Source organism: Erigeron canadensis, chromosome 6, assembly GCF_010389155.1.
Source record: "Erigeron canadensis isolate Cc75 chromosome 6, C_canadensis_v1, whole genome shotgun sequence".
NCBI lineage: Eukaryota > Viridiplantae > Streptophyta > Magnoliopsida > Asterales > Asteraceae > Erigeron > Erigeron canadensis.
In genome coordinates, this window is record NC_057766.1 from 43,145,758 (window position 1) to 43,289,499 (window position 143,742).

Genomic DNA, 143,742 nt, shown 5'->3' on the forward strand with positions numbered 1-143,742 from the left:
TTCACCTTTTTCAAGCATTTGTGCTTTGTTTCCATTCATTGATCAAATTATTTACGGTATCTACTGTTAGTACACTTAGCTGTGTACTTGTGTTATCATTATATGCTAATTAAGTAACATACGAAGGTAATCAATCTTGCAAAACTATAATATTTGTATATGTTGGAAAATAAAAGAAGATAATTCTCCTCCGTCTTTATGCAAGCTTTAGGAATCAGTCTTTTTGCAAAAAAAATTTTCTCGTATTGATGTGACTCAATATATACATATTTTTCATATTATTTTAAGCTATTTATGCTATGTTTTATAATTGTACCTCTATTTTGATACTTTATGGTATGTACGAGTGATTTCAGGTCCATAACAAGTTCTATGGATGAAGCTAAATACGGGCATAAGATGAGCTTATAGATGAATCCTGATGAATTCCGAAGATGTTAAGATGAAGACAATTAAAGTCTCAAAGCCTAACTACCGTTACAAATTGGTAATGGCCGTTAAGAAGATTAAGGGGGGTTATAGTGCTCTGTAACGATTTATTACGTTACAAATTGTAAATTTAAGACTTGAAATTACAAATTGCGTACAATTCAAATCTTATAATTTTATCTCCAACCATACAAAGATCCTTACATATCTTTTTACCTCTACTAAAAACAAAAATATATTAGATTAGTACAAATAAGGGCAAAAAATCCTTAGTTTTAGACAAGATTCAACAGCAAAGGACAACTACTATTTAAGGACACCTAAGGGCACCTCATTGGAGATAACCTTAGTTTGTCGTCTTACCCAAGCTTTGTTTGTTTTTGTCGCTTTCTGATGGAAAAGTTCATTAATTGTATTAAAAATTCATCCAATATTAAAAAAGATTGGCTATTTAGTATGAAAGTTCACTCTATGAAGATATCGAGACCTTGCTTGATTCTTGATATTAGGACAAAAAAGATACGGTACGGCAATGATCATTCAGATTCATGGAATGTAAGACCCTTTTGGTTTGTTGCAGTCAATCTCACGATATGCCTAACTGGCTGTTACGGCGTCTACTCGTCTCCGCGATTTGTGTACTTTTTTTCCCCGTGAAATCTTGTGAACGCGATATTTCCTTTTCACAAGATCAATTCATCTTATCTTTATAGGATATAAAGTTTTAAAATGTGTGTCTTTCTATAGTATAGACATATAAAGTTTGGTTTTCGTTTGATCAATGAATACAACGTGTTTGGCAAAGGGCAAAGGCGATGTTAGCATACCATATCATATATCATTGCGTTTTTCAACTAATTAAAACCGACAACTTACGTATCAAAATGTATCATCGTTTTAATTCACACGTTTGTAAAGAAAACCCGAACACCTTTAATTTTCCAAAAGTGATCTCTTTGTTTCAAATTTATTTTCTTTCCATTTAAGTATGTACTAACATTATTGTTAACTTACAAATCTTACCTATTAAAAATATTTAGCTGGTAAATATCAAATGTTATCAAAAACACGATATAGTGATTGCACTTTTTTGAAGTGTGTAATTTTTGTGTGGAGATAATAATTTTAGAACGGGTGATTTTTAACTTTTTTTCACAAGATTTGTATACATATTCATTCCACAATTGCTTCCTTTTTTACATAACTAGGTATTTTCTTCCATTTACAAGTAACATAACACGATACAAATTTGAAATGTAACTTCCAAAGTTTCCCAAACCAACTTTTAATTTGTTAACAAAAATTCCAATTACTAGTACATTTTCTATCTTTTACTGACAGTCCAATAAGTTTGGACACGTATGTCTACGGTACGTTTTGTGTGGTCACATGTATAAAACACACTTAGTAAGAAAGGGATATATATATATATATATATATATATAATATTGAGAAATGTAAGAAGGTTGCCTTTCATTTGACCAACATGATGCCTAAGGATTGGGGGGCAATTTTGGGCAAGTGGTAAAAGATTAATGTAAAGATTAAAAACCTTATTATTAGAGGATGCCAAGGACTTAACAGCCCCTCAACTTTATAATATTCACAGACCGGCCTCAATTATTCTGTCCACAATAAGTAACCCCTTCTTTTTAATCCAAATTGGTAAATGATGATCTCCAAAGCACACTCCCACGAGTCCACCACATTATCTACAAAAATGTAAGTTACTGTTAGTACCTAGTACTTTGGCTTATTTGTATTTATACGTTTAAAACACAAAACAATATTTATAACTTTATAAGGTACCCATGATTTAATTTAAGTAGGCTTCTATTCTAGCTAGTAGTATGGGGAAGAACGATCAGTTTATAGGTTGTGAATTCAAATTCTATTAAAACAACCTCTATAAAAAAGTTAGATGGGTATAAATGATGTAAACTAAAGTAACTCATTATACCCTAAAAAGAGTATTGCGATTAACTGTACATGCGTATAACTTTTTGTTATATAGTAAATTGATTAAAATGATACCAATTTATAAGTTGTGAGTTCAAATTTTATTTAAACGATCTTTATAAAGATTAGATGGGTATATAACTGTATAAATTTTGGTTTTTCATTATATATCTATATGATTTAAGCTAATCAACTTTCTTTTACAAGTGTACAATTATGCATTATGTCTTTTGATCTCACACGGTCGCACCAATTTATTCTCATTGGTTGCACTATTTTATGTAAGTTGACTAGAACAAATTAATGATCACGGTTTTTTGATAGGATAACATTTACTAAACCATTAAAAAATTTAATGATTAGAGAAATAGCACTATAAGTAAAGTTTAACAAAAGGCGAGAATGTGTAGAGGATGAATTATTTTGTGTAGGTTTTTGAGGGCATGGATGATGATGACGACGATGATGAGGACCATGAATACTATTTTTGGAAGGTTGTTAGTCAAAAGTCAATCTTCAGTGCCAATTGGCTGCTAAAAAATGCAAGACTCTCCCCCATTTTGAGGCAGATCTAAGTTTTAGGTTCAACTATATTTAAGCTATTAGACTATTTGTAACACTATTTGTAAGGGTGGGTGATAGGGATCGGTGAAACATAAGATGGAGAAAGGTGAACGGTTATTGGGGGTCGGTGAAATAGTGAGGTGAAGGGGGTGGGTGATAAGGACTATATATGAAGGTACTTTGAAAGCTGAAGAACATGAATGAGATCATGGTTGTATATATATGTATAAGCAGTTGAAGAAGAAAGACCTTTTAGTAAGTTTTTACACTATCACTTTTTATATTTTGATTTGTGCACAGACTACAATACTCCCCACCTACTCTTTATAATAATGTCATTTAAAGTATATTTTTATAAGTATTTACGACTAAAGTCGGTTTTATAACTGAATTGTGTTTGGGTAATGTTTTTTTAATTACCCCCCCCCCCCCTAAAATTAATATAAATAAATTTTATTTTATATATTGAAGAAATATATTACTTTTAGTTTAAATATATTATGTTTTTAATTAAATAAAAGTGGGGTTCAAATAGTAGGTGAATGGTTAAGGGGAAAAAGAAAGAGTGAAAGAGATGAGAAAGTGATGCTGATGTGGCATGAAAAAGTGTCGGTGAACGGTTACGAATGGTCTAAAGGTTAGGTGAAAAGGATGAAAGTGAAATGATATGGCAAATGACTTGAAGGTGAAAGCTTTAAAGTTAATAGGTGAAACTTATAGGTGAAGATGGGGTTGGCTAAGCATTTCACCAAGCGAAAGTCTGCCACTTTTTTGTTTTTTTCATAACCATTGGTTGCAATGTGGGGTTAATAGGAAATATATATTAATATAAAATGTATTATGTTTTTAAATAAATAAAGATGGGGTCCAAATGAAAGGTGAATGGTTAAGGGAAAAAAAAAAGGTGAAAGATATGAGATGGTGAAACTGACGTGACATGAAAAAGTGTAGGTAAAGAAAGTGAATGGTTACGAATGGTCTTATAGTGATAACCGAGAGTTTTTTATTCTGTGGTTTTTTCTTAAAGGTTAAACAGTTCGAAGGGCTTTAACAATGCTATACTCATTTACACATAGGAAAACAAACCATTTAAGATGTTGTGAGGATTCAAATTCGACATGGACGTACAAAGTTAGGGGTGTTAGCCACATTTTATAGTTCGAACTTCCCTTCAAGGTATTCTGATGACTAATGGTTACCATCGACTGGCCCAACCCAATCGAAAGGAGTCAAGTCCTGTTAGTCTCACGATCCGGAGAAAACCTATCAATCCCGCCCGCCTGTAAACTTAATGACATATTAATGGTAAAATCCAATGTTTGATAAAATCTGAACATAAGTCTCCTCAAACATAAGCCCTCTTTGCAAAACTTCCCTTCTTAATTGCCCTCATTTCTTGAAGTGAAATGATATAGTTTGGTTTTTTAGAAAAATTGAACATGCCAAAAACATATTCATATGATGCATGATGATAGATCACCGGGTTCTTAAAATTTATAAGTTCCAATATTAAATATGTCCAAAAAATAAAACGCATAGTCTTCAACGACTTATGAACAACGGGTGACGGTGACTAACGGGACTTGAATTGTCAAACACACAAATACATCAAAGTTGCATTTTCTTTTTGTTAATGTATCGGAACATGAAAACTATCATTATCATTTACTCGTAAGCAGGGGCATTACTTCAACAGAGTAAGTCGATGTCAAGTTGTCAACCTTTGAATCCTTTTAAAAAGTAATTATAAAAAATAATAGACATTTGAACCGTTACACAAAAACGAAAAACAATTCTTGTTCTCCATTTCGATTTTCCCTCTCATAACATTTCTCTAATACCGTCTGCATTATAAAAAAACATTAAGCCATCTTCTTTGTATACAAACAGCTTTCAAAACTAATATTCATAAAATATGTCTAGTTTTGCTAATTACCAGAATCACCTAAATTATCAAATCAGAAAATCTCATGAATTGAAACAAAATCACCGTCGACTATTAATTTACGTTTTAATCATATTCCTTAAATATATTAATCCTACATTTAAGTCAAAAATGACAACCAAGAGACACGAGGGGAATGATAAAAAAAAAAAAAAACACTAAAATAGTAAAATAGAAATGATTCTTTGACTTAAAAAAGAAATAAATTGACACTCTCACATTGCATGTGGCTTTCATAGTTTGAAAGCATCAGGCAATATAATGCTATCTCTTCCTCCCACACTTCCCATGACCCCATAAATCCATCATCTCTCATTTCATTTCTCCCCATATAAATTCCAATTCCCTTTCTCTTTCACAATTTAATTCATTCACGCCCATCATCATTTCCATACATTCATTCTTATTTCCCCTTACACATTTATTTCCTTTTAACTAACTCGATACCACGAACAAAAAAAACTCATCCGATATTATCTACTTATATATACTGTACAATATTTTGGTCGAAGGATCTAAGCTATAGTTTTGTAACATATATATTCTAATAACATTACAAAATATGGGTATAGAAACATGGCTAACCAAAGTAAAGAAATCCATATCACATAGCTTTGATTCCATTCACGGTCATCATGTACCGCCAAACGGAAAACCGGTGATCAAGAAATCGAGGGTAGGAGTGTTAGCATTCGAGATCTCAGGAATCATACCAAAGCTCAATTCCATGTGGCAGAGTCTTTCCGATAATAACATGGCTCGTTTACGCAACGAGTCTTTATCTCTAGAAGGCGTCCGAAAAATAGTTTCAACAGACGATGTTTTTCTACTGTCCTTGGCGTGTGCCGAGATGGTTGAAAACTTGAAAGTGGTAGCCAAGATGGTGTCGAGGCTAAGCAAACGCTGTGAAGACTCGAGTTTGAGGTCGTTTGATACGTTTTTTGATGGGTTTGCGAATACTGGTCGCGACCCTCATGGTTGGGTTTTGAGTTGGAAAGAAATGGAGGTTAAAAACAAGAAAATGGAGCGATATGTTACCGCTACGGCTGCACTTCATCGAGAGATCGATGAGTTAACTGTTATAGAAAACGGTTTGAGGAAACTTACACAGTGTAGTACTGATCATCACAAAAAGGAGCATAATTATACAATGAAGCAACAAAAGATACTTGATTTGCAGCATAAACTCGAATGGCAAAAACAAGAAATCAAGTATCTAAAAGAGAAATCTTTATGGAATAGAAGTTTTGATACAATAACTTCATTGCTTGCAAGATCAATCTTTACAATCCTTTCAAGAATCAAACTTGTTTTCAATATTAACCATGGTTTTCCACCATCTCTCCCTCGAAGCCTTTCGGCCTCTGCCACAGTCTACCCATCCGATCACACTACAAATTCTTTCAACTTTGTATCCGGGCCGTTGATCAAAAGCTCAAAACATCAAGAAAACAACCATCTTTCCCATGGGTTTTTCGAGACGAATTCCAAGATTTTCAAACCATCATCAGATACTTTAGGAGCTGCTGCTCTGGCTCTACATTACGCCAATTTGATCATTGTTACAGAAAGGATGATAAGATCACCACAATTGGTAGGTGTAGATGCCAGAGACGATATATACTCGATGTTACCTAATAGCATACGTTCCTCATTAAGACGTCGATTAAAAGGAATCGGGTTTACAGCAACTGATCCAGCTCTTGCAAGTGAATGGAAAGAAGCATTAGGGAAAATACTAGGATGGTTGTCACCATTAGCACATAACATGATGAAATGGCAAAGTGAAAGAAGCTTTGAACATCAGAAGGCAATGCCGAAAACTGGTGTACTTCTTTTGCAAACACTTTTCTTTGCAGATCAACACAAAACTGAGGCTGCAATAACTGAGCTATTAGTTGGTTTAAATTACATTTGGAGGTTTGAAAGAGAGATGAATGCTAGAGCCTTGTTAAGTTGCAACAATTTCAAGAATATGCAAAATTAAAATGCTGCTAGCTAGCTTAATTAATTAATTTCTTTCCCAATTTTGTGTTTTTTTTCTTGTCAAAATTTCATTCTTTTTGGGTGGGTGGGGGTTAGTTGTAATCATGATATAGATTGGTTTTGTAAATTGATTGAGTTGAGCCAAATTCAGATCTTGAAAGATTTGTTTTATATATTGGCTCCCTAAACTGATCTGTATATTAGAATACTGAATTAATATTTGTAGATCTTTCTGTTGAGTTCTAATAATTTTAATAATATATTAATTGTTTAATACAGAGTTTGTTGTTAGCAATCACATGATGAGCCATATATTCTGTTTTTACACAGATCTACATATATACAAACATATTTTCATTAAAGCTACATTGTTTTGTAACTTGATCTACATATATACAAACATATTTTCATTAAAGCTACATTGTTTTGTAACTTTTGAGATATAAGTAATCTGCTTGTTCATTGTTATTGACGAGTGAAAGGTACCGCGCATTGTGTCGGTTATTTAATGGCGACGGCGGTGGTGGATGTGATGGGTGGTGGTGGCGAGTGGAGGTAGAGGCGGTGATGGCAACGACAGCGATGGCAGCGGCGGTAGTGGCGGTGATGGATGGTGGTGGCACACGTTGGCAATTGGTGGCGGTGGCAGCGATTGGTGGTTGGTGGTGGCGGCGAGTAGTGGAAGTAGATTACTATTGAAGTTTAGAATTAATATTGAAACTTAAAATTAAAATTAATATTGAAACTTAAAATTAATGTAATGTGGCTATGATGTATGGTACATCATGCATTAAAATGTGTACAATATTGATACTTAAAATTAATATTGAAATTTTAAGTTTAATGTTGAAAATCAAAAGCAGATTTGCTTTATAATATAAGCATAGATATAGATATAGATTACTAGTACGAGTAATACTTATGATGTTTAATTGGAGTTTATAAGACTTCCAGTTCTTAGGATCAAACTGATTTGGTATAAGTTATAAAGATTGTATGCATTAGAATTTTTTTCTGTTTTCTTTTTTTTTTGGTTTGATAGTATGCATTAAACCACTGGTTCGACTGTTTCTGGTAGGTGTGATTAGTCGACCCATTTGAACCATCGTTTCCAGTCGTAAATTCAATTCAACTAAAACCAGTTTGTAAAAATTAAAGACAGCAACATTAAAAACGAGAAAAGTTTGTAAAAGTTTATATTGTAATGGTTTTGTCAGTATTGGGAAATTTTTAATCACAAAATGAACTGTTGGTTTCTCAACCGTAACATAAGGAGGTAATAAGCTTAGGAAGCATCGACTAACCACTCAAAGTCAGGCACAAACAGGGCTTATATACATTAGTGTTTCCCTCAACTTAACTGGGTTACAGTGGTAATAGTGTTTTGAAGAAATTTGGCTAGATTGTCGTAAACTAATGGGAACAAGAAAGCATGATCCACCAATATACAAGTTTCCAATCACCTTGGCAAGAGTCGCACCTCATATGAGGGATCAATGTGCAAAAATCCAATGCAATATGCACATTGGACACGAGTTCTTCCAAATCCAAAACCTTTTGCCTCTTAAAATCGATAGTTTATGTTCAAGTTTTTAAAGGAGCTCATGCGGAAATTAAAAGTGTTTGGTCATAGCCGAACAAAATCACCAGGGAACTCCTTACAATTGTAACACAGTACAAAAGTAACCAATCATTTACATCTATTATGTTTTCCATTTTCTGATTTTGTTGATCACGGCGATGCAAGTAAAAGTGGATAGAAAAAAAGGTACATAAAACCAGATTACGCCAAAATCCTTACATGAGATCCAAATTTTGGCTCTTGACAATTTATCATTATATAAGTTTGAACTTGAGAAGAAAGGTGCACCTTGATACTGATGAAAGAAGTGATTGATTCTACAACAGCACTGCCAGTTTTAATAGTAAACTAATTACCTAAATTCATACTTGTGCTTCTTATGCTGCTGCATCTGCATTGTGCCATCCCTTTGTACATGGTGGTATGGCCATGAACTCATCAAATTCCTTCACGTGAATATCACAGCATTTCCACTGCATCATATAATAGTTGCATATAAGTTTGTTGAGAAGTAGAAAGGCTATAGTCTTACTCCTTTAGAAACTAGAAAACAAAATATCTTTAAAAACACACATAGGGAAGAAGATAATAGTGTGGCAATGCAAACGCAAAGGCTATAAAGCTCACCCCTCTCAATCGGTCATGGAAGACAGCAGGTCCGGGATGGTAATTACAAGCAGTCTCATGATTATCGATTTCTTTGAAAGTTTGACCACACCCCTTGTTCTTGCAGATCTGAGGCTGGTTTATATCAACAATTTTCTTTGCTGGAGTTTTCACACTTTCCTTCAAACCTGAAGGACCTTCCTCCAAAGTAGATTGAACTTGACATGAGGAATTTGGAATCGTATCTTTCACTTGTGAGCCTACAAAGTGTAACAACAGAATCAGGGACAGTATTATGAGCCATTAAAGTAGTTTTTATTCGACATATAAACAGCAAAAATTTAAAGATGTGGCTGCAGATTTATCAAGGTCTTAATGTAAATCGATACAACTCATAAAATGTCTTCTATATAAGTCAAAATTACAAAGGTGCCTCCAGCTTTGTCAAAATTTTTTATGCAACTCAATACAACTCATGCAAGGAGCGAAATAGTGGTTATTTGAATACCATGGTCAGAGCAAAAGAATCCTTGACGGCACCTTGGGCAAGCTTCTTTAGCTGACATATTAGTTGTCGGAATTGCTGTGTTGACTGATGGCTTTGGAGCAGGAGTAGCCTTAGCTATGACTGGCTTTTCAGTTGTGTGTTTTCCTGTCTTGCAACTTAAATGAAAAAAAAAGAACAGATTAATAAGCAGATATCCCTAACAATGTATTAGGCCACTACATGAACGATATATGTATATACATGTGGAAAAAAAATGTCAACAGTAATCGTATATACATGTATAAAACTAGTCACAAAGAGATCTCTAGCCCAATGGCAGACTCTAGGTTATGGTTTCAAGCCCCAATAGTAATCTGTCTATGCATTGTATGGTGGGTTCAGCAGTTAAAGATGAAAAGAAATAACTCAATAAGAAAGTTAATCTGTCCAGACAGCTTGTAGTAATACTAATTCCAGATGAGCCTTATGACATCATAACCAACAACTTGTAACACTGGCGGATAATGATAAAAATTAAATTCAAAAGTCAAAACACCTATTAAGAAAAGTACGTTGAATACATCTGAGACAACGAGAAAGGGCAACAATCTGATATTCCAAATGTAGCCAATGCAATGAGTTTCGAATAAAAGCCAATCCAAGAACATCTTTATTATTAATAGCCATGATGCACGAGTGTATAAATGAATGTGCTTATTTAAAAGGCCTCGAACTAGGATATAAGTTAGTTAGTCATCGCCTGCACCCTAAAGACTTTGTGAGACTATGAATACAATCGAAATTATCAAAGTTAACAGTAATTCAGGTCTCTACTAAACATTCATTTGACCAGTAAACAAAACCAAGAATCTGTAGTTCAGCGATGCTTAAAGATTAACACAAAAAGAGGGGTCTATGTATGATTAAAGAAAACTTCATGCTATCAATGAAGCTACAAGTGAAACGCACATGAAATCAAAAACAGAACAGCATTGCATTGCATTACGTTGCATAAAACATACCCTGGAATCTCCAAGAATAAGCTGAAATCGTGACTCTTTCTCTTGCAGCAGCTCCACTCTTTCATACCATCGTGAAACAAAGGCTGATAAAAACAAGTTGTTAGCATTTGTGCATATAATAAAGTTAATGTCGATTGATATGACAATAACAATCAATAAGGTAGAAACTTACTCCCTGTAGTGATGTAGATGCCCAATCAGCAAACAAAGCCCATGGCCGTAAAACAAAGAAATTAGAAAGTTATCAGCAAGAAATCGATTCAACTAGAAACATAGAAGATTAAAAAATTAAAATCTAAAAAAAAAAAAAAAACTGAGCACTGCACTAAAAAAAACTGTTTCATGAAGAATGCATGACCTGCTTCAAGATTTATACTACATCTATACATGCTTGTATCTCTAAAACTCTTCTTGTGCTTTTTTACTCTTGCTAAAATTATATTGTTCAAGATATGAGTTGTGTACATGCCAAAAGAAAATCATGTTATGATATTTCTATAAATTAAACAAAGTTTACACTATAAGAAAAGCGATGCAAATTTGAGAGATATACAACACTATTAGGCTGTCTAGGATGAATATTGATATCAACTATAGAATAAATTATAATTACAAATAGAGTATAATATAATCATACAGCGGAAACTTCAAACTATTATTTTATCATTATTACAGTAATGATAAATAAATATTAGAATCAACATAACATCAGATAGGTAAGTGATTCCCTAGCTAATTATAAATAATTAACCTCGAATCGATTAAAAAAAAAAAAAAAAAAGACGAAATCTAACTGACTGACCGATTCATGAAAAGTACAAGAGTCATCGGGATTATTATCTTGGGTGAAAGTAGCATTACACCCAATCCTCTGGCATCGTAACTCCGTCGCCATTCCACCCCACTACCAACCTTCCTTTTTTTTTACTCGATGGACGTTTCTAGGTGTATTAGCAGAAATTGCACAAGTCCGTCTTAGGAAAAGAGAATAAAAAAAGTCGTGTCGTGTTTTGACTTTTTAGTGTGTGGGGGGCTTTGTATCTTATTCCATTCGCTAAAATGACTTGGGCTTAACTTGTTATGATTCATTAGCCCAATCTCACTATATTTATCTGGTCCATGGTTCTGATTTTTGAAGACCAACATGTTTGTTCATGTTAAGTCATGGCCTAATTGTGTAGATAACTCTTTTTTTTTCCCGTAAAAGATGTGTTACCAAACTATATAACTAGAAAAATACCCCGCGCGTTGCCGCGGGATTTTTTTTCGGAAATTGAATTTTCCACTAAGTTTTGGTGACCGAAGTTGAAAATTTAAAATTATATGGTAAAAAGTTAAGAAAACGAAACTTTGTTGACAAAGAGAAAAAATCTAAAAGTTATGTGGTGAAAAGTAAGAAGAATGAAACTATCATGAGAAAAGTTAAAAAAATCGAGAGTTATGTGGTATAAAGTAAGCGAGTAAAAATGTTATGCCAAAAGTAAAAGAAATTAAAGTTATGTGACAAAAAGTAAAAGGTTAAAAGTTTTTGTAATAAAAAGTAAATAGAATGAAAATTCGTGACAAAAGTTAGATAAATAAAAGTTTAAAAAGTAAATAAAACTAAATTTTTGTGCCAAAAGTAAAAAGTTTATTTGATAAAATGTAAGAAAATGAAACTATTGTGGGAGAAGTTAGGAAAACGAAAGTTTAATAACCAAATAAAACAAAACTTTCGTGATAAAAAATAAAGAGAATGAAACTTTTGTGACAAAAGTTAGAAGAATGAAAGTTAGTAACTAAAACAAAAATCTCGTGCCAAAAGTAAAAGAAATTAAAGTTATATGACAAAAAGTAAAAGGTTAAAAGTTTTTGTGATAAAAAGTAAGGAGAATGAAAATTTCGTGGCAAAAGTCAGATAAGCAAAAGTTTAAAAGAACCTCGTTATTAAGTTACCAGCATATCAAAGTTGTTAAAAATAAAACTATCCTAGTAATAGATCCACGCATTGTCGTGAAATACATTTAGATAGTAGTATTAGAACACTACAAACATACTTATGTCAAATTCTTGAACTCAAGTCTAAAAATGGCAATAAAAAATGTAGAATTAAAAAAAATAACGTGTAAGAATAATAGTTATAATAAGACAGATAAAAAAACATGGAACAAACTAAAAACTATATTAATGTATATAATGACACCTCTGATGACAATGGTGATGTAACATATTGTAATACTTTAAATGTTACATGAGCGTAAAATGTAATGATGGTTAAAACTATTATTTACTAAAAAAAAGATTATATATAACAGAACAAAAGAAAATAGTCAAAATCGCATGTTTAAAGGTAAAACCGTCAATCTGTTAAACTTGCTTTATAAAAACATGAGAACCTAAAGATTGGTGTGAAAAAACTAAAAATAAAAACATTGGTGAGAGACAAAAGTTAAAAGATATAAACTATAGAGGTTAAAAATAAAATGATACAAAAGTCATGTTAAAAGTTAAAAAGTTAAAACTTTAGGATATAAACTGAAAAATGATAAAGGTAAAAAAAAGTGTTGTAATTTAAGCTTAAAAATTTGTATTACTAATATGCATAAAGGAGCTGTACTTCTATGCATAGAAGACATGTAAATTCCATGTTGGTTTTTAGGTGAAAAAACTAAAAATAAAAACATTGGTGAGACAAAAGTTAAAAGATATAAACTTTAGGGGTTAAAAATAAAAAGACACAAAAGTCATGTTAAAAGTTAAAACTTTAGGGTATAAACTGAAAATTGATAAAGGTAAAAAAAAAAGTGTTGTAATTTAAGCTTAAAAACTTGTATTACTAATATGTATAAAAGAATTGTACCTCTATGCATAAAAAAGTTGTAAATTTCATGTTGGTTTTTAGAATGTATATAATTAGTATCATTCTATGTTTCGAATAAATAATGACTTCATAGACAAAATAAAATTAATACACCACTAAGTTGATAAATCATATCCTGATACGTAAACAGAAATTATTGTTTATACCATAGCAAGATATTTTTTAAAAGGTATAATATTGATGTCTCAATTTTGCTCCAACTTTTTTAACTCTAATTTTAGATCATAGTTTTAGATTAACCTTTGAACTCTTTTTTCATTTATATCTTTATTTCTCAATTTTTATCTAAATTTAACATTTTATCCTCAATTTTTATCTAAAACATATGTCAGCACTATTCTATATCAAAATACATGCTACCAGTATTATGCTTCACATATAATTTTGAAAAATATAAATTTATGTAGCAACTCACACATAATTACCATTAAAATTTCAGTAGGTGGATCTTTATTTTTATTTTGTTATATGTAAGTATTCAAAAACAAAAATATGGTCACAAAATAGTAAATCGTGTGGTTGAGGGAGTGCAACGCCAATAAAAAGATACATAGATAGATATATGAGATACAAAAAAAGAAAAAAAGGGAGCGTGTTCTCCACAAGTTGACATCTTTACTTATCATCTCCTTCCAACTAACTTCCTTACTTTGCAACGAAGGGCGAAAATAAACCCGATCAATGGCTAGCATTCTTGGCGTGGGTCTTCCTTTCGGGCTATCAACCGCACCACCACCACTCAAAAGATCAGCCACTGGCAGCGGAATTGCGTCACGGCGGATGGTGGGGGTAGTGAAAGCAGAAGGCGGTGGTGGCATAAACCCTGAAATCAGAAAGTCGGAAGACAAAGTCGTTGACTCGGTCGTCGTTACCGAACTCGCTAAACCCCTCACCGCTTATTGCAGGTTTCATTTCTAAGATTTTATTATTTAATTTTACTATTCAACTATTAAAAAAATAACTATCAGTGCAGAAAACCAAAGGATAAAAGAAATGCCTAGAATTTTTTGTATTGGAAATTTGACACTTGAAAATTGCAATGAATTTAACTCAAAAATATGTATGTGATTTGTTGTGTAGGTGTTGGAGGTCAGGGACATTCCCACTTTGTGATGGGAGCCATGTAAAGCACAACAAAGCCACCGGAGATAATGTTGGCCCTCTCTTGTTAAAAAAACAATAGAGAAGCCTATTCTACATATATATATATATATATATATATATGTTAATTAATAATATCTCGTATGAATACTTCATGATCATGTGTGTTATGTGTGCACTTGAACATCAACTATTTGCATCTGAATCTTTCATATAGAGTATGCCTACCCATCGATGTATTTGGTTCCTGTTGCGATTTTGGTTATGTATTCATCCCACTTTAGAACATGTCTGCTATTTCTAGTTGGATAATTCCTTTGTTTTGTGTGATTATCTACATCCTTGATGCGATAAAAACTACACTTTGTATGCACTGAGTAAGCCACGCGGCACGCACGCCTCTATTCTTGTGAACCAACAAAACTACACGGCAATTAAATCGATAATCTGATTCATCGCTCATCCTGTTTGGATTAACCACATTTGACCAGTCAACAAAACCAAGAATATGGAGTTCGTTCAGCGATGCTTAAAGTTAAAACTTTAACAAAAAAAAAAAGTGGGTTTAGGTACGATTAAAGAAAATTTCATGCCATCAATGAAGCTACATGTGAAACGCACATGAAATCAAAAACAGAACAGCATTGCATTACGTTGCATAAAACATACCATGGAATCTCCAAGAATAAGCTGAAATGGTGACTCTTTTTCTTGCAGCACCTCCACTCTTTCATACCATCGTGAAACAAAGGCTGGAAAACAAGTCCTTAGCATTTTTGCATATGATAAAGCTAATGTCAATTGATGTGAAAATAAAAATCAATAAGGGTAGAAACTTACTCCCTGTAGTGATGTTGATGCCCAATCAGTAAACAAAGCCCATGAACATAAAACAAAGAAATTAGAAAGTTATCAGCAAGAAATCGATTCAACTACAACAGTGAAGATACGTAAAAATAAAAATAAAAACAACTGAGCACTGCCACTAAAAGAAACTGTTTCATGAGCAGTGCATGACCTGCTTCCAATTTTATACATCTATACATACTTGTATCTCTAACTCTTGTTGTGCTTTTTTACTTTTTTTTTTAAAAATTAAACTGTTTAATAAATCAACACCGTACTGGTGACCATACGGGTCTGGTCTCTACCTTTATCAACGTATGAGGTATGGTCTCTACCTTTATCAACGTATGAGGTATTCCAGTGCACCGTTTTGTATTCAGGGTATATTGAACTTAAAAAAATACTTACCTTTAAGATACCAAGAACATATTCCCCCATATAATCAACACACCTTCAAGTGATAAAACAGATGTCAGGAATTGCAACATACAAAATCAAAAGGGTTACTGCCGATGCTGCAAGACTTCAAAGAATCCGACAATGAAACGTAGATTCTTGCAACACCTTATTATAACTCCCCAAATCACGCGTAATGTGAGAAACTCCAGCAGCATCCTACACCTCCTTAGACAGGTAACACTTAACTATCCAGTTTTCTGCAGTAATTAACCAGAATGCTCTCAAACCAGTATCCCCCTTTGACAATGATATCCAACCTCCAACAACTGTTCCAGAACGTGCTTAAAACCAGAAAATCCACCACACAAAATCCAATACTGCATAAACACAAATAAAAGGAACCATTTCCAGTATCCACATTTGGTTCTAAATACATTCTCTCCGTTTTACCAGCAACCCAAACCAAACCCCAAATGATCCCATATAATACTAGACACAACAAACACAAATTAAAGACAAAGGCCATCAGTAGACTATGACCAAAGTTATAAAAACCAAGAGAAACCCCTGTGAAGCTTTGCTTTACACCTTACTAAAGCTCGAGATGAATACCAAAACCAACACATTGTACCTGCACAAACTGAAATGGTCAACCAAATAGAAGACACTCTATACCATAACTTGAAATAAGACACATAGTACACAATGAAAGTTGAGAAATAATCAAAAGATATACACATCATGAAAGTTGGGATATAGTCAAAAGATATACACATAGTCCATCCTTAAAACAACCGGTACGTGCGCAATTCAGACAAAGCATACTAACAGATGATTAAACAACAAAATAAACAATCTTGCTAATACATCATGCTAACGAATTGAAATAGAGTCTGAAGTAATAAATAGAAACTGATCGATACTTTTGTTAAATTGAGTCGTTCTAATAAAAGTATCAAATAGCTAATTATGGTGTTGCCTCTTCTAGTGTTATTACCAACCATCCAACAAGTGTTGCTTCTTTTCCATTTGTGATGAGACATCATCATAGGCCCATTTTGAGGGTGTTACCCAAACGAGACTGTCAACATATTGAACAACTTTGGTTGAGTTGGAAAATGGATACACACCCTCATAAAATGGACCCACGTCATTATCCTTATGACTTCTAAATTTGACACCCTTAAAATATCTAAATGTGGATGCTTCTGAATCGTACATTGATAGATGACTACCATGTCCAAACAGGAACTGATTGTTTAAAGTGAATCCAACTGGAACAATATTATCACCATCATACTTTGATATTACATGGCGTTTTGCCCAGGAAGTAGCCACCCCATAATTTTCCATCACCCACACCTCGCAATCACCACTGCCAGCACATGACATTACACAAAGCTTTTGGGATATGACTGCCAGCTCATTCACCTTATAAACACAGTCATCTGGGAATGCTATCTCACTGAAAGTTTCATCACCCAAATTGAAGGCCACTATTGTTGGTAGATCATTAACACAACTACAAAGGTAATGAAGACGGCCATTATGTCCATCTACAAATACTTCATTCCTGGTGAAATTCGGTTGAACCTTTTGAACATGAGATGGAAAGCTTTTGGTGATTGATTCCCAAGAACCCTTTCTAACACTGAAGACCTCCACTGGAAGCCAGTTGTATGTCATGTCATCATCGTCTAAATCGAAATAATATGTAAGCTTGACAACTTTATAGTCATCCATATTGGGATCAAACCCGAAGCGGAGATCAACATGATAATCATTTTCATTGTCCAAACGAATAGTAAATGGTGGGAGATCTATTAAGGCTGAGAGAGAAGGGTTCCAAATCTGAACTTCTTTACCACAAAGGCATATTAAACCATTATACATATGGACTTTGACTGAATTAGTGAGTTGGACATCTGTTTGAGAGATTGTGTATTCTGTGAATGGTTTATATTTTTGATCAAAAAAGTCTTCGAACACCATAAGAATTTTACCATTGGTATCCTTGGAACGATCGAGATGAGATTTAATAAAGGAGGGACGAGACAAGAGAGAATTCCAGGTTTTAGAAAGGGACCTCATCTGAGCAACTTGCCTGGCTGATAAGTGAATGAATATGTTGCTTAATAATACATCGTCAGGGATGATCATCATCATATTTGTTGTTCCTACTAGTAAACAAGGCTTTTGCTTTTTTCGTGATGAAGATATGCAGACATCATTATAGGTCCACTTTGAGGGAGTTACCCAAACGAGGCTTTCAACATATGGAACAACTTTGATTGAGTAGTCTAATGGATCCTCAGCGTCATAACATCTGAATGTGGCACCCTTAAAACATCTAACTGTGGATGCTCCTAAATCGTACAGTGATAGATGAATACCATGTCTAAACAGGAACCGATTGTTTAAAGTGAATCCCACCGGAACCATAACATCAGCATTAGCATATTTTGGAATTACATGTCGTTTCGCCCAGGAAGTAGCCACCCCATAATTTTCCATCACCCACACCTCGCAATCACCATTGGCAAGACATGACATTACACAAAGCTTTTTGGACAGAACTCCCAGCTCATTCACTCTATAAACACAATCATCTGGGAGTGCTATCTCGCTGAAAGTTTCGTCACCCAAATCAAAGGCCACTATTGTGGGTAGATCATTATTAGCACTTGTACAGAGGAAATGAAGACGACCGTCATGTCCATCTTCAAAAACTTCATTCCTATTGAGCATCGTTTGAACCGTTCTAATATGGGATGGAAAGCTTTCGGCAATTGATTCCCTATAACCCTTTCTAAGACTGAACACCTCAGTGGGAAGACATTTTATAGTCATGTCATCGTCTTGTAAATAATATCTAAGCATGAAAACTTTGTAGTCATTAGTTGTGGGATCAAAACCGAAGTGGAGAGAGAAATGACAATCATTGCCATTCTCCAAACGAAGAATAGTAGATGGTGGGAGAACTATTAAGGATGAGAGTGAAGGATTCCAAATCTTGACTCCTTCACCCGAAAGGCATATTAAACCATTAACAGAGCCAACAACAGAGCCATAAGGTGAGTTGGAGCTGCTACTCGTATGGACTACTTTGACTGAATTAGTGAGTTGGACATCATCCGTTTGAGAGGAGGTAATTGTGTGTTCAGTGAATGGTCTCTTCTCATAATAGACAGAGTCTTCGAACACCACAAGGATGTCATCCTTGCTATCCTTGGTCCGATCGAGATGGGATTTGATAAAAGAGGGGTCAGACAAGAGAGAATTCCAGGTTTTAGAAAGAGACCTCATCTTAGCAACTTGTCTGGCTGGTAATCGAATGAATATGTTGGTTAATAACACATCGTCAGGGATCATCACCATATTTGTTGTTCGCAGAAAACTTATAGTTAGCTAGCTTAAATTCGAACGAATGAATTCGAACGAATAAGGTGGATAAACTACTCATAGCTGTTGCTTTGGGATGAAATTCGAACGATCTGTTAGCAGAAAACTTATAGTTAGCTAGCTTAAATTCTTTTTCTTTTTTTTTTTCCCCTAATTAATTAGGAGCCAAACCCATAGAACAAACAATCTGGTAGGGCTGCATAAAATTAGTTTCAAGAAACATATCATCTATTGATCGTAAAGCTAATACAGTACCTCATTGATGTTTATTGATCATGAATATGGTAAAAATTAGTAAAAGCTAGTAAATAAAAATTCTCAATTTTCAAGAATTTTTGCGTTAACATATACGGTAAAAATCAGTAAAATTAGTTTCAAGAATGGCCATAGAGGCAAACCCATGATCACAAAAAAAAAAAACAAAAACTAGTAATTTTCAAGAAACTCGTATAAAGACAGAACCCATTACGCGTACCTAAATCCATCAGGCCTAATCGGCTGCATCCATTGTTTTTCCCAATGTTTTAAATACCGGTAAATACCGGCCGGTATTACCGATACCGGAGACCACGTTGGTATTTTAAGTCCGGTATTTTTCCGGTATTTTCAATATTCAATATCGGCCGGTATTTCCGGTATTCCCGGTATTACCATACCGGTATTTCTGTGATTTTCAGAATATAAATTTTGATTTTTAAAAAAAATTATTTTTATAATATTTTAATGTTATTTTTTGTTATTTGTGAACTTTAAAACCTATATTTTGTTATAAAATACATATTTGGTATTAATTTTGAGTAAATTATAATTGCATTTTGACTTTTTTTTGTTAAATTGTAACAAGTTTTGTAGGATTTTTATGCAAAAAAAATATAATAAATTAAAAATAGTCGTACCGGCCGGTAATTCCGGTATTACTGATAATACCGTAATACCGGAAAATTTTTCCACGCCGGTATAACTAAAATACCGGTTTTTAAAACATTGGTTTTTCCATCTGATTTCATCATCCATAGCGTTGGCACCGTTCATCGTGAATTTCGAAAGGGTTTCTTTCTGAGTTTTTTATTATTATTATTATTGTGTGTATGCTAAAAAAAATAACATAATTGTACGTGAATAAAATATTCTAACGGTAAACTTAGAAAGTTGATCTTTAAGTAATTTTATTGTGACTGAATTCGTTGCAGTTTTCTAAAAATAAAAATGTAGAGCAAAATTAGAGTAAATTACAATTATATTAAAGGGTTCCTCTCTAGAAGGTTGGATCAAGTGATTAACATCATTTCCTCAAGGTCATGGGTTTTATCCTCATCCCTTGCAAGGCCGGAGGTCATTTTCTATCTTTAGATAGAACTTGGAAGCAGCCTCTTTACACTGTCGTGGTAGAGGTAAAGTTGTCTACATCTTAACCTCCCCCATACACCGTCGAGGTATTGGGACTCAATAACCGTGAAAGACGGCATTGGGCGTTACTTCTTTACTTTTTTCTCTAGGTTTTGTAAGTTACTGTTTTGGTAAAAAAAAATTACCACGTTACAATTTTGGTCCAAACGACTAATGAACGTTCGTGACCCACGCATGATGGGTATTTAATCTTTTACTATACACTTGTAATTGAATCCAAACTTTTTTAATTCTCTCCAAAAAATTTTCTAACTTTTTTCATTTTCTCAACTTTCATCAAATCCATGATCACGAATGTTACATAGAATTTGTATATCAGCGGAGAGAAACAATTCACAATCCAAATCCGTCTACTTTCATTACATTCGCATATTTATACACATTAAGAGGTTGGAACCGTCTTCTAACAACATTTCTGGCCTAAACTCATAACCGACCTAAAATATTACATTTTTACCCTTTGAATTTTTAACAATTGTTAGCTAATAAACCACATATACATTTATTTGTAGGAACACCATTCAAGAAACAACATTTTATTAATAAACAAATTTGAATTCCAACAAGATATTACAAATAAGGTAACAATTAACTAAACAATACAAGAAAAGTAAATGAAACAAAAACATAAAAAGAAGGAAGAAGACATAAACGGGCTGAGGGTCCTGTTAAATAAAGGTCCTTTAAAACTGATTTCGGGCAACCCAAGTGAACCCGTCAGTTTCTTAGGGTACAACGGTCGAAGCCTGAGCCATAATCGAGTATAATCGAGTGCAAAGTGCACCACTAAAACGTCACATTACGCCTCATCGCCAACGACCTCGGTCCCGGTCTCAGGCACCGGCCCACTTGGGGTGTAGCCCCTTATAAGGAATTATTATTCCTCCAACACTCCTTCTTATAAACACACTTAATGTTTATACTTTTACCAATCTCGGACAAACCCATATTAGTTAAACACGCTTTCAACTTCATTTTTAACATATCTAGTGTCGGCTTAAACTTTTTGGTGGCCTTAAACGAGATTAATTTTGGAGGCCTCGTTGATAATATACAAATTAAAGTAAACAAATAAAGCAGAAAGAACATGGTAATTCATCTTATCTATCTAGGTTGTTATGTGAAAAGAAAGCAAAATATATATATATATATATATATGAGAAAGTCTTTCATATGATCATGATTTAATCACTAACTCGTTATTGTAAATCTTTTTTTGAGAGAAAAAATTGGCTATCAGACTTTCAAAATTGTTAACCGGTTGTTTTTTTACCTTTTTTTCATGAGGGTTGTAACTTCAGTCATGAGTCATGAAGTTTATTGTTTTCCTATTTGTTATTTTGACGGTCTTGTTACCCTTATATAGTAATAATATCTAACCCAAAAGTTTAAAGTATAAAATATTAAACTCAAAATATAAAAACTAGAGGCCTTTGTATTTTGGGGGCCTTAGGCCCATGCCTAACCCATACATATGATGAAATATATCTATTCACTTGAATATTTTATGTTATATCAAATAATAATTATACATAAAATTTCCAACATTATTCACTTTTATTGACACAATTAATTACTTTTCTTATGTAACAAATTGTTTGTCCTTAAACACTGAAATATGAAAATCTACACTTGAAATCATATCAAATCTCCCAAGAGGCTTCTGAAATACACCAAGACTTGCAGAGAAGAATTAGAACCTCTCTTCACCATTTGCTTGCTTATCATAGCCCATGATGAAGGGAGCCGAAGATGATCAATCAAAAAAACCGAACTTTGCAAAAAGATCGCAATGATAGAAGACGAACATGATCAATAAGAGAATCCCAACTTTACATAAGAGAGGGTCATATGTATTACGGTATCCAAAATCTCTTCTCCATTTGTTTGCTTTTGGACGTTTTTATTAAATTTTACACTTTGGAGCACAGTTACATGTTAGACCCAATTGACCCGTTCTGTTTCAAGTTACCATGACTCGGTGATTTAAGCCTTCAAAGTCTTAGCATATGAATTCAAATCAAAAGAATCCATCTTTCACAGTTCCACCAGGTAAATAAAACTTTCGACTAGAAAACTTATAAATATACTGTATCTTTGTATGTAACAATTGGGTTGGGTTCATGCAACAAGTCAGAATGAGCATGCAAAAATGCCTTCCTCTTGTATGTGTATTGCAAATCTTCATGCACCCAATTTGACATGTTGTTAAGTTTTGAATTGTATTGGTGATGACGTGATTTAGGATTTTTACACTCACAGTCTCATTAGCAATCAAACAACGATCCAATTTGATTTGGACTAATAATAGCGGATATCACCCTAGCTAGCTAAACACACAGTCAAAATCTTTTCTTATTATTATGTTTCACTTTATCATGTGGGTGTGTAGTACACTTTGACTGTATTCGATAAAAAAAAAAAAAAAAGGAGAAAGAACAAATGGGAAAAAGGGGATATCTTTTATTTTTCATTCCTATCGAAGGCGTTATTTTCATTTTATTGAGATTACAAAATGGATGTCAAACCTAAATATCTAAGCATATACACCCATTCCCATTTTCCCTCAAAAACCATACCCATCATTATTCCAAACTTAAAACCAAACACTCCCTAATATATTGAAGTTTATCGTAAAACTTTATGATATTAGTTCTGGCAAGAAATTGGGTCCCTATATATACCAAAGAAAGCAAATGTTGGCTTAGGTTTAAAGGCATTTAATTTCGTTGGTACCTCGTAACTACAAAATTGAATTATCATCTTCTTCTTTAACATTTTTATCTTCAATTATTATGGAATTTCTTCCTTGTTTCTTGTATACTAATATCTAGATAACATAAACTAAAAAAATTTATATCCAAACAGAACATGTTTACTAAGAAATATTCATGCTGTGGACATATAATTATTAGAAACCAAAAAATGTAACTGAAATCTTTATAAAACATGTAGATTGTTTGTATGTGAACAAAAAAACACAAACATGTGTGACAAAAGTTACTTTGCAAGTCAGATAATGATTAGACCAACCTAATTTATATGTCTAAATATCAATCTAACTATATGATGATGACATGTCGAAAAATTAAGAGATAAAATCAAGTTAAGAAACTTAATGGATTCCTCGTGCTTAATTTTTAAGATTTTAAGTTGTTTTTTATGCATATGAATTAAGGTGATTAGTTATTTTTTAAAATTTAAATAATAAAAAATAGTGATATCAAATAAATATTGTAGTAGAAACAAAGAGAAAAAAAATATGTAGGGGGGAGTAAGAACTATAAGAACTAGAAAGACAAACGCACATTCCCTCAAAAAAGTAATTTGTCCACAAGTATATTTGGGTGAGAACAAAATGGGCTGAATTGGGCCCACGTGGAACTGGTCGAGTTATACGCAAGATTACGACCCCGGTTCGTCCATCCCTATCATTACAGCGTTATTTAGACCCATTGCAAACTATAGCTACTACATGCTTCCCCACCTTATTTGTTACTACTTCTTTTCCGTTAATAAATTCCACATGCCAACTCTATCTATGAATATTTATTATGATCTATGATAGCACATTATTAAAGCACTCTAACTTTTTTCACTCTTGTGGTACAATAGTAGTTGATAATAGATAGCAAAAATATTGGTTTCAAGTATGGAAGTATGGAACCAAACACTACACATAGTATTACGATCGAGTACATTATTAATTGAGAATATAAAGGTACGAGTCATTAGAATATATCGTGTTTAAGGTGGGAGAGGCTCTCAGGCCTCAGCTCCTTCTCTGCTGCGAATCTAAATAGTGAGATAAAAATGCACGTTGTATAGAGAAGCCGATATATAAAAATTAAAATGCAAAGCAAACATTAAAATCGTGGTCTCTCCTAAAACCGTCACCGATGAAATGTGTTTCATACCCACTGAATCACTTCAATTCATTACACATTATAAAATTAGGGATGGGTCTTTGACTTATACCGACCAGGTCCAAATTAAGATTATAAACTTGTTTTTGGAGCCTCTTATAAGTTGCCGCCTCTCTTTAATATATTGGCGAAGAACACCACGTTCATTACTTCCTATATATAGGCAAAATCACCAACAATTTTGCTTGACGCCCGCCACATATTGCTCCACCAAAGCAGAATCCAGTTATAGTTGCATCACCTTAGCCACGTGCCTATCACATGCTCATTTACTTTCATTAACTGTGTGTAAAACTAACGAGTATAAAAAAGAAAGAAAAAAAAAAGAGCCTTCATCTCATAAATAGGATTGTCTGCTCCCACCATACTTGTTTATCTACGTGTGCACCCACTGCCAAATACTAATTACAATGCCTTCTAAAAACTTTTGATAAACTGACTTGTGTCAGTTGTAAAGCAGATTCTCACTCTGTCGGTTGCTCTTGGCAACCGGTTTACCCCAGTCAACACGCCATTCTATATCCCCTCAGGTGCACTACACCACGTGTCATATATGACACTTTTATCGCCTTTCAAAACCAAAAAAAATTGTAACACTTTTATCACGCTACATATATAAATATTAGTTATGTTTATGTCACATATTTAGTTACACGCTTTTGTCGAATGTTTATTTTGATAGCACTTCCTTTATCTTTAGACTTTAAGTGAAAGCTAGTTACTAGTATATATATAATTATATATGACTGTTTGTGTTATTTTGACAAACTTGAATATCTTATTGTGGTTATTGTTGTTTATGTGAGTATGTCACATACCTGCACATAAATAGGTCAACTAATAAGTAACAACGCACAATTTATAATTACTCGATCAATATAATGCATGGATCATTAAAACTAGCAAAAATAGAAGAAATAACAAAAGTTTGTCCTAGCTCACTGTTCTAACAAGTCATAAGAATTATGCAGAACGTATTCTTTTATAATTACTATAGAAATAGTAGTTAGCTCGACAATAAATATTTTATATTGAAACAATTTGAGAAAAGTTTTTAAAAGTTGGATACTTCTTAACTGTTGATATTTTTATAATTAACAGCTCGATTATCATGAAGTATTCATCGTATGTTGTCGAAAACCAGATCCAGTGAAGTCACCTAACAATAATGAAAACTAAATACGCGGGAGATCTACAAAGTTACAAAGTGTTTTGTTTTGTTATACTTTTCTATGTCTACATATAAAAAACAGTTTAATCTTGGTTATAATTTATGAAAATAAAACAAATGGACAGAATATCAATAACAATTAGTCATATTAAATTATAGCAAGTATATTATCAATATGGATTGGTATATAGTGGAGTCTGGTTCCTGATGTGAGCAAAATACTTTCAGAAATGGAGACAAGGTTTTTTCATAATGAGTTTCCTCTGGAATTAGAGTTGGATATATGAAGAGGCCTGCCGCCACTACAACAAATTTGTTGTTTGTAAGCACCTTTTCTACACACTCTTTAAAAATGCGTAAAATTTTGTTAAGTTGTTCGCACTTAAATATGTGTACAAATAGTCTACATTAAAAAGTACGAAAAAAGTTAAAAGTTTCACATTTAAAAATGTGAAGAAAAATGTTTACACACTAATATGTGTGTACAATATTAGATATGTACACGTTTTTAAATGTAATAATCATTTCTTTCGCGAGTGATTTTTTCGCACTTCAAAATCTGTAACATCCCCAACTTTTCAAGATTGACTTATTGACTTGACCGTTAGTCAACGTTAAGTTTCGTCAAGTTTATATGCCTTAATTGGTTTATGTGTGATGAAGGTTCTATAGGTGTAAGGCTTTAATGCCTTAATGGTTGATGTGAATAAGTGTTTAAAGGTATAGTTTAATGCCTTTAGAGGTGCTAAAAGTGTTGGATGCGTTGTAAGTATTCCCAACATGTGATTTTAGCCTAAAATGAACCATACGGAAGTCTAGGGACTAATTTTGACATATGTGAAAAGTTAAAAACGTGATTAGGGATTTCTAATCAGTTCATTAGCCCTAAAATCTGATTCATCATTCTTCTTGGAGCCCTAGAACCGCCCCTTTGTCTCTTGAGCAATTCTAGAGAGTTTCTTGCGATTTCGGGTTGAATCGGAGTGATTAACCGCTTGTAGATCGAATCTATAATCATCTTTAAGGTAAAGATGGTAATTCCTACTGGTTTTTGGTAATGTTCATCTATTCCATTCGTTCATATATGGTCTTCATTGATTGAATACGTTTTATTGATAGAATCGGTGATTTCGGGTGAATCGGCGATTATTATAGCAATCATTTGGTATAGTGAGATTTACTACAGGTATGAAATCATTGTTAATGTAATTTTGATGTTTCAATAGAAGCAAAGTAGGGTTCATATCTGGTCTTAAGGTGTGATTCGGATTCAATTGCGTTTGTGAGCCGAATTAGGTCAAAACGGGTGTCAAATCAATCGTCGGATGTGCTTATTGAATCCATGAATCAATATATGATTTCATAGTGTCAAATGATTTATATTTTGGTATATATGAACTGTAGAGGTCGTGGGGATCAACCATGTATGTTTGATGATCGAAATTGCTTTCAAAACGATAAGGATTTCAAGGCCTGATTCTGTTGTCATATTGCAAAAATCATATCTTTTTTATATGAATGAGATAAGAGATGAATCTTATATTTTTTAAAAGGTCTATGTGTCCCCTAAATTCGATATGAACAAAGTTTCCTGTGATTTTGCCCAGAGATATGCGAAAAATGTCGATTTCCAGAAGTGGTCAGGTTTCGGACGAATTCTGCAGACCTGTCTTGCAAACGTCATAAATCATTCATTTGGAAAACTTCAAGAGTCAAACTTTATATCCATGGATAGGTCTTTGAATTTCCTGCATTTCATAAGAACTAAGTTTTCTACCATTTGGTCGTCTTGTATGCCAAAAGTAGTCTACAAAACTGAATACAGTCAAAAGACGAAAGTAGTCTACAGAATACGAAAGTAGTCTACAGAATATGAAAGTAGTCTACAAAAAGAGTCAAGTAGTCTACAAGTGTGTCAGGTAGTCTACAGATGGCAAAAGTAGTCTACAAAAGAGTATAGTAGTCTACAAAGGATTTAACAAGTCAGAAATAGACTAGTAGTCTACAAATAGAGGAAGTAGTCAACAAAGACAATTATTTGACATATATATATATATAGATGTAGGTCGTATAGCCTCGTTTACACTCGTTGATTTGTCCTATGTTTGTTATAGGTAGTCGGGAATACTTGATTGCCCGGTAACTTTAGTTATCGTTTGCGTACGCTTCTACGAGGTAAGATACACTACTTTGACACGCTGAGGGTTCAACATAAATATGGTTTTCATACAATAACTTCCCTAATAATAACTTGTTTGCTTATGAGTATTCGGGTTATACGGGAGGTGATATGGGCTATCTACATGACTATTGAGGCCTGAAATGTAGTCCCTATGATATGAAATGTAACGATATGTTATGCAATGATATGATATGTAATGATATGCTATGAAATGTTATGCAATGATACGATATATAATGATATGCTATGAAATGTTATGCATTGATATGAGATGTGATGATATGAAATGAAATGCTATGAAATGTGATGTATGATGATGATATGTGAAATGTGCATGATTACATGGCTTGTTCATCTAGTTCACTAGACTTATTAAGTTGCCATGACACGTGCACGTTTAAGGGCCCAAACGTAAAAGCTGTATATGTGATGATTGTTTAGGTTGAGTAAACACCTAAACTACATGTGATGTGAAATCGAGCTTGTAAATTTGATGTAAAAGTGTTAAGCTTAACCCGTACTTGCCCTAGCCCGGTTAAGTGCGTTGATGTGGTTGCTCGGGTGGCTCCTTGCAACGAGGTATAACGTGAAGAGTAATACGGGAGGTCTTACCAGCCCCATTGTCATTGAACATACGGATTACTCCTGGAATTGGCTTGTCATTCCTTAACGACATTGACGTACAACCGTAAGGTTGTTCATCTAGTCGGGTGTGACTTATGTCTCACTTATAACGATGTATATGTTATACGAGATGCGTGACTTATGTCACAATTATAAAGATGTTCAGATGTGATATGTGATGATGCAAAAGATGACTAGGCACATTAGGATGACCCATCCTAACATGACTGATGTTGATGCTATGATATGTATATGAGATGATATGTTCGATGATATGTGCCTTAACGACTTAATATGACTTTTATATAATGTTTTAAATGGACAAACGTTTTATAAATTATGTGTTATCTTACTTAGCTAATTCGTTAGCTAACACTTGCTCTTTTAAAATGTATTGTGCCCTCAGGTCCAACAATAGTGAACAGGTAGATGTGAGGCATGGGTAGATGATCTTCAAGCTAGCTATAGTTTACCGATAGTGGCTGCTCGCTTTAGACATTTGCTTTATGTTTAAATATTAATGACTTGTATTGATAATGTACTCGGTTGTTTAATGTTGGGCAACCGATGGATTTCCATTTAGACTTATTTTGATGATATGGCTAGTAACACCATTTAATGAATAAACCAAACAGATTTTACTGGTTTGGACTTTTAAAGTTAATTCCGCTTCTTTTAACGCCGTTAGGCAAAAGTTTTTGGAAATCCTTATTTTTAAACGACGGGCGGATGAGTTCTACGCAAGTGTGTAGAAATCACTTGCGAATAAATGATCTACACACTTAAAAGTGCATGAAGTTTAAAATTTGTACACACTTATTAGTGTGTACATTTTTTCTTCACATTTTTAAATGCGTAACTTTTAAATTTCTTCGCACTTTTTTATGTAAATTATTTGTACACATTTTTAAGTGCGAACAAATCAACAAATTATATAACTTTTCAAAATTGTATAGAATAAAATGTGTAGAATTGACTAATTTGTTGTAGTGCGCTAAGCCCAAATTTACCATTAAAAAAATAATAAAAAAAATAAAAATCATAGTAAGTGTTGAGTTTTATTATTTATCTCTTTATTACAACAAATAGTTCTCTTTCTTTTTTGTTTTCAACTTTCAAGATATCAATACAACAAATTTGTTGTTTGTATGCACCACTTTTTAAAAATGCGAAAAAAATTTCTAAGTTATTCGCACTTAAAAATGTGTACAAATAGTCTACACTAAAAAGTGTGAAAAAAGTTACAAGTTTCACATTTAAAAGTGTGAATAAAATTTTTATACACTAATAAGTGTGTAAAATATTAGATTTGTACGCACTTTTAAATGTAAAGATAATTTCTTCGCGGGTGATTTCTACGCACTATAAAAGTCATTTATTCGCAGGTGATTTTTACACAAGTGCGAAAAAATCGCCCGCGAAGAAATTATCTCCACACTTATAAGTGTGTAAAGTATAAAATTTGTACACACTTATTACTTTATTAGTATGAACATTTTTCTTCACACTTTTAAATGTGAAACTTGTAGCTTTTTTCACACTTTTTAATGTAGACTATTTTGTACACATTTTTATGTGCGAAGTATTCAACACAATTTTACACACTTTTCAAAAGTGTGTAGAAATGATTAATTTGTTGTAGTGTATCAATTATGTTTTTATTAATATAACTAATACTATCCGTAGAACTATTGAAATTCATTAATTAATATAGAAAATACACTATCATTACTATTAGAGGGTTGGAATTGGATGGATTATGGTGGGCGTGGCACCACGTTGGAACACCACCGCCAACCCCTCACCGCGAGTGGTGGCATCAAAATGAGTGGTCAGACCACGCACTCCATAATCCATTTTCTTCAATCATCATCATATGATTTGACTTTATTTTCTTCAAGTTTACTTTTTATTAAATAGTAGTGAGTGAACGGATGCCAACAAAATTTGGATGAGTGATGAGTGAGTGGTGGAGTTGAGGTGACATAATATGATTGGCTAGAAGTGAGTGGTGAAAAAGAAAGTGAGAGGTGAGATGCCAACACCTTAACTGCTATTACCATCACACCATTGCATCGTATCGTACGGAGATATGTGTAATATAGGTATTAAACTTTAAGATGCCCATCCAACCATCATAAACATTGAAAGCTTGTAAGACTATTCTTAAAGATAGGTGAAAATCATAGGTGAAAGAAGATGATTGTATTGGTGAACTATTACGGAGGTGAAGGTGAAAGATAAGTGAAAGAGGGAGTCAGTAAAGAGAATCACCAAGGTGAAGAATTGCATGTCATCATTTCCTCTGTCTTTTTCATGTTCATTGCAATATTTAAATGTGAAATATATGAAGAAAGAGGACAAGAAGACAAAATGAGTGACGCACATGAGCTGTTGTGGAATACGTAGTATTTCTAGATTAAATATATTATACTTTTAGTGAAATAAAAATGGGGACCAAATGATAGGTGAATGGTTAAGAGGAAAATGAAAAGGTAAAAGAGGTGAGAAGGTGATGCTGATATGGCATGAAAAAGTGTAGGTGAAAAAGTGAACGGTTACGAATATTCTAATTGAACTTTAAGTTTGATATCTACCATTCTACCACATAAATAATAAGCTAGGTCACCGAGGATGATAAGTTACTTCGAATGACGACCCATAACAAACTTTGATATGTAATTATTTAGATCCGCTAATCAAATTCGTAGACCTTTTTCCTTAACAAACTCACCTAAGTTTCACTCGAACGAGTATTACAACATTACTCTCATCAAAATGATGTCACACTAGATATAAACTAGCAAAATATAAAATTAAGTATTGTATATATACATAGGGAAAAATAAGTGTGAGGTTGTCATACATCTAAGTTGGGTAAAAAACCTCTCATATATTAACATTTTAATATTAATGAATAAATGATGGGTCCCTGATTTTTAAGGAATAAAAAAATTAAAATGTGAAGAGTTTTTCATCCAAATTGGGTGATTTTGTCTCACACATTCACTTCCCCATATACATGTACTTTAATTAAGACCCATAACAAAATTTTGTAGTGTATAACTTAAAATAAACTTATATAATAAATAAAATAAAATATTTTTTATTGACAATGTTTAATAATTTATAACAATACTACAATAGTTACGATATAATCTCGTACGAGAGTTTAATAGTATAAAGAATAACGTGATATTTTAATATTTTTAACAATGTAGGAGTCTTCCGGATGTATAAAAATTGTTTTAACCAATGAATTCATTAGGGAAAACAATAACAATATATTGATTTAACATGTATTTTATTAGATGAAAAAAATTATTAATAATTTGGGTTATTGAAATTTCAAGTAATTATAATTCATACGTGGTTGTAAACTCTTTTATAGTTTTATAACTTATGAGAATAGATTATAGATATAGATAATTAACAGATGAATTCATAAGTAGATCAAATTAAGTGAAAAGTAAAAGTAGAGTTATTGATGAGAATGATATATCTATATAATTATTAAAACAGTAGTTAACCGGACGATTGTAAGCCTTCTTTAACTCAAAACTATCTTCAAACAATGCCACGTAGGATAAAATCTAGGTGGCAACTCCATATTTTTTTACAATATTTAATTTATTTAGATATCAAAAATTTGAAATAAAAGATAAAAAAAAGTTAGAAAACAAATCTTCATCATACTAAAACAATTCTCGATCATATGATTTTTAAAGTATATTTATTTCTTAATTTAAGTTATATAAAACACTAATCTAATATATAGGTTCCGTAAGTTTCTAATTATTATTCTCAATAAATTATATCATTTTAATTTATAGATTTCCAATAAAGTTTTTGCTTTTATTTACTCATAATATCTATCTATATCTACAATTTGTAATCATATACGAAGATATATATTAAAAAAAAAAGAAAAAACTCTATCAAACTCTCACCAATTCCAGATTTATTACCTTTATTATTTGTTTTTTTTTTTTTAAGTTTCTAATTATTATTCTCAATAAATTATATCATTTTAATTTATAGATTTCCAATAAAGATTTGCTTTTATTTACTCATAATATCTATCTATATCTACAATTTGTAATCATATACAAAGATATATATTAAAAAAAAAACTCTATCAAACTCTCACCAATTCCAGATTTATTACATTTATTCTTTTTTTTTTATGTTCTTTATTAAATTATGTCATCTTTTGTATTACAGTATTCGTGGAAAAATCGTTAATCCAACTTTTGATTATAAACTTTTATAAATTTAATTACTTTGTATTAACAACAAAAGATATGTTTTTTGTCAAATAAGTGATCTATATCACGCGTAAGGATTTAGATAGTTCATTTGCTTTTGAATTTTAAAGGCGGATTTTTTGAATATGAGGTATAAAGAGTAGAATAGTGTGCGTATTATAAATTTAGATTACTTTTGATTATAAACTTTTATAAATTTAATTACTTTGTATTAACAACAAAAGATATGTTTTTTGTCAAATAAGTGATCTATATCACGTGTAAGGATTTAGATAGTTCATTTGGTTTTAAATTTTAAAGGCGGATTTTTTGAATATGAGGTATAAAGAGTAGAATAGTGTGCGTATTATAAATTTAGATTAGTCTTCTTTGTAAGATAATAAGTATTCTTTGAGTGAAGAATCAATTAATACAAAAAATGAATTTGTGTGATAAGATCATTTGCATTTTATTTAATTTATGGATATGAATACTATATCCTTAATTTTAATTTGAACTGTCTTCTAAAGTTCATATATATATTAAAACAGTAGTAATCCATACGATTTTAAAACACCTTCAACTAAAAACTATCTTATTTTGTATAACATTACCACATAGGACAAATCCCATGTGGCATCTTCACATTTTTTTGATAATTTTTTTGTATCCTTAAATTAAATTTATTTTAAATATTAAAAAAAAATATGACTTACTTAATTTCTAAATACTATATAAGTATTAAAATCTATTTATTTTAGCTAAAAGTTTGTTTTCAGTCTAATTAAAATTGAAGATCACGTGTAATTAATTGCAACTTTTATGAATAGCTACTTGATTATTGAAACATGACCCTACTTATATTACGGTGTATATTAAAATAAATTGAAAATTTTATTTACTTTATTTTTTATTTTATTTAAATATGTATTGGGTTGTTTTAGTTTTTTGTGTATGTGATTGTTTTTTTTATTTTTTTATTTACAATCATTTATGAAAATTGTTGAGTAACCCTTATCATTTTGACATTCAGTTTCATTGTTGCTATGTATTTTATTCAATAATATGTTATATCTTTTTTTTATAACCTATGTAGCCGAGTCCGAATTCAACGCATGTTATTTAGTATTTTTGTTGACTGGGTTTGTTGTTAATCATAATATAAAAATACAGGGTCAACAAATGATATGATTGTATAGATTAACACAAAACATTTTTAATAATTATCAATATCCGCATCTATATTATTTTTCGTATATTTTATCTATCCATTAATGATGTTTTGGTTAGCCGCACATCGTGCGGGTAAAAGACCTAATACTCATATATATTTTTAAAGCTATTAACTTAATAATTATTACATGACCAAAAATAATTAATAGATGTTCTTCAGTTCTTTTCATTATTTTCTGTTGTTGATTTTATCAAATGTAGTAATTGAATTATTTAAAAAAATGTCTATTTTTTAAGAATAGATATCATTCGTAATTATACCAAACATCATGAGTGCAGTGATGATATAACATATAAATATACTACTCCGAAACTATACATCCTATATTTTCTGTCAACAAATAATTTCCAACTTTCCCATTTCTCTCTCACTCACTCATCATTTCATCGCCGCAAATTCAACCAACCACCACCGAAATCATTGATACCCCGCCGTTTATTCCGGCCATTCTCCGCCGGATATCTCCCAAATTCATCACACTCATGCTTCCCATCACCGACACCATCTCACCACCGTCACCTAAAAAACCACTTCCTGAATTACATCGAAAAAACTCTTTTAGTTCCATTAAACCTTATCTTCCTCGTACATGGCTTATTCTCTTTGTCTTTTTCCTTCAAATCGTTCTCCTATTATTCGCTCGCAATTTCCACGTGTCCACCGCCATCACCACCACCACCCACCAACCGGAGCCAACCACCTTCGCCGTCGTTCACGGCGGAGAAGATGACGGTAACAACCAATGCCCATTAGGTAAAATATTCGTATACGAATTACCATCATTTTTCAACACCGAGTTATTAGAAAACTGTCATGAATTAAACCCTTTTGGTCCTCGTTGCGACACCTATTCTAACGACGGACTTGGCCGTCCGGCGACAAAGCTTGCCGGAGTGATTCCGTCAAGTCTAGCCGGCTCATGGTTTTGGACTGACCAGTTTGCATCAGAAATAATCTATCATAATAGAATGATGAACTATCGTTGTAGAACATTAGAGCCAGAATCAGCTACGGCGTACTACATTCCGTTTTACGCTGGACTCGCAGTGGGTAAATATCTATGGACGAAGAATTACACGGCAGAAGATCGTGACCGTCATTGCGAAATGATGCTGAAGTGGGTTCATGATCAACCGTATTGGAAGAAATCGGACGGTTGGGATCATTTCATTACGATGGGACGCATCACATGGGATTTCCGTCGGTCTAATGAACAAGATTGGGGGTCAAGATGTATTTATTTACCAGGGATGAGAAACATCACACGGTTATTAATTGAGCGGAATTCATGGGACTATTTTGATGTCGGTGTTCCTTATCCCACTGGATTCCATCCCAATACCCCTTCAGATGTCGCCACGTGGCAGGACTTCGTCCGTACACGTGACCGAGATACCTTGTTCTGTTTTGCTGGTGCGACGCGTGGGCTTATCAAGAATGATTTTCGTGGGTTGTTGTTGAATCAATGCTACAACTCGTCGGATTCTTGTCGGGTCGTGGATTGTGGCGGGTCAAAATGCTCCAACGGGACTTCGTTAATCCTTGAGTCTTTTCTCGGGTCCGAATTTTGTCTTCAGCCTAGGGGAGATAGCTTTACTAGGAGGTCTATTTTTGATTGCATGATTGCGGGTTCGGTTCCAGTGTTCTTCTGGAACCGAACCGCGTACTCACAATACGAATGGTTCTTACCGGGTCAGCCCGAAAGCTATTCGGTTTTTATTGATAAAAATGACGTGTTAAATGGGAAGTCTATAAAAAGCGTACTTGAGAAATTTGGAAAAGATGAGGTGAGAAAAATGAGAGAAAAAGTGATTGAATATATTCCAAGAATTGTGTATGCAAAACCACATGAAGGTCTTGAAGGTATGAAAGATGCATTTGATGTGGCTGTGGAAGGAGTTTTGAATAGGGTGAAGGATCATGAGAAAGAAGGGTTTAAATGGTAATTATTGTTATTATTTTGGCAAATTTTTATATCAAACAATTCGATATATTATTTTTATACAAATCTGATAAAGATGGTAGAAATTAGTTTATAGATATACAAGTTTTGGCTAAGTGGGAATGGTGACTGATGTAAAATTTGTACAATTTATGATTGGTTTGCTACAAGTAGATATATAAGAGTAATAATAATAATAAACTTATTTACAATACTTTGCACCATGTTTTATTTTTTTCTGCATTAATATTTGTTTTTGCACATAAAGTATGCTTTGTTCGATTCTGTTTGGTTTTATGTAGGTTGCAATCATTTCTTTATATTTTTGAATGCATTATATAATACTGTAATTATTTACTTTTACTGTGTAAGATGGAACAAAAATAAAGTGTCGAGCTACCGTGGCATAACTTTTTTAATTAGCTAGTCTAAAGTTTCAAGCTACTCGTATATAATATAACTTTTGTTATATATCTCTTCCCGTTATTGCTGTCAGCAATTGAGGTAACTAATCTGTTAAACTTGGAAATATCAATCGAGTTATTACAAGCTCATTGTTTTCATTGCATGGGTTGATCATTCCATTCCGTTCACCTCCATTTAATTTGTTACCAAACTTACGTAGTATCAAATTTTATTTAAATAAAAGGTTAGCTAATGACTTAATGATAAGCCTTGATAACTAAGAACGTTGTGTGTGTGCTGCTGGTAACAATAATGTCGTGAAATATTAGTATTGGTATAATGGTATGCCTCGACCCTGCACACAAGCCCCATTTCCTTGGTCATTTCTAAGCTAAGTAATGGACGGTGGCGTAAAGTGTGCGGATATAACTTTGAATCTCATTTCGAATAATACTTTTTGTACTTCCCTTGTGTTGTTAGATAGCTCCTTCATACATTTGTTTTAGCAGCAAATGACAGGTTAAAGATTGTGATTTAATGGTTATGGTTTATCACAAGTGATTAGATATATACTTGTTTTATTGATTTTAATTATGATCAACGAGCCAAGTCACTAATCTCAATATTGATTTAATTAATCAAACGATGCCTTTCACTACTTAACGGGTATATATATATATATATATATATATGTCTTTGTAATGCTATAGTGATAAACGATAGTATTAAGTTTAGTGATATTGATCGATATGCATATCCTCTATCTTTATAGATGCTTCAAATAAAAAGGGAAACGGGAAAGTCATTTAGCGTCAAGTGGTCAAACATTGCATCAAATACTCCGTAGTAGACTAATTAAGTAGTTAGATTTGCTCATTTGCTATATAGATAAAAACAACATTGCATCAAAGACTCACTAGTTAATACATCTAGTGAATGATAAGGAAACTTTTATAAACGATAGTAAAATATCTAGATTGAAGTACGTATATTACAATTTATTCTGAAAAAGCTTGGTTCATATTTATGATATGACATCAATCGTATAGTCTATATAATCTGTGGGACATGTTATAAAGTAATTTTACTTTTTCTTTGTTGGTTCACTTGGTTGTGTTGGTTCTTGTCCCAATTGGATAGGAGGGCGAGGCCCTGACCGTAAATACGAAGAATAAAAGTGTGAAAAGTGGTGCATTAGTGGTAATCAAGTAAACCCATGTTTTGTATTGTTTTGTTTTTCCACAATGCTTTATCCTCGGACTATGTGACACGTGATGGACACTTGCTCTTATTTTACAAGTCCCATATTATTAAAAGACGATAAGAATCGATTTTTTAACGCCCCCAATATCCGCATCATTTTTTTTTAACCCGACCATTACTATCTTTTTGCAAAAAGTGAAAAAAATGCGAACCCCTATGTTTATAATGGTAAATATGACAGAATAAAAGCGGACCCCCTATCAGAGTCGTTGCAAAAAATCTAGTCGGGTTACCAAAAAGGTGATCGGGTTACCAGGTGCCTTTTTTAATTGGTCTTGAAAGTAGTCAATGACGGTATGAATTATGAAAGATGGGGGAGGATGGACTCCTGGAACGAAGATAATTCGTCATTAGAAACAAAAAAATTTATAAACTATAAAATACAATGTAAATTTAAAGGATTTTATTAGACGAAGACCTAAGAATTTTCTTTAAAATATATTAAATGATTGTATATTTATAAAAAATTAACGTGCAGTTTTAATATGAAAATATATAATCGTTTTAAGGTTTCATTTAATATTCTTCAAATGTAAATTATAGGTTTTCAGTACTTTATATATAATAGAGTAAATTACACTTTTCATCCTTAAAGTTGACACGTTTTTTAATTTTGATTCCTAAACTTTAAAAATTACAATTTTGACCCTAAAGTTGACCAATTTTTTCAATAATCGTTTTTTGGCCTTACGGCGTTAAAAAATGACCGTTAACGTATGCACGTGCTAGACACGTAAGGACACTAATGTCATTTCACCTTACACTGAGGGACGAAAAGTGAAAAAATAGCTACTTGAGGGACGAAAAATGAAAATCAAACAAATAATTTTATTCTTCCATTTTTCGATCATCTTTACCCCCAAGCCTCTCCAATCACCACCACCTAATAACTACCAACAACAGTCGCCGCTACCAGCCACCACCGTCGGTAACCAACACCAGCTACCGCCGTCTATAACCGCCACCTCCGGCCACCGCCGCCTATAATTACCACGAGCCACCGCCACTACAATCAACACTAGCCACCACCACCTATAATCACCACCAGCCACCGCTGCCTACAATTACCATCAAACACCGCCGTCTACAGTCACCACCAACCAACCGCCGCCGAATAGTTACACCACCAACCAACCGCCGCCACCTTGAATCACCACCATCCACCGTCCCCCATTCAATTAAAATCAAAATTTAAGAAAAGAAAAAAAAATGACTGACATGTTTAAATTATAATTTGTTTGATTGCTTGTGTTTTGAATATCATGAATTTGAGTAAATGATTTTGTTTGTGGGTTAGATTTGGATTCAAAGTCGAGTTTATTAGGTATAATCGGAAAATAGATGTCTAGTCGAAAAATTCCATCGGTAAAAATGATCGGAGAAGATGATCGGAAAAGAAAGAATGTAAAAATAAATTTATTTGTATGATTTTCATTTTTCGTCCTTCAAGTAGCTATTTTTTCCCTTTTCGTCCCTCAAATAGCTATTTTTTCACTTTTCGTCCCTCAAATAGCTATTTTTTCACTTTTCGTCCCTCGGTGTAAGTTGAAATGACATTAGTGCTTTCACGTGTCTAACACGTGCGTACGTTAACGGCAATTGTTTAACGTCGTAAGACCAAAGGACGATTATTGAAAAAACTGGCCATCTTTAGGGTCAAAATTATAATTTTTAAAGTTTAGAGATCAAAAGTAAAAACGTGCTAACTTTAGAGTCGAAAAGTGTAATTTACTCTATATAATAATGATGATGATGTCGTTAAGATATATTTTGAAAATATATAATATTTTGACGTTTATAAATAGCACATATGGTATTGTCTCTTTCTCTTTTTATCTATATCTCTCTTAATAATTAGGGTTAATACTTATGGATGGATTTAGTAACCGAAATTCCCTCCAACCCTTTATCTGGCTCTGATGGAGTTAGCACGAACTGGTGCGTAAATGTTATACCAAATGAATCTATGGAAAATTGGAAATACCTACATGGTTGGGTCATCAGTTATTCTTCCAAGTCCATTTAAGCTTGCTTAAAATTTACCAGGCCCATTATAATTCACAGCAGGCCCGAAAGGGTGGCCAAGCTAACAACGTTGGCCATCAGCCCATGAGCCTACTGCCTACGACTACGAGTCCATAATACAATGATAAGTAAACAAATCATGCATTATGTTTTTAATAACATGATCATTGTATGGAAGATTGATTATATATCATTTTGTGAAAAAACAAACAGTCTATATATCTTATATCTTATTAATGATAAACAACCAGCAATTGCTAATTGCATATATACATGTCCGCTTATTCAGATATTTAAGTTTAAAATACATAGTTTTGTGCCAAAGAAGTAAAGAAATGTCACATCCAAGTATCAAACTACATTGATGATTTGAAGGTTGACATAAAGAAACAAACAACTTCGAATGTTTAAATCTACTTTCAGTATGACTTAACTTGTGGTAGTGTAAATACATATTCTTAATCCTATTATTATCAACTAGAAGGGTGTCTGCGTGTTGTAGCAACAACAGTTTATAACGGGTAAGATGTCGTAACGGTAATACAAGTTGTTTAGGATACTTTAATGAGATGTGGCGATGAGGCATATAACCGTGGTTATCATTCTAAATATAAGTCGAGGATTAGATGAAAAAAATAATAATGTGCAAAAACTAACCATTCTAAATATATCTGTTAGAGTTACTTAGGGATAGTTTAAGAATATTGAAAAAAATGTTGAATTTCTTAAAATAAAGAGTCAATATGTTTTATAAAGAAGTATAAAAATAAATAGAATAGTCCTTTATTGCCTTAATCATGGTCTTACTTGGAATTGAAAGTCGTGTTAATAAACAATTAAAACTATTGTAGTTATCCCTAACCAAGATCCAAAACAAACTAAATTTGTTTTGACATAAGTATCTCCTCATGATAGGATATTTTGGAAACATTGAAACAAACGTAGAAATCCTCCAAAGTATATGTACACGAACATTGTTCTAACTAAGAATCTATTAGATACCTTCAAGCTTACGAACCGCAAACCACAATATCCCTCACAACTCGCTGGTCCTTTCATTTGTCATATTATTCACTAATCATGTGTATAGCATCGACTATATTAAGCTATGATAAATTTTACCCACTTTCAAACTTTCTACAATGTACATAAGAATAAAAACTCAAATAAGAATTGAATTTACTATGCCAATAAAATAAAAACTAGGATGAGATTATGAGAATTAGGTAGCTGTATGAACATAGTTTGACGGTAGGCAGAGCCGGCTTAATAGTAATCTAGGATAAGCAGCTGCGTTGGGCTTCCATTTTTCTCGGGCCTTCATATTTTATACACTGAATAAAGTATTTATAGATATTTGGGCTAATACTATTACATTATAAAAGATGAAAAAGTTAAGCGGCTATTGACTTATCGCTGTGCCTTAAGAAAAAATAAAAAGGGAGACTATGTATCATAATGAAAGGCAGGAGACTTAAATAGATTTCGCTTAAAGGAGTACCTTTCACAGTTTTCAGGTATTTTTTTATTATTATTATTTTTTTTGCTTTTTTGTTTTCTTTGCTAATGACTTAGGCCTAGAACATAAATTTCGCTTAAGTCCTCCAAAAATTTTAAGCCGGCACGGACGGTAAGTGATAGTATGTACATCACCATTTTTAGCCGTACACCATCAAACATATATTAGACAATTGTACTAAAGTACTCAACAATAATCGAAAATATGTTTGATGGTGTAGGAGTAAAAAATGTTGGGCGTACGAATCACACCCAAATTTAATTAACCTAAATTTACCGCAGTTGTTTTTGTTCTAGTACTAGTAGTCGGTAAATTACAGCACAAATAAATATCCGGTTTACACTACTAGAGTAAAAAGCAACAGATATTTTGCTCAAGGATTCTACTTAATTTTCACATATGCGGCCCAAATACACTAACGTGCCCTGCCTTTAATCCAACGGCTCAAAAACAATATTCTGAAAATTACCGATATAAATATCAGAAACCCTAAACCTTAACCCCCCTCTTTCTTTCTCCTTTTCCAACCTCCGCAGGCAGGAAGGAAAAACACAGGAGAAAAACACACGCACACACCGCCACCAAATTTATATCTTTATTGTATACATACAAACCCTGATTTATTATATATCATGCCTTCTCTTGCCGTTTTGTCTGAAACTTCTGAAACAACTACTAAAGTCAAGAAGATGATGAAGAACACCGCCACCGACACCGACACCGTCGCTCTCGAATCTCCAATTTCAAAAAAAGAAAAAAAGAGCAAAAAAATTATCTCTTCTGATTCTGAAAAGTCAGAAAAGAAATCCAAAAAGAAACGTAAAGCTGCTTCTGATGATGATGATAATGATACTAGCTCTGAACAAATTCAACCTAATATCAAGGTATATATAATATAAATATTTATATGTATGTTTGTATGCATGTGTTATTGGATTTAAAAATTTGAATGAATTGATGTTGTGAAGGATGATGAGGGTGTGAAGAAAAGTAAGAAGAAGAAAATAAAATTGGATGAAGAGGCAGCACTAGTTGAGGTTGTTAAGAAAGTAGAAGAGAATCCGAATGCGGTTACTAATTTTAGAATTTCGGAGCCGTTGAAGAATGCTTTGAAGGCTAAGGGGATTGAAGCATTGTTTCCAATTCAGGCCAGGACTTTTAATTCTATCTATGATGGTCTTGATTTGATTGGGAAAGCCAAAACTGGTCAGGTACTTAACAAATTCATTTTTTGTATATATTTATGTTTGGATAAAGATAATGTCATGTTGAATAATAGGAATTGGTTTATGGAACTTAATTTTTTAAGTTATATATATGTTTAGGGGAAAACATTGGCTTTTATATTGCCAATATTGGAGTCTTTAATCAATGGACCTGAGAAAGCAACTAGGAGGACCGGGTACGGGCGGTCACCTACGATTCTTGTGCTTTTGCCAACTAGGGAGTTAGCAAAGCAGGTATTTTGATCACTTTTGAGTTATGTACAACATTTTGGGTTATTGGTTTTTTTGGTTTTAGTAATAAATAAGCTTGTGAGTTAGGTGTTTACGGATTTCAAATATTACGGTGAGGCTGTTGGCTTGAGTTCATGTTGTTTGTATGGTGGTGGAGGGGCATCTATTGGTCCTCAAACTGTTCAACTGAAAAGAGGAGTGGATATTGTTGTCGGAGCTGTTGGTCGTGTTAAGGTTAGTATTACATTGTTTAATCATCTCTAGACAGGAGTTTTTTATTTTTTTATTTTATTATTATTTTTTTTGTTATGTTTAGAACAACTTCATGGTTAACTTGTATGAGTAATATGTTAAGCGAAGCTTGTGTGATTTGATAATAATGTCTAGGATCATATTGAGAGAGGGAACCTTGACTTGTGCTCATTGAAATTCCGTATCCTTGATGAAGCTGATGAAATGTTGAGGCAAGGTTTTGTTGAAGATGTTGAATATATTCTAGGTATATATATTTTTTTCAAATTTCCGGATATATTTCCGTTGAGTTAGACACATTTGCTTAGATACCTTTGTGCATTATCTATATATATCTTTATACTTTGTCTATCATTTTTCAAGTATGGGATGATTACATAGGTTACTGTTTCTGTATTTTCATTCCCCTGTTGTCATTTTTTTTATTGTTTGTTTTTGATTGCTTTCTATATATATATATATATAGTATATTTAGATATTTAGATTTTAAGAAGTTACTTCGGAGAATTTTCAAATTTAGCCATCTGGGCTTGAAAATTTGCTTATTAGTGAGACTATGTTTTGCTTCAGTTTCATATTCCTTGTAGAATTTTAATTTGTTGGCAATTAGTTATAATTTTGAATATTCCATAAAGAACATGTTTTTGTTCCTGGAAATGATGTCAGAAACCCTGCATATGTTATATCTTGTACGGAAGTGTTAGTAGCCTAATCTTTCATTTAACAAATTCAAGTTTGGCAAATCGGTTTTTTCCGCCATCTGGTCTTCTTTTTTATTGCATATATAGCTGACTCCAGCTTCTTTCTTTTGTTTTAAAGGCAAGGTGAATGATGCCACCAAAGTTCAAACAGTTCTGTTCAGTGCAACTTTACCAGCTTGGGTGAATCATGTAAGCCTCTTTGACTATTGCTCACTTTGCTGTTTTATGTTGCTCCCATAAGTGGATCTAAATAGGCAGGGTGTATGTCATTAATGTATTACAAGTTTCTTACAACGTTCTCTTCGTTGTGCTTGCTCAGATTGCATCGAAGTTTTTGAAATCAGACAAGAAGATTGTAGATCTTGTTGGTGTTCAGGTAATGAAGGCCAGTGAAAATGTTAGACACATCATCATGCCTTGTTCTTGGACAGCAAGATCACAGGTCATTCCTGATATCATTCGCCATCATAGCAGGTAGGTTATCATACTTTATAACTAGTTTAGTAGCAGTCTGCAGATGTTGTTAAACATTGTGTTAAGCATGTATTCTTTTGTTTTCTCATGTTTAGTTGTGTTTCTTTCAGTGGTGGCCGTACCATTATTTTCACCGAGACAAAGGATTATTGCTCTGAACTATCTGGACTACTGACAGGAGCCCGACCGTTACATGGTGACATTCAACAGTCTGTGCGAGAGGTATATCAATATCTACATTATGATATATGAAAATTTAACTTGAGTATACCTTTTTAGGAGTAAGTATTAAATATGTGATTTTGTAATAGCAAACACTTGCGGGATTCCGATCAGGCAAGTTCATGACATTGGTGGCCACAAATGTGGCAGCTCGAGGACTCGATATTAATGATGTCCAGCTGATCATCCAGGTATAGTTTGTTATCATCCATTAAAATCTAGTCATTAATTCTAGTACTTGTAGATCAGTAGATCTTTTGGTTTTATATATTATATCAATATCAATGAATTTACTTCTGCATCCTTCAGTGTGAACCACCACGTGATGTTGAAGACTATATTCACCGATCTGGGAGGACAGGGAGAGCTGGTATTTTCATACTTCTGTTATTCGTCATAAGAAATAATCATTCAACTATTTTTCATGCCTCTAATGTATTAGTTGGTTGCTGCTTTAACTTTCTCCAGGGAAGTCTGGTGTTGCCATTACACTTTATGAGCCAAGGAAGGCCAATATCTCCAAGTTAGAGAGAGAAGCGGGTGTCAAATTTGAACATATATCTGCTCCTCAACCGGCTGATATTGCTAAAGCTGCTGGTGGAGATGCAGCAGAGGCAATAATACAAGTTGCCGACAGGTGAACTTTCTTTTTGTGATCGATTTTGTACTCATACAAATAATATTGCAAGGTATTGAACATAGTTTTTGTGTAGTGTCATCCCTGTCTTCAAGTCAGCTGCAGAGGAGTTGTTAAATTCTTCTGGCCTAACACCGGTGGAACTTCTTGCTAAGGCGCTTGCCAAGAGTGTTGTAAGTCTAGTGCAGATTCTTATTCATTGGTCTGTTATTTGTTTCCGCTTGTATGTGTAAGATAAAAGGGTATCATATCATTTTTGTTTCTCATTTCTGCCAGGGATATACAGAAATTAAAAAGAGGTCACTTCTATCGTCCATGGAGAACTTTGTGACACTACATCTTGATGCTGGAAGACCTTGTTATACACCTTCGTAAGCCTTCAAAACCTGTTTGTTTTGAACTTGTAATTTTGTTGCGTATATTAACGTGTGATGGTCATTTTTTAATTACAGATTCGCATATGGTGTCTTGAGAAGGTTTCTGCCTGAAGAAAAAGTAGAGTCAATTCAAGGTTTAGCCCTAACTGCTGATCAAAGAGGTGCTGTCTTTGATGTTCCTGTGGAAGACTTGGATATGTTCCTTGCTGGTTCGTTTTCATCTATCTGCTCCGCTATATAATCTTAGTAATATATCAATGTGTTCAATTGTTTATGTTTCTTGATTCGGTAATGGATTTGCAGGCCAGGAGAATGCTACAGGAGTGAGCTTGCAGGTGGTCAAGGAGCTGCCACAATTGCAAGAAAAAGAGCAGGCCAGATCAAGATTTAGCAGCGGTAGTAATGGGTTCTCTCGTGGACGTAATTTCTCTGATCGCCGGAATGATAGATTTTCTAGAGGTTCTGGAGGCAGAAGTGGTGGTGGTGGTAGTAGAGGCGGCCGTGGGAGTTACAAGAGATATTAAAAAGCGTCAGTATCCAAACAATACAATACGTGTTTTATAGACAACCCGCCGTTTCTCTTCAAGCATGTGAGCAGTTTTGATTATTGCCAATATGGGCTCCTAATTATAATAGTGTTATTTTGTTATCCAGTTTCTCTAATTAGTTTAGTTTCTATTCTTTGGGGTATGTTTTTCATTTCCCCACTTTTTTTGTTTAATGTATCAGAGTGGGATAATTGACATTTTCTTTTCTATATTAATATCTGTTGTGTGTTTATGGTAAAAGTTCACCCGAATAATAAATGGGTTTACATTCTTAGGCTAACAGCAATGACTTTTCAATTGTTAATTGGTTGATGATTTCTTTCGGTGTGATTGGACATGACAAATTGCTTAGCTTAATTTGTGCAGTATTTGTAGATGCTTTCTTTACAACACAACAAAAGTGGCAGTTTGCCACTTGCATTTGTGTAAAACCATCATCTTTAAAGTCGTATGTATTTGTATTGATGGTATACATAAGTGATAGACATCTTGTCAATTTATTTATGCAAAATCATGTATTACTACAAGACAGAGACCCGCTACGCAACGCCAAGTCCATCTATAACACGACACAAGTTTGTTTTCTACATTGTCATCTTTTGATGTTTAAGTTTATCTCATATCGCAAAAAATCCCCTTATAAAACACCACTGAGCTGCTCATTCAAAGGTGGTGTTTGCACAATATGAGGACTTCATTCTTTCTAACCACCATCACCATCTTACTTCTCACTGGATTTTACGTTTCACCATCTTTCACGGTTGTGATTACTGGCGTTTTTACTTTGCTATCGGTTCTATGCTTGGCTCTGGTGTTTGTACCTTACTTTATAGAGTTGATCTCAACCGATAACAGGCCACCTGTCATCGGACCAATATCCAGTCAGCTTATACATTTCAGGGAGCTATACGATTACATGACATCAGTTGCTAAAAAGTATCCTACTTTCCGTCTTATCGCACCAACACACAGTGAAGTTTATACTGCTGATCCTGTTAATGTTGAGTATATTCTCAAGACCAATTTTGCCAATTACACCAAGGTATTTTTAGCTTACCAAGATTCATAGTTACTGATATAAGGAGCTGATTTCTTATATATGCAGCTTTAATGGTTTTTGTCCATAGGGAGAATACAATATCGATATAATGAAAGATCTTTTTGGAAATGGGATTTTCACGGTGGATGGAGCGAAATGGCGTCATCAAAGAAAGCTTGCAAGTTTTGAGTTTTCAACCAAAGTTTTACGAGATTTTAGTAGTGTTATTTTCAAGTCCAACTCTGCAGAACTAGTGAAAAAGATTTCGTTAGCAGCAGCTGATGAGAAAATGGTGAATTTGCAGGTACAAAGATTTCTGCTATAGTAATATTTCAATAAAGAAGTAATTTTTGATTGTTTTCTGTTTTATTTTTGTGCAGGATTTGTTAATGAAATCGACCTTGGATTCGATATTTAAGGTAGGATTTGGGTTCGATCTTGATACTCTATCTGGGCTAGATGAGGAAAGTAATCGCTTTATGAAAGCTTTTGATGATTCAAATGCTTTAGTATACTGGCGATTTGTTGATCTTCTTTGGAGGGTAAAGAGGTATCTAAATGTCGGTTCAGAATCCACACTTAAGAAAAACATCAGAATCGTTGACAATTTTGTGTATGGATTAATACAGAACAAGAGGGAGCAGATGAAAAATGGAAATCTTTACGTACGTAAACCATGCTTTGTTTCAAACCACTGTTTTTTCTTCCTTTCCAGGCTTAATAGTTATCCTGTTGTCGTGCTATACAGAAATATAAAGAAGATATACTGTCCAGATTTTTGATGGAAAGTGAAAGTGATCCAAAGAATATGACGGATAAGTATTTGAGAGATATATCGCTGAGTTTTGTGATTGCTGGAAAGGATACATCTGCAAATACTCTCACTTGGTTCTTTTACATACTTTGCAAGCATCCCTCGATTCAAGAAAAGGTTGCACAAGAAGTGATATCAGCTACTGAAGCCGATAAGCATACATCCATGGATAATTTTTCACTCAAGTTAACTGAAACTGCACTTGATAAACTGCATTATCTTCATGCAGCGTTATCTGAGACTCTCAGGCTCTATCCGGCAGTTCCCTTGGTAAATTTACCTAATTGATGATTCAAGTGCTTTACTATAATCTAAAAATTAATTTTTAAAAAAAAAATTCTTGTATTAGGATGGCAAGAGTGCGGAGAAAGATGATGTTCTTCCTGATGGGTTCAAGATTAAGAAAGGAGATGGTGTAGGCTACATGGCGTATCCAATGGGTAGGATGACCTACATTTGGGGAGATGATGCAGAGCAATTTCGACCAGAAAGATGGCTCCACAATGGTGTTTTTCGACCTGAAACCCCTTTCAAGTTCACTGCATTTCAGGCATGTCCATGACCGAGCTTCTCTAATCACAAAAACATTGACCGATTAATTTGGTTTTGGTTAAGGCTCCGATTGAATCTATAATCTTTCTTACATTGATGTTTACTTTGTTTAGGGCGGGCCAAGGATATGCTTAGGGAAGGAATTTGCATACAGACAGATGAAGATACTGGCTGCTTTTCTCGTTTATTTCTTTAAGTTCAAATTGGTGGATGAGAGTAAAGAAGCTACATATCGAACCATGTTTACCCTTCACATGGATGAAGGACTTTATTTGTATGCATTCCCTCGTTTCTAAGTAACAAGAAAAATTGAATCATTGTTGACCATATGTTCTTGGTTGATGCTTCAAACTCATCCTTTTTCTATGTGCTTAATAAGGCCATGCATCCGATAATTACAGTTATAAGTGAACTTTACTTGGTATAAGGTGGGCACTGGGCTTGGCACTGTTATATAGACGAGCTATGACCCATTAGTTATACAAACGGGCATTGAGTTATTAGGGTTTCTATGCAAATCATCATTTATAAAGGCGACTGGTATCCAGACCACTTTTTTTGATATTTAAACCAGATTATTTGCAGCGAATCGCTGCAAATAGTGGTGTTTTTGTCCATATCCAACTATTTGCAGCGATTACTGATAGGGGGCTCGCTAATTTTTGTCAGATTTGCTATTACAGATAGGAGGGCCCGCACTATTTGCAGCGACTATCGCTGCAAATAGTAGGTGTGGTCTAGATACCAAAAAAGCTTGGTTGGGATATGAGGGGTGTTTATAAACTAACGATACCACAATAAATAGATAAATAAATACCCTCCGTCCCACTAAACTTGTCCACATTTAAAATTTCAAAGTCAAAATATATCAAGTTCGACCATAAGTGTTTTTATTTGTGTTATATAATAATTGATGAAAGTTATACCAATGAAACACACATGTAAAACGCAATCAATTCATATAACTTTTATTAAATATTATATAACACAACCAAAAATGTTATGGTCAAAGTTCGTAAAGTTTGACTTTAAAAATTTAAGAGTGGACAAATTTAGTGGGACACAATGAGTATATATTTTGGAAGTCCTGGGTCGGGGTAAGAGTACAATATAGTATACCTTAAAAAAAAATGAAAATCGTAGTTTTATTTTCATCCATGATAGACGCATTCAAAAGTAGGCTAAAAACGATTGACCATAAGTCCATAAATACAAAGGACCGGAACTTTGAGCCCTTCTGCCCACCACCGGCCTTGAATTCTCGACCAAATTATAAGAGACCTAAATATTTAAACGTTAGGCATTTCACGGTTTGATAATATTGTCGTAAAAAACTTTTTTTTTTTTGGTCCGAAATTTAGTTGTGGTTTAAAGTGATCAATGATCATCACTCATCTGTACAACAAATGACGTAGTTGCACTAGATGATATGAAACAAAAATAGTATGTGATGCTTTATGGGTTGTTTCTTTCTGAAGAATACTAAAAATAGTTGAGGACATGACAGCACAGTGAATAGAGTTGTCTAAACGTTTAGGTCTGATGTAACAAGTATTGAGGATGACATTGACTTGTCATCAAAATAAACACGAAGACTAGTTTCTACGCAATTCCGAAAACACCTATTTTTATAGCATTCACCCCTTTGCATTACGCAATTGAAACGATACGTGTTTTATGTCAATGAATTGATGTCCCGGTTCAGTATTGGTGATCACTTCCCAAAAAGGATTAATACAAAACGAAGTAGGCCGAGGGCCATTATCCTTGATGACGATAGATATCAGTAATTAACCAGAGTTCCATGTCATTCAAATTTGAAACAGTCAAGTAGAATTTCTTGCATAGGCACTTGATCGTGAGTCTCTTGTTAACGTTAATTAGTGGTTTACATCCCGGACCTATGTTCCTAAAACTACAATGTTACGTGATTTACCTTCCCTTATATTGGCCACGAGACCAATATATAAAGGGTTGGTTATTTAGTAATGGTAATACCAATGTTTGGCCATCACAAATTGTTTTGCCAGAACAAAAAGCTTAACTAGACATTGACTGGGGGAGTATTCGTATATATGCAAATGTATAAATACGGAGTATTAAATCCCATTATAAATACAAAGATAAGGCAACACAACTTGTTTCATATACACCCAACCACAAAGGTCCATTTCGAGCAATTTCTATTTTTAGAACTCACGCAGCTGAGATACTCACCAAATATGGCATTTCACACTATTATGAAGCCTCTAATCTTTCTAATTACTATCACCATGTTACTACTTCTCACTGGATTTTACATTTCGCCATCTTTCATAGTTGCCGTTTTTGGAGTTTTTACTTCGCTTCTGCTTCTACTCTTGACTCTGGTGTTTGGACCTTACTTCATAGAATTGATGTCAACTGACAACCGCCCACCAGTAGTCGGACCAATACTCAATCAACTCATACATTTTGAAAAGCTTTACGATTACATGACATCAATAGCTAAACAGCATTCCACTTTTCGTTTCATCAGGCCTACACACAGTGAAGTGTATACTGCTGACCCTCAGAATGTTGAGTACATTCTCAGGACTAATTTTGTAAATTACACCAAGGTTGTAATCATTTGTGATTATCTTTTCAAGCTTGATGCTAGAAAAAAGTTGTCTTTTTATTATATCTGTTGTTTAATTCGGTGGATTCTGTTTTTAATACAGGGGGAGTACAATACTTGTATCATGAAAGATCTTTTTGGAAACGGAATTTTCACTGTGGATGGAGCTAAATGGCGCCATCAACGAAAGCTTGCAAGCTTTGAGTTCTCAACAAAAGTCTTACGAGATTTTAGTAGTATTATTTTTAAGTCCAACACTGCAAAACTAGTGAAACATATTTCGTTACTAGCAGCTGCTGGGAATGCAATGGATTTGCAGGTGTGGTGAAGAGTTAAAGAAATAACCTGTGAAAAATTGGTCAAATATGACTTAGTTCTGTTTTGTTTTTGGTGCAGGATTTGTTAATGAAATCGACTCTAGATTCAATGTTCAAAGTGGGATTTGGGTTTGATCTTGATACTCTGTCGGGGTTAGATGAAGCTAGTAATCAATTTATGAAAGCTTTTGATGATTCAAACGCTTTAGTCTATTGGCGATTTATGGATCTTCTATGGAAAGTAAAGAGGTACTTAAGTATTGGATCTGAAACCACTCTTAAGGATAACATCAGAATCATTGACAGTTTTGTGTATAGATTAATACACAATAAGAGAGAGCAGATGAAAAATGAAAATCATAATGTGCGTAAGGCAATCCCCTGTCCCCCTCTTCCAACCCAATGCTCTCTTATTTACCCACTAGTATTTTTCAGTTACACTAACGCTTTCTTTTTGTCTTGGTGATAGAGGAATAAAGAAGACATACTGTCAAGATTTTTGATGGAAAGTGAAAACGATCCAGTGAATATGAACGATAAGTATCTGAGAGATATATCACTGAGTTTTGTGATTGCGGGAAAGGATACATCTGCAAACACACTCACTTGGTTCTTTTACATGCTCTGCAAACAACCCTTGGTTCAAGAAAAGGTTGCCCAAGAAGTAAAAAAAGTGACTGAAGCCGACGATGGTACATCTATTGAAGACTTTGGCTTCAAGTTAACAGAGCTTGTGCTTGACAAAATGCATTATCTTCATGCAGCTATATCAGAGACACTCAGGCTCTATCCTGCAGTTCCTTTGGTAAATGTTCCTTATATGGCGATATGGTTCTAAAACTACTATATAGTGGTAACTGGTATCTAGCTAGTAACATATATGGCTTTATAAATTATGTTTCAGGATAGCAAGAGTGCGCAGAAAGATGATGTTCTTCCTGACGGGTTTAAGATCAAGAAAGGGGATGGCGTAGGGTATATTCCTTATCCAATGGGAAGGATGACATACATATGGGGAGATGATGCAGAGGAATTCCGACCAGAGAGATGGCTCGACGTCAAAGGCGTTTTTAGACCTGAAAGTCCATTCAAGTTCACTGCTTTTCAGGTATATCCATATGAATGAGCTCCCTGATTAATCTCAAAGAATACAGCTAGCTAGGCTTGCTTCGAAAACTTTACAAATTAAACTGTAATTAACCTGTATTAATTTGTTTAGGGTGGGCCAAGGATATGCTTAGGGAAGGAATTTGCTTATAGACAAATGAAGATACTCGCAGCGTATCTTGTTTACTTCTTTAAGTTCAAACTTGTTGATGAGGGTAAAGATGCTACATACCGAACCATGTTCACTCTGCACATGGATGAAGGACTCCATTTGTATGCTTTTCTCCGTTAGTCATTTAAATACTGTATACCTGTAAATAATTCTTGTTACATTACAATATGAATAAATTGTAAGCATAATATCACGATCAAATCAATAATTTTGATGAGATGATTATATAATTAATATGGTAAAGGAATTGTTGGCATTTACTCCGTACTATACACACCAATGGTTGATACTTGATAGGCAAGACCAGCTCTTTACCTTTTAAGTGTGTCGTTTTTATATTTTTACCTCTTAATTAATGGCATTCTTACCTCTTAATTGACTCACTTTTGTATGTATGCATACATACTTGCATAAATACATATATACCTGTAAACTTAACGTGCAAGAACCTACGTACCTCTAGAGGAAAGCAAGGTGTCAAGGTACCAAACCCAAATTTGAATAAATGTTATATGATTAATAGGTAAGACCACGCCTGATCATGGTTTAGTCATTGAAATAAATTCAATGCAAATAATTTCATTGAAGGAACGTTAGTTTAATATTGAATAGAAACATATGACGGTTTATGCATCTTTTTAGAAGCAGTTTCCTTGTCGTCTGATCATGGTTGATACGACGTTGTTTATCATACAAGAGGTTTAGGTAATTTTTGGGGATTTTTTGTGTGACATTAGAACAATCAAAACTAATGTAGACGATGGGGCAACGGAAAGAGATCGAAAACAAAACCAATAGATATCTATGTTCATTGGGGTTGTGTTTTTATTTGAACAAAATAGTCAACAATTAACTAGTGAGTAATAAAATAGAAAAAGTCAATAGTCAACAAAAACTGCATAAAACATCCCCCACGTCACTAAATATATACGAGTACAAAAATAGATAGTCCACCGTCAAAACCATTCTACAGTTTTTGTTCATTCTTTTCTTTCTCAACAAATTTCCAAAAATGAAGTCTCTTTTATCATATCCAACCACCATCTTGTTTATTCTCATTGGATTTTATATTTCACCTTCATTCATGGCTACAATCGTCGGAATCATAATCTCATTTTTGCTAGTATTTTTGGCTGTGGTATTTGGACCTTACTTGAAGGAAATTGTTTTCACCGACCGCCACCGACCACCGGTTGTCGGACCAATATCAAGCCAACTCGTACACTTCCGGGAGCTGTACGATTACATGACGTCACTTGCCAAAAAGCATCACACTTTTCGTTTCATAACACCTACACACAGTGAAATATATACTGCTGATCCTGTTAATGTTGAATATATTCTCAAGACCAACTTTGTTAATTACACCAAGGTAAGAAAGAGTAATTATCTTCTTTTTTTTTTATAGTGAAAAGTTGACTTTTTTTCGTTGTTTGGGTTGACTATTTATATATAAAATAATAAAAAATAAAAACAGGGGGAGCATAATAATGGAATAATGAGGGATCTTTTTGGAGAAGGGATATTTGCAGTGGATGGAGATAAGTGGAGACATCAAAGGAAGCTTGCAAGCTATGAGTTTTCCACTAAGAATTTGAGGGATTTCAGTAGTGATGTTTTTAGAATAAATGCTGCTAAATTGGCCAAAAAGATTTCATTACTAGCAGCAGCACCACCTTCTGAGCAAACCATTAATTTGCAGGTAACACTTATAGAATTGATATTGCTTTGTTTTACTACTTGTTGAGATTTTCGTATACCCGATTATACTTCCTTAGTTACAATTTACAAACATAAATATATTACCCCGGGGAATATTACGACGATACCCCCATCCTGTCGGATACAGAGGCTGCTTCCAGCCAAGTAATACAATGTATAAAGAAAACAAAACAGACTTCTGTAAAATACAGGCCTTGACATGGTTTTCTTATACTAACAGATTCCCGGTCTGTTTCTTAGTGTAGTGCCGGGTTTGACTAAAAACTTTCCTGAAAATAGCGTGAGAGTTCTTGAGTATTAGTTGCCTGTTTTTGCGCTTCGTGAATATAACCAAGATGTTAACCTTGGTTACTAATCATATGCAGCTGTTAAAGATTGGTTTAGAAATGTGATCACTTATTAATAGGGTGTAGTCGGCTCAGAGCTGTTAGTGATTTAGGTTTTGCATTTGCGTTCATAGGTCCCACATTGGTTCATTTGGTTTGGTGTACAATACCAGTTAATGTGAAAGCATTTATCACATTCCAATTGGTTTTTTTCATTTGCTTTTATGCAGGATTTACTCATGAAAACGACTTTAGATTCGATATTCAAGGTGGGATTTGGGTTTGATCTTGATACCGTATCAGGGTTACACGAGGCAAGTAATCGATTCATGAAAGCGTTTGATGATTCAAATAGTTTATCCTTTTGGCGATTTGTAGATCTTCTATGGAGGGCAAAGAGGTATTTTAACATTGGTTCGGAAGCTGTTCTCAAGCAGAACATCAGAATCGTTGATAATTTTGTGTATGAATTGATACGAAACAAGAGGGAGCAGATGACAAATCAAAATCTTAATGTGGGTAATATTCTTTATTTTTGGACCTGTTAATGCTTTGTATTCTTAATACTTTTTCACATTGTTGTGATATAGAGAGATAAAGAAGACATTTTATCAAGATTTTTGATAGAAAGTGAAAACGATCCAGTGAATATGAACGATAAGTACCTAAGAGATATATCATTGAGTTTTGTGATTGCTGGAAAGGATACATCTGCAAATACTCTCACTTGGTTCTTCTATATGCTTTGCAAGCATCCCTTGATTCACCAAAAGATTGCAGAAGAAGTGAAGACAGCCACCGAAGCTGATGATGATACATCTGTTGATGACTTTGGGCTCAAGTTAACCCAAGTTGCACTTGACAAAATGCATTATCTTCACGCAGCTTTATCTGAGACGCTTAGGCTCTACCCTGCAGTTCCAGTGGTAATTTTTGACTATGAATTGACAATTCAAAAGTCTACACTTGTAGCTAACACGATCTTTTTAACTATTGTATCAGGATGGCAAGAGTGCGGAGAAAGACGATGTTCTTCCTGATGGGTTCAAGATCAAGAAAGGAGATGGCGTCGCCTATCTTCCGTATTCAATGGGAAGGATGACGTATATTTGGGGAGATGATGCGGAGGAATTCCGGCCAGAAAGGTGGCTCATTAGTGGTGTTTTTCAACCTGAAAGTCCTTTCAAGTTTACCACTTTTCAGGTATGTTGATGGATGATAAACCTTGTAGGTTATTGTAATTGTAATTGTTGTATTATATTGTTATGTTATTGAAGGGGATTACAAGAGGCTATATTTATAGAGTAGCCTAACCTAATACATGGGAACTAATATTCTGGAAATTTGATATATAGAAACTAACATATGTCTAATAATGGATATCCACAAAGTTTTAAAACCGGTCAAAAGTTGGTTTGCTTTGACTCAGTTATTCTGTTTCAAGGGAGCCACTGGCTCCCCCAGTCAACACAAGGGAGAAATCTCTATCTTATATCTCTGTTTCTTTCATTCTTTGTTTAGGCTGGGCCAAGAATATGCTTAGGAAAGGAATTTGCTTACAGACAGATGAAGATACTGGCTGCTTTTCTTTTATATTTCTTTAAGTTTAAGTTGGTGGATGAGAGTGAAGACGCTAGGTATCGAACCATGTTTACCCTTCACATGGATAAAGGACTCCATTTGTATGCTACTCGCCGTTTCTAAGAGTATAAAAAAAAAACAAGGTCTGACTTTTAGCTGTGAAACTGTCGCGCCCTATAGGAACTTACCATTTATGAGTATATGCTTTTGTATAGTAACTATAAGTTTGTTAACCTTATGCCATGATTCTGGAACCACAAGACTGGACAATTGTCATCCATCAAGAATCTCCACTTAAGTTTCTGAGAAAGCGATTTATGTTCCAATGTTATTTAATGGTTTGATTAGAGGCCATGTATAACTAACAAGAGTCTCCACTTAAGTATAACTAACAATATACTAAACATCATATATGGATTGGTAATTTACAGCAGTGGTTCTAAAGTGTACACCTTTTTGTTTCAAAGTTCCCCCTTTCAGCTTTCCTCCATATTCTAGTAGTAAGTACTATTACAATTCTGTTTTGGGACTGAACAAATCAGTTTACCTAGACAAAAGTACGAGGTTTTATTAGTATTGACATATAAGGAAAAACTTTTCCTTACTAGAGGCTGCAGAGAACATGCTACATTTCCATGTAGAATGTTTACTTTACAATAAGAATTCACATTGTTTTCTGTAACCTATTTTCTGTTTTGTATATCATGCAGGATTTGTTCATATGAATTTGAAAAAATATTTGATTCAAAACAATTAAGTTACTTTAAAATTTAAATAAAACAACCATTCTGTCGTAACCATTTGAAATAACTTAATTGTTTCAATGTAAAGCTTAGATAAAAATCAAAAAAAAAAAAAGAAAAAAAACAATTCCTTTTATCTCCCAACTGGGTCTGGGTGCCAATAAGGATCATAATGAAGCCCTATTGAAGATATCAAAGGGATACCCCGTGACCCGATAAATCGAATCCTTACACGATGCCCTTTCACTACACCATTTTGAAGTCTATGTAACTTCTTATATCCAACTGTCGTTCCTTTCGCAACCAGTTTTCCATCCACGTATATCTCGTGCTTTTTAATCCTTTGTCCTAGTCCGATCGCCTCTTGAATCCTTACAACGTTGAATCTAAACTCTTCATTTGTGGCCGTGAATTCAATCCATTGGTCCTTATCGTCGTCATCACTTGGAGCCCAATACGTCCATAAATGATCTTTGTCAAGGACCCATTCTGGCCCGAACCCGCTGTCTTTGCCTCCCCTGACACTGCTTGCTTTTATAGAGCACGAGTCTGCTATGTTTTTTGTAAAAATTGTGTCAATTGCGGATTTAAATTCTTTTAAGCGTTGAATGTCGTTTGCTGATATTAAGCCCGTCGTGTTTGGTGGAACATTGAGTAACAAGACGCAGTTGCGGCCAACAGAATTGTAGTAGATTTCGAGTAAATCGCTAAGTTTTTTAGGTGACTCGGATTTGTGCCAAAACCATCCGGTTCGAATAGAGACATCGCATTCAGCTGGTAGCCAATCAGTCCCTTTCTCATCCCCGGTGTTTAGATAGCTGCAGGTCACACACATATTATGACTTCATTATTAATATAGAAAAAAAAAAAAAAACCCACAGGAATACAAATTTGAGAAATGAGAAAGCAAAAGTCCAGCCAAATTTGTGTATTTACAAATTTATTCTTTTAACTTAAAGATAAATATATTTATATACTTCTTTTTAAATACTACTAATCTATTTATTATGTGGTTTTAATTGTTAAATTACTTTACTTCTTTTTAAATTTGCAAGTTACAACTCGGAAATAATATCACTTTCAGTTCTCTTTTCTTCACCTAATGGTGATTTAGAATTAACCCTTTCCATTTTCGTTTCTATTATTTCTTTACTTCTTTTTCCCACCTCATTTATAACTTGACAATGTATACATGAGTAATGTAATGTTATATAATAATTTAATACAATATAATATAACATAATGTTATATGATATATTTAATATATATATATATAATAATAAAATAATATACACCACAAAAAAAAAAAACATTTCTAAGTTCTAACAAACATGCGAGTTAACGCTTTTACCCTAAAGTTATATAAAAATCATGTCAGATGCATTGTCATATAACGAGGAACAAACTTAATAGAATATGAATACTTGGAAAATTGGTAACACGTGTAAGATTCCAATTTAAGGTCTACTAAACGCTTTACTAATATATTAACACAACCTGTTACAGATATTTTTGGGTATATTGGTTTTGCACCTGTCTACTTGCACAGACTTTTGCATAACGAGATAATGGACTTTTATATTCATAGTGTTACGTCTATGTTGATTACACAATCCTTACTTAATTACTGTGATCACATAATAATAATAATAATAATAATAATAATAATAATAATAATAATAATAATAATAATGATATAAATGATTTGCAATAATAATTGAGATGTGGAATGTCACACATCAATAAAAGTATCTTTCGCTTGTCATTTGTCCCAAATTTATCATATATCAATTAGTTTGGTTAAATACAAACATGAGTATATTTTAAAAACTTCATATATTTAATTACTAGCTAGCATAAGATAAATAACAAATATAGTAACACTCATGTGTCTATACTTACTCAACGATGCTTCCATTGCCAATGGATAGGGAAGTCCGGTTAATAGTGGACCAACATGTGGTTCCGGCGAACCCTTTTTCGTTTCCGACCCATCGGACTCCGGGACCGGCATCAGAAAATATGTTGATGGAGCTTTGTAATTCCTCCACCATCGAAAACCAATCATTAAAAAGATAAGTCATGTTTGGTGCATTCGAACCTTTCGCTCCATCAAACCATATCTCTTTCACATTTCCATAACTAAACATAATAACATGCCAAGATTTTTTATTAATATCGTCAAATGTATGTACTTATAACTATATCTTAAAAAGAAAAAAAAGAAAAAAAAACGATAACAACAATATATACTAATTAAAAAGAGTAAAAGACTAATTACTTGTTGAGTAGTTCTTGTAATTGTCCCATGTAATATTCATTATACGCGACATTTTTGCCATATCGATAATCATGACGATCCCATGGAGAAAGATACAATCCTACATCCACTCCTCGTGCATTTGCCGCCTCGGTAAATTCTTTCACGACATCTCCATGCCCGTTTTCCAACGGGCTTCCAATGACAGAGTGATCAGTGTATTTAGAAGGCCAAAGGCAAAACCCATCGTGGTGTTTCGCAGTCAGAATGGATAACGAAACACCAGTTTGGATTGCCACATCAATCCATTGGGCCGTATTGAGGCCCTTGGGATTAAATATCTTTGGGTTTTCTTTTCCCGTGCCCCATTCGGAGTTTGTAAATGTGTTGACACCAAAATGATGGAAGAAAATGATCTCTCTTTGTTGCCATTTGAGTTGCGAGTATGATGGGAGGGGTGACACTGGCAATGGTGGTGTCGTTGCAAAGTGGTTTTGGTGTGATGGTGCAAAATTATAAAGTATAGTTAGCAAAAATATTATAAGTTGGTAAAGATTAGCCATTAATTGAAGGTGGTGATGAAGGTGAAGGTTGGCGGCTATAAATAATGGAGCTCGAGTGGATGCCAAATTAAAGAAAAGGAGATCGAAAGGGGAAAAAATAAACTAGTGAATGGAATTTTGTTGTGTAAAGGAGGGTGGATTGGAGTGTTGTCGTTTACGTTACTTGATGAGCATGCATTCACGGGTTATCATTTTCACAATCATATTTATATTTCATTCATATGATATCGTATATTCAGAATGTTTTTTGAAATCATATTAAAATCATATAATAATAACGAACACTATAATAGTCTATACAAAATATGCATTAAAATGTAATATAATATAATTAGTTAAATATATTGTGTGAATTGATTCCCAAATCAAAAGATTGTAATATCATGTCTCACAAAATATTTTTGGATTACCATGTGCTGTATCAATTAAGAGAAGAAAAACTTATCACCTACAAACTTATGTTCATTATCCATAAACTTTTAAGAAATAGCTTTATAGATAAGTTCAAACTTTAAAGGAAAACATGTTTTTATGGGTTTTCTAAATGATCTGCTAGATTTATGACCATTAAATTTAAATCATATAACGATCGAAGTTAGTAAGATAAAATCAAATATATCTATGTTTTTAATCGAGTATAACTTATTGGTTATTAAATTTATCGTAAAATGTTTTTTTTTTCTTTTGTTTTGTTAATCTGGCACTCAGTCATTAACTTAAAAGTTATTAACATCCTAAGATTGTAAGAAATTATGATTTCACACATTTATTGAAGACCATGCTTCAGATTGATTTATCTATATCTATACTTATATTATTATAATAAAACAAAAAGCCCTGTTTAAATTTTAAATTTCAATATTTACTTTTTTAAAATATCTCTTATCAGTTCTATATTTACCTAAAATAACTATATTTTTTTTTCTCTCCTCAAATCTCAACCAATAATTTTTTCCTCTCCTTTATAAATCATTTATTCCTCCAATTCATTCAAAATCGTTTATCTTAAAAACCGTGCATCGATAAATTATAAAAATTATATGATTGTTCTTAAAATTCCACGCTCTTTCATTAGATATATATGTCATTTGATATACTTTCGACGAAATTTTAAATCCGAGAGCGAACGACTAAGGCATTTGGCTTATAACCTATCACCCCACCATCTCAGCACCACTAACTCGACGACCGCCACAACGCGTGGGTATCGTTCTCGTACCCAATTAATTAAAATCTTGTCCTTTCAATTCTACCTAAATAACAACTATTTATACGCTAACCACTTTCTTTTGCTATACGCAACAAATTTATTTGAGTACGTAGTTTTGTTCTACAATAATTCATAATGTTTATTAAGGAAATAATACTAATACGTTAATTCGGGAGGACACTCAATAAATTAATATGAGAAAATCTCATTTGTGAGACTCGAACTAATGACCTTATAATCCTTAGTCCTTATCCCACCATCAAAATACCATTATACTATTAAGCCATTGGCGGTTTGTTAATGTGACCTATTTTATTAAGCAAAAATTGGTCGATCTTAAACCTAAACTAATTAATGTGACTAAATTTATCATGCAAAAATTGATCGTAAACCCAACTAGTTGTTGGTGCCCATATCTGGACTGACTTAGACGGCCGCTTTAACTCTTTCGTGGTGTGTTATCATTTTTCTTGTCATCTTTTCGGAATGTTAGTGGAAGTTTGAATAATTAATGGCACCAGGCTATATGCCTATATGCCAAACAATATAAATTTTGGTATTTTATATCGGTTGAATAAATAAATGATTCATAAGTTTAAGGATAAAGTTTTTGGTTAAACCAGATTGTGTTAAAAGCCTTATGTGATCAAAGAAATTGTCGGAAACGATGATAGGATATGTTGGTTAGCATATATTTGAGTTAAAAATACTTAACATATGAGATAACTTAACATGAAAAGTCTTTTTTGGTTTTTGTTGATTGATTTTCTAGATCATGGCAGCTGGTTTTATATACTTTGACAATGAATAACCGACTTATTGACTAATCTCACAACCAAAACGAAAGAAAAACAAATTGTCTAACTTATTCATATTAGAATTTGATAACTAATGCTCCTAATATACTAGTTAAGAAACATTTAATTAATTCGTTATTTCTTTATTAATAAAATCTTTTGCCTTACAAAAAAAAATTCAATCTAGAAATTTCCATTTTAAAATGAATAATGAACACATATTTTCATATTTTAGGATGTACCCCTTCGATCCATTGTTCAAAGCCTGCATAGCACGAAGCACCTGAGCGGCATAAGCCCGAACGCACTTAAATTAATTAAATAACTAAAGGATTAACATAAATCCTTACCAAAGATAAATAAATATATATCTTTGCCTAATCCAATGCTTATAAGGATTATCCTAAAGAAATTAAATCGGATAAACATGACAATTGATATTAATTCAAGAAGGAAGGTAAAAACCATAACCTTTGAAAATATTCTCCTATAAAAGGAGAAGGATTTCTCCTCATTGGGCACGATCATCTAATCGGCCAAAAACCCTAACACACACACATTGGCGTAAAGTGACATTGCTCCTACCTTCAGGAAATCACCAACAAACTCCAAAACCTTTTCAAATCTCTCTTTAATCCGGTCTCTTATTTACGAAGCATCCAACACGGTTTGGTGCACAATCAATCTTATTTCTGGATTGAAATATTAAATGGGTAGTGATAATTTTACAATAATTTTTAACCATTTATAACAAACATGCATATTTTATTGTATAATGTATAACTATATAAAACATGTATTCATGTCGATAGCTAAAAGTTGTTGTAAAGTTATAAATCCCCAAAAGAATAATATTCTGCAAAATTTCCATCTATCTATAACTCTATAAGTGGGTTTGGTTCGATTTAAGTCAATGTCATCTCCGAAATGCCGAACCAGTTATAGAATATTTTTTTTTTCCTAATGGGCCGAGGGTAGTGGATTGGGCTATAGTTTGTTATTTGTGATTGTAAATTTGTAAGTGCTTATCTCAAAATGGCCCAAGTAACGTTCTCGGCATCCCAAATTAATACCATACTTAAAGGACTTGGGAAAAGTGTCCACAAATTGAGGTTGGATTTTGATAAACTTGGAGGGACATTTATTGTGGCTGACTGGCAGATCTAGGAAGAAACTTGATGCCATGGATAATAATGCTGAGGGTTTTGCTTTAGTTTGGTAAAATAGGATCCCAAAAAAGGTGAATATTGAGAACTGGCAGATCGGACAAAAAAATGTGAGGTGTTTGGGTGGGTGGGTTTGTGTGTGGGGTGGGGGGGAGTGTTATAGTGCTTGTGGAAGAAACAAAGTGGTACACGAATATGCTTCTTTCTCTTCAAATTTCATATTTGATGAAATTAGATCAATCTCTTTCTCATGGATCTCCAACAGGGCAAACTTAGTGGCAAGTGATTGGTTAAGTAATGTAATGTTACTAGTTTGACGTAATTAGAACCAAGTCTTGTACAGTAATTTACTATCTTATTGGCATGTAAAATGATAATTTCGTCTATGACGTTTAAAAAAATAGGCCCATGATAGTTCAGCCGAATAAGTACATAACTGGCGGTATCAGTGTGTAATCAAAAAGTTATGGATTCAGATATGCCATTTACGTACTTTATGCATTGTATTGACAAAGTAAATTAGCAGTAACTTTGGAATTAAAACAGTTCTCACTTCTTGAAAAGAGAGAGGAATACGTGTTGGAACCATGAATATTGAAGCAAAGGAAGCTCAGAATCCCAATTACTGACTTTTGAAAAAAGATTGAATGCTGCACAGAGTGTTTGACTTCACCCCCCTGCCATTATTGCAAGAAGCTACCAACTACTTTTATTAACAATCAAAAGATCAATTTTAATGCAATGCTATCGATCTTAGCCTCCCTTGCCTGCCTGCCCATTTTCATCTTTATCTTCTCGGCTATACTTTCAATAATTCCCTTCCCATACTACTATAGACCCATTTTATTACTTGAAAGATTTAAATATATAATTACCCAATTCACAAAGCAAATAAAGTTATTCAAATTATTAAACTATAGATTATGAAATGAGTTTTACTCATCTGCTTATTTTCATGCCCTATCGTTACGAATATTGTCTGCTTTGCACGTGGACTGCAATATGCAACAAAGCTATCAAATTTGACCTTGAATTATTTCGTCGTGTGTGGGAGTTCATATTTTTGCGATAATCGATGACGATTTCTAAATCTTTGCATAAATAAATTTGAAAAATAACTATAGCATTGAATCGAGACATCTTCCATACCACTTTGTGCCCATGCATAAATGTCTATATATTTTGACTTGGACTCATCTTCTATCACCACTATTTCTTTCTTTTACGAGTATTTCGTCTTCTTTCTGACTTATAAATGCATAAGCTTTTCAAGTTCACCCATGACAAATTCCCTCCCTCTTTTCCTAAAATTATGCTCCCAAAGCTTTACACAAACGTGAAGACTATGTCTTTAATCCTCTTTTGCTTATTTTCATCTCTTTTTCTCAATCAAACACAAACACACATCTTTTTAGCCATCTTTGGTATACTTTTATTTACCATCATAAAAACATACTTTTTCCTATCATCATCCCCGTCAATCTATCTTGTAGACTACTCATGTCTAAAGCCACCAAACTATTGGCGGGTACCCTTTTCGTCTTTCCTCGAACACTCGCGGATAGTCCACTCTCTCGACCAAGAAAGCGTTGACTTCATGTCTAAAATCTTGGTCTCTTCAGGTCAGAGTCAAACAACATACATCCCTCCAGCTCTACACTTTATCCCACCAAGATCAACTCATGAAGAAGCCATCAATGAAGCTCAAATAGTTCTTTTCCCAGTTTTTGAAAACCTTTTATCCAAAACCAAACTTTCCCCATCAGATATCGACATTATAATCTTCAACTGCAGCGGTTTTTGTCCGTCTCCTTCGATATCGTCCATCATTATCAACAAATATTCGCTGCGCGAAGATATAAAGAGTTACAACATAAGTGGCATGGGGTGTAGTGCAAGTGCATTAGCAGTTGACATGGCACAAAACTTATTAAAAGTTCATAAAAACTCGAATGCAGTTATTCTTAGTACAGAGATTTTATCAAACGGTTGGTATGCAGGTAAAGATAAGTCAATGATGGTCCTAAATTGTCTCTTTAGATCAGGCAGTGCAGCCATTTTGATCACTAACAAGCCATCTGCGAGACGCTTCTCGAAATATAGATTACTTTACGCTGTTCGAACACAAGCTGCGTTTAACGATACCGCTTATAATTCGGCTATTCGCGAAGAAGACTGTGAAGGAAATACAGGGGTGACTCTAAAAAAAGATGTGTTACATGCTGCAGGAGAGTTACTCAGATCGAATTTTCGAGTTCTGGGTAATTCTATTCTTCCATCAGAAGAAAAAATCCGGTATGGCCTTTCGATAATGAGAAAGAAAGTTTTCGATAAATCGACACAAGTTTATGTGCCGAATTTCAGGAAGGTGATACAGCATTACTGCTTACCAACATCTGGGAAATCAGTAATAACTGAAATAGGAAAAAAGATGAAGTTAAAAGATGAACAAGTGGAAGCTGCATTAATGACATTGCATCGGTTTGGAAATCAGTCATCTTCTTCATTGTGGTATGAGTTGGCTTACATGGAAGCAAAGGAGAGAGTGAAAACAGGGGAAAGAGTGTTGCAGATGGGAATGGGTAGCGGGCCTAAATGTACCAGCTTGGTGTGGGAGTGTAACAGGCCCATTGTTGGAGAGGCCCATAAAGGCCCATGGGATGATAGTATTCATAGATATCCTGTTTATAGTCATCCGATCAGAAAGGATAACATATGATGCTCCTAAAAAAAGGTTTATGTTTTCATTTATGTCATTATCTCTTCATTGCACATCATTTTCTCAGCATCACGAATATATTAGTAAAAAGTTTGATTGAACTACACCAAATTGTTTTCGGTGTTGTATGTATACACTTTACAAACTGTTCAATGTGTGTATCAACTATCAGTTAGTGTATATTCAGTTAAATCTTCATCGGGTAATTAACTGATTTGCAAAGGATATGTGTCTTACCATAATGAAGGGATGTAAGGGCTTGAAAATTCTAGGTTCATGCATAACTTTCGTACCAAGGTTAGCACGGATGTATGATACTAATCCCCGTGGCATCGGTACTATCCAATTAGAATCGGTTCAAAAGCCGGGTGTATGAATACGGTCCCACTTAGTGTTTAATTTATCCAATAATTATTGTCCTCTATACTATATTTGTGTATACAAAATAAATTTACCATAAGTAACCTTGAATATCTATAAATGACAATGGGCTAGGTAAAAAGGGGCTGAGCAGGTGGTAAACATCAATACATCATGCATCTTCAATCATGAAAGTGTTCATAGTTGTGTGTTTGTAAGGTCTCCTTATATCTATATGACTATATGGGAGATATAAAATAAAAGCATTTGGGAGAATCATGTGATATCTTTGATGCGATTTCATTGAAATGAAAGTTTTAAGTATAAATTGCTCATGACTAACAAGTATAGATACACTCATCGCCTCTAAAACTAAATCTCACTTTTATAACACAATGTGGCTTATCTATGTTTATAGCGACATCGGAAGCTTAAGTTTTAATTGCAGCATTGTAATTTCACATTTCACGTAAATCTCAATACAATTTAGGATACACATAAACTAACAGAGAAGGAAAATAATAAAAATATATTCAACATAAAAAAACATTAGGTCCATATGAACCTGACAAGAAGAAGGTGCACCGAGTGTGCGAGTGGCAGACATAGCCAAGCATCAGTTATCTCCACCAAATACTTTCAAGTTAGCCACTGGTTTTCTGTGTACATATGAAAAATGTAAGCAAGTAATAAACTTTAATAAGTGGAACACCTAAAATACGACTAAAGTAGGAGTTGTTCAATATATTTTATCTCACAAGGCAGCACGAGCTACTAACTACAAACACAATTTGGACTATAAAATTATCACAATAGAAAAGTCGGACAATATACATATAATCCTCATAAGCCAATGTAAATATGTGTGTTTATGAGCTAATAAAGTAGGGTCTGCATTTAAGCTTGCTTAGTATCTCAAAAGAAGCTACCAACACAAGGAAAAGTAAACATTTGCAATGGCCCATAGCCTTATGGAAATGTCATGTCATATTACCATTTTCTTTTTTGACTATTCAAAAAGCAAGTGTAAAATTGGAAACATGGTACTAGTTTGCCATTGCTGTAACTTTGAGATGTACTTCCCTTCCAATTTATTACGCTAGAAATGTGCACTTCAAAAAGGTATATCAAGTCATCAGAAGCAATCAACTTCAGTAGATAATATTTTACTATTATTGAAGTTAATAACAAGATGAATATTGGTCTTCATTATTTCTAATTTTCTATTAGAGATGTACGGCTTTAATACAATTGTATAGTTTAAATACAAAAATTTATATTTAGACAAGGACAATGACAAGAGTGAGAAAAATTGTAGGCACTATTCTTTTGGAATGATATAGGTAGTACAAGAAAGGCACATGGACATAGATTGCTCCATTAAAAGGTAAAGAAACAATACTTTTTGGATATGAAGATGATAAAATTTAGGGAAATAATATTCGTACCACTATCTTTGATTGGTGAAGTTTTTGGATTCATGTAATTGGTTTATACCCAAATCTTATTGAAAGCAATGTTTCTATCAATGTTACGATTGTTTACATCTCATCTCGCACATATCCCGCCTGACAGAAAGGTATTGTTGTAAATATACTCCAAGGTATATAGATATATACGTACAATTGTGTCTGTGTGCAATTTTAACTACAATAAGTTTTCAACAAAAAGAAGATTAATGTAGCTATGGGAATGGGTGGCTTTAATTGCAGACGGTAATTTCTTGTTGTGGGAGTGTCAGTTACTTGTGGCTTGTGAGTAGATGCTAGTCCAATATAATGCTCCATACACGCTCAAGGACTACGTAGTATTTCAATAATAACTGCTGTAGCACTTACTCCTCACTACTAACCGTTGGACATTTAAAAAAGGTAGGTGTCAGTAGTAAGGGTTCTTTCTGTCTTTTTTTATATTTTGCCATGTAATTACTAGATCTCCAATTCAACCTCCTAAAATAACTTCTACAAATTTTCCCAGCTAAAAGACCATGTTACATGGTAAGATCAATAAATTATATGCCAAAAGAATTAGTAGAATTATGTACTCGAACATGTATTAGTCTCTATTTAATAAACTCAATAATTTTTTGAATACGCACAAGTATGTTAAAAGTGTTTTTCTAACATGTGCCCACAAAATATGTTTTTAAAAAGGGATAAGTATCTTGAAATGTAACAAACTTTGAACGAATGTCTATAGTAGAAAATAACTAAAGTTGTGTGTATTGTATGTAAACAATTCGAAAATAATGTTTATTGTATGTAAAAAAATGTATTCAACCAATCAAAATCAGACAAGTGACACCTCTATATGGTTGCCACGTATGTTTTCTTACATACAATAAACACTTTTTAAAGTTTACATACAATACACATAACTTTAGTTATTTCCTATTATAGACATTAGTCCAAAGTTTGTTACATTCCAGGATACTTATCCCTTTTAAAAACATTAAATGAACTAAAATCTTCTATAAATAAAGATAAACACATCCATTAAGCATTAATGAAACCATCTTATGATTAAGATTTTCGTAGTAGCAAAACCTTGTCAAAATTGATACTAAAAACAATTATTTTTTTAATATTTTTTTTTACAAACCATTTTTATAGAATGCACAATCCTTATATTTTTTTTTTGAACATTCAAAATTTGGAATGCATAATCTATTGACAAAAAGGTGGGTCACACCTTCCGGTTGTTGTAGGTGAGAACAAAATAATTTGCATGTCATTTGACCATACATTCTCTTAATAATAAGTGCATGACAAATACTTGTAAAATTATGGGTAGTATCCGAAAAGCTAGTCATCAGTGCAGTGGTCCAACCCAGTGTAGCTAGCCTATATTGGGTTAGTTTTTAAACACAGCCAAAGGTTAAGACTTAAGATACTAGATGTGGACTCGTAATTGACTTAAAACAACTCTCTTTTTTTAACAGCGACCTAAAACAACTTAATGTAATTGACCCTGAAGTACCATCATAGAAGTAAGCCATGAAGTGATCATTGACTTCATATCACCACATCAAGAACAAAACCATCTACAAAAACTAAATGATGAACCGCCATTATTATCCAACCCCAACTACCACTTTTATGACCTGCACAAGATGCCAGGCCCATCTCTCTCTCTCTCTCCTATCTTGAATACTACACACATGACACACCGCCTATAATAAAAACACACCATCTGCCTTTCCTACTTCACTCATCCTCTTCTTTTTTTTCTGACTCCCAAGCAATTTTTTAAACTTTTCAAGAAAATGGTTGGTGGTGGTAATGGGATTCCACTCAAATGGTGGCTAATATGCCTGTATCTATCAGCTGTCATCCTTGCTGTTTCATCCACTAACAATGTGGTGGTATCTAAGAAAACTTATATTGTCCATATGGACATTTCGGCTCTTCCTGATGCTTTCACTGACCATGTTGATTGGTACTCGTCACTAGTAAAATCAGTAGCAGCGGTGGGAATCAATGAAGAAGAAGAAGAAAACGAACAAAGGCTCGTGTATACGTACCAGTCGGCTTTTCATGGAATGGCTGCACGGCTAACAGAAGCAGAAGCAGAAAGGCTAGAGGGGCAGGATGGCGTTGTTGGGGTGCTCCCTGAAGTTAAATACGAACTGCATACCACTCGAAGTCCTCTGTTTCTAGGACTTGAGCCACAAGATACTACGAGTGTCTGGATGGACAAACTGACCGACCATGACGTCGTTGTTGGTGTACTGGACACCGGTATCTGGCCTGAGAGTCCTAGCTTCAATGACACCGGGTTTACCACAATGCCAACACGCTGGAAAGGCGCGTGTGAAGTGGGAAAGGGCTTTGAAAAACGCCATTGTAATAAAAAGATTGTGGGTGCAAGGGCATTTTACCGTGGGTATGAAGCAGCCACAGGGAGTATTAATGAGGAGAAAGAGTATAAATCTGCTAGGGATCAAGATGGGCATGGAACGCACACAGCGGCTACGGTGGCGGGTTCGCCGGTGCATGGGGCTAATCTTTTGGGCTATGCTTACGGCACAGCCCGAGGGATGTCCCCTGGGGCGAGGATTGCAGCTTATAAAGTGTGTTGGACTGGTGGTTGTTTTAGCTCAGATATTCTTTCCGCAGTTGATAAGGCGGTTGGAGACGGAGTTGATATCTTGTCTATTTCATTAGGTGGTGGTGTTTCGTCTTACAATCGTGACAGCTTGTCAATAGCAACATTCGGAGCCATGGAGAAAGGGATTCTTATTTCGTGCTCTGCTGGAAATGGCGGGCCTGACCCCGTCAGTTTGACTAATGTGTCTCCGTGGATTACTACTGTCGGAGCAAGCACCATGGACCGAGATTTTCCGGGTTCGGTTAAGCTCGGATCTGGGGTGATGATGAAAGGTGTTTCTCTTTATAAAGGGCGAAGAAATCTTTCATCAAATATGATGTATCCGCTTGTTTACACTGGGAGTAATTCAAGCAGTCCTGACCCGGGTTCTTTGTGTTTAGAGGGAACATTGGACCCACATGTGGTTGCTGGAAAAATTGTGATATGTGACCGGGGTATTAGCCCTCGAGTTCAAAAGGGTCAGGTGGTGAAACAAGCAGGCGGTGTAGGCATGATTTTGTCCAACACTGCAGCTAATGGGGAAGAGCTCGTAGCAGACTGCCACCTTCTTCCTGCAGTAGCTGTAGGGGAAAAAGAGGGGAAAGCAATCAAGCAATATGCTATGAGAGATCCAAAACCAACAGGAAATCTTGCATTTTATGGGACTAAAGTTGGTATTCGGCCGTCACCAGTGGTGGCAGCTTTTTCGTCAAGAGGACCTAATTTTATCTCGTTGGAGGTTTTAAAACCGGACCTGGTGGCTCCGGGAGTCAACATACTAGCAGCTTGGACGGGTGACATGGGTCCATCGAGCCTAGAGACCGATCGAAGGAGAGTAGCCTTCAATATACTTTCAGGAACTTCAATGTCATGTCCTCATGTGAGTGGGGTTGCTGCATTGCTTAAAGCAAGGCATCCTGAATGGAGCCCTGCAGCTGTAAAATCAGCATTGATGACAACCGCGTATATCCACGATAATTCATACAAACCACTTCAAGATTCATCCACTGGTGGACCATCCAGCCCCTACGACCACGGTGCAGGTCACATAAACCCATCTAGAGCTGTTGACCCTGGTTTGATTTATGATATCGGAGCACAGGATTACTTTGACTTCCTATGCACACAAGGTTTGACCACCACTCAGCTCGTGGTTTTTGCCAAGTTTGCAAACCGGACCTGTCATCATACCCTTTCTGGTCCGAGTGATCTGAACTACCCAGCTCTATCTGCTGTGTTTCCAGAGGACAAAAAAGTTTCTTCATTGACCATTCACAGAACAGTCACTAACGTTGGATCTCCATCCTCAAAATACCATGTCGCCGTTTCACAATTCAAAGGCGTGGATGTGAAAGTGGAGCCATTGGTCCTAAACTTTACCAAAAAATATCAAAAACTGTCTTACAAGGTTACGTTCGTAACAAAGAGTAGGCAAATAGCACCAGAGTCTGGAGCTTTGATATGGAAAGACGGTATACACAGAGTTAGAAGCCCAATTGTAATAACATGGTTGTCACCACTATAAATCCATCGTGTTAGAAAACTAGCTGGTACTACAATAAAATAGCCTTCTCTGAAAGAGCAGTTTTTAAGTGTTGATTCATTCTTGGATCATGTAATCCTCTTTTTTTTTTAGATTAAACTATTTGGCAATGATATTCTCCTAGAATTTTATCTTCACAAGTGCCTTCATCTTATCCCATGTATTTCACAACAAATATCAACAATACTAAACACGACTTAGAAAAGGGTTAACAGCTTAAGTATAATTCATTTCGAGCACAAGATGTGGCAGTTGAAGTGTTAAACAAGTCAACAAACAAACAGAGCAGATAGCATTAAGAATCACTGCTTCTTTATACATGATATATGATGGTATCACATACATCTAGTCAACAATTTATAATGTATAGCAAAGCAAATGGTAAGATGGGCAAAACAGACATAAGCTACAAATTTCAGCCTACAGCCTTGAAGAGAAGGGTTCAAGCGACAATTAATGAAAATGAAGACAAAAAGTTTATTAACTAAGTCATATCAGTTTCCATTTATAGAAGTGTTTAATTGTAGTTGTAAATCAACATATTCTCATGGATGTTGCAGTTGACCGACAATTCTTGCATTCTAATTACCTGTGATGTTACATATAACTACAATATCTTTTAATTCCTGGACAAAGATTACTTGCAGATATTAGTTTCATATATACCAGTAACATATAAAATATAAATGTCACTTGGCTCACATGGAGATCATATTTTGTAAAATCATTGTAGTTCAGATATGATTACTAGCACTTTTGGATCACATGCCCATTGTTCTAAATTAATGAACTACAAAACCTATATGCATATATGCATTCTTATTACAGCTATAAAGCTATAATCCTGCTTATTAGGATTAAAAGTTATTAGCTACTACGACAATCAACATGATTATGAAATAACTCAAATAAGTAGTGATGTGAACAAGACTCCTGACTTCTGCCACAGTGATCTTTATGAAAGGCAATAATAATAGGACTAATAGGTTAAAATCCATGAAACACCGTTGCCGTATATGAAGGCATGATTCAAATGCATACTAACGGTTCCTTAGTCCACACGTCTACTTAAAGCAACAAAATGTCTTCATGTTAGTGGATTCGTAGGCACTAAGGCACAGAGGCTGTAAAGTAAGGCCAACTTTAAAACAATCACAACTTTTGAACTATTTAGAGTTAAGGGCCATAAATGGTTTCTCCAACTCTGAAGTCCAATTTCTTCGTTTAAGGGCACTTTCCCTAATTTTCGTAAGTCTTAGACTAGTTCTTTTTATGATTCTATTTTGATAGGAGACGTGAAAATTCAGAGCTGCCATTAGATCACGCAGTTTCTTAATTCTCGGATTTCTGTTCCTTTTTAACAACCTTAACGTGCGTCGTGCGATATTTGGGGGATACCTTCCAAATGTAGAAGCACCCCCAAATAAAGGCATTTTGTAAATTAATGCATATAATATATCACTCCCTAATAATGTGTGTAAACACTGAAGGTCCTTGACCGGTGTTCTGTTTTTACCTTTTACCAAGTTAACTTATGGTTTGTGTTCCCGGAACATGTAGAGGTCTCTAAACCCAAATGACATTCATTACTATTTTTAACAATCTACTAGTGTTCTTACGGCTCAAAATTTATCATTAACTCATTACTATTAATGTAATGTAACAAGTCACCCGTTTACTTGGTGGCCAAACAATACTGATTGACTTAAATGTAAGCTGATGAGACAGTGGAAAAATAAAGGGAAATGTGTTCATTACTGGGAGAGGCCTAAATAAAAATAACATTATATCTGCTATTATTATCTCATCATAGTGACACTACACTAGGCTGGTCGTAATAAACACATATATCTAATTGGTTATTTTCTTTAAACGCACGGAATTTCTATCTAAAACACTATATGGGATGATGACATGTTACATTCATCAGAAAAAGTCTAGTCAACATGCAGATATATAGCCCACCCTCACAATCTAGCACATAGGTGGTGTTATCAATGAAAACCTAGTAAGGATGCGATATGCTAAAAGAAATCATACAAGGAGTACCTGATAACCAGTAATTTTTTACTTCAGCAAAATGTTATGCTAAATATCTATTTGAATCAGTTTTGGAAATAGCATCAGTTGTATGCTGGCCAGATGATGAGATGGTAAGATTGAGAAGTGGTTGCACAGCTACAGATGCTGCTACCGGTCAAGGTTAGACTAAAGGGCAAGCTAGTTTCTGTAAATGGTCAGGTTGTGCTGCCTAGCACACAGCTTATAGACGATGATTTTATTCAAGTTGAGTTAGACAGATTTACGTGGCAAATCCAACCAACTTGGTTCAATCCAAGTATGAGCAGAAAGATGTCTGATTGGGAAGGCATCCCCTAATTTTTCTTGGATGCTTGTACCATTAAATGTGTGAAACGTGCATGTTTAGAGTGAAAAAAAACTATCTTCTTGTTTCTAGAACTTGGCTGTGCAAGGAAGATCTTGTTCTCCATTTCTGGCATTTTAACTTCAATGCAGAGACATGTTGTATCACAAATATAAATCATGTGCTTTCCTACACCATTTACTTTTTCCCATTCTTGTGTAGATTCGTTCAGCTTGAATACCTCAATGGATTCTCCAAGCCCGCCCATAACAACTAGTAAAAGACGCTGGTCACATGTCACCAAAAAATATTGTGCCTCAGAGCAGCTACAACTTCTTGGGGCTTGGGCTTTAAAAACTTCGATAGAGACATTATCTTTACCCAAATCTCTGAAAACCATGAGTTCGCCCGTCTTGTGCAATGCATAAAGACCTTCACCATGAAATTTTGGAAAACAAATCGGATATTCCCTTGGATTTATACATAGATCAAACTCCAGCCAGGTTGTTTCTCGGGCTACATAAAGAATGAGAACTCTCAACCATGTAAATCCAACAACCATACATTCTGGTGAAGCAGGCGGGGCAGAAAACCATAAGGAATATATAATAAAAGGTGCTTCTGGAAGCTCGCGGAGATCATTTGTGAAGGGATTAAAAAACACTGGGCAGTATTCACTGGTCTTAAATAGCAGCCAACCAAACCTGGAACAACATATTGTTCCATTAGCAATCGTTAACTGTGAACATCGCATAAAGTAGTTGTCACCCAAGATTGGATCTGTGAAAGTGATAATGCCTTGAGTTCGGTCTACAACCATCAACCAAGGTGAAACTAGTGAATAATCCTGTAATCTCATTAACGATGTATGGTTGCGCCATTGTATTAGACGTGCTGCTAGATGACAACGTTTGCATGTAGCACGAAAGTTTATGTATTCCACGCCAACACAAAACTTCATCATCATCTCCAGAACATCAAATGGAATATCAAGCAAGCGAGATTCACCAACTTCAACCTCATTGTCTGATATTAAGTTAATAACCATCTCATCCTCTTCTAGTTTAGAATCAACTATGAATTCAGCTTCTCTACGGTCATCTTCTAACCTATGCAAATGATAATTTTAAGAAACATTTTTCCTCTAATAAAATACATGATATGAAAATATATAGAAACATAAGAAAAGACAGAAGCAATACCAGCATGCCCACATTGACATGTGGCTTTTTGGCAGCACTGAGGAAGGCATGGGAGATCGAACAATGGTATTATTGGTGAGGCGATACGAATATATTACTTTGTCCATTTTGTCAAGAATGTGTATATACCCACCTAACTCCGAGGCAATTGCAGGGTTGTAATATTCCAAGTTATCACGAACAAGATCCACAACAATTATGGTGTCGTTAAAGCCTTGCACTTCTTCCCACAGATCTTCAATAATGGCCAAGTCATGAAGGTAGTCATCAAGTACTTGATAAAATTCTTCACTTTCAAGACCAGACATGTCCCAGTTTTTGAGGCATTCCAATTCTTTCCAATTTATGCTAGCCATGTCTAATTTAAACAGAGACACATCACCAGGTATTCTGTCAGTTTTCGTACGAAAACCAACTACAATGAGGAACAACTCTGTACAAGTTCCTGTGAGAAAAAAAAGCTGTTTGGGACAACGATAGGAATTCAGATGACAGGCTTCCCCAACTGCTATTAGTTGTATCACAACCGTTCCATCCTTGACTACAATTTCAACCCGTATGACACATGGACCAACATTACTGTGACTACACAAAGCATATAATTGACCATTCCAGGTTATGTAATAATTGACCATTCCAGGTTACTCTCTTGAGTTGGTAATCATATGACCTCTCGGTCCATCTTTTGGTAAGCATTTTTGTGAGGCTTTTCTTTCTTTTAGGGGATACATGACAAAAAACAAAGGTACGCTTATTGGAATTCATTAAGAGGAGAACTGAAGAGGGATTAGATGGAGGAGCAGACAAACAACATTCACGGATAGAATCATAATCTCCGTCCTTCAAAAACAAAGGAGGGAGGATGATGGTGTTAGAATCGGACAAGGGGTTCCAAAGAGACCAAATATTGTTCTGTGGATGGTTTGAGAGAATGATCCACCCATGGAAACAACCTCGGACACGATTTCCGGACAATGGAGAGATTCGACACTGATATTTAAACATCGGGTTGTGAAGGGTGGAGAAAAACTGGTGAGTAAGGTCTTCAAGGTCCTGAACAACAAACCACGGATATTTTGCAGATAGACGGGGTAATTTTTTATTATCATCATTACAAACCTCCTCATCATGCTTATTCGGCTGCATCGTCATCATTGAATCTAACATGTTTAAAAATACAACTATATAAATTGGGGCAGCAACAATATTAGCAATAACTACGATAATTTATCAACTTGGCAACTACACAAGATTCAACTTTTATCAAACAAGCAGAGCTAAAAAAAAAAGACTGTAACTTATTATCAAATAATAATATGAAAAATACAAGCAACTACAATAAAGACTCAATTCTTATCAAACAAGTAGAGCTAAAAACAAGACTGCAGTAATCTATCAAAAGTACTCAGACTTTTATCTAGAGAATACCAAATAACCATCACAAATTATATCAAATAAACGACTGAAACTAGTCAATTTTTATTTAAAAAATACATGGAATCAAATAATCAACTGCAAAAACCTCGAAATTTTATTAAATAAGAATCACCTTAAAAAAATACTCTAGATTGTTATTGAATAAGCAACTAAATTTAAAAGTAAGCTGCTAGTGGTTGTTATAAATTACAACATAAATTCATCGATACAAAAGTTTAAAAATCGAATTCGTAACTCAAAATTACATTCACGGTAGATAATTTATGTTTTATTGCTCATTAACATACGAATAATAGTATTTTAATTCGTAGAGTTTACCTGCAAATTCGGTATTGTGTGTTGAAAGAAGAAAGAGCAGCTGTTAAATTAATTCTGAAGAATAGTCGGGTTGGAATCGTAGGCAATGGATGTGAACGTTTGCTATAAGGATAATTATTACTATATGATTAGGTAATAGCAGAGTATCTATATCTATATCTATATTTGTAAAGCTTGGGGAATGTCCATGGCTGTATAGTGGAAAATACTCTAATGTTGATGAGCAATAAATGAATAAATACTATTGCTTAGACCCTGTGCGATGCCCGGACAATCCTAAATCATTTCAATGAATAATATAATTGAGTTGGACATAATAAAAATATTCTTATGAGTTGATTAATTTAAGAAAAAAAATACTAGATATACTTTGGGATTTATTAATGATACTCGAGGGCTTAAAACGCGTACATTGCACGCCGAAGAGAAATTATAAAATGGATTGCCCATAGTAGGCGCATAGATTATGTTGGTTACCTGGATGTGATAGGTATTATGAATTTTCTCCCACTTTGATATATAGACCCACGTGGATGTGCTATAACCTTAAATAATTTCTTTAACACCGGTTCAAGCATGCATGTAGCGAAGTAAATGTACTCCTATTACAACTAATGACCATTTTAAAAAAAATTAATGACTTAAAATGCATAGAAAAGTCTTATTTAGAACTAAAATAAACCATATATACCTCATAATTTTCATCACAAATTTAATAGGTTGTTCTTTGTTTAAGATTTGAAATTTGTTGATCATTCATTTTAACTCCAATAGCACTAGTGGCATCTACAATCCTAACTTGCACATTAAACCTACAAAAAAAAACAGAGATACAATTTTACCACACAACTTAATGATTATAGAGTTTTAATATGAAATATAAATATATACCTAGGATTGATGAGAACTCCTTCCTTGTTACATGAACAACAAATCCACATTTTGTTGTCCCTTAAAGCATCAATAATGTCGACTGCATCCATGTAGAGATCGGTCAACTTAACTTCTTGAGAACAGTTCACACATTCCATTGAATACCATAGTTGGTTGGTTGGAATAAAACCGATTGTTGCAACAACAACCACTTTATCAAACTGTCAAAATGAAAATGTTTATACATTAGAATGTTAAAAAGCTAGTTATAAATTCGAAAGAAAGTTATGTTAAAAAGTAATCTAATCAAAAAAGAAAAATTCACAAACAATGAATACTTACATGTTCGTCCATCAGGATCATCTCAATACTACCTATGTTACTAACATTTCCATATAGAGGTTGCTTCCATAGCCGCAAATTCTAACCGTTATCGTACATGGCTTATTATTTGGACGCAAATTTCTAATTGAAACATGGTTTAGTGAAGCCATGCTAAAATTGATTTGTTATGTGTTTACGTTTTGAAATGCCTTAAAACTGAATGGAAGTGACCTTATATAGACATAGACATGCAAGGAAGTAACCGCCACAAGCAATACACGAATGGTTACATATTCAAATTTTTGAAAATTTGAACTTCTTGAAAGCATAACTAATATGTTTTCGAAAATTTGAACTTCTTATAAAAGTAACTAATCCGTAGACCTTCCAAGGAGCAATATTGTAATGATTTTTGGGCTTTCTTGCATTTTTAAGTATGCCACATAGGCAATAACTAACAAACTTTGAAGTGAGATTTATATAATGTAGGGATAATATTAGGAATGAGTATAAATTTATGGTTAATTTCTTACTCAATATTTATATCGTATTAAAAAAAATTGAAATTAATAACCGAAAAATAAGAAATACCTCACTTAAATTCTCATATTCTGACACTGTTATGTATCGACGATGTTTGACAAAAGTCATTGGTGACGCATAAATATGTAGATTCAGAATTTTTGTTTTGCTTATATCACATGAAGTTACTTCTGTAGTTGCTTGATATCTACATGTATTTATAAATTAAGAGCTTTAATGCATAATTCATTCATGATATAAGAATTATCTTTTTTTTTTGGACACTTTCATATAATTTTAGGTCCCATGTATAATATCTCTTCACATATAAACAAATTTCATCAACTTTATCGTCCATTAGCAATCTTGTACCATATGCAACATCGGATATAATTATATTACCTACATACAATAGATTTACACGTGTAATTAAAACTATAAAAAACATTTAAGTTAAACTTACAAAATTATACATTTCGAATTTAGTAAAAATAATCTAAATATAATTAAAACTAATAGTTGTAATCTAAATACATTACCTCCACAATTTCGAGCTCTCACGAATTGTAATATCATAACCAATATAGATAATTCATAACATTGAACAGCCCGCATATATATATCCACATAATGATTATGTAAAATACATTCAATCTTCTTTCCACTAAAATAGTTAAAATATAAAGATATTAGTGAATACATAATAGTATGAAATCTAGATGATCAACTGATTATTATTAAGTATATATCGATGAATTTAATTGCATATACTAACCTCTTGTCTTGCAACACCAAACTCAGTCTCTTTAATTTTTTTTCATGCCATTTAAAACACAAAGTATCTCCAACATCTACAACTCTTCCAATTACATCTGATTGTACGTAACGTTTATAATAATATATAATTTATGATCATATCTTGCATATATATAAAATCAAAATATAGAAATAACTCACCACATAACTTTGAGTCCATATAATCCATCTCAGTTAACTCTTGAAAATCAGAAAAAGAAAATCCATATGATCGACCATCAAACTTATCTTATAACATAATGGATGTCATTTCATTCATTTGTATTCGTAAGTTTGAAACAAATACTTGAACTGCAAAAAAAGGTAATGGGTCCTCACCACGTAAAAATACTTGTATTGCAAAAAAAGCTTTCAAGAAGACAAAGTGTTTTTAAGTTAGTAATGGGATCATGTATTTACAGTTTTTGTTTGAAGTGAGCGGTATTTTTCAAAATTTAAAAGTTCATTTTTGAAACTGTATATACATGTACAGTTATACGTATTTGAATATGCTAGATTTTAGGTACCTAATGGGATCATGTACAGTTTTTGTTGCTAATGTGTTATTAAATAACTGTAAATCTATTACGTATACCCATTACATATTAAAATTTTTTAATATGCTAAATTTTAGGTCCATAAAAAGTGGGATAAATTTTATATATTACAACCCAATACATATACCCATTACATCTAGTAAATTTACTCACAAATTCTTGCTGTAAATCTATTACGTATCAAAGCCCAATAAATTAAAATTTACTGATTACAACATTGTTTACGAAATAAACGGCTATAACATAAGAACATACCTCATCACTTGAATCAACTTTTACAAATTTAGAAATAAATTTGTAGTTGTCTGATACATCCAAAACTTCATAATATATTTAGTACCCACTTTTTATGGACCTAAAATTTAGCATATTTTAAAAATTTAATTGTACATACCTACAGTTTTTTAGCTTCCCATTTGAATTTAAAAATAGCCGCCCATTGCTAAGTTTTAACCAAATGCCAAATAGATTCTTATATATACATAACAATTCATATAGCTAAGTATAAACTTCATACCACTGTTTATTCCACTCTTAACTAAACAATATTTTTCATCCATACATTCGTTCAACATGAATTCTTCTTTCAAATTATTTAATGAACTTCATCCAGATCATGATGATTTAAGTATCAAAGTAAGAATAGTCCGTAAATGGATCAGTAATGGATTTCTCACAAACAGTCTTCTTTGGTCCATTAAAAGCATTAGATGATCAAACTGCTTACTCTTTTTACTCTGTTTACTTTGGTCCATTAAAAGCATTATATGAACTTCATCCGCCACTGTTTACTATGTTTACTCTATTTTAAAAACATAAACCATTAAAAGCATAAGTCGAACATATTACATGATCAAAACTACATACTTAAAAACAGATTTAAGTTGACTAACCTAGAAATAACATGAAAACACATAAAACAAAGTAACTAAATTTATTAAATTAGAAAACAGTCTTTTCTATTTTTAAAAATAAATATTAACCAATATGATATGCTTCATATATATACAGTATAGAAAACAATATATAAAGTAATCTAATCAAAAAAGAAAAATTCACAAACAATGAATACTTACATGTTCGTCCATCAGAATCATCTCACTGTTACTTATGTTATTAACATCTCCATATAGAGGTTGCTTCCATAGCTGCAAAATTCTAACCGTTATCGTACATGGCTTATTATTTAGACGCCAATTTCTAATTGAAACATGGTTTAGTGAAGCCATGCTAAAATTGATATGTTATGTGTTTACGTTTTGAAATGTCTTTAAACTGAATGGAAGTGGCCTTATATAGACATAGACATGCAAGGAAGTAACCGCCACAAGTAATACACGAACGGTTACATATTCAAATTTTCGAAAATTTGAACTTGTATAAAGTATAACTAATCCGTTTTCAAAAATTTGAACTTCTTATAAAATAACTAATCCGTAAACCTTCCAAGGAGCAATATTTAAATGATTTTTGGGCTTTCTTGCATTTTTAAGCATGACACATAGGCAATAACTAACAAATTTTGAGGTGAGATTTATATAATGTAGGGATAGATATTTAATTCATCTATATCTATATATTTATTAAAACAATAGGATTCCTAACCTTTTAAAACCCTCCTCAATATAAAGCTATTTTTAAAATTTGCCATATAGGTTTTTATCCTATGTGTCATTATCACATTTTTTTGACAATATTTATCCATTAAATATTAAATAAAAAAGAAAAGATATTTATACACAAACTTAAGAAACCAAATCTCTTATATTTAAGAAACAAATCTCATATGCAAAAAAGAAAACTAAAACCATATAAACTTAAATATGAGTTTAAATTTTCTATATATTTCTTTTTTTTTTTCCTTTAAAGGCAATATTCTTTATCTAACTTTTTTGATCTTGGATTCATTTAATCAAATCGTATATTATCAAAATCGTTTCATTATAGGAATTTAAATATTTCTAACTAGATAATGATATCACAATTTGATTCATTGAAGTTACGGGTTATACAGGTTCATTTCTTTCATGGGTAGCAATTGTTTTAATAAAAACATGGGTTGTAATTACAATTATTCCTGATCAAATACGATATTTAGAGCAAATATGCAGTCACAAGATACTGTCAATCTCATTTAAACTAATTTTCACTATCCAAGTAGCACAACACCATTAGGTTTCCAAATATGTTCAACTAAGTTTATTTTTTTTTGGTATTTAAATGTTGAACATTATATATATTATTGATTTCAATGTCAATATTAAAACTTTTAAAAAATAAATTTAATATCCGCACATCGTGCGGGTAAAAAACCTTGTATATATATAAAAGGCTATCAGAAAGTGCTCACGTGACGGTCTCTGAGTTCGCCACATCAGCTTTTTCCTACGTGTCATCGCCAGAACGATCTGAGTGACAAGTCAGCAGCCACGTAGGCAGCCTATACGCTGATGTGGAGTGTCCACTTAAGTATGTATAGAACACTAAATAATCTTTAATTAAAAAAACTCCCTACGGGGGATCGAACCGGCGACCTCCGAAGACACGTTTACCAGTTCAACTACCATTGGATTTGTTTATTGATTGGAAAGACATAACTGATAAGCACTTAATTCTCTTATGCCCACAACTCTATATATCTGTATACATACGCATCTCCATACAATTTAGATTTCTAACTTATAATTTATTTCAATATATATAAAAAAAACCCAAGATATTTCCAATCAATTCTATTGGAGATCTTAACCTCAAATCCCTAAACTTTAAGGATTTTGGGTTCTAAATAAGATGCATCTAATCAATATATCAATCATCGCCATTCAAACTACTTTCTATTTCCACTGTCAATCGCATTCGATCCTTTCTTCCAGGTATGTTTTACCGACCTTATTTTTGTTTGTTTAAATGATTTTGTATATTAGTTGAATCTTTATTTGTATGTTTCCATCTATATTTCATTCATATTGGTGTGGGTTTTGGAAATATAAATCTTGAATATTATATGAAGAGAATCACGCAACATATATAGTCATGTTTTTATGGGGTTGTAAAATTAATGCAGTGATTTTGCGTAAATTTTTTTTTTCTTATCAGTATGCTTTTTTTAATTGTAAAAAAACAAATTTTACTGTAACCAATTTTTTGAAACCAATTAGTAATTGATGGGTTTTTTTAGTCGTTTCATAAAAATCATCGTTTCTTTATACAACAACAACAACAACTGTACCCAATCCCTACGCGGGGTATGGGGGAGGTGAGCTGTAGACAGTCTTACCTCTACCAAAGGTGGAGAGACTCCTTCCATAAGGACCTCCGGCCAGGAAGATATAAAAGCCGTAAAAGGGTAAAGTGTTTATACCTGTTTGTCGAGAACATGATAAGACGATAATACTTGTTCGCTGGTTCCGCCGGGTATGCCTCCTTACGAGTCGGGAAGGGTAGCAAACGTACGGTAACAAAACCTTAGCACATAACATAAACTCTAGCAACCATATTACGCAAATAACAACATAAAAAGTAAGAGCATAATAGACAAAGCCTACCTATACATAAGAAATGACTAAAAACTAAGGGGATTAAACTATTTTCTAAACAACCTACGGAGCAGAGTACCTTAGGCCGCTACGGTAAACTAAAATAACGGGTGGTGCGCAACCTATGAAACACACTAATAACGCCGCCTAACTAGATTAAACCTAGTCCTCTCCCAAGCTCCCAAAACCCCTAAACTAGTACTAGTCCTCTAATAAACCCTCATCGGTCATGTCCTCCAACGGGCAGAGCATTTTGGGGCAGCCAAGAGTAACCTCCCCCCTCGATTTTGGCCTCCCTCTACTCAGGCCAAAACCACTACGGAGGTTACCAAGAACCAAAGTCTACGAAGAAAGTCTACAAAAACCTATTCCCATTTGCCTTACCCTCACTGACCACCTTCTCCATCAGGAAACACCATCGTAACCTTCGGTATTCTGTCCTTCCACCTCCGTCGACCTACCTCTCCTCCTGTCAGTACAAAGCCTTCTTTGGCGGCGAGTCACCAAAGTTGGGCCTACTTCACCCGGTCAAACCAACACAAATCACCTTAGGCAAGGCAAAATAGGAAAATGATGTCGATCAAAGTCCCGCAAAAGACAAACCCTACCCTAATCCTCTACTCTAATCCTAGTTCTCCAGGCCGTCCTATCCGACGTCAAGTCCTCCGACAAACCAAGTTCTATTAGGTCCTTCGCTAATCGGTCCTCCCACCTCATCTTAGGCCTTCCTCTTCTTCGTGTGCCTTCGACGTGAATAGACTCCGCTCTTCTTAGTGGTGCTGTTCGATCCCTTCTCCTAACATGGCCAAACCATCTCAAACGCCCTTCTCTTAGCTTTTTAATGATGGTCCCTACTTCAAGTTCTGCTCTAAAAACTCCTGTGGGGATCCTGTCTGATAGGGTCTTCCCGCAAGACCACCTTAGCATCCTCATCTCTCCTACCTCTACTCGAGATGCTTGGGCTTTCGTCATCGGCCAACATTCTGACCCGTATAACATAGCCGGTCTAATAGCGACTCTGTAGAACTTCCGTTTCAGTTTTAGCGGGATCCGCTTGTCGCACATGACTCCAGAAGCTGCCCTCCACCGCATCCATCCAGCTTGGATTCGATTTGTCACGTCTTCGTCTATCCCCCCCGATTTGTGTATCACCGATCCCAGGTACCTAAAAGACGCCTTCGGACCCAATATCCGCTCCCCAATGCGAATAACCTCATCCCCATTTTGACTTATCCCCTATTTATCGAAGTCACATCGTAGGTATTCAGTCTTCTCTCGGCTCACACACAAACCATTGTCTTCAAGGGCTTCTCTCCATTTCTCCAACCTACGGTTTAGCTCCTATGTCGATCTCGCAATCAGTGCAATGTCATCGGCAAAAATCATGCACCACGGTAGTTCCTCCTGAAGGCCACTGGACAACTCGTCTAAGATCAATGTAAAAAGGTATGGGCTAAGCGCCGAACCCTGGTGTAGGCCCATTTCTACCGAGAAAAGCTCTGTGCTCCCCACCGGTGTTCGAACACCGGTCCTCGCCCTATCATACATGTCCCTGATAACACTAATGTATCTCCCAGTAACTCTTTTTGCTTGGAGCGTCCTCCAGATCAGCTCTCGTGGTACACTATCGTATGCCTTATCCAAATCTAGGAAGGCACAGTGCAACGCTTTTTGTCTTTCCCTATACTTTTCCATAAGGCTTTTGGTGATGTGGATAGCCTCCATCGTCGACCTCCCTGGCATAAAACCAAATTGGTTCTCTGCCACCTTCGTAACTCTTCTAAGCCTCGTCTCAATCACTTTCTCCCAGAGCTTCATGGTATGACTTAGGAGTTTAATGCCCCTATAGTTGCTACAACTCTGCACGTCCCCCTTGTTCTTATAGATAGGTATAACCTCACTAAGTCTCCATTCTTCTGGCATTTTTGCTCTCGTCCAAATCTTGTTGAAGAGGCTTGTCAACAAGCTTATCCCCACGTCCCCCAGGCATCTCCATGCCTCAACCGGAATTTGATCTGGACCTACTGCTTTGTTTCTCCCCATCTTCTTTAGGGCGATCCTTACTTCCTCTTGGCTGATCCTCGTTGCATCATCGTCGTCGTAGCGTGTGTTTGGGTGTGCGGTGATGACCTCTCCTCCTTCAATTCTCCCCGACCCTCTCCCATTAAACAGGTTGGCGAAGTACTCTTACCATCTTTTCCTAATATCTCCCTCCTTCACAATGCTCCGTCCACTTTCGTCTTTGATATAAATGACATCCCCTAAATCCCTACGTCTTCTCTCCCTTGCCTTAGCAATTCTGAAGATTTCGTTTTTGCCTTCTTTGGAATCTAGTTTCTTGTACAGCTCTTCGTACGCTCTTTCTCTTGCTATAGCAATAGTCCTCTTTGCTTCTTTCTTGGCTTCGTAGTACCTCTGCCTAGCCAAAGACCAGTCTTCATTTGTCCCGTTCTGGCGGCTTTTGACAAGATCCTTAAAACACTCTTTATGGAAAACATATTATGAACGCAATATATATTACTACTCGATAAGGCTAATTGGTTGTTGATTTGGATGGTGATTGTTTCAACTATATTTTTTTCTTGACAATGCACATGTCCTGTTGCTCTTGTAAGCCTGTAATTTTCAATAAACTTTTTTTTATATTTTCGTTTGTCTCTAGATGCACACTCATGATATGCTATAAGATAATTGTTTGTACTGACCTTCCATTTATCAAGGCATGCATTTTGTAGGAATTCTGTTGCGCTCGCTCACTGGTGAGATTGTTGCCCAAATATCGAATGTTGGGTGTGTACATAGGATCTGAAAGTGTATTATTGTATCGTAGTTAGTTCTAGATACGACACCATTAAAAACAGGTTGTTTAGTTTTTAATTTATGGACCACCTATTTGAGAAGGACCGTGCTTATGGTGTATAGTCTAATTTCTATATGTTGAATGTTCTATATGCATTCTTTTGGTGTGTTAAGTGCAATAAATTTTTAAAGAGGACGATTCTTACCATGGGAAAAAGTCTCCCATTATATGTCCAAATCAGTTAGAAATATCATTTTACATATCTGTTTGTTTATCTTCTTATTTCTTAATGTGCCAATTTTTCTATACTGCTTGCATGTTGGACGTTGGCTTTGTTATATATGTTTCTCTAAATTTTCACAGCATGAGATGCTAAAAAAGGTTATTAGGCTTTTCAAGGGTGATTGGCGACAAAAATCGTGACGTTGGTGCTACTTCTTTAATGAACGTAGCAGTCCACACTGGTAGGCTGTCTTTATTATTAACATTCTGACAATATGTCTGCTTTGGTTGCTTTTCACAATAGTTTGTTTGTGTTAATTTAATGTTTGATAGTAGCTTTTGGTGCCTAAAAGTCGGGGATTTCGTTGTTACTTTTTGTCTTGGTGTCTGATGCATCTCCCTCTAATCTGGTCATATATATACAAGTTTTTTCATGTCAAATAGTGTTAGACAATCTCGATGTCTGATGCATCTCTTTCTAATTTGTTCATACATCTCCATCGTCAATGCATTTCTGGTTTCATGGACTATAATGGAACTGCTTCAGTCATGGTAGGGTTTGCATTAACATTCCTTCAAATACATGTCTAGCCTCAAAGGAAGCCTGTCATGAACTTGAATAAAATCACACAGCTACTAATGAGTGACCCATTAGCATTTAACATCGCTTATGCTAACCATCAGGTACAATTTAGAATGTACGTAAACATAATTATATATAGTATATACTGTGTTTTTTAGCATATACGAAGTCCTGTATTGTAATTCTTATATTCTTAGTTGTTGGTTCACACAAATGCACATTAATGGTTAGATATAGTCATTAGATATCGCAACATGCACATTGAGTTGTTTTTTGTTGTGTGTATCTAAAACGGGTCAAATAGGTATTGTTCATATATTTAAATTGAGTGGTTTGAAATTTATCGAAAAGTTATTATTAATGCTTACAGATTTCTATTAATTTTTCTTTAAAGATTTATCATGATACTAATAATTTTTTTTTATCATGATTAACAAAGTAAATCTATATAAATATCTAGCAATGGACTAACCCAGCCCATTCGATTTTATTTTAAAGATTGATTGGTTTCCTCCCAAATCCATGTTGACCCATTACCCAACCCACCCGGCATGCTTACTATATACTTACCCAAACCCATGAGGTATTTTTATTTTTAAGGTAAAATCATTGTTTATTGTGTATTTATTATTGTTTTAGCATTTCTCGATTGATTTAGGTAAACTTTGATGGGAATAATCTACTCTGTGTTTCTTAGTAGAATTCTGATTGTTCACTATGAATTTTGTTATTGTAGATGAGCCTGGTAAACAGGTTAGAAGTGCGGCTCACATGAAAAACCAAAGTAGGTTTCATGTTGCCTTTAAGGTATCTCATATATTTTAGCACTAATAATAGAAGGATCATACTGGCATTGATGAATGTTCTATTTAAAATTTCATGGTGAAATAACTCCAATTTGCAAAAGAAATTGTTTTTGTATGTTAGTCCCTTCAGCTTCAAGCTACTGCACCAAAGAGATGCTATATAAGACCTCCTGGTGGTATTCTGGTCCGGTGAAAGCATTAGTGCTACAGGTATGATCTTAAGGCATATATATATATATATATATATATAGATACTTGACAAATTAAATGGTCTATAATAATATCCAGTAGCAGTTGCTAAAGGCTGGTATGTGTTTTTTTAATGATTCTTATAAACTCATAATTGTTCTACGTGTTTGTTGCATATAAGGATGGTAAATGGCTTTTCATTTTTAATGATTCTTATAAACTCATATCCTGCATTTATTCATTTCATTTTTAATGAGTTAAATTGTTTATAATGATGTTTTTTTGCAGCGATGTATTATGATCCGTTGGTATATATTTAATATTCGTGATGTATACCAACATTTACACATCTTAGCAGCATATGTGTGTTCTAGCTCTAAGCCGGAGATCATCAAAGATTAGCATATGATCGCTAAACCTTTCTTTCATTGAATGCATGTCAAAAAAATTTAAGTCCAAGAAATGAATAAATGCAGGTTAATTTTCTTTCTTCAAATCAATATTCCTCCCATTATAAAAAAAATGCAGGCCAATTTCTTTACCTTTTCTATAGAATTTGGAGCCTAATACGGTAAAGCTATTTTTTATTGTCATGCTACTTTTATGATTAAAAAGTCATGTTCAAGCTTTTATACTATAGTGCCAAGGTCATTAGCTTTTTGTAACCTCTGTTTTAGTCGCTGCAAAGTCAACTAACCGATATTTTACTATAAGTTCGGTAAGTGATTTTTTATACTTTATAATAAAAAAAACAACCTGATACAAAACAACTTTGAAAGGTGTATTCTTGCACCTTTGTTCATAGGTTTTGAGGGTTAAATAGCTACTAACAATCCCATAAGTAGAGAAAGTCTTCAAGTTGAAACAAAACAACCTCTAAAGATGTTTATTTTCTGCTATATATTGGACAAATAGTTAAATTTGGCATGTTTCAGTAGAAAAGATTATTATTGTCGTTGGCATTTGTATTCACCATGGCCTTCTTAATGTCAAGGGTTTAATAACTGCTAAAAAGCTCATAGTTAAACTGAATTTCAATCATGTTCACTCACATACATGATAACGGCTATTTTTCAGACGGTTGTTTTGATGCAGTTCAATGATGCACAAAAGCTTAGTTTTCAATATATTGAGAATGTTGAGGCAATTTCAAGAGAAATCAAGGCATGCATATGCATTATGTAAGGTGATTGCTGATGCAAGACAAGACTTCTTAGATAAAATGTCAAATACTCCTTGGATTGTAAATAAGCTACAGGTAGTTGGAATTTTCATGTAGAAAAGTAATTTGTCAAGTATCTAAAAGTGTTACAAAAGGAGAATACAAGTCTTTAATTGGCTAGGATACAAGTTTTTGGGTTGGAGTTATAAGGGTAAGGTTTGGAGTAGTACCAACTATGGGGACCTGTTTAAATTACCTGTGTTTGGAGCAGTACCAACAAGTGTTACAAAATGAGAACACAAGTTTAAATTACTGCAGGTATTCGAGAATGCTTTCACTTTCTATTTACAATTGGATTTTTTTTAGCCTCGATTTTGATCTTATGTTTTGACATCTAATTTTTTGTTCGTGTCAATGCTTTTGAAAAAATCGTTTTATTTAGTTGAATTAAATATGTTTGTTTCTGTTGCATTGCATTTTCTTTGAATCACTTAGACTACTAAATAGCCCGGTGCAACGCACGGGTTTCCCCTAGTATTTTATATTTTCCGTTAATTTAGCTATTGGGCTTAAAAATAATACGTGGGCTTAAATCCGGTAAATCCACATTGGCAAACCGGAAAACGGATCTCATTTGACAATGCGTGTTTGGGCAGTTGATATATGTTAGTTGTTACTATGTTTAGCATATGAGTAACGTGGCCATTCAAAAAAGAAATATGAGAGTAACATTATTGTTGTTTATATTTATGAATTGTTAAAATACGTACGTGTTAGCAAGAGAGTGGCACAAATTAATCCAGCTATCTGGATGTAACATTCGGAGTTGGGAAATGAAAAAAGTATTAAAGTGAACATATTTGAAAGCAACTATATCCATTTTAATCTTATAAGAAACGATAAAGACTTGTTTAAAGTTTATATCCAAGTCATTAAAATATACATTATGACATGTGCATTTTAGTTAAACGCATATATATATATATATGGAAAAAGTGAGTATGAGGTTGTTCTCCATTTAAGCTTAAATGGAGAACCACTCACACACAAATATTTTAATAATATATGTATTTTAAACAAATGATGGGGCCCCTATGATATTTATGGATTAAAGAACCAAATTGTGAGGGGTTTCCCATCTAAGTTTAGATGGGGGACAACCCCATACTCACTTCCCCTATAAATATATATATATATATATATATATATTAATAGTAATCACGTTCTTCTTCTTAATTATAATAACTTTACTTGTGCAAAATCAACTATGGCCTACAATTAAATCTATCTTTTTTATAAAAATCCTAAGTCTCCCTTTATTTTAGGATAGTTGTAAGAAAGTTACATTGAAAATAACTAAAATGAAAAGAGTTATTTAAAGTACTCAATTTCCTTTTAATTTATACTCTAAATTCTTATTTTATTTATTTAAAAATTTCAATTTATACCACTTAACACTGTCATCACCACCAATAATCGTCGCCTTCAACATCCGTCGTCCTCACCATCAGAGTGTCGTCACCACCACCACCACTACCATCACTGCTACATTGCAAGTACCTTACTAGTTTAAGCTAAATCATCTATATGAATGAAGGTTTCAATTTCTTAGTCAAATGTGTTGCTAACAAGGGGCCTCTCTTTGCTTTCAAGCCGACACCATGTCACTTAAGTGACACACAATCACACCCTCATTGCTTTTAAATAGGATGAGCTTCATTACTTAAGTCTGGTGAACCGGGCGTACTACTTCTCAACTTTCTGTGAACTTTTCTTCTCTTATGATTTTTGCGACGAAATGGAGAAGAGGGAAAAGACAAGCAAACATGTTCCAATCAATTCAAATCATTTATTTTAAATTTAATTTGATTAATGATTGAATAATTATAAATGTACAAAGTCACGAGGAAGTGCAGAGTTATTATTGGTAAAATGTGTTGGTAGAAAATCAATTTATAAATGATAAGATGAGGATGACATGATGAAACTGATCGAACTAAAATCGAAAAGGGCCATCGTCGTACACAACTTACTTTTCTTTAACTGATTATGAAATTCCAATTTCAGGTTGTAATATTAAACCATATTCTATTTGTTGCATGAAGAGGGTTGAACTCTCAGCCCTTCTGACCCCAAAGGCTTCAAAGAAAACTCTTTTTCATGAAAATGAGAATAATAAAAATAAAAGTCTAACTTCATCTTTTTTTTTCTTTTCTTTTTCTTTTTTATGTTCATCTCTTTTTCTCGTTTTTTAAAATATATGAAAAGTATTAAATTAAGTCTTTAATTAGGGTGTTGCTTAATTAATGTATATAAAAAATTTGTATTTTTTCACATTGAAAACCCACCTCTGAAATTTTATAATAAGTATACAATTATTTAATACATTTTTTCATCAAATTCCTTTCAAGTCTTCATATAGGTAACTTAAGCAGCATAGTTGGATCAGTGGTAAACACTCTTGCCTCTGGAGACAGAGGTCATGGGTTCGATCCTCATCCCATGCAAAGGTTGGAGGGTCTTTTCTACCATTTAGGTAGAAACTGGAAACAGCCTCTCTACTTAGGTAGAGGTAAGGTCTGTCTACATCTTAATCTCCCCCATACACCGTTGAGGTATTGGGGCTCAAAATCCGCAGAAGGCGGCACTGAGCAATTACTTTTTTTTTTCTTCATATACGTAACTTAACTAAGCTATTAATTAACGTGTATTGTTTAGTTAAAATCCAAATAACACTAAGTTTAGGAAAAGATGATTTAATGAAGCTTTCGTTTATTACTAAGAGTTTAAAGATTGTATATATTCTTCAATTTTTGACCCATAAAAATATAGGAATTAATTAAAAATGATATTTGAGTGGCGGCAGGCATGATTCTAAATTATTTATACAAATATCTATCTATCTATCTATATATCTATATACTAGGTATTTTATCTTGCGCGATGCGCGGCTAGCTAAAAAGATTTTATACATTAATAAATAGTTATTCTATAGGTTTATTATGTAAAAATTGATTATGTTATAGTTCATGGTTAATTCATGTATCACTCTGGTCACCTTTTGTTTTTTCGGACATGTCGATAGCACAGTCACTTAACCTACTATAGTGATTACACATCCCTTCTAAGAACATTTAACCTAAGATATTTTGATATCATCAACAACACCATTTGTGTAGCCATAAATCGCATAAAAATGTATTCACCTTATAGATTAACACTACAACAAATCAAACGTAAATCGATAATGTAGCATGTTATCTATTCATCAAACGTAATAATATGTACAAAGTAAAAAACCAAACATGACAAAAATTTAGTCATATAAAATACACATAAATTTAGTCATATGAAATACACATAAATACAATACGAATAAGTAAAAAAAACCCAATAAGATAAATAAGAGAAAATCATTAAGTTGTATATATTTTAATAAATAATATTATTTTTGTCAGATATGTGTGCCAATTTAGTAGATGCATGTACGTTACTACTTTTTTTTTTAATATGAGTTTCGATATTATTTTTTTATCTTGTGTATATAATTATGATTAATATATTATATTATATTTAATAAAATAAAATAGATTAGTTTGAAAATAAATAAAGGTTATAAAATAAATATATTGTAAAAAATATATGGAGATGCCACGTAGGATAAAATCCTATTTGACAATATTTAAAATTAGGTTTAGATTAAAAGAAAGCTTTAGAAGGCTAAGATTCTTAATGTTTTAATATATATATATATATATATATATAAAATAATAATATAATATAGAATATAATTAAAAGAGGGTTAGGGTATACTTGGCACCCTAATCCACATCTTTTAGCCTAATCCTTCCTTCTTATTAACTTTTATTTTTTTTAATATTTATTTAAATTAATTTACACTTTTTGGTTTTCCATCACCAATTTATACTTTAACCCCAATCTAAAATAATTAATTTAAGCTACGATCAATTACAAAAGAGTTTGTTCTTTTTGTATACTTTGCATATAATTAATCATTATTTAATTAAGTTAAAAAAATGGGTAACCTGGAATCAATATTTATATAGAATTAATTTTCGTATGTTTCTTCTTTATATAGTTTTCGTATTGATTAAGTTATGATATATGACTTAACTAATCTAAATATTATATATCAAATTTTGTATTTGTAACCTATATTAACCCTTGGGATTTACGATAAATTTTAGGAATATTTTGACCGATGGAGTGGCTATTTAGCTAGCAAATTTTCAAGTTGATTTCGTTATCTATTTAATATATTTAAATTCCAATTTTTTAGCTTTGATTAATATATTTTAAGAATACCCGTTCATTGAACGGGCTGAACACTAGTAAATATATAATACTGATCCGTACTTAATTAAAAAAGAGGAAAGATTTCAAGAAATCTTGATTACTATATGGCCCGTCCCTACCGTTGAGGATCATATAATTAGGAGAGGTATCAATCACTTCATCACTATAAATACTATTTAAGATGTACTAATAATTTATTATACACATATATATAATTTGGATACAGTGGTTGATCAAATCCTGGTGGGCTTAATTATAATCAATCAAATAAAGAGTATCTCCTATACTATTGATATGTTTTCTTTCCAGCTAAATGATGAGCTGGTCTTTCGTAGGATTCCTTCCTCCTCCTCAATTTCCTTCCAACAACCGGCAACAAATCAACAAAAAGAAATCGCCGGCATGGAGGGAACTAATTCTTCTTCTTCAAATAAATCAGTAGTACTCGGTAAGGCTAGGAAACGGCATGGAGATCCTTCTTCTTCTTCTTCTTCTTCAAAACCTAATTCAACAACGAATGAAGGAGTAGTAGTTGATGATTTTAAAGAAGAAATTAACACACAAAGAAAGTTGGTTCATAAACAGATCGAGAGACAGCGTAGACAAGATATGGCTAAACTTTATGCTTCCCTTCGTGGTCTTCTTCCCCTCGAATTTGTCAAGGTACGTGGAGCGCTCCACTAATGGGGTGTGACAAATTAATTATGAAAGTTCACACTAAAAAGTGTGAACTTTTATTTGTACACACTTTTTAGTATGAAGAAATTTTCACACACTTTTTTTTAAATATATTTCTACACACTAAAAAGCGTGTCAAAAATTTTAATTTATTCACACTTACCTAAAAGTGTGAACAAATGTAATATGATTTGTTGTGAGCTATTATATATCTTATAACTTGCTAGCTTAATTACTTTCTATGCATTATTAATTCTTGATTAATTATCAATTGTGTCAATCAATATGAATCTTAAGATTGAGTTAAAAAGAAATGGAACCCTAAATGATTTTGTTGTTGAATAATAATCCTGGTTTAATTACAATTAGGGAAAGCGATCTACATCGGATCATATGCATCAGGCAGTGAAGTACATCAAAGATATGCAGGAGAACATCAAAGTCCTGAATGTCAAGAGAGACAAGCTCAAGAAAATTGTGGAAAAATGCAGTAATCATGGGACTACTACTAGTAGTAAAAAAAGTAGCATACTTGTGAATCATAATGTGCTGCCTTATAATAATAATGGTAATAATAATACAGTCTCTGTTAGTTATTGTGATCATGGGGGAATTCAGATTCTGATTAATAGTTGCTTGCTAGAAGAGGGGTTCCCTCTTTCCAGGGTACTAAAATCGATTTCTAAAGATGGTCATCTTAATGTTAATACATTCACATGTACTAGAGTAAGCAATCGGTTGCTCCACTCTATCCAGATTGATGAAGAGGTAAATTAATTAGTTCCTTAATTAATTAATTGATCGTACGATATATATGAAGTAGTACTAATTACTTCAATTCCCATGCACTGTTTATTTATTCTCTATATAGAAGATCGAACATATATATATAATCGAATATCTAACTAGCTAGCATTCATATATATATATATATATATATATAGGGTAAAGTTATTTTGAGAACCTTTTTTTTGCGCGAACCTTTGAGAACTTTTCAAATCAAGCCCAACCAATGATTATTCTTTACATGAAAATTGTTTTTTGATTGTTTTCTGAATAACTTATGTATAATTTTGAAGTTTATAATTGTCTGGAGGCATGAATTATCATCCATTATACAATTATGTGGAGATTTGGATTCTTGATCACATGTGCACGAATATTGCTATGATCACATATATGCAAGTCGATCACATGTAATCATAGCAATATTCGTGCACATGTGATCAAGAATCCAAATCTCCACATAATTGTATAACGGATGATAATTCATGTCTCCAGACAATTATAAACTTCAAAATTACACATAAGTTATTCAGAAAACAATCAAAAAACAATTTTCATGTAAAGAATAATCATCGGTTGGGCTTAATTTGAAAAGTTCTCAAAGGTTCTCGTAAAAAAAAGAGTTCTCAAAATAACTTTTCACTATATATATATATATATATATATATATGATCAGCAAGTGTTTTTGCATGCAGCTGGTGAATGATGCAACATCGACTGATCTCCCCTTGTTGCAACAAAAATTAACTGCCATTGCTAATAATAACTACTGATGAATTTCAAGAATATTGTGGAGCTAGCTAGTTAAGGTAAATTAATTTGCTTGCTTGAGCTCAAGATCATAATGATCAGTTATGGCTTAATTGATTTGATGAACAAACATAAATTAATTGAGTGTGTGATTTGTGGTTCATCATGTTCTTGTAATCCTTTTTGTTATATGTACATGCGTGCAAGTTTCCCAAGTGATATATAATAATATCACTACAACAAATTAATCATTTCTACACACTTTATTCTGCATACTTTTGAAAAGTGTGTAAAATTTGTTGAATACTTCGCACTTAAAAATGTGTATAACTAGTCTACATTAAAAAGTGCGAAGAAAGCTACAAGCTTCACATTTAAAAGTGTGAAGAAAAATGTTCACGCTAATAAGTGTGTACAAATTTTATACTTTACACACTTATAAGTGTGGAGATCATTTCTTCGCGGACGATTTCTTCGCACTTATGTAAAAATTACATGCGAAGAAATGATTTTTATAATGCGTAGAAATTACCCGCGAAGAAATTATCTTTATTACATTTAAAAGTGTGTACAAATTTAATATTTTACACACTTGTTAGTGCATGTGTAAAAGTTTTATTCGGATTTTTAAATGTGAAACTTGTAACTTTTTCCCCATTTTTTAGTGTAGACTATTAGTACACATTTTTAAGTGCGAACAACCTAAAAATTTCGCATTTTTAAAAAGTGGTGCGTACAAACGACAAATTTTTTGTAGTGTATTTATATTGAAGTAGTGTATAATCAAACTTTACCAAAATTATTACTCTTGTATGCGCTAATCTACAAACTAGCATCTACCCAGCCTATATTAATTGTAAAGTTTGATTAAACACCATATATTAATTTTGGTCCAGTTCTGATACCAATATATTAAGTACGTCACACCATATATAATTAAACAAACTTTGAAATTTTTATACATTAGGATTTAATGGTGAATTGAAGTTAATTATACACGTACGACACATGGGTAAACTTTTCCCAATTTACTCAAATTAGATAATCTGTGATATCTTTTGAACATTATGAACTTGTTATTTTGTTGTGTAACATGTGGTGCAAAACGTACGCGCATTTTGGTTTGGTTCCGATTAATTTAATGTATAGTATATATTTTGTTTAACTTGGAGCTAGGTTAATTAGCCGGCCAAGAAAGTAACTATTATGGAACCAATGGCTTTCAGCTAGCGTTGAAATCACGACGTATATTGGATCCATTCAAGATTGAAGTGAACCTGGAGATGGTCATGAACCCTTAATCAGTGCACGGTATCATATAAATGAACTAGTGCCAACTTACACCTTTTGGAATTTTTTGTACGGATACGAAAATTTTCAAGCGATGTGGTGTAACTACGAACATTAGTCTGGAGATTTGTAAAAGTGCGAAAAACGGTGTCTAAGACACCGGTCTTAAGATTTCCGGGCAAAGCCGGTGTCTTAGACACCGGTCTTACCTTACGTGACTTGTCTTCACTTTTGAACCCAAAGCTGGTATCTTAGATGCCGGATTCTTTCTGTACTTGCCTGCCAAAGCCGGTGTCTTAGACACCGGTCTTAAAACCATATTTTTCTGTACAAATATTCCGGCCGGCGAGGTGGAAATGACAAAGGTTGATGCCTTGAAGATGAAAAAGTCATGGATATGTGTGTATAGATCTTGTGCACAAAAAAGTGGACTAGATAATAAAAGAAGTTAGGATAAATATTATTTTACTATCGATATATATGTGTATGGAGTGCGTACTATATTTATTGATTCTTTTTATTTTCTATACATTAATTAACAAGTTTTTCTTAGTTGTAACCTGTCTTGTTATCGATCATATACATGTAATGGATGGTAGCATCATATAAAGAAAAAAGGTACTCGTATTAAAAATCAAAGATATAGCAACTGACATAGAAGGGTATTTAATTTTTGAGTTAATTACAGAAATCGTCCCTGTCGTGGTACTCAGCTTGCATGTTTCATCTCTAACTTTCAAAAATTACAGTTTTAGTCCAAAAAACTTTGCTCCGTCAACAGTTTTAGTCCTGGCCATAAACGTCCGTTTAAAATCAAGTCACGTGATTTGCACGTGATGGGTAATCTCGTAAATTGGCTTAATATTACTCAGAGTTAATTACAGAAATCGTCCCTGTTGTGGGCGGTCACTTGTGACTTTCATCCCTAACTTTCAAAAATTACATTTTTGGTCCAAGATCTAAAATAAAATTAAACGCAAAATCATCTGGATTTCTAATGCATAACATATATCACATATACAATCCCAGATCTAAAATCAAACACAAATTTAATCTAACATTTAATGAAACTCCAAATTTCATTACTTTCATATCAATACATGATCTGTATACAAACATAATATATAATTATATATATTAGATATATTCTTTATATACAATTAATTCACAAAAAAAAAAAAATCTTAGAAAAATCTCACCATCTATATTATTCTTAGCTCTTTCTCTGTTTTTATAAGTTGTCAAAACAAAAATAAAACTAAGTAAAAAAAATATATCAATTACTTAAAACCCATAAACACTTAAATCCAAGAGAGTTTGAATCTCTAGTTTTCAAAAAGAGAGTAGGGTGTGAGTTAAGATTGTTTGTGAATTTATATCTGATAGAAATAGAAGAAATTGGATAATTAGATTTTTTTATTTTTTATTATTTTTTTTTTTTTTTGTAAATGTTTCTTTTCATATAGATTGAGGATAAAAATTTTGGACCAAAATTGTAATTTTTTGAAAGTTAGGGATGAAAGTTGCAAGTGACCGTCTACGACAGGGACGATTTCTGTAATTAACTCTGGGTATTATTAAGCCAATTTACGAGATTACCAATCACGTGTGAATCACGTGACATGGTTTTAAGCAGACGTTTATGCCCAGGGCTAAAACTGTTGACGGAGCCAAGTTTTTTGGACTAAAACTGTAATATTTGAAAATTAGGGATGAAACTTGCAAGCTGAGTACCACGATAAGGACAATTTCTGTAATTAACTATTAATTTTTTCTGAATAAGGGCATTTAACAAATTTAATTTTATTGCTTGGTTTTTTGTATCAAGACATTTAATAAAATTAGTAGTATAATAATTTTTATGTAAAGCATTACTATAATAATTTAAAAATACTACATAGAAACCTACGGGCTACAACTGTTGAATACTTGACTTACCCACCTTGTAAGTAATCCTAATATTATATATATATATTTTTCACCCATCGAACTTGTAAGCATATACTGTACCAACATTATGACTTTATCTTCTTCAACCTTTTTCTTTTCAAACTAACCGGCCGGAAAAAATTGGAACAACACACGACAACTCAAGTGCAACAAAAATAATCCGATCAAATTAAGAAGCGAAGAGCGGCATTCCACACACCGGATTTCAGTTAAAGACCAAAGTCACTGGTCTGGGACATTGACACGTAATGTTAAAATCGGTGTCTAAGACACCGGTCTTGGTAACAATGGATTAAAGTCGGTGTCCAAGACACCATCTTTGGCAGGAATGAATAAATCACATTTAAACCGGCCTCTTTGACGACAGAAAAATGAGTTGGATTGCCACATAAGGTAAGACCGGTGTCTAAGACACCGGCTTTGCCCGGAAATCGTAAGACCGGTATCTTAGACATCGTTTTTCGCACTTTTACAAATTTCCAGACTAATGTTCGTAGTTACATCACATCGCTTGAAAATTTTCGTATCCGTACAAAAAATTCCACCTTTTGGCATAGTTGTCCGATTACAAATAAAGATCCGTACATATATGTTCAAGTAATCCAAGGTTTCCTTCTCTTTTGCTTAAGTTTTCTCAAATGTAAACAACAAATAATTTATTGTGCAAATTAATTAAACTCCTAAGTCGGGATTTTACAAACTTGAACTTTTTACCTTTACACGATCACATGACATTAATTGGTAGGTGGCAAACTGGCAACTGTATTAATTTTAGTATAATAAAAAAATATAATAGTCAAATTTGAATATACTATGCTTAATAGATATACCCCGATTAATGATATTTTTAGTATTATTGAAAATTTGATCATATTAAAAAAATACGATGTATGTGTACGTACGTATCAACAAATTTAAAAAAATCAAAAAGTATTTTATTTAATTAAAGATAATTCAACCGCGTATGTTTTGAAGACTTAAAACTAAAAATAAGGAAAATGATATCCTCACAACACAAATTAGTCATCCACAACAATCATTGTTTTACATAGTTATACACTGTGCAGTAAAATATATACATATGTTGTGGATGACTGAAAAGTATAGTGAGGATATCACTACCCTAAAAATAATAACTAAAATAATAAAAGGTGCAATATATATCCATGTTGTCCATGAGTCGATCGTCGATGCTGAATGCTTTTGTACTCGAGAATGAGACGCGTGTCTAGTTTTACAAGAACCTGAAAAAGAAAAAGTTTAAAATATCTGCTATTGTGTCGGTCCATTTATTTGACCAAACATTCTATACCCATTTTTTCTTCCAATATTCACCACCTCACCTTTCTTTACTTTAGTACCTTTTTTTCCACAATTGTAATAATTCATCTTTTTAACAATAATTCTTGTTTCACCCTTTATATTTCTTGAATATACCCATAACATTTTGATCTTTACTGCTTAACTTTTACAACCCTCAAATGGCAAGAGACCCAGCTTCAGGTTCTTCCTATATATGTCTTTACGTACTCTTTAATTTCTTGTGTATTACGTACTCCGATACGTTTTTCTTCTTTTTTACCATGCAAGATGCAAATGAATATGATTATGTTAATTAAAATATGATTATGATGATATGATGGCCTTAATTTCTGTATTGGATCATTGGTTAATTATATAATATGGGACAATAATGAATTAGAGGCAATATGGTAAATATAGATTGTTTATTTTCTATTTTTTGTTGGACAATTAGACAAAGATATATACAACTTATGATGATTGTATCGAAGCTATAAAGTCTGATGTGTATTATGTGAAAAGTGAAAACTCTGCTGTGTATTATTAATCCGTACATGTACATACAGAAAAATGGGTAGTGATCTATACTATCTACTTTTAGCCGTACACCACCATTGGTGTATGATTAAACGTGCTTCACGGTATTGTACAATATAACACTCTAAAGCACATTTGGGGGTGTACGGTTAAAAATGGTGGCGTACAAATCATCCAAGAAAAATACATTGACATTATTCACCGTTTCGTGCTTATTTTTTTTTATATATTTACTTGAACTCATACAATTAATAAATGAACTCTTCCCCTGTTTCACTAATGAAACCTATAGAGGCAATGAACTCACTTGTGGTATGCTTTGGCGAAATGTTGATCGATTTCGTGCCATCAGTTTCTGGAGTTTCACTTGCAGAAGCGCCAATGTTTGAGAAAGCTCCCGGCGGTGCTCCTGCTAATGTTGCTGTTTGTATATCAAGATTGGGAGGTTCTTCAGCATTTATAGGCAAAGTATAATAATACTGCGTAAAGTTCTTCTATAAATTCTGTAATTAATGAGTTACTATTAGTTATTGACTGATAAATTTTTTTGCTAGGTGGGTGATGACCAATTTGGCTACATGTTGGCTAACATATTGAAGGTAAACAAAGTAAACAACTCTGGCATGAGGTTTGATCAAAAGGCAAGAACAGCATTATCTTTCGTTACTCTAAAATCCGATGGAGAGAGGGAATTTTTGTTTTTCAGAAATCCTAGTGCAGATATGTTGCTTCAAGAATCAGAACTTGATGTAAACCTTATCAAACAGGTTTGCAAACAGTTTCATTTATCAATGATTGTTTATATCTCTTTGGTCCTCCTCAAGTAACATCTACTAATTATTTCATGTTTCACTTAAATGAAGGCAAAGATATTCCATTTTGGTTCGATTAGTTTGATACATGAGCCATGTAAGTCAACACATTTAGCTGCAATGGCCATAGCCAAGAAATCCGGTAGCATCCTTTCTTATGATGTGAATTTGAGATTACCATTATGGCCATCAGAAGATGCTGCCAGAGAGGGTATAATGAGCGTGTGGAACCAGGCAGACATAATTAAGGTATAAATATTTAGGGGTATTTTACAAGTCATAATCAACATCATATAAATGATCAGTAAGAACTTAATTGGTAGGTCAGTGAGGAGGAAATTACGTTTTTGACCGGTGGTGATGATGCATACAATGATGATGTGGTGTTGAAGAAGCTCTTTCATCCGAATCTTAAGCTCTTTTTAGTTAGCGAAGGAGCCAAAGGTTGTAGATATTACACTAAGGCAAGACTCTACATTTTTTTTTGGTAATTAAACGTTAATTTGCATCAGAAAACAGATCATTAAAGGTTACAAAATGTGTTTGCAGCGATTTAAGGGCAGAGTTCAGGGTGTGAAAGTGAAGCCTGTTGATACTACAGGTGCCGGGGATGCTTTTGTTGGTGGGATTTTGAGCGTTTTGGCTTCTGATACAAGTCTATATGAGGTAAGTTAAGTGCTATATATATATATATCCTTTTGACATAATTCTTGGACAAAGTATATGTTGTTATTATGTGTGATCTGTGACCGTTGTGTTTGAACAGGATGAGAAACGACTAAGAGAAGCTCTTCAATTTGCAAACGCATGTGGAGCGGTTGTTGTAACCAAGAAAGGAGCAATACCCGCTATGCCAACAAAAGAGGAAGTTCAACATATCCTAAAACAGCAAAGCTGATTTATGTAATGGTTATAGTAATGTTGGAGTTTGTCCTACAAATAGTTGAAATTAATGTAACAATAGTTATTGTAACCAAGGAATTCTGCAACAGAACAGATTAATAAGAAATATACTTGTAACATTTATGTTTTGTGTTTAACATATATGTACGTATTTAAAGTGTTCACTATGTGGTCGTTAAAAATAAAAAAGTGTCCCGCATTGATCGTATTTCTAGGTTCTACCATGGGCCCTGGCCCTGTCCCTTTCCGAAAACAATGCGTTAATGAAAGTTTATAAGGAGTTGTTGACGTAAACAATGTGTATCTCGATATTTTTTTTTTTTTCTGATTCAGACATGTTAGAGACAATTTTAATCAGAGATTTTCTGGACTCCGTCTCCGAGAATGCTAAAAAAAGTTTAGGCCCGAGGCAAAAAGAATTAACGGGCCCCCAAAATAAAATTTTTTTTTACCATAGCCTTTGTTGGTTTTTCAATTACATGTTAACTCTTTAAGAGTATGCTATTTAATTTTTTGGTTTGGACTAAAAACAATGAAGATCGTCAAAGTATAACTACATAGACCAAAATTATGGGCCCCCTTAGAACTTGGGCCCTAGACACAAACTCCTATCTTGCTTGCACTCACCTCCAACCCCCTTCTCATAGGAAATTCCTTTGAGATGAGAACCACAAGACTCGAACTTGGGACCTTGGGTAAACTCACCTCTGAGACCCACATAGTGGATTTAAAAGATACCCCTGAGCACTGGGATTTAAGTCAGTGGTTTTCGATCATATTATATATAGCTTCTTTACATTTAAATGTGAAGAAAACTATGATGGTAGCAATTAGCAAAGAAATGAGCTCTAACATTATCAACAACAATGGATGAGTGACAAGGGACCCAAACCAAAAACTAGGTAACCATGTCATTAGCATGGCCTGTTCTGACTTAATTATATATAAAAAAAAACTTATAAATAAACTAAATCTACCGTCAAGAAACCATTTATATATGACCGCCGGTAGTTTATAAAGAAAAAAACGTGTACCTTGATTTCGATGTCAAAGACTTTATGAATTACTCGTATAACAATAATTATTATTTCTATTTGAGTAATATTTACGAACCTAGTCAAATAAATTGTTTGTTTTAACTGTACACCGTGTTTTATGGTGTTGTGTTTATACTTTATACAAATAATAATAATAATAATAATGTAAATCACATCGTGATGTAAACGTATATTCTCATAATATCAGGAAAGTGAAAATGTAACAGAAATAAAAGGGGAAAAAAGATGGATTGGACCGTTGGCTATGGCATGTGCACACAAAGAGTCAAAGACTAACTTGTTGATTAAATGAATGCAAAATCCCCTAAAATAACTAACTAAATCACACACACACACTTGAATCTTGATAGAGAAGAATGGCGATCGATCCTTCATTGGTAACTGAGATGGGAGCTGATGGTCTTGTTCGCGAATCCCCTATCATCGCCCACACCGAGCGAGTATATTCCCTTTTCTTTGCTTTGATCCATCCATAATTCTTCATTATTATTTTAATCAAAATTGATTCCCAATTGTTATTATTGTTAATGAAATGCAATTCCCGTTTTGATTTTGATTTTGTATTTCAAAATTTTCAGATGATTGAACAAGAGCAAGATCAATTAAGAAAGTAACTTCCCAATCACTACTACTTAATTATTCTTTTTTCTCAATTGCTCACATTTCCTCATTATTTTTGTTATTAATTACAGTATTTCTTAGGGTTTTATTTTTAATGTAGATAGAAATCTAGAAGTAGATAGGTGATTGAGTGACACTAATGCCTTGCTTTACATTTTTCACCAATCAGATCTCTTACCTTAACTTTAACATATTTTTTTATATACATTTTTGATAACATTGTTATATAATCATACTACAAATCGTTAGAAACTCTGTTTTCGTTCAGTCTCGTAATAAAAGACCATCTCTGTATTGTATGTTTTACTTTGAGACGGATGAACAAATATCTTCCTAAATGTTAATATTACTCGGGCGTTGAACGTATATATTTATAGTTTGCTATTTTTCTTTTTCCTTCCTACTTTCAGATATATTGAAGAGAATTACTCCAAAATTCGTGATGTCGAGCGTGAGCTATCAAGTCTCAACATGGAGATGAAACTCACAGCTGGGCCAAAGAAAGCTGGTTGGTGCATTCGATATATGCCTGCTTTTGACATTGCTTATATTACTTCTTTCTAATATGGGGATTTCATCTTGCAGCACTTGAACATATGAGGAAGAAAATTGAATTATCAACTGAGAGGATTCGTCTTGCTAAGTTGAAGGAAGAAGAAGCTAAAAAGGTTTTGTTCTTTCGGTTCCTATATGTTTATCTTACTTTCTTGTCATCATCAAGGTAGTTTAAGGCAAAGGCACACTTAAGGCTTTGAGAGACGTAGTAAACTGTCGAATTGCACAAGTAATGTGTATTATTACAAGATAGCTTAGATACAAAGATTAAAAGCGTGTCGTATGAAGATACAAAAACGTGCTTACTTTAAATTGTTGGTCCCGTAATAGCTAATTTGCCAAATAAAAAAACAGAATCTTTAAATGAACAAAGTCACTAACAAAATTAAAGGTGTAAGTTCTGAGTCATAATTACTATCTTCAAGCCGCCCTGTTCTTTAACCATCCTCATTTTACAGATCCATGATATTATCTTCTTTCAAAAGATGTGTGATTTCATCAGTTAGGAGTGTTCTACTTTAAGATGATTTCTATCTAGTAGCACGTTATCCTGTCTTGTAAGCTTTAGTCACACATGGTACATTACTCGAATTATATCCTTCGCCTTTTCATCTTCATCATGAACAAACTCATTGGACGCATTTTCCCTGTCAAGCACTCGTTGCTATTATCTAAACTGGCTGGATCAAGGATACATGAAACTAAAAATGGAAGACAGAAGGAAAGGGCGTCAGGTGAATCCTGATCATTCCGTGTCTTTGTAAATTCATTGTCATGCTTGATAAAGATGATAAAATAGCCATTGTTGCTAAAAGAAAATAGCAGTTGATGTTTAAGAAAAGTAGCTAGATAAGTAGCTGCCAGAAACTTAGAGATATAATAAAAGCATTAGACAAAACCTGAAAAAACGTTCCCTCTTGCTTTAGGGGCTCGTCTTTTACACCTTTGACTATCTTTTTAATTTATTTATTTTACAAGCATAGCCCCCCTTCTTAAAGTTAGGGAATCTGTAAGGAATTCCCAAGAAGTTTCTGAAACATCCAAGCCTTCCCAATGAACCTTGACTGCTACCTGATGACCTCTCTTGACAACTTATCTATCCAACAATGCCCTGGGTTGTAGAATGAATCTATGGCCTTGTGGTAAGGGTTGAGGGTGACCGATGGGGCCCAAAGACTTCTTCAACAAAGACACATGAAATTCATTGTGGATTTGTGACTCAGAGGGCAAGTCCAACTGCTAAACTACTTTACCAATCTTCTTCAGAACTAGAATTGGCCCAAAACACTTGGCATACAATTTCCTATTTGATGTTTAGATAAGTATGAAGTATTATTTATTACGAGTATAAATTTATAGATATTGGATAATAATAAAATACCAAAATCCCACCAAAATTTTAAATTTCGGTCCTTAACTACTTAGATCTTAACTCATCATCAGGATAGTCTTCTACCTTTAACAAAAACAACTGTTCCTTGCCCTTACACTCTACTATGCCCTGATACAAAGTATTCATTACAGTAAAAGCATTTCCCATTAGCTCTTTTATCGTCCATTACCTTGTTGGTCACTCTTGTGGGTACTAAAGCATTTGAAGGAACAAAATTAATGGGTGTTGCTAAAGTGGTGGTTTAGAAAAGTTGGTGTGATTGGTTGTTCTTGGTGTCTTATAACTGCTGCTACTACTTCCAACATTTTTTCTCAGAGTCTTATTTGCTTGATCTTGCAATATTGCTAAAGAGTAAGTCTCCCTTAATGATTTGGGTTTGAAGTTTGAACATTTTCGCATGACATTAATATCCGGTCTAATCCTTCAAAAGAAATACTAATTGTATACTCCTCACATTAGACTAACCTTGGTGAGTAGAAGATCAAATTGATCACAATAGTTATCCCATTCCCCTGTTTAGGTCAGTGCCTTAAGAGCACCCATTGCATCTTCAATGGTGGTGGAAGCAAATCTTGCAGCAACTGATCTGGAATATTCATTCCATGTGAGTTGATCCATTGTCTTCCCATTTGACTTGATATCCCTAAGATGCCAAGAAAGAGCCCTTCCCTCCACGTGGATTGCTGCATATCGCACCTTAGAAGTTTCCGGTGTACCGACGATGTGAAAAAATGCTCGCATCGATACATCCACCCTTCCACATCTTCTCTATCAAATCTTGGAAAAACAAACTTGGTTAAACGGTTATTACTCACGCTACCACCGTCTTGAACCACCAAAACGCTGCTCTAATTCTGTATGGCCGCCATCACCTTCTGCAAATGATCAATCGCCATCTTGAAAGAATCGACATTGGAATCCAATGAATACTGAATCTTCAGCATGTTTTCTTGAGTTAAAATGACTTCTTTTGCTAATTGCTCCACTTCTGTACTTCGAGTCGTCATTTTGTTCAAGTAAAATAAAATAGAACAGTTATAATTGTTTGTAACATATTTTCAAACAGAATACAACTAACAAAAGTACCCCCTGGACTTCTATTTAATTGCTATTATCTACTAAATCTCATTTCCCATATATCATATTCTAGTCTGTAAATGCATTTTTAATATTCAAATATGTATTCTTTTGTATAGATAATTATAGTTTTTTAGGTAAGAGGTTATACCCCGTGTGAATTGCATTCAACAAATAAAAAAGGTTTGGGCAATATGACGGAGTGTCATATTGATTAGTTACATCAAACACACCAATGTGCCAAAAACTAAAATAGGACGTGACATGCCACACCCAATCTACCTAGTCTACAAAATTGCAAAGACTAAATAGAACAAAATACTCTATGTTTCCATAACAAGTGAGTAAGGGAGTGTTAGATATATATTTTGTGGTGTTAAATTGTATCTTTCTAAGTGTGGAAGGGGTATTAGTGAAAATAGGCTACACGTATAAATACCCCTTCCCACCTTCTTTGTAAATACCCCATTTTATTCATATGACTTATTAGATAAATCTACCAACCTCACCATTTATCCTTTAATTCCTACACAAATCATGATTAATGACATGTTAAAAGCTTAAATTTAAAGATTACAATTGGTACCAGAGCACAAGGCGCAAAATCCAGACCTTTTTACATCATTTTTGCAAGATTCTGTTTTTTTTTTCCATAGTAATATCGGTTTTCCTACCGGGTTTCCTACCGGGTTTCTTACCGGATTTCACATTTGTTATATAATACCGGTTTTCTTACCGGGTTTCACCTTTGCCATACAAATACCGGCTTTCCTCTTTCATGCTAAATACCGGCTTTCACCCCATTCTCTTGACTTTCCGCTATGTGGTTTTGGTTTCGTGAAATCAAATACTACAAATACTTGGTTTACCCCAAAACCGGTATTAGTTCTTTAATTCTTCATTTCACAAAAGGAGACTCTGCCCAAATTTCTAGTCGAAAACCGGTATTACTTCTGAAAACCGGCATTAGTGCTTCAATTTTGAAACCGATAATTGTACTTATTTTCTCAAAACCGGTATTTGTTCTTCATTTTCATTTATTTTTAATCTTCACTAATACCGGTTTTCCTTCTCATTTCTTCACTAATACCGGCTTTTGTTCAAAAACCGATATTACTTCACCAAAACTCATATTCAACTCAAACCGTTACCCGATCCAAACCCATCTCAAAAGATATCATTTTTTAAAACCCATTTCTTTTACAAAACCCATTTTTGTTTAAAGAGAAAATCACTCTTACCTTCATCTTTTGTTTCCTGTGTTCCTCGATCGATCTGATCATTTACTCAAGTTTCTTGTATATACAAGTTTTCTGTGTGTGTGCAAGATAGACATCAAGTCGTGGGTCTTGTTTAAAGAAAAAGAAGTATTGAAAGTTTTTTTTTTTCTAGAAAAGATGAACAAGTGAATTCTTTTTGAGAAGATAAAGTAAAGAAACTTTAAAGAGAGATAATACTGGTTTGGTTGTTGTTGTGGTATATAAAAGACTTAGTCAATACATTTTCACTTTAATTTGAAAGTGTCATCACTTGAATATCAACTCAGCTATCAATTGTAGCGATAAAGAAAAACGCGTGAGAAAAGTAAAACGTGTGTCAGTGTGCAAAATAGTCACATGGGATTCCTGTCTTTGGCTGTCACGCGTGTCCTTGTTTTTCTCTAATCAAAATTGAGCTGTTACCTTTTGTGTCACACGAGATTGAGCTGTATCATTTTGATTACTTACAAAATTAAGTGTAGTCATTTCTTTTTTGTGGTAATCTTCAAATTTGACATCACGTGCCATCCGTTTTTCCCAATTTTTGATTTTTTTTTATTATTTTGGGCTGCCATTTGTTAGTTGTCATTTGTTTGTTGGGCTTAGTTGTCTAATTGGGCTGATTTTGGTTGATTTTTCATTTTGGTCTAGTTGAGTTTGTTGGACTTACTTTTTAAATCACTTTGGACTAAAACTTTTTTTGGGCCAAGAATTTGCATTAAGAATTAATTGGCTTCAATTTCATTAGGATTTAATTATGGGTTTTTAATTGTTGGGCTAAATTTTTAGCATCTTGTCTTGAGTTGTTCTTATATTAATTTGTCAACAAGTTTTGATTCAAAATGTCTATTGAAATAACAAACGAGTTTGTTGTGATGGTGTTAGATCTTTTAATGGGTGAAGAGCCAAGTTGGGAAGAAATACGCCGTCATGATAATCACATTTGTATGTGTTGTACCAGCTCGTTTCCATGTGGAGTGGTTATTTTTGAGGAAAAACAGGTCGATGTGAATACATTTAAAACGATTGTGACAGAACACAACAGTTTTCAACTTCAAATTAAGCAACTCAAATCTGAGAACAAAGAGCTCAAATTTGCAAATAATCTTAGTTTGTCAGCCATGAAAAGTTTTCAACTTAGAAATTGACCAACTCAATTATGAGAATAAAAAGCTCAAATATGCTAATGATCTCATTTTGTCAAACATGGAAAGTCTTCGAAAAAACAATGATGAGTTGCAGTCAAAGATTCTCAATTTAACCAATGAGTTGGGTATTTCTCTCAAAGAGCACATTAAAACCATCCTCGAAACCCAGGTTAAAGAACTTGTTTTGCAACAACAACTTTCGAAACTCAATCATGAATTACAAAACAAGTCTATTTCTTCGAGTAATAATAAGCAAACGTGTTTGAAGTTAATCCAACAACTTCAAGCTCATTCCTTGTCATTGGAAACTCAACTTGCAACCAAGTCAAATCAAGTGAGTTCTTTTTCGACTCGTGCTCCAGCATCTCCTCTTCCCAAACAAACCATTCCATCTCCAACTAAAACAAAATCCATACCTAACCACAACCACCCAAAATTATCAACCAATACCAAGCAACACCCTCCTTCCAAACCCAAAACAAATCCTTATAACACCAAACCATCTCACCAAAACAATAAACACCCACAGCCATCTTCCAAACCAGCTCATACCGCTCCCAACTTTTCAAAAGAACCTCATTCCACCAAAACAGAAACCCTTCTACCTAAACCTCATCCAACTCTTAAACAAATGAACCCATATTACACACCTCGCAAGACCAGACCTCCCCTTAAGCCTATAAACAGCCATTGCCTGACATATATAAGGATTCCACCACCGGAATCCATTGCTATAAAGATCATTATGGCTGGTTCTTTCATAGTAAACCCAACCTAAAACCTAAAAGCATTCCCATCAAGTACTCTCTCTACGAGTTATTTAAGTTTGCACCACGAATCATTCACCCGCGTGTGCAAAAAGTGCTTGACTATGCACAACCAACTACTTCCCTTTTCAAATATCCAGTTGGACCCACCCTCACATGGGTTCCAACGTCTGGATTCAAGTAGGTGGTTATGATTTGGCTTGTACACATTTCAGTGTACAACCCGTTCAGAACATGTTTATTTGAGACGCTACTTCATAATTATACCTTTTCATTCACCTTTTGGGCTATCAATCACTGTTGCATGATGAACATATTAAACATGTTCATCATGAGGGGGAGAAGTGTGTTAAAGATTGATATTGATTGTCTTCTTGAAGGGGAGCTCAGTGCACAGTTTGTTTTTCTGTTCCGAAAAAATTTATGCGCAATTTGAGGGGGTGCTAAATGACAAATCATTTTTGGATTGATTGATTGTTATAGAGAAAATTGTGTGTTTGAGGAGGAGCAAAAGACAAATGATCAAAGACCGAAAAGTAAGACAAGCTCCACTCTCAAGATCAAGCTTTGCAATCCAGCTTTTCATGTAACTCCTGTCCACAGAAGTAAAATTACAATCAAAGAATAAGTGCGTATGGGAGTCGGGCTGCATCTCACAAAACGGGCTAGCAATGGGTCATTTTGTGAGAGATGTTGCACATCCCTTGGCATAGGAGATCTTGCGTCTTGAGCTTCCTTCTCATAACAGGCCAAAGCATAAACGCATGTTTGGGAATACATGAACCAAACCAAGTCATGCCAAGGGACATGAGGTTGGCGTGGTCTAAGGTCTTCCCATACATTCCCAACAGAAAATTCATGTTTCAGCTCGAATCTGTCCTTCCATAGAATGGTTTCCTTTTTATTGTCATCAATTCGAGGAACAACAGTAAGAGGACATCTAGCTGCCCAATCAGATGGTCATCACCAATTATCTTCCTAGACAATGTCAGACACTTTAGCATTCAAGTGAAACCCCGCATTATGTATCATTCTCGGTGTAAAACAGCTGATTAGGGGTCGATGGTCGCTCCATGAATCGAACCAAGCAGATGCAAGCTTAACATCACCTATGTCGAACCAAAAGAAATTCCGAATAGTTTGTCTAGTCTGAAGGAGTTTCCGCCAGCTCCATGTCATGCTACCACGACATGGAACTTCCCAAAAACTTTTGCCTTTCAGCTTATACACATGATACCACTTTACCCAAAGAGATCCTTTAGGTGCAAGAATCTTCTTTATATGTGTGGAGAGAAGAGCAATATTGAAGTCGTGAAGCCTTCTAATTCCCACCCCCTCTTCCTTTGGAACACAAACTACTTCCCATGCAACCTTGGATTTTCCACGGGTCAAAGAACCTTGACACCATAAAAAACCCCGCAACATCTGCTCAATTTCAAGAATAACACGTGTAGGTAGCATAAATACAGAAGACCAATACACGTGCATAGACGATAGAACAGATATCCCAAGCTAAAAACTCCCTGTGAAGGACAGAAATTTATTTTTCCAATTATCCACGCGTTTCTGAATTTTTTCAATCAATTCTTTACAATCTCTGCTAATTCGTAGATACAAGGGGAACCCCCAAGTATTTAATAGGTAAACGTCCCTCAAAAGGCAGCACATTCAAAATTGCTACCTTGACATAGTTTAAAACATTGCAGAAAAAAACAGTGCTTTTAGGAAGACTTGGGGCAAGACCAGAAACGTTTTTAAACTCGTCAAGAGCCTCTTTCACTAGCTGAGCTGACTGAACATTAGCATGCATTAAAATGAAGAGATCATCGGCAAAACATAAATTAATAATATCCAATTTCGAGCATTTTTTATGATACTCAATACTATCAGCTTCTTTTACTCTTCTCTTTAAAATCAAGGTCAAGATTTCCATAACAAGTGTAAAGAGATAGGGAGACAAGGGGTCACCTTGTCTAGATAATTAAAGTTTGGTGACATAAGTATTTCTGTTTGTTGCAGGCTTGGGAAGCTGCATCAAAAGCAGTTAAGGACGAGGAGGCACTCAAGCAGAAACTATGCGAAGATTTGAATAATTTGGTACGTCACTTAATGTTTCTCTCAAGTTCAATTCTTCCTGTATTCTCACTTGAATTTTATAGGTCCAAGAGAGCAGTACCTCTCAGTTTGCTAGATTAGAGGAACTAAAAAGGCGACTAGAGGCTTTGAATCCAAGAAGATCATCTGCATTTACAGCAACTGTAAGTCTTGTTTCCTTCTCTTTCTTTCTTGGAGGGAATAATTTTGAGGTGGTTGGTCTGTTTACAAGAATAATAAAGGAGTACTTGTACATATGCATACTCAACGAAAAAGAGATTATACACTCTTGAAAGCATAATAATGTCATGGTTTTTGCAGGCTGAGAGTCCACTGCTACCGGCATCGACCACCACAATTCCTGATGTATCAGTTTCTAATACTGTGGAACCACCTAATGAACCATCTAAGAGTGTTCCGAATCAGAGTGGTGTGGACAATCATAATAATCAGAAGACAACTGGACATGTAGATGGAAGCGGAAAAAAGAAAAATGCAACACAAGGAAGAGGTAGAGGAATCGGAGCAGTACCCAAGAGTAGAGGATCTAGTTGGACTGGTGCTGGGTTTGACTAAGATGGATACCCTTCCATTAAATTTCCCAGAATACAATTTCACAGATTACTTATGTTTCTTCCAGGTATATAGCTTAGTTCATCTCTCTTTCAGTAATTTGTCATCCAAGGTGTTGTATGTTCCAACAATCCATGAAGTTGTCATGCATAAATAGGGATGCGAGTTAGATACATTTTTTTGAGATATTGTTTCACTTAGATTAGTAAAAGAACATTACCGCTTTCATTAGGTAAAAGATAGGATTATTCGAGGTCTCATATTTATCAAATGTCATTATTTCATATACCATATGGGCTACTCGCGAATGTATTTTGTGTTGAAATTGCCGGAAATTTACATAATGCCTCATTCCCCCCTCACATTTCACGTCCTAGAATGAATTTCATATAAGTTGCAAAATGTGAAGAGTAGAGGATCTAGTTGGACCGGTACTGGGTTTGACCAAGATGGTTGACCCTGTCACATAACTTCTCAACTTCATGCAGTTATGCCAGGTATATAGATTCTAGATTTGTAACAGGTCATAACTGGTTTCACAAAATAAAGAAGAAAAAGAAAAGAGATAGTAGCATTGAAAATACTTTATTAATAAATGCCATTCTACCATTTATCATTATGAACTACTCCTGAGTCTATCCTGAACTTCCTATGGTCTATTGGTGGCAAATTGGGCTGGGTTTGGCTGGATGGTCCCTCAGTGGGGGTTCTGTTTTCTGATTATAATAAATGCATAATATATTTTTTCCCTTTTAATCTTTAATAGAACAATTTAGGAGTTTATATACACCTAATTATGTCACTGTTTGATGCATTTTCCCTTTCGTTAAGTTTTATATAACTTAATTTCTGTTAATCTCTTATTCTCTTGGCGTTTAAAGCCCAAGTCAACCTGTTTTCACGTGAGTGAATTGAAATTGACATCGTTAGCATTTGATATAGATAGATGATCTTCAATGCAGAGAGTTTGTTTTACAGCACATAAAGTAGCAACCAATGTTGGGGACTTGTCACGTTCTTCTCTTTGACTTGCACTCTATCGCAAAATTGAAAAAAAACACAGTTTAGTAACGTGGTTCTGAAGCTTATTTTGTCTTATACACAAATATATTCTCTTTAGTATAATAGAAGAAAGGAAATAATTTGCTTCCATAAACTTTTATCCTAGGGGTAAATCTTATCTTGTAGTTAACAGGTTTTACCTGGTCTCGTTGTTTTACACATGTTATTTCACTTCTTGTGTATTCCCATCTACACATTATCTGATTAGCTCTTTCATACAATGTTGTCACATATATTTTTAGAAAAGCCAAGTAAATTGTACTGCTATCTTGTCACTGTGTCTGTGTGGACTAGATTCTTTTCCTGCAATTGCAAAAACCATTGGTACTGTAGCACCCTTTAGACCACAAGATTGACATGTCAGTTTCTTCATTTTTTAAAAGTTAATGCTTTCACCAAAAACCATTTTTCATCCTTTCATTACACAATAATCTTTTCAGTTTCATTTACTCCTCAACATTCATCATCTGAAACCACCTTATGTCATTCGTAATAAATCTACCAATTAGTCTACCATCTGTGATGTATCAGATTCTGAAGGATATAGCTAACACTAGTAAATGCAGATATAAATACACATAGGCATATATCAGTTTGTATCAAAAATAGTGTTATGAACTTTTGAATAATTTGTGAATCTGAAACATGACATTTATGTGGGGATAGTACTCAACAGTTTTTATTGTGTGTACTAAAGAGGAATAGTGTTTTAGCAGTCTGCTTGTAGCTCACGGTAAATGCATGACTATCGACTTACAAGACCTCTCATGTATTTTTAATTTTATGATTTAACCATGGCAGCAATTGGTACATGGGACATTGGCATACATTTAGTACCTTATTACTGTTTCTTCAGTTTTTTGGAATTAATTGGCATTAATGTTGTGTTGGTCGAGAAGAAGATTGATGTTACGCCATTGAAATAAATATATTCAAAGATTAGGTTGAAATTTTGTCGAGAAATGTTTCATTTGCAAAGAAATTACAAACTTACAAAATGATATGGTGAAGAGATGCATCATCCACGTTCATTTCTTCGGCTCGTTTATCATTTTGGAAGTGTCGCGTGATTTTGTAATACTTAACTATCAGTTTTATATGTTAGTAACATCAACACTTTTCTAAACTTGGGAAATGTGAGAAGATTAGAAAACTATTAACCACATGTGGGAATACTAATTTATATATGGTAAATGGTAGTTTAAGATTACCATAAGGACTCGTATCATTATGTTTGTGAAATTGTGGGTGCCATGATAAGCTGGATGGGATTGGCCTGCTGGTCCATGGAGTGGGGCTAATTATAAGATTAATGCCGGTTCAGCTGGTGGGGAGAATTAAACTGGTAGTTGTACTACTGATGTACTAGCTGTGTTTATGGTTCTATTCTTTCCGTCAGCCTTTTCACATTGTTTGTTACTGGTATGATTCATTTAATTTGAATCTATATCTATGTTACTTAATTTTATATCTTTTTAGTAGTATTTCATTGGCCATCGCAAAATAGTGTTATTGTTATTATTTTGGTTGTCTCAAAATAAATATCTAGTAAAAGAAAAGGAAGGTAAAGGTGGGCACCCTCTCCCCGTAACCGTAAGGTTCTTGATGTCGGTAAAATACTTTCACTTAATTTATTTATTTATTTTTTGGAAAGGTAAATACCTTCCCTTAATACCCACATGATTTAAATATTCATAAGGATTGAATCCGTGTATCTTAACTTCATTCATGGACCAAACTGCATTGAGATAACGAGTACTACTATGAATTGGCTGCCATGTTAAAACTTTGTGTTGTTTTCAATAAGAGATAATTTGGGACGCCAGGAGTATATATCTAGAAACTAGAAATTTTCGTTTATTAAAATGAATATGGATATATATTTGAAAAGTATCATATAATCTAAGTACATATCATTTGTTACTTAAAATCCTTGTAAGGGGGAGTTTGGAATTGCATTTGTGCATCTATTATTTGATTATTGCGTATGTAAAACACATATAATCAATAAAGCTATTTGGCTAAAAAGTGATTATCTGCATTTTCATTGAGAAAAAGGCAGTTTTGGAAAAACAGGTAGACAAATGCCTTTTCAAAACGCAGTATTGAAAACGGAAACATCATTTCGAAAACGCCCCAAACACCGCCTAAAGAGTAATTCATAAATACTTATTTTCCTTATAACTTGTAAATGAATATTATAAGTCAAGTTCCTTGAATGGCTAAGAAAAATTCAAAAACTCACAACGTCAATGATTCATAATGCAAGCAAATATTTGCCAGGTACAATTCTTAGGGATGGCTAAGGAAAGATTGGGAAATGACCGCAGGATAGTTTACTTTGGCTGCGTACATCCACAAAAAAAAAATCGCTTTTATCCAATAACCTAAATACAACCTTTACGCTTTTAGACACGAAGTTATAAATAATCACCTACTTACCCTCCTCTTTTCATTGCTGTCCGTGAAGTGCAACACTTGAGTTTTAAGGCATTTCTTAACTTGTTTATTAGCATTAGTCCAGCTAGTTGAAAGTTCCACGAATAAATATAAACAATTTCAAAGTTATATTAGCATTACTCAAGATTTTGTTAGGATAGATTCACTTATTCCTATAATTATTAGAAGAAAAACTCGGTCGCTCGTGAGTCTATTGTGATGGAGTATGGACCATCATTCACATGAACTTTGGGTCCAAAAATGATTTACTATTTTGGCAAGGTCAATCATCCAGTGGGAGATTTTTGTTTTTGTCTACCCATACGCGGTTGTCTAGTTTTGCCTAAGAGACTTTTCTTGTATACCCCCATATAAAAGGATCAAAATCCAAATAACATTAATCAGCTTGTTTCGAATATATGTTGGAATAGATGCAATATAATAAGTGTACAACACCATGTAAAAAATGTTAGAATATAAGCATATAATCATACATGATCACGAATATGCGCAACGGAAGAAATCGAAACATATATGCAATCAAATTAATTAACAAAGACTAGAATTAAATCGTGTACCTTATGCAAGCTCCAATAAAGATAATAATAATAAGATTATTATTAATGCTTAGGGTTTAAAGCAAAACCCCTCTACGATCGCACACTAGACACCCCGAATAACGTATGCTAGTACCCGATCATAAAACAAACAAACCCTTTGTTTAAACCTTAACTTCAAAGTCGAACACCCTTAATGAAAAGGGAATTCGGCCACTTCAAAGAAAAGGAGAGAAAAAGGAGAGAATTGCTTATGTGAAAAAGTGTGTGTAACAACACTCAAAACTTAGAATTAGGCCCTCTATTTATAGGGGATAATTAGGTTTAACCTTGCTTGGAAAATAAGCTAGATTAAGGCTTAAAAAGCCTAACCCAAACCGTCCCTCCTTTAGTTTTAGGGCCCAAATTCATTTTCCAGTTTTCACATTTTAATCCTCCTCTTTAATCAATTAAATATAATTAACCCCTTAATTATGTTTAATTAATCATTTCGTGATCAAACTAATCAATATATTACTTTAATATATCAATTAATATTATCGAGTTACCGTGTCATTTCGTGTGACCCCGTAGGCTTAAATTATTCCCGGACATGCGATTTATAATAAAATGATCACACTCCACGTCATACTTATTGACCTTTCCTTTTAACAATGCCTTTGTAAAAGGATCCGCTAAGTTATAATCTATGTAAACTTTGAGTAATTTGATTTCACGCAATTCGCTTTGCTCACAAATGTAGTGATATCTTCTCAGGTAATGTCTGGCACCTTTCTAAACCCCTGGTTCATTGGCAATGATAATTGCTCCCGAATTATCACAGTACAGTTCCATAGGTGTGTTATTTGAGGATTATCATATAAATCCAAAAATAAACTTTCTAATCCAGACAACCTTCATGTCATCTTCTCTCAGACGACAATGTACTCAGACTCTGTCACATCCATAGCAACTGTGGTTTGCTTTTAGCTTAAAGCATTCCATCGTGTCTTCATTTAAAATGAGGACGTATCACGACTGATATTCTTGTAACATCTTCATCAGTCATGAAATCCAACATCACAAATTCTATTACCATTTGAATTTTGATCTGGATTTCAATCATACACCAAGAATAATTCTTAGTAGCCCGCATGTACTTAAGAATACTTTTCACAGCAGTTCACTGATCCACTCCGGGATTTTGCTGATATCGGCTAACAATATTTTGAGCGAACACAACTTCAGGTCTAGTGCATCTTTCCGCGTACATGATAGATCCCACAACCGAAGCATAAGGAACTCTTTTCACACGCTCCACCTTTTCAGGTGTAGAAGCACCATTCTTGCTAGATAATTTAAGTCCTTCTTGCATAGGCAAATTCCCGCACTTAGAATTTTCCATCTTGAATCTCTTCAAGATCTTATCTATATACGCACTTTGACTTAATCCGACCAACCGTTTACTTCTATCTCTATGGATTTTGATTCCAAGTATGAATGTTGCTTCACCCAAGTCTTTCATAGTGAAACACTTTCCAAGATAAGATTTAACGTCTTTCAACATTGGAATGTGATTTCCTATTATCAATATGTCATCGACATACAAGACAAGGAAAGTAACATTACTCCCACTAGCTTTGCGATATACACATGGCTCATCAGGATTCTGAACAAAATCAAACCTTTTATTCCAACTCCTTGATGTTTGCTTCAATCCATAAATGGACCTTTGAAGTTTGCACACTTTGTTGGGATATTTGGAATCGACAAAACCTTCCGGTTGTACCATATAGACTTCCTTGTCTATAAAACCATTTAAGAAAGCAGTTTTGACATCCATTTGCCATATCTCATAGTCATAGACGCCGCTATGGCTAAGATGAACATAATAGCTCTAATGTCCGCAACGGGAGAAAAAGTTTCCTCATAATCAACTCCAAAAAGTTGAGTGTAACCTTTCGCCACAAGACGAGCTTTATAGGTGTGTACATTTCCATCCATGTCGGTCTTCTTCTTGAAGATCCACTTACACCCAACGATTCTACCATTTGGTGGAAGATCAACCAAGCTCCAGACTTGATTATCTTTCATGGATTTCATTTCCACATTCGCAGCTTCAAGCCATTTGTCAGATTCTGGATCTGATAATGCAGCATTAAAATTAGGAGGTTCATTCAAATCTCCTACTACGTGTTCTTCAGACTCAATCATAAGATTTAATCTATCACGAGCACGTATTGTCCTTGAGGACCTACGAATTGGAATCGCTTTATCTTCAACTTGTAGTTCACCTAGAGATTCATCTTTTTGAACATTTTCCCCCCCAAGTTGAAGATTTGCCAATACTTACAGAAGTTGACTCATCTTCTTGAGTTTCATCAAGTTCAACAATCCTCCCACTGTCCTCTTGAGATATGAGTCTCCTTTCAAGGAACTCAGCAAATCAAAAAAATCTTTGACAATGTTTCCGATAGGAAAGTAGAAGTAGTAACTCATCGTTTCCTTTGGGTGTCCTACAAAGATGCACTTGACAGATCTGGATTCAAGTTTGTCAGGTGTGTCTTGTTTCACGAGTGCCTCACATCCCCAGACCTTTAAGTAAGACAACTTAGGAACACTTTCCATGCCACAATTCATGCGGTGTCTTGTCAACCTTCTTGGTTGGAACCATATTGAGAATGCATGCAACAATCTCTAGAGCATAATCCCAAAATGAAATGGGAGAGTCTTAAAGTTCATCGTTTATCTTACCATGTTCAACAAGGTTCGATTTTTCCTTTCACATATACCCTTATATAGGAGTAAGCTCTTAGATAAATCCACAAGCTTTTAGATGATCCTTAAACGTTTGGCTTAAGTATTCTTCATCTCGATCCGAATGAAGAATCTTGATGGTTCTATTGAGTTGATTCTCTACTTCACTTTTAAATTCGTTGAATATTTCGAAGACTTCATGTTTATGTTTAAGCAATTAAACATAACCATAATGACTGAAATCATTCATAAAAAATGATGAAGTAGCTAGCCTTTCCTTGACACATGCCTAAATGGGCTACATACACCTGAATGTATTAGTCCAAGTAATTCCTTAGCCCTCTCCGGTTTTATGCGGAAAAGGTATTCTTGTCATCTTGCCGAAAACACAAGGCATGCATTTGTCAAATGATTCATCAATTGATTTAACGATCTCTTGTCAAATGATTCATCATTTGATTTTAAGATCCCTTCAATTTGAAGTATGCATTTCTTGCTAACGACAACATATTTATCAAATGATTCATCATTTGATTTCAAGATCCCTTCATTATGAAGATTTCCAATGTGTTTCTTTCTAACGACAATCCCAAAAACACGCAATTTTTCAAATGATTCATCATTTGATTGCAAGATCTCTTCATAATGAAGATTTCCAATGCGTTTCTTGCTAATGATAATATCAAATCCATGCATTTTTCAAATGATTCATCATTTGATTGTAAGACACCGTCCTTTTGAAGTCTTTAAATGCATTTCTTGACAAATTAAACAAGAAGACTATGTCAAAGATAATTAGAGTCCAAGTTAAACTTAACTCTTTGCTATTGAATTATTAGTTGTATAACAACGCATATAATTCAATTTTGAAGATACTTGAAGCACTTGCCGAACCAGCTTGCTTCTTCTTCGCATTTAACTCAGCTAGATACTTTAGCCGTATGTTCCTTTTGCCAAAAGGGTCTTTTAAGGTTTTAACACAAACACAACTTGTTTTCTCTTACCAAAAAATCTTGCCCTTAGCTTACGGTTGTTTTGCTTTCCGAACCTTTCCCCCCTTTGATCATAAGAACTCGGGATGTAGCAGATTTCCTTGGAAGCTTTTTCTCATACTCAATTAACATGACATGAAGTTTAGCTGTGGTTTTACTCATGCTATGCATATTACAATTGTGCACGAACTCCTAAAAAATCCGCTTTTTAGGTTCATGCCAATAGTAATATGTAGATGATAAGCATAGTTTAACCTTTCCAATTGCCCATAAGTACCTCTTCGACTAGAGTACTTGAGGACTAACCGATGTTCCATGCTCGTGTCGCAAGTCATGAAGTTGATCAACTAGGTCGAACAACTCCACTCCGCCTTGTTTTTAGTACAAAGACTTGAGTTCAGTGAGCATATCACATGGAAATGAATGCTCAAAATTGCTTTTGAAGGTCGACATTCATGCTTTCCAACATTAAACAAGCAACCTCATTGTGTCTATCCTACCGAGCATTGTATGCACCCAACTTTCAAGTTGAAGCATTCGCTCCCGGAACAACGGTGTCTGCTCATCAATGACTTGAACCCAGTCATTGAAGTTTGGCTCCAGAAAGTCTTTTCCTTTCTAGCATCGACCCAAAAGCCGATTGGTGTATATTTTGAGAAGGATTTGTTGTTGCCATCTTCAAAACAGACAAAAGTTCAATTATCAGTATTTTTGATAATTTATCCTTAAGAAATGTAATTTACCCTTGTTAAATTCATCTAACAAATTACTTTCACTAAGGCTAGGATCCAACTTGACATACAACCATTTCATCAGTTGATCTGCTAGAAATGACGGTATTCAAAAGGTAATCGAGAATCGATAATTGCATTCATGCAACTCCTAGAATTATGGGACTAACAACAACACTGTAAAGGGGTATATTAAATGTTTTGTAAACATGTTTCGTCTCATCTTATGCCACGGGTTAAGGTCTCACCTCTTAACTCGTTTTAAGTCGCCCAATTAAGAACATGTAAATAGTCCACCGCTGTCTCACAACGAGTGGTAATCTACCTTGAAGAGATACAATTCACCTACGTCTCACGTAGAGCAAAAAGCACTGGCAAGTGTTCTTAGCAAAATGGGTGGCATTGACTTAACTTTAAATGGGTAATGCATTTGATGTGAATCAAAAGTTTATGTTTGAAGACTCATGCATAATCTTCGAAAATAATATTTAATAAAATCATTTGTTTAGTCTTAACAACACAAGAGAGCTCGGTAGCTCCATTTGAACGTACAAAGAAGCGCAAGGGCAAAGGTTTGCAATGGACGCAATTAAAAACCCGCCCTTTTAGAAGGCTAGCGCACCCCGACTTATATCTCTCTTAGAGTTTGTTCAAATGGGTGAGCCGATGTATCTCAAGGTTAAAAGACTCCAATTTTATTAATGAAATCTCTATTTCGATAGTTCTTAGTCAAGTTTATTTTCAAAAACCAATTTTTGCATCACCTTTATACAATTTATAAAAAATGCAAAAATTAATAAACTTTACTAATTCCGAACTACTTAATCATGTAACAAGTTAAGGTAGGCCACCTAAACATGGTCACTATGGTTCATGCATATGTTTAAACCCGGCTCCCCCTTCCGGAAAAGAGGACCACATGCATCAAGTTACCTTGATTGCGTAAGCCTTTAAACAAAATAACTAAAAATTAGCACATAAACACATAAAACATGCTGACTGGAAATTTCCAGTAGCTTCACGACCAGTTTAAGCCTATTTCTGGTCAGATTCAGATTTCGACCAGAACTACAAAGTTGTATCCCTATGTGTCAAAAATCTACAGTCCGAATTTGGGCTTCTAACTCATTACCAATTAAAAGATATGAATTTTTTAGTAAACTGTCGCACATCAAGAAATTTACACGAAAAATTCACATTGTCACATAATTATCTAATAATCAACCCTAATTATTGGATCATCATGCTTTGCAAAATATATCTCTATATATCCAGTAAAATCACAATTAATTTTGCATGAATTTCTTGTGATTTTACTATTATTTAACAACTTTAAATAATTAAGATACACATAATCATGCAATTCATCACAAAAATCATGTCAATTCACAATTCAAAACTTGCTTGAGGGTTTCAATCTCCATTTAAAAATTTTAATTAAACAAAAACTCTAATTTTTATTTAATCAAGATCCGATTTAATTAATTAAAAAAATAAGAAAAACAACCTTTTAATTATTTAACAATTAATTAAAATCAACCAACCCTTAAACCCCCCTTCAAGTTCTGACCTTTGTAATTAATAGGTCACATATGTGGCTCGTGATATCACTGTTAGAATATAAGCATATAATCATACATGATCACGAATATGCGCAACGGAAAAAATCGAAACATATATGCAATCAAATTAATTAACAAAGACTAGAATTAAATCGTGTACCTTATGCAAGCTCCAATAAAGATAATAATAATAAGATTATTATTAATGCTTAGGGTTTAAAGCAAAACCCCTCTACGATCGCACACTAGACACCCCGAATAACGTATGCTAGTACCCGATCATAAAACAAACAAACCCTTTGTTTAAACCTTAACTTCAAAGTCGAACACCCTTAATGAAAAGGGAATTCGGCCACTTCAAAGAAAAGGAGAGAAAAATGAGAGAATTGCTTATGTGAAAAAGTGTGTGTAACAACACTCAAAACCTAGAATTAGGCCCTCTATTTATAGAGGATAATTAGGTTTAACCTTGCTTGGAAAATAAGCTAGATTAAGGCTTAAAAAGCCTAACCCAAACCGTCCCTCCTTTAGTTTTAGGGCCCAAATTCATTTTCCAATTTTCACATTTTAATCCTCCTCTTTAATCAATTAAATATAATTAACCCCTTAATTATGTTTAATTAATCATTTCGTGATCAAACTAATCAATATATTACTTTAATATATCAATTAATATTATCGAGTTACCGTGTCATTTCGTGTGACCCTGTAGGCTTAAATTATTCCCGGATATGCGATTTATAATAAAATGATCACACTCCAACAAAAAATTCAAAGGCAATAGGGTTTAAGTGATTAGTTAGATGATTGAAAGTTGTAAATATTACAAATAGTTGTGGAATGAATGACTGAAATTTAAAGTAATGAGTGTTTGTGATATGTGGTTGAAATTAAAAGTTATGAAGTTTTCAAAAGATCAATGGTTGTGATGAACTAAAATGCATATTGACCATTGTATAATAGCTTAATGGTCACTAGCCGTCACTTTCTATGACTGCCAAAATCAAACTTGAGATAATCAGATGATTATTAAGCGGTTGAGAACCATCTGAACACTAGCCTAGTTGGGGGTTAATAGGTACCAAATGGTATATGGGATCAGAGGATTTCCATCCAATTAATTACCTTTTTTTTTAATGTATATTATATTAATTTAAGTTCTTTTAAAAGTTTGAAAAGTTAAATATATTATAAAAAATATATATATGAATAAATTACATTTCCCAATTCTTACTTACAAAACTAATTATAACTCCATATGGTTTTAATTGCTTGTATATTATAATGAATTAATGATGATCACTCTGATATATTGTAACTTAATAACAAAGATATAAATACCATGCTTATGTCTGGCTCAATTTTATTTACTTGGAGGCAAATACTATAACCTAAAAGTTTTTATTAACTTTTTCTAGGAAAAAGATACTACTAATTAGCAAAAAGTAAGGAATCTAATTTAAATATAGAACGTGTCGCCTTTGTTCCCTTGGGTCGTGGTTCATTTTCACGGAAATTCATGAAAGATACCCTACCTCGCTTTCTGAGTTCCTATCCATTTCAGCCTTGTCACACATATTTAAGGAAAAAATATTAATTTTATTAAAAATTTTCTTTTAATTTTGTCAAAACATAATTGGAGCTATTCGGGTGTTAGCTCATTGGTCAGGGGTTTCCACAATAATATTTTTCTCATGGAAGTATCAGGTTCGAATCCTATCACATGCAAATGTAGTGTGGAGTCTTAACAATGTTATACTCATCTAACACATGAGGAGCAAACCCTTTAGGGCATTCCAAGAAGACGAACTGACGTGGGGGTGTTAGTCATTTATGCGTTGCTGCCTTTCAAAAAAAAACATAATATAGACTTCATTAACTATTTTTTTTAATTTCTTGATTGTGTCACATGTCATGATTTTTCAGTTTTTTTTTAATAGCTAATCTTGTAATTAAAAAGACTTTTATGATAATTAATTTTTTATGATAATTGATTAGGATGATATATTATTTTCCTATTGACAAAAACCAAAAAAATAATAAAGATGTTCCGTAAGAAAAATGGTTTTACAATATAAATGTACGAGTAAGAAGTTTGACAATATATATAAATTAAGAAACACGTAATGAATATTTAAGATTTAAAAGTTGAGAAATAACTATCAAGTAATTAAGATTGTTAAGGTAAAAATAATATTAGTAATTTCATACATAAAAATTATATAACTTTTCAGTAATTTGTTGTAATTTTTATATAGTATTATACATAATAATATTTATTCATATAGTTTGTGTATACAAATCTTATTATTCATATAACTTTAACACGTATACTCACACACATAATAAAACTAATTAGTTGAAATGGTGGATTACTTGGTTGGAGGCGTTACTTTTTGAGACAAAAGTTAAAAGTTTGGTCCCCGTGTCCAGATGTCTAGCAAAGTTGGATATCTTTGTCTACTTAATGTATAATCTGGATGCAATATCGTTACTTTAGGCAGGAATAAAGTTGTCTGCATTCAAATCTTCCCATACATATTTGAAAACGAAATTGAGACCCAAAATGAGTGAAAAAACAACATACACACATGGTTTTTTTTATAAAAAAAAAATACTACACAATTAACAGAATCTTGTTAAATGATAATAATAAATAAAATTACAGAATCTTGTTAACAAAGATCAAGCAAGTTAGTTAATACTACTAGCTAGCAATATTATATTGATCACAAGCTAGATGTTTACAAATAATTAATTAGTGAAGCTTAAATATGACTCTTGTCTTCTGTAACATGTGTTCCTTCTTTTTGAGCCAAATCTAACACACCATGAGTTTATGTTCCGTTCCTTTTGAGCCGATCTCTGCCAAATAATAACATTATATTAATATCTTTTTCCTTTTTGTAACCTCTCTCACGTGCACCCCTTAACGAATGGCATCTGATCACGTGAACCAGCCATGTGACCATAGTCAGAAATTGCTATCCAACGTGGCATGTGTTATCCATGCAGCTGCCATTTCACCAACTAACGTGTCAACCATGTCACGTTCTAGCTCCGCCACTAGCTCCTCCGCCTCTTCTTCAAATGCAATTTCTCCGATGACTTTCGTGTTGCTTTTCATATCACATTCTATCAATCCATCAATATCTTCCAACACTTGGCAATTTGCTTCCGGGAAACAACTTATTTTGTCACATAATGTTTCTACAAGTTGTGTTCCAAACATTCGACCACGTGACCTTGTTTGATGACGTGTTGCTGATGATACCCATGGTTTTAAACTTATGTACGGCTTCAGTATTTCGACTAGTAGCTCGTCTACAACGTCGAATATAAGTCGATTTGTGACGGTTTTGGGGTGGTTCAGATTTTCCAAGATTGATGGATGGAGAGGGTGTGATGGGGAGTACCAATGTGTGATGGATATGGGTGTGGTTTTTTCGATACCGGTGTGACTTAGGATTTTTGAAATGTAATCAAAGTGGCCGGAAAATGATGCTCCGGTGGCGCCGTTACCGTTAGTTGTGGTGATGTCATGTTGGACGGAAAGATTGGCCTTTTTGGTATTTTTGTATGACCGGCTCTGACAACTAGGTAACTGTGTGATGCTTTCATATGTCACCTGTAAGAAAATATTTTAAAAAAATTGTTACACCCCGATAAAAAAAAGTTAAAACAATGTATTGGAGAATGGGAATTATTTTAAATAATAAATAAAACAAAAGAGATATTGTTGTTAGTGTTGGTACTAGGTGAGGCAAAATAATAGTAGTAAGTAGAGTACTTGTTTTTGAGGTGATGTTGTTGTTGAGGAAGGAGATACTATTATGTCTTTCTTGAAAGAAATAAACTTTGTTGTAGTGTTGACATTATTCACAAGTTGATTTGATAATGGAGTTGACTTCTTCAAGTTGTTGTTGCATTTCTTGATGATACATTTCTTTGCTGGCTCCTCATTTTGATGGTGCAATTTTTTCAATCTCAAATCATATTTTTCACTTGCTATGAGTTTCTTGCACTTATTTTGAACTACTCCTTTCATTGGGTTAATATTCTCATGATGCTTTATCACTTGTTGTACTTCCTCTTTCATCATCATTGTTGGTGGTGGTGACCTTGACGTGGGTGATGGTAGTAATGATGATGGAGCTTTAATAGCTTCTGTGGATAATGATGATGATAATGGTGAACTTTTTGGCATGTTTGAAATGGACTTGTTGACATTGTTCTTTTTGATCTCCAATAACTTGAGCCTCGGTGAGCTAGAAGATGGTATTGCTTCATTCTCTTTTCCACAACAGTGCCCTAACAAAAGTATAATTATATTGTTGCACTAAAAATATTACTCATATATAATCTAAAAGAACCAAAAAAGGAATTTATCCTTAAATAAACCAATAAATAACACATTTCCATTTTGGTTCTTAAAAAGAAAAGGTGATATTTACACAAGATAAATTGTCTTTGCAAAACATGTACAATAATTAAGGCGCAGTTGGTTGAACAGTATATTAATGAATACTCATAGCTTTAATCTATTTTACAAAACTATATTCTATCCTTTATTATGTCACTAGTCTCACTAACATAATTAATAACACTCGATCTCACATAACTAAAAATGTACGTGTAGCTTTTTGATGATAAGAGAGACTGTTACCCCAAATAACTAATTAAAACATGCATTGGCTAGAACTGATTAAGATGGACAATTATTTTAAGAAAGTTTACTATACTAAATTGGGAGGTTTATTAAACTATCTAAGAAAGAAAAACGTACGTACGTACCTTGATCAAGATTTCTTGATATTTTTTGGATGAATGGGTTGGCAGAAGACAGCGGTGACGGTCTCTTTGGCTTAAGCACCACGAGAAACTCATCTCGTCGATGTTCTTTTTTATTTTTCGACGTGTTTGTGATATCCGCGCCAACTCTCCGACTAATATTTTCCCTCACTTGCTTCGCAATCTGCTTAGCGTACTCACTTGTAGTAGTACTCTCATGATCATATCTCCTCTTATTCTCTTTGTTACCTTGAAGCGAAAGACGGTGGTGGTGGTCATAGTCCACCACTTCTGTGGACGGTCTGCCCGTGGTCGATGCCCGTGGTGTCACGGGCAACGACCGGGTATTATAATTATTTTTAATAGACGATAATTTAGAAAGTAGAGGATTTAATGGTGTGGTGGGATGATGAGAAGAGGAGGAGGAAGGCCTTGGTGATGATAAAGAAGGTCTAGGAGATGAAGCATTTTCAGGAAGTAAATCAAGCCCCATTAATCTAGCTACAAGACTAGGTGTTTTTGTACCTGCAGGTGAGCTACTACTACATTCTGATGATGCATCATTATTATTCATATCCATTAATCTTGACCTCTTTGTTTTGATTTGATCAATGTCACGCATCATCTGTTTCCAAAAAAAAAAAGTAAAATAATTAAAAACAATTATATACTCCCTCCGTCCCATTTTAGTTGTCATGTTGACTAACTTTGACCGTAAATAACTTTGTTTGTACTATATAGTAGTTTATGAAACTTAAATGAACAAAAAGTACATTAAAAATCTAATCCATTCATATATTTTATATCAAGTATTATATGACACAAACAAAGTTATTTACAGTCAAAGTCATGACAACTAAAATGGATGGAGGGAGTATCATCCAACGACCCATAGCAACATAAAGATAAACAATAATTACCACCATCATGACTTACTTTTACATCATACTATATATTATTTTTTTATATTAATTTGAAAATGAAAAACTAATTAATATATAGTACTAGCTAGTAATAATAATAGTAATAAATTAACTTACCGGAATATCAAAGTTTGTTTCTTGTTTAAGCTTTCTTGTTGATGATGAACATGAAGATGAAGTAACTTCTTCTTCTTCTTTTTCAACAATTACTCTTGGTGTTTTTTCTTGTTCCTTTAATTCCAAGCTGTTTCTTGGTGCTTCTACACCTATATAATTATATTTTTAAATTTAAATTACACTATCAAGTAAGTAATTAAGTTTTGGAATTGATAACATGTCGGAGGTGTTTGAGATTAATTGTGCTTGTAAAACAAATTATGTTGTTTAAAACAACATTTTGGAAAATATGTGTCTCAACTAATATGTTTGTTTTTTTTTTTTCCAAACTCTATTCAATTATCTCTTTTTGCTTTTTTGTTTTTAATTGTATGTTACAAACACAATAATCAGATAATCTTTTCAAATAAACAAAATATATTTCAAATAATTACACCAGCCTTCTTCCTAGTTATTGTGTGTGTGTGAGAGAGAGAGATACCTTTGAGGATAATATTGTTGGGTTGTTGATGGATAGTACTAATGGTGGATTCAGAGATAAAAGGAGGTTGATGAAAGGGAAAATGATGATTTTGAATATCAAAAAGATGAAAAATGGCACTCATGCAACCACTTGAAGATGAAGATGATGAAACATGTCTATCTCCACCACGTCTTTTTCTTGATTTTCCGCCGGATTTTGTGTTACTAGTAGTGGTGCCATTATTATTACAACCACCGGCGGTGCCATCACCAGCCAGCACCTTGTAAAGCAGCCATTGTTTTCCCATATTTGAATTTTTAGCGAAATTGACACAAATTAATGATAATATTATTATTATTATTGTTGTTATGTAATAAAGTAGATTATAGTAGCTAGAACAAAATAAGAGGACATGGAGAATTGTAATGGTGAAAGTGAACTACTGAGATTATGGTGGATGGGGGAGCGGAAAATGCGGATCCTTATTTAAAAAAAAAAAAGTGTGGGTGTTATCAGTGACTGTATCGGTTGCCACTCTCACTTTCAGTCTTACACTCTTTCATTATTCATAAAATGACGATACATTCATTTATATATGGCTACGCCTATTTACTCCTTTTTTTTTTAAAATAAAATAAGATTCTAAATCTTACAGGAGAGAGAGATGAAAATGCCAATTGGGCTCATCACATGTATGTGTTACTCCATGTGCGCATACAAAAGTTACACATTAATGTAGTAGTATGCATCAATAAATACGAGTACTTATTTTGTTTTAACAATAATTTTTTGCTAACCAAATTACCTATGTAATTTAAACATATAAGACAACTTTCAACATGGTCATACTTTAGAAATCTCTGTAAGTATTTTATATTTATCATTATGCTTTAAAAATGATTGAAACAAATGGATTATTAAATGTAAGGGAGAATTGACAATATAATAACTAAATTCCTACTAGTTGCAGACAATAATATACTAGCACAACTAGCTAGTTAATTAACTTTTCAGGAAGGTTCAATCCCCGTTGATCTTTAAATGAGAGCTTTTGATGTGTTTTTTTCTTATGTTTACTCAACACTGAATGTGTTAGGCCTTCATTAAAATAATTGGTTACCTTGGTCTGGTAGAGACCTCTACCTTTTGATGATAGGATAAACTCTATTGATTAAGGTTTTTTGTTTTTTTAAAGGAAAATTCTATTAAGTTATGTGCACACACACGCACACAAAAAAAAAAATAAAAAAAAAAAATCTTAATAATTGGACACATTATAGAAATTTGAACTTTAGTTTTGAATAATAATAAGGCATCTCCTTATAAGGAACCGCTTCTAACCCACGTCTAACACTACTCATCAGTTTCTCTCTCTTCTAAACCACTTCTAACACTATTCATCCATTATTATATTATTTCATTTTCATTTTTCACAAAACTAAACAAACACATTTTATTATAATTAAAACACGTACATTATATTACTTAAAAATAAAAGATACTAGGGGTCTGGAAAATGGGATATGAAATGATTTATGGAAGATGAAAAGGAGTATAAAGAAATAAGTTGTGATTAGAAATGGTAGTGTGAAGTAGAGAATAAATAGGGATTTGGAAAAAAAAAATTTAAAAACATTAAAAGAAAACTAGCCGTTTGTTTTCAAAAATAAGAATAAAAAAATTAATTTTTTTTAATTCGGGCCCCACTTTCCGCTCCTCCTTGCGTCTGAAATCGGAAGCACCAAGCCCAGACGCAGCTAGACGCCGCCGGTACTAGTAGCATCCTTCTTCTCCTTCGCGTCAGACGCAACCCAGACACCGGCCAGAAGTCCAATAAGGACCGGCCTAACAGGATGGAAGCTAGGGGTCTTGATTTTAATTATTTAAGATATAACGTTAATTGTTCCAATATAATACATAGTATATGAAGAAGTTGATGATTATTGATACTATTGGGTTCCTTTGTTAGATCCGGTACGATGTAAGCTGATGAAATAAATAATATTCGTTCCAAAGTATTACTACAACTTGATGTCGATCGATCGATATTCAAAAGGCCAGATTTACACAATTTATTAAATAAAATATTAAAACATAATAATATGAGTGAATTATTAATTAAACAATAGACCCTAATAATAGACCCTAATGTAATACAGTTTTATGAAGGCGGCTGGTATCCCGACTAGACTTTTGATAATTAAACCAGACTATTTGCAGCGATAATTGCTGCAAATAGTGGTGTTTTTGTTCATATCCAACTATTTGCAGCAATTACTGACAGGGGGTCTGCTATTTTTTGTCAGATTTGCCATTACAGACAGGAGGCTCACACTATTTATAGCGACTATCGCTGTAATTAGTAGATGTAGTCGAGATACCAAAAAAGCTTGGTTGGGATACGTGGATGTTTATGAATTAACCGAACAAGATGTTTATGAATTAACCGAACAATATGGTGGTTCACAAACAACAATGTGATGATGTGTTGGGTAATTAATTAGTTTTCTAGGGATCTGCATTTCATATATACCCGTTTTGCATTTGATTCAAAATATTGTACGTAGTTAAAATCCTCCTATATAAACTTCAACTTTTAATCTTATCTATCCTGCTCTATCCTTGCCACTTGAAAATATTACAACTACTGTATTAAACTATATGAAAAGGAAAAAAAAATAGTTTACAAACAGAAGACATCTCTTTAAACATACGATGGTACATTAACAGAGGGAAAATTTACAAGCCATGTTAATTAATTACTTGATACTATATATAAATCCTCACGGACATGGAGTCAGTTACTCATCAGTTTGATAAGGATCGAGTGATATTGTAAAAAAAAAAAAACTTAACACCGTAAAATGTAGGAGAAAAAGCCTTAGATGTTTAATGTTTTTGCTGACATCCTACAATATGCTTGAAGTAGACAAGTAGTTGTCTGGGTATTTGGACCATTGTTATTATCTCACTAGTAGGGATTTATCTGGAGTGATCTCGTGTCTCAAAAGTTATTGGGACCAACCAAAGAAAATAAAAAGGGTTCAAAGAATGCAAGCAAACATGTTTAACGAGCATTCGTACGTGTTCTTCTTTTGGAATTTAGACCAATGCAAAAAAAAATCAATGTCATTTTATTTTTTATTTATTTTGAATGTAATGTTTTTTCTTTTATTTAACGAAAATTATGTCATACTATTAAACTATCTAAAATCACTCATTCCAAAGATTTAATCTTGCATTTTAATGGAAAGGGCAATGTTTTTACCAAATGGGTTAATCTCACTTTATTTTTATTTATATAAACTATTAATTAACAAAATCTGTTTTTGTAAATATATATGGGGTTTGCTAAATACAGTCCTAAAGGCTGTGTTTTAGGTGCATAAATTATTTGTACATTTACCATGAAAATCAGGGGTGGATTTTTAATATGGAAGGTACAAGTTGTTTTATGCACGTTGCTGTATTTAGCATTTCCCAATATATTATATATTGTTTTTTAGTCAATAAATAATCATTAAAATGTGCTTTTGTTGTAGATGAAAAGGTGGATTCATTACGATAAAAGTAATGTTAGGCTGTGTTTGATAACACCATATGATTTAGTGCTGAATGATTCTAAAGTCTGAATGGTTTCAGGTATCTGAATGCATTTAATTCTGAATAAAAAAAATTGTTTAATATCTGTTCTGAACGAGTATTCTGAATGATAGAAAATGACCATTTTAACCTTTTGTATACATGCTGACTCTGATAATTTTGTTAAAGGTGTTCTAGTTTTTTTACATATATACTACACACAAAGAAATATTTATATATATGTATAATAATAAATATAATTTTATAGATAATAATTTGCTTACAACGTACTTTCACCGATTGTGTATATATTGAAAATTTTGTTATCTATTATAATAATTAAATATATTAACTTCACATCTACAGTTTGAAATATTAAATTTTTAAAGAAAAACAAATGATTGTAGTTTGACTGGATTTTTGTTACGTGTTAAAAAAAGAAAAAAAGAATTCTAATCAAAAGGGAGTTCTACATATAATAAAGGATATATTGGTAAAATGGATATGCTGAATGGTTTGGCATCACTTTGGAGCCGGAACGATTCAGAAGACTTTGTCACCATTCGTTCAGTTCATATTCTATTTAGTATCCTAAATAAACATCATAAATACTGACCGATTCATCCTTAGATACTGAACCATACCATTCAGTGGCTATCAAACACAGCCTTAGACATAACATTGCTGTTTCTATGGGTAATTGGGTTTTGGCCTTTTGGGTATGTCTTAACAAATTTGAATTGTAATTAATCGAGTTTACCATTGGATATATATGTCTTAAAATAGAATCTTATTGCTACCGATATTATTCTTATATTTAGGATAGCCTACATATGTGTACTTAAAAAGGGCCCAAGTCAAACGGGTCGATGACTGTTTTTCCTGTTCGGCTTTTCTGCTGTTTTGATATTAAATGCCCTTTTTAATGAAAGAATTGACTATTGATGGAGCCCATAATGCACCAGTTGCAGTGTACCTACTTGGTCCATATTACAATAATGGTTTTCTTTACCTTCTTTTTCCAACCACCATTTTGAATTATTTCTTTAGCGAGCCACATTAGCTTTCAAAGTTCATGTAACATGTGTATATGTACATATGCATGTAATCTAGCTTGTCAAGTGACATACAATATTTATGTTTTTGTAATGCTTACATAAGCTCACATATTTTGACTCTGGACTCGTAAAGCAATTTAACTCTTGTATTTATTTTGTTGAAGCGAGAAAAACATCCATCATTACCAAAAAAATAATTATTTTATTAATAACTTCCATTATTTACTTATGACACGTTATTTATCGAAATTGTTGATAAATTCTATATAGTCGTGGAATAAAACTTTTATTTGGGTATTTCCTTTACCCAAATAAAACGTTTATTTATATAAGAAACACATTTAAATCTCTTAAATATATTTTTAAAAATCATAGCTTTTAAAACTACTAAACATTGCATCTTAATTCAATAATTCTTTTTTCTAAATTTATCTTTTGATTTTGTCACATGTAAATATCATATAGATAAGAGAAAAAATTAGGAGGCCATCATTACCCTCGATTAATGGAAGTAATAATCGTATCATTTTTTTTATATTTTTACCACAATACTGCATTACTGATTTGTAAAATTTGTTATATATATTGTACTTAATGGTATATTGATTGAAAATGATGGTACTAATATCATTTCTCTTGATTAATTACATATGACATAAGATTTGTTTAACCATCCGTTACATCAAAATTCCGAATAGCCATAATTTGTTCTTTTGCCATGGTTATTGGTTATAATTACTTATCGTGTTTTTCATGTACTTTGTTAACTTCTTCAATCACAATGTCATGCATCTCCATATGGTTTTATTATTTCCGGTTTTCATACTCATTGGTTGGTTCGGACTCCTCTCATGACACTGAGTTCATCATTTTCTACAATAATAATTGTCGTCCCATGAGGCATTCACTGATATCATTATTAGTTTTTCACGTAACTATCCATTTTGATTATATACGAGCTAGGGTTGTTGTGAAGGTGTTGGAAAATTTATTGAATGGTTAAGAAAACTCTAAGTTCACATTTGTACACATGGTACCAGAAAAAAATATTGGAAGGGCAAAATTAAAAAATTCATGAAATATAAATGTTAAAAACCTATAACCATCACCAACCACCCACCCCCCCTCCCCCCCCCCCCCCCCCACACCACGCCTGACGCCCCTGCGTACATATATGTTTAAGTAATTTACTAATTTTTAATCATTCTTTTCTATAATTTCTTTGAAGACCGATATATATATGTTCAACAACAAATATAATGTGTTACTTCTTGAAGTATTGTAGCTCTGTAGACATGGTGATTCTATAAAGAGGGAGTCTGCTCTCATTATTATCTAACCTGACTGCTGGAACACATTTTTAATTTTGTCTAATTAGGATAACATTATTTTGAAACAAAGTGCAGTTTCCTGTCTTAATTGTAGTAAATAACTACCATTATTTATCTTTGTGTCCAAAAGCCAACTTATATAGGGGTTCGAGGTTTCGAGCCCCTACCTACATACCCATAAATGCAATTTCAATCAATACTAGGATTTCCCGTTAATAAACGTTTTTAGCAATCAAAATGTATAATTAAATCATTAATTTTCTGATCGTGGGTAAAGCTTAGCATATTTTTTTTTAACATTCAAAACTTTTATTATAAAAAAAAAACTAGCGAGATGCTAAGAGTACACGGTGATACAAGTACAGAAAAAGGAGTACAAAAGCTTAACATATTAATTGATTGCCCTTCCCGGATAAATACTCATAAATGGAAACTCATATATGTACCATTTATTTTTATTAATGTATCATCATAGTGTACAACTGATATAGCAGAAAGTACAAGTGTATAACTATATAATGTTTCATAGTTGTAACTGAATAAAAAAATATGGTACGATTATCATTTCCCATCATAAATATGTCATTGTGTTAATAGATCAGTGACAAAGGAAGCCCTTCAACAAAAACTTATTCATAGAAACTAAAGGAGGCAATGATTTTATTTCTATTAATCGTCGTGTCCTCATCCGGATTAATAGAAATTTTTTTCTCTTATAAGGTATTAGGTTAGAGGGCTTTCTAGCGTGGACCCGATTAAGACAATATAACACAGACGGAATTTTGGAATAGATAATTGAATTTGTTGATTTAAAGGAATACTAGGAACAATTATTCTAATATTTGTTGATTCATAAGAATACTGAAAATTAGAGAAAATTCGGACTATCGCACATAATGATAGAGAGAAAAGTATTTTCATAAAATAATAAAACTGATCACTTTCTAGGTTTACATGAATATAAATAACGCTGCAAAGTTCGAATGGGCCTAAACAAACAAGTGGGCCGAAATTAAAGTTATTATAAAAACAATCCGAAAAACATATAAAAGACCCAAAACTCATAGAAAATGTGTTTTTAATGTTCCTCAATTCAACGGTCATTTTGACTGGTCACACATCAAAAATGGAACCCTATAAAACTCTTTTCTAGTGAGACACCTTTAGAAGCTTTATATTGTACCTCTAAATATATCATATCCTTCTCTGTAACACTTATCCATTATCCCTAATACGTAAAAGTATTATCGATCCGTACGCATCTGACTAAAAAGAGCTTTACAGGGCTACGTTTTTAACGTGCGGGCAATCAAAATGACCATTGAAATGAGGAACATCAAAAACGCATTTTCTATGAGTTTTGGGTCTTTATATGTTTTTCGGGTTTTTTTAGATATTGTTTTTATAATAACTTTAATTTCGGCCCACTTGTTTGTTTAGGCCCGTTTGAACTTTGCAGCGTTAGCTAGTAATCTCTTATATATTAATATAACAAGATCATGATGATGTCATCTTTATATATACTAAAAGACAACTGACCTAATAGCTTATTAACCAATCACAACTCTCGATTTTATCAAATTAAAAATTGGTGATGTCATAATTATTATAATTATAAAACTTATATTCAAAGAAATAGAACAGAACTTAATAATTATATCCATATCTGAGTTATCTAATCTAATTAGAATATATCCATTACCATATAGGAGTTATAATCTACCTATTTTAAAGAAATAAAACTTAACTTAAGCCGTACGTAATCTAATGCTAATAAAACTAAATAACTTTATTCGTGTAAATCCAAACCTTTTTTAGAACAAGAATGCCAAACCGAAAGTTTTACAATCCTATTACAATTTTAAGTTATAAATAAATGTTATCTTTATGTATATTAGAGGATGATCCAGACACTTATTAACCAATCATAGTTTTTCGATTCTTAAAACTAAATATTAATAATGTTATTATTAATTTAATTATAAATTAGAAATACTAATAAACTTTATCAAAATCTTTATCTTTATCTTTATATTTATCTTTATTTTTATATATACTAAAAGACAACTGACCTAATAGTTTATTAACCAATTATAGCCTCGATTTTATCAAATTGGAAATTGATTATGTCATTATTAATTTAATAATAAATCAAAAACTATAAAAATTATTATCCAGATATATTAATATATTATATTTATATTAATATTTGTAGAAAAAATTTCATTAAAATATACCTTTTTGTTTTCTATCAATAATTTACACTTTTTACCCTTACTAAATACTTAATTAATAGTAATTATTACAACGAGCATACTACCCGCGCGTTGCAGCGAAATTGTATAACTATCTTTTCGGATGATACACTAATATTAGAGAGATTAAAGAGATAGAAAAGATGGATATGAATTTTGTTATGATTTTCCATTACATTTGAGATGGTATTTATAAATGAATTTGTAAGATAAATATGGAAAACTTTGAATACGTTTGACTATTTGACTTTGACTAATTGGTTGACTAATTGACTTTGATTGATTGACTTTGACTGTCTTGATAAATTATATGATATTGTAGTGAGTGGAGGGACGTTTTGGGAACCATAAATATGCTGAAAGGGGCATTTTGGGAACAAAAAATATGCTTAATTTCTTAAACTCAATACTCTTTATAAGGGTTTATAGATATGTACTTATCAACCCTCACTAAATAATTAATTTATAATTATTACAAAGTGTAGTTAAGAATTTATAGTTATTTGAATATCGCTAAATATGTCATAATTTACAATTTTGATGGAGATTAATGATTGTCATTATTAATTTATTAATAAATCAAAAACTATAACAATTATTATTCAGATATATTAATATTATATATATATATGTATACTAATATTTGTAGAAAAAATCTCACTAATTTATACATTTGTTTTTTATCAGTAATTTTTTATTCTCACTAAATACTTAATTTATAATTATTACAATTTGTAGTTATTAACCCTTACTAAATAATTAATTTATAATTATTACAATATTTAGTTATCAATAATTTATAATTATCAAATATCGCTAAGTATGTTTTAATTTATAACTTTGATGGACATTTTATGATTTTGTAATATTCAAATATCGTTATGTATGTCACGGTAAACAACTTTGATAAACATATTTCAAAAAATATTTCACTATAAACTCAAAATTTTGTAGTATAAATCAATTTTTTATTACTAAAATAATATTGATAAAATTGTAAGCCCGTGTATTTGACACGGGTCTAAAATCTAGTTTTATATTAAATAAGACTTCTTAATATATAATCTTGATTTTTTGTATGACATCATCCAATAATATTTAAAAGTAGGCAAAAAAAGAATAATGGAAATTTCTTCTAAGATATTATGACTTTAATATATTTTTAGTATATAATCATGGAAAGTTTCTATTGAAATGGAAAACAAATATGTAGATCGAAATTGATTATTATAATATCAGTTTACTTAAAATATACAATATAATAGTGTTCAACGTAATAAAAAGTTAAACACGTTCATTATGGTGTATCATTATCAAATCAAATTCTATTAAAATGTCCGCATAATATGCAGGTTGATTAGCTAGCTAGTAAGATCTTCAAATTATTATTTGTCAAAAAGAAATTTAGATAGTCATATTAGTAATTATTAATTATCAAAATGAATTTATAAGGTCATATTAGTCTCGCCAGTTATGTATTGGGGGGGGGGGAGGAAACTTCTATAACATCTTGACACTATTTTGCATGTATATATGTTGGTTCTGAAAAACAAATGGGTAATAAATAATTTGAGGGGAAACGTGTTTGGGTTTCAGGTTCAGATTCGTCACCTTTACAAATATTCCTGACTCTTTGTGTGTGTGTCGACTATTCAAATTTCGAAAGGTTTTGTAGGAAAGTTATATATGCTCTGGTATATTATTTAAATTATTTGGTGATTTTTCCAAAGAAAATATATATATATATATATAGTGCTCGGTCCCCACACTATGGAAATTCAATTGTCGTGTTAAATTGATTGTGTTATACTCGTATTGATTAAGTAAAAACCATTATCTCGAATTGTTAATGATATATTGGTTATAAATACATATTTTAATGGAAAAATTTAATATAAAGCAGAAACAGAAGTGCAAATCAAAAAAAGATGCAACAACAAAAAGAAAAAAAAATATTTACAATCTAACTTTTTTAATTAATAAATAAACAATATTCCCCATGATTTTCAACACAATTGCACCAAATATGGCTGCAGTCAACAACAACCATGATTTTCCCTATTTTAATACTTATATTAGGGCATAATCACGTTAGTTTCATTAATTTTGTTTGTTGTGAAGTTTCAGTTATTGTGATTACGATTTGTTTTTTGATACGGTGTTGCTATATATGTTAATTAAAAACGTTCGGTATAATTATTGATAGTTCTTGATATTGATTAATCTATAGTTTATGAAAAGTCTGACAATATTACTTTAAGGGTTAAGACTTCCTTAACATGAAGAAACTTGAGTAGTGAATCTTCTTTCAAAGATTATTCTATAGATAAGAGTTTAATTGTTAAAATGTGTCGTAAATAATGAAAGTTAAAAACAAGAGTTATACCAATATTAACTATAAATTTTTCTAAGATATACCTAAAGTTTTTCTATAACCCGAATATTTTACGAGCTAGCTTCATGTAATCATGTGAACTAGATAAAAACAATTTAAATTTGAGATAACCTGAGAAAATGATTGTAGGTTAGTCATTTCATCATATAGTAGATTTTTTCTTTTGAACGTACATTTCATAGAATATGATGTATGTTTTGTAATGTTCGAAGAAAGCGAAGACCATAAAAACTAAATTCTGTATGTAAATGAGACGGGGAGCGTTCTTGTCTCCAACATTTCCATGTGTTTTTGTTTCCTCTCTATTTGTCGTATTCAATTCTCTTTGTGTTCCTTGATTGCCCATCACTCACGATAAAGAAAAGAAAAAAAAAAAAGGAAGTTCTTATTTTCAACTTTTTTTTTATACTCTTCTTAAATCTTAACGTATAACTAGCGAGATTGAGGCCCTGCAGTTGTCGTGTTGATAATCTATTTGTGTTGAACTTAATTGAAAATCCTAAAAAAAATATATGAAAAAAACTAAGAAATAATCTGAATAAAACCAAAATTATTGAGTAAAAGTTTGCAATATTGAATACATACATTTAGTTTGTACAAGAAAATTAAAAATAGAAACGAAGAAAAAACAACATGTTGAGTAAAAGTTTTAAATATATTTGTTGAGATTACAAAAGTAAAAAACTATATAAAAAAAAAAAAACCGAAAGAAAAAATATACGGCATCCGATATCACGAAATTCAAGTAAAGACGCGGGGTATAAGATGAATTAATTGAAGAAACACAAAAACAAAAAAACTATAGAGAAAACAAAAAAAAAACGAAACTAAAACGAAATCCGATATTGCAAAATCCAAATAGTGAAACGGGATTAAAGTGGACCAGTAGAACAATGCCATGTGGGATATGACACTATTCATAGCCACGGGCATATATAATGAAGAATTGTTTTCTAAAATTTTTTTTTTTATAAATATTATGTGACATTTCTATTATTTTTTAAAAAGTTATTGCTTTTTTTTTAAGTTCTGAAAAAATACAGAAGTATTTTTGCTAGTTTTTAACTTGTACATGTATAACCAAATCGTCTTTTCTACATTTCAACGTGTTCAGGGGGAAAAAAAAACTCGGCTGACTTTTTTTAGTTACAACTTTAACTGTTCCCCAATAACCCGTGGAGTTCAAAGATGTGACTTAACTTTCAATTGCTAAATATGAGTATATGACTATATGAGAATATTTTTGTATTAAAAGCCCAACACAATAACCCGATTTTCGTTTTAGAAAAGCCCATACAAATATAGGCCATCTATAATTGTATAACCCATCAGATGGGCCCATCTTTTCACACAGCTAAATTGTGTGATCAAACTTCAACCGATTCCAGTGCGTACAGATTAGATAAAAGAGTAAATTACACTTCTCGTCCCCTGAAGTTGTCACGTTTTTCACTTTTCATCCCTTAAGTGAAAAACTTACAATTTTGACCTTAAAGTTGGCAGATTTTTTCAATCATCGTCCCTCGTCAAACGTCGTTAAGTTTCAGTTGTTAAATCGGGCACGTGCAAAACACGTGAGAGACTGAAACTGCAAAAAATGACAATTTCAGGGACGAAAACTGAAATTTACTTTTCTGTTGTCATCATCTTCATCTTCTCCGGCTGACTATTGTCGGAAAATTCGCCGGAAAACTTAAAATGCCGATATCTCACTCGTTTTCTTTGAATTAGACCACGAAACCACCACCAAACTTCTCAAAATTAATTTCCGCATGAATCCTAACCAAAAAAATTTTAAAATGTCGATATTTCATGAAATGTAAATTAAAAGCATCATAAATGAAATTGTAACCAAGACCCAATTGACCAAAAAAAACAACAAACTAGCATGGAACTTGTATGAATTGGCAACTTTGAGTGCGAATAACTTATAACCGAAACGAGATCCAATGAATCGGTTGTCACACCTGAATTCTTTGTACCTCAATATACTAATCTAACTATTGTAACAACTTAATAACCTTAACGATTGACCCGTAAACTATATCGAAAACCTTACGATGAAACTAACATCTAACTAAATCGCCAAAAATGAAAGGTAAAGAATCGCTATGAAACTTAACACAATACTAGATGAATCAATAGTAAACTTGTAACAACTTTCAGAATGAGATTTCGACGTAAGGATTTCACGAACAACGAATTTAAAGTTTCTATACAAAATATAGAACAAGAGTTATAATCAACCAAATGACGAACTGTAAATTGCTTTAAACTTCTATTACATAAACTAAGAATCAGGTGACGATGATCGGAATTTTTGATCTGAAATAATTGAGTTGTCAGGCCTTGTTAGACCTCCTAGTCCTTTCGTCCCTCTTTGCTCCCTTATATATATATATTTGTAATTTTTTGATCTTATGTCTTTGCCTCATTGACAAAAACCGAACCCACATGAAGGTCTCTCCCCATTTTGTAATTTTCTTTTTGGTGCAGAGCTTATGGAATAATAAATGAGGCACACCATTGGTGTCTTAGTGAGGAGCACGTACACCTAATCCAACATGAACTTATTTGCAAAAACAGAAATATTGCATTCTTGGAACAAGCTAAATCGTACAGAAATATTGCTCAAAATCCATGTTATGGGTATTTTGAGTTTTCCGGCAAGTGTTGAATCTAAAATCTTTTGGTTAGGATTCGTGCGGAAATTAATTTTGAGAAGTTTGGTGGTGGTTTCATGGTCTAATTCGAAGAAACGAGTGAGATATCGACATTTAAGTTTTCCGGTGAATTTTCCGATGAAAGTCAGCCGGAGAAGATGAAGATGATGACAACAGAAAAGTAAATTTCAATTTTCGTCCCTGAACTTGTCATTTTTTGCAGTTTCAGTCCCTCACGTGTGTTGCACGTGTCCGACTTAACGGCTGAAACTTAACGACGTTTGGTGAGGGACGATTATTGAAAAAATCTGCCAACTTTAAGATCAAAATTGTAATTTTTTCACGAAACAAAAAGTGAAAAACGTGCCAACTTAAGGGACGAAAAGTGTAATTTACTCTAAATAAAAAGCATAAGGTTAGGTAAGGAAGGACAGCGGAAGCGGATATGGGGGATCGAAAGAAAGAAGTGAAAACTGGCAAGAAGAAGAAGACCATTAATTGGCCTGTTATCAAACCTAAATCTGATCTCCGAATCACCCGTCTTAAAGATAACGATCTTTTTACTGTATGTTTGTTTTCTTCTTCTTGCTTTAATTTCTTTACGTTACATTAGACCTGGCAGTTTTTGCCCATAAAGTTTAAAGTTTTGGGTAGGATTTTGTTGTTGCTGGGTTTGATTGGGTACAGACTAAAACTAAAAGCGGGTTCAAATGGGTGTTTCAACTTTCAACCCTTTTAATGAATAGTGATGCGGGTCTAAACGGGTAATAAGAGGGGTTTGGAATGGGCAGGAAGGTCAAATATTTGAACTCCATTTTTTTGTGTTCTGTTTCTTCTTCTTATTCGAAGTTAAATCTTTTTGAACACTTATCAGGGGTTATTATCTGATTGAAAAGGTCAAAAAGACTTTTTATTTTTATTTTAAATCAGGTGAAAAAGACAAGCATAGTGAATTAGTGATGAATCGGATCTAAAAAAACTTTATTGTTATTGCAAGAATGAAGAATGCGTATGTGTGAAAGATATACTAATTATTATTCTTAA

At 33.4% G+C, this 143,742-nt stretch overlaps 17 protein-coding genes and 1 long non-coding RNA gene across 25 annotated transcripts in view; 14 read left to right on the plus strand and 4 right to left on the minus strand.

Annotated features, from left to right (window-relative positions):
• Nucleotides 1–5,205: 5,205 nt before the first annotated feature.
• On the plus strand, nt 5,206–7,161 carry LOC122603980 (protein PSK SIMULATOR 1). The gene has a single exon (XM_043776853.1). It carries the CDS (start codon nt 5,460–5,462, stop codon nt 6,882–6,884), a length of 1,425 nt encoding a protein of 474 aa, XP_043632788.1. The 5' UTR covers nt 5,206–5,459; the 3' UTR covers nt 6,885–7,161.
• A 1,475-nt stretch (nt 7,162–8,636) lies between these two features.
• Nucleotides 8,637–11,580, minus strand: LOC122603989 (cysteine and histidine-rich domain-containing protein RAR1). Its single transcript, XM_043776865.1, has 6 exons — nt 11,383–11,580; nt 10,753–10,755; nt 10,581–10,663; nt 9,580–9,734; nt 9,093–9,331; nt 8,637–8,938 (listed from the first exon to the last, which is right to left on the minus strand). The coding sequence occupies exons 1-6, from the start codon at nt 11,473–11,475 to the stop codon at nt 8,843–8,845; spliced, it is 669 nt and encodes a 222-aa protein (XP_043632800.1). The 5' UTR covers nt 11,476–11,580; the 3' UTR covers nt 8,637–8,842.
• A 2,426-nt stretch (nt 11,581–14,006) lies between these two features.
• LOC122604070 (CDGSH iron-sulfur domain-containing protein NEET) lies at nt 14,007–14,829 on the plus strand. The gene is made up of 2 exons (XM_043776971.1): nt 14,007–14,345; nt 14,521–14,829. Exons 1-2 carry the CDS (start codon nt 14,122–14,124, stop codon nt 14,621–14,623), a joined length of 327 nt encoding a protein of 108 aa, XP_043632906.1. The 5' UTR covers nt 14,007–14,121; the 3' UTR covers nt 14,624–14,829.
• Nucleotides 14,830–34,289: 19,460 nt separating this feature from the next.
• Nucleotides 34,290–36,135, plus strand: LOC122603776 (xyloglucan galactosyltransferase XLT2). Its single transcript, XM_043776577.1, has one exon. The coding sequence runs from the start codon at nt 34,462–34,464 to the stop codon at nt 35,923–35,925; it is 1,464 nt and encodes a 487-aa protein (XP_043632512.1). The 5' UTR covers nt 34,290–34,461; the 3' UTR covers nt 35,926–36,135.
• A 5,511-nt stretch (nt 36,136–41,646) lies between these two features.
• LOC122603775 (DEAD-box ATP-dependent RNA helicase 7-like) lies at nt 41,647–46,041 on the plus strand. The gene is made up of 15 exons (XM_043776576.1): nt 41,647–42,017; nt 42,102–42,344; nt 42,459–42,593; nt 42,678–42,824; nt 42,978–43,089; nt 43,662–43,732; nt 43,863–44,017; nt 44,128–44,239; nt 44,329–44,430; nt 44,549–44,609; nt 44,708–44,876; nt 44,953–45,049; nt 45,153–45,247; nt 45,329–45,462; nt 45,557–46,041. Exons 1-15 carry the CDS (start codon nt 41,766–41,768, stop codon nt 45,775–45,777), a joined length of 2,106 nt encoding a protein of 701 aa, XP_043632511.1. The 5' UTR covers nt 41,647–41,765; the 3' UTR covers nt 45,778–46,041.
• A 370-nt stretch (nt 46,042–46,411) lies between these two features.
• LOC122605979 (cytochrome P450 704C1-like) lies at nt 46,412–48,533 on the plus strand. Its single transcript, XM_043778944.1, has 6 exons — nt 46,412–46,843; nt 46,929–47,144; nt 47,221–47,505; nt 47,589–47,924; nt 48,004–48,204; nt 48,320–48,533. Exons 1-6 carry the CDS (start codon nt 46,487–46,489, stop codon nt 48,500–48,502), a joined length of 1,578 nt encoding a protein of 525 aa, XP_043634879.1. The 5' UTR covers nt 46,412–46,486; the 3' UTR covers nt 48,503–48,533.
• A 1,898-nt stretch (nt 48,534–50,431) lies between these two features.
• LOC122605879 (cytochrome P450 704C1-like) lies at nt 50,432–52,657 on the plus strand. Its single transcript, XM_043778837.1, has 6 exons — nt 50,432–50,806; nt 50,909–51,124; nt 51,202–51,486; nt 51,592–51,927; nt 52,027–52,230; nt 52,342–52,657. The coding sequence occupies exons 1-6, from the start codon at nt 50,447–50,449 to the stop codon at nt 52,519–52,521; spliced, it is 1,581 nt and encodes a 526-aa protein (XP_043634772.1). The 5' UTR covers nt 50,432–50,446; the 3' UTR covers nt 52,522–52,657.
• A 718-nt stretch (nt 52,658–53,375) lies between these two features.
• Nucleotides 53,376–56,340, plus strand: LOC122603046 (cytochrome P450 704C1-like). Its single transcript, XM_043775660.1, has 6 exons — nt 53,376–53,773; nt 53,879–54,103; nt 54,680–54,964; nt 55,040–55,375; nt 55,452–55,652; nt 55,971–56,340. The coding sequence occupies exons 1-6, from the start codon at nt 53,414–53,416 to the stop codon at nt 56,151–56,153; spliced, it is 1,590 nt and encodes a 529-aa protein (XP_043631595.1). The 5' UTR covers nt 53,376–53,413; the 3' UTR covers nt 56,154–56,340.
• A 459-nt stretch (nt 56,341–56,799) lies between these two features.
• Nucleotides 56,800–59,668, minus strand: LOC122603047 (alpha-L-fucosidase 1-like). The gene is made up of 3 exons (XM_043775661.1): nt 59,055–59,668; nt 58,676–58,915; nt 56,800–57,591 (listed from the first exon to the last, which is right to left on the minus strand). Exons 1-3 carry the CDS (start codon nt 59,594–59,596, stop codon nt 56,907–56,909), a joined length of 1,467 nt encoding a protein of 488 aa, XP_043631596.1. The 5' UTR covers nt 59,597–59,668; the 3' UTR covers nt 56,800–56,906.
• A 4,419-nt stretch (nt 59,669–64,087) lies between these two features.
• On the plus strand, nt 64,088–65,685 carry LOC122606306 (3-ketoacyl-CoA synthase 5-like). Its single transcript, XM_043779264.1, has one exon. The coding sequence runs from the start codon at nt 64,115–64,117 to the stop codon at nt 65,486–65,488; it is 1,374 nt and encodes a 457-aa protein (XP_043635199.1). The 5' UTR covers nt 64,088–64,114; the 3' UTR covers nt 65,489–65,685.
• A 3,360-nt stretch (nt 65,686–69,045) lies between these two features.
• On the plus strand, nt 69,046–71,617 carry LOC122606304 (subtilisin-like protease SBT1.3). The gene has a single exon (XM_043779262.1). It carries the CDS (start codon nt 69,114–69,116, stop codon nt 71,460–71,462), a length of 2,349 nt encoding a protein of 782 aa, XP_043635197.1. The 5' UTR covers nt 69,046–69,113; the 3' UTR covers nt 71,463–71,617.
• A 1,765-nt stretch (nt 71,618–73,382) lies between these two features.
• LOC122606305 lies at nt 73,383–76,980 on the minus strand. The gene is made up of 3 exons (XM_043779263.1): nt 76,803–76,980; nt 75,048–76,207; nt 73,383–74,954 (listed from the first exon to the last, which is right to left on the minus strand). The coding sequence occupies exons 2-3, from the start codon at nt 75,680–75,682 to the stop codon at nt 73,856–73,858; spliced, it is 1,734 nt and encodes a 577-aa protein (XP_043635198.1). The 5' UTR covers nt 75,683–76,207; nt 76,803–76,980; the 3' UTR covers nt 73,383–73,855.
• Nucleotides 76,981–82,548: 5,568 nt separating this feature from the next.
• Nucleotides 82,549–89,536, plus strand: LOC122603536. 6 transcript variants are annotated; one of them, XR_006324469.1, is made up of 5 exons: nt 82,549–82,746; nt 86,145–86,673; nt 87,751–88,030; nt 88,298–88,485; nt 89,087–89,536. It is a non-coding gene; the product is annotated as an uncharacterized LOC122603536 (long non-coding RNA). The 6 variants fall into 6 exon arrangements; XR_006324470.1 differs by having other exon boundaries at nt 82,561–82,746; nt 86,573–86,673; XR_006324472.1 differs by lacking the exon at nt 86,145–86,673 and having other exon boundaries at nt 82,728–82,746.
• A 4,246-nt stretch (nt 89,537–93,782) lies between these two features.
• Nucleotides 93,783–95,725, plus strand: LOC122604967 (transcription factor bHLH118-like). The gene is made up of 3 exons (XM_043777822.1): nt 93,783–94,151; nt 94,536–94,934; nt 95,648–95,725. The coding sequence occupies exons 1-3, from the start codon at nt 93,783–93,785 to the stop codon at nt 95,723–95,725; spliced, it is 846 nt and encodes a 281-aa protein (XP_043633757.1).
• A 4,557-nt stretch (nt 95,726–100,282) lies between these two features.
• On the plus strand, nt 100,283–102,633 carry LOC122603412 (probable fructokinase-7). 2 transcript variants are annotated; one of them, XM_043776103.1, is made up of 7 exons: nt 100,283–100,445; nt 101,074–101,249; nt 101,336–101,548; nt 101,645–101,842; nt 101,917–102,057; nt 102,143–102,259; nt 102,360–102,633. In XM_043776103.1, exons 1-7 carry the CDS (start codon nt 100,424–100,426, stop codon nt 102,489–102,491), a joined length of 999 nt encoding a protein of 332 aa, XP_043632038.1. In that variant the 5' UTR covers nt 100,283–100,423; the 3' UTR covers nt 102,492–102,633. The 2 variants fall into 2 exon arrangements, with proteins under 2 accessions (XP_043632038.1, XP_043632039.1); XM_043776104.1 differs by having other exon boundaries at nt 100,284–100,445; nt 101,134–101,249.
• A 1,131-nt stretch (nt 102,634–103,764) lies between these two features.
• Nucleotides 103,765–113,349, plus strand: LOC122603810. The gene is made up of 7 exons (XM_043776629.1): nt 103,765–103,994; nt 104,133–104,164; nt 104,586–104,683; nt 104,761–104,843; nt 112,394–112,471; nt 112,534–112,632; nt 112,790–113,349. Exons 1-7 carry the CDS (start codon nt 103,911–103,913, stop codon nt 113,042–113,044), a joined length of 729 nt encoding a protein of 242 aa, XP_043632564.1. The 5' UTR covers nt 103,765–103,910; the 3' UTR covers nt 113,045–113,349.
• A 12,342-nt stretch (nt 113,350–125,691) lies between these two features.
• Nucleotides 125,692–129,957, minus strand: LOC122606087. Of its 2 annotated transcripts, none has more exons than XM_043779047.1 (5): nt 129,433–129,957; nt 128,952–129,100; nt 127,915–128,536; nt 126,911–127,413; nt 125,692–126,748 (listed from the first exon to the last, which is right to left on the minus strand). In XM_043779047.1, the coding sequence occupies exons 1-5, from the start codon at nt 129,719–129,721 to the stop codon at nt 126,095–126,097; spliced, it is 2,217 nt and encodes a 738-aa protein (XP_043634982.1). In that variant the 5' UTR covers nt 129,722–129,957; the 3' UTR covers nt 125,692–126,094. The 2 variants fall into 2 exon arrangements, with proteins under 2 accessions (XP_043634982.1, XP_043634981.1); XM_043779046.1 differs by having other exon boundaries at nt 126,911–127,431.
• A 13,168-nt stretch (nt 129,958–143,125) lies between these two features.
• LOC122603259 overlaps nt 143,126–143,742 on the plus strand; it is a 5,071-nt gene continuing 4,454 nt past the window's right edge. Inside the window, exon 1 of the mRNA XM_043775922.1 lies at nt 143,126–143,263. Coding sequence (XP_043631857.1) covers nt 143,144–143,263 — 120 coding nt within the window. The 5' untranslated portion in view covers nt 143,126–143,143. The remainder of the gene's footprint in view (nt 143,264–143,742) is intronic.

Coding starts and splice junctions, on each gene's coding strand:
- LOC122603989 (XM_043776865.1), bottom strand. CDS start 11,475: ATGGCGACGGAGTTACGATGCCAGAGGATTGGGTGTAATGCTACTTTC. Junction 9,735..10,580: donor TTATTCTTGGAGATTCCAGG/GTATGTTTTATG, acceptor TTTTCATTTAAG/TTGCAAGACAGGAAAACACA. Junction 8,939..9,092: donor TCCATGACCGATTGAGAGGG/GTGAGCTTTATA, acceptor TATATGATGCAG/TGGAAATGCTGTGATATTCA.
- LOC122603775 (XM_043776576.1), top strand. CDS start 41,766: ATGCCTTCTCTTGCCGTTTTGTCTGAAACTTCTGAAACAACTACTAAA. Junction 42,345..42,458: donor GGAAAGCCAAAACTGGTCAG/GTACTTAACAAA, acceptor ATATATGTTTAG/GGGAAAACATTGGCTTTTAT. Junction 44,240..44,328: donor TTCAACAGTCTGTGCGAGAG/GTATATCAATAT, acceptor ATTTTGTAATAG/CAAACACTTGCGGGATTCCG.
- LOC122605979 (XM_043778944.1), top strand. CDS start 46,487: ATGAGGACTTCATTCTTTCTAACCACCATCACCATCTTACTTCTCACT. Junction 46,844..46,928: donor ATTTTGCCAATTACACCAAG/GTATTTTTAGCT, acceptor TTTTGTCCATAG/GGAGAATACAATATCGATAT. Junction 47,145..47,220: donor AGAAAATGGTGAATTTGCAG/GTACAAAGATTT, acceptor ATTTTTGTGCAG/GATTTGTTAATGAAATCGAC.
- LOC122603412 (XM_043776103.1), top strand. CDS start 100,424: ATGGCAAGAGACCCAGCTTCAG. Junction 101,549..101,644: donor ATGTAAACCTTATCAAACAG/GTTTGCAAACAG, acceptor ACTTAAATGAAG/GCAAAGATATTCCATTTTGG. Junction 101,843..101,916: donor ACCAGGCAGACATAATTAAG/GTATAAATATTT, acceptor CTTAATTGGTAG/GTCAGTGAGGAGGAAATTAC.
- LOC122605879 (XM_043778837.1), top strand. CDS start 50,447: ATGAAGCCTCTAATCTTTCTAATTACTATCACCATGTTACTACTTCTC. Junction 50,807..50,908: donor ATTTTGTAAATTACACCAAG/GTTGTAATCATT, acceptor TTTTTAATACAG/GGGGAGTACAATACTTGTAT. Junction 52,231..52,341: donor TCAAGTTCACTGCTTTTCAG/GTATATCCATAT, acceptor TAATTTGTTTAG/GGTGGGCCAAGGATATGCTT.
- LOC122606305 (XM_043779263.1), bottom strand. CDS start 75,682: ATGGTCAATTATTACATAACCTGGAATGGTCAATTATATGCTTTGTGT. Junction 74,955..75,047: donor ATGTCAATGTGGGCATGCTG/GTATTGCTTCTG, acceptor TCATTTGCATAG/GTTAGAAGATGACCGTAGAG.
- LOC122603810 (XM_043776629.1), top strand. CDS start 103,911: ATGGCGATCGATCCTTCATTGGTAACTGAGATGGGAGCTGATGGTCTT. Junction 104,165..104,585: donor GAGCAAGATCAATTAAGAAA/GTAACTTCCCAA, acceptor TCCTACTTTCAG/ATATATTGAAGAGAATTACT. Junction 112,633..112,789: donor CATCTGCATTTACAGCAACT/GTAAGTCTTGTT, acceptor TGGTTTTTGCAG/GCTGAGAGTCCACTGCTACC.
- LOC122603776 (XM_043776577.1), top strand. CDS start 34,462: ATGCTTCCCATCACCGACACCATCTCACCACCGTCACCTAAAAAACCA.
- LOC122603047 (XM_043775661.1), bottom strand. CDS start 59,596: ATGGCTAATCTTTACCAACTTATAATATTTTTGCTAACTATACTTTAT. Junction 58,916..59,054: donor TTACAAGAACTACTCAACAA/GTAATTAGTCTT, acceptor TATTATGTTTAG/TTATGGAAATGTGAAAGAGA. Junction 57,592..58,675: donor GGCAATGGAAGCATCGTTGA/GTAAGTATAGAC, acceptor TGTGACCTGCAG/CTATCTAAACACCGGGGATG.
- LOC122604070 (XM_043776971.1), top strand. CDS start 14,122: ATGGCTAGCATTCTTGGCGTGGGTCTTCCTTTCGGGCTATCAACCGCA. Junction 14,346..14,520: donor CCCCTCACCGCTTATTGCAG/GTTTCATTTCTA, acceptor TTTGTTGTGTAG/GTGTTGGAGGTCAGGGACAT.
- LOC122604967 (XM_043777822.1), top strand. CDS start 93,783: ATGTTTTCTTTCCAGCTAAATGATGAGCTGGTCTTTCGTAGGATTCCT. Junction 94,152..94,535: donor TTCCCCTCGAATTTGTCAAG/GTACGTGGAGCG, acceptor AATTACAATTAG/GGAAAGCGATCTACATCGGA. Junction 94,935..95,647: donor CTATCCAGATTGATGAAGAG/GTAAATTAATTA, acceptor TTTTGCATGCAG/CTGGTGAATGATGCAACATC.
- LOC122606306 (XM_043779264.1), top strand. CDS start 64,115: ATGTCTTTAATCCTCTTTTGCTTATTTTCATCTCTTTTTCTCAATCAA.
- LOC122606304 (XM_043779262.1), top strand. CDS start 69,114: ATGGTTGGTGGTGGTAATGGGATTCCACTCAAATGGTGGCTAATATGC.
- LOC122606087 (XM_043779046.1), bottom strand. CDS start 129,721: ATGGGAAAACAATGGCTGCTTTACAAGGTGCTGGCTGGTGATGGCACC. Junction 128,537..128,951: donor AAACAAACTTTGATATTCCG/GTAAGTTAATTT, acceptor TTTTGGAAACAG/ATGATGCGTGACATTGATCA. Junction 126,749..126,910: donor CAACATCACCTCAAAAACAA/GTACTCTACTTA, acceptor ATTTTCTTACAG/GTGACATATGAAAGCATCAC.
- LOC122603980 (XM_043776853.1), top strand. CDS start 5,460: ATGGGTATAGAAACATGGCTAACCAAAGTAAAGAAATCCATATCACAT.
- LOC122603046 (XM_043775660.1), top strand. CDS start 53,414: ATGAAGTCTCTTTTATCATATCCAACCACCATCTTGTTTATTCTCATT. Junction 54,965..55,039: donor TGACAAATCAAAATCTTAAT/GTGGGTAATATT, acceptor GTTGTGATATAG/AGAGATAAAGAAGACATTTT. Junction 55,653..55,970: donor TCAAGTTTACCACTTTTCAG/GTATGTTGATGG, acceptor TTCTTTGTTTAG/GCTGGGCCAAGAATATGCTT.